The 141294-nt window shown below is 44.5% G+C and overlaps 9 protein-coding genes across 10 annotated transcripts in view; 2 read left to right on the top strand and 7 right to left on the bottom strand.

Moving 5' to 3' along the window:
• degs1 (delta(4)-desaturase, sphingolipid 1) overlaps positions 1-2527 on the bottom strand; it is an 8698-nt gene extending 6171 nt beyond the window's left edge. The window contains exon 1 of the mRNA XM_041050373.1: positions 2277-2527. Coding sequence (XP_040906307.1) covers positions 2277-2358 — 82 coding nt within the window. The 5' untranslated portion in view covers positions 2359-2527. The remainder of the gene's footprint in view (positions 1-2276) is intronic.
• A 4206-nt stretch (positions 2528-6733) lies between these two features.
• Positions 6734-13258, bottom strand: fbxo28 (F-box protein 28). Its single transcript, XM_041050511.1, has 5 exons — positions 13070-13258; positions 11366-11475; positions 10006-10144; positions 9239-9434; positions 6734-9095 (listed from the first exon to the last, which is right to left on the bottom strand). The coding sequence occupies exons 1-5, from the start codon at positions 13256-13258 to the stop codon at positions 8584-8586; spliced, it is 1146 nt and encodes a 381-aa protein (XP_040906445.1). The 3' UTR covers positions 6734-8583.
• Positions 13259-14109: 851 nt separating this feature from the next.
• polr1c (RNA polymerase I and III subunit C) lies at positions 14110-18082 on the bottom strand. The gene is made up of 9 exons (XM_041049902.1): positions 17978-18082; positions 17554-17625; positions 16974-17081; positions 16571-16703; positions 16271-16402; positions 15941-16093; positions 15468-15617; positions 15077-15193; positions 14110-14898 (listed from the first exon to the last, which is right to left on the bottom strand). Exons 1-9 carry the CDS (start codon positions 18047-18049, stop codon positions 14780-14782), a joined length of 1056 nt encoding a protein of 351 aa, XP_040905836.1. The 5' UTR covers positions 18050-18082; the 3' UTR covers positions 14110-14779.
• Positions 18083-30229: 12147 nt separating this feature from the next.
• ndst2a (N-deacetylase/N-sulfotransferase (heparan glucosaminyl) 2a) lies at positions 30230-60719 on the bottom strand. The gene is made up of 15 exons (XM_041049740.1): positions 60589-60719; positions 47031-47088; positions 40403-42066; positions 39394-39481; positions 37783-37937; positions 37280-37465; positions 36185-36313; positions 34911-35093; positions 34689-34785; positions 34473-34596; positions 34142-34316; positions 33868-34038; positions 32762-32871; positions 32524-32626; positions 30230-32178 (listed from the first exon to the last, which is right to left on the bottom strand). Exons 3-15 carry the CDS (start codon positions 41474-41476, stop codon positions 32053-32055), a joined length of 2721 nt encoding a protein of 906 aa, XP_040905674.1. The 5' UTR covers positions 41477-42066; positions 47031-47088; positions 60589-60719; the 3' UTR covers positions 30230-32052.
• Positions 60720-64262: 3543 nt separating this feature from the next.
• On the bottom strand, positions 64263-89674 carry zswim8 (zinc finger, SWIM-type containing 8). 2 transcript variants are annotated; one of them, XM_041049525.1, is made up of 26 exons: positions 87977-89674; positions 80349-80502; positions 78698-78792; positions 78240-78412; positions 77911-78018; positions 77699-77780; positions 77230-77350; positions 76893-77094; positions 76524-76699; positions 75093-76404; positions 74118-74249; positions 73788-73967; positions 72796-72979; positions 72462-72569; positions 71800-71924; positions 71234-71558; positions 70983-71138; positions 70551-70773; positions 70129-70418; positions 69814-70037; positions 69104-69601; positions 68758-68935; positions 68461-68634; positions 68252-68371; positions 67151-67329; positions 64263-66638 (listed from the first exon to the last, which is right to left on the bottom strand). In XM_041049525.1, exons 1-26 carry the CDS (start codon positions 88152-88154, stop codon positions 66435-66437), a joined length of 5901 nt encoding a protein of 1966 aa, XP_040905459.1. In that variant the 5' UTR covers positions 88155-89674; the 3' UTR covers positions 64263-66434. The 2 variants fall into 2 exon arrangements, with proteins under 2 accessions (XP_040905459.1, XP_040905460.1); XM_041049526.1 differs by having other exon boundaries at positions 72462-72560.
• Positions 89675-93455: 3781 nt separating this feature from the next.
• LOC121189548 (poly(A) polymerase type 3-like) lies at positions 93456-97061 on the top strand. Its single transcript, XM_041049772.1, has 12 exons — positions 93456-93586; positions 93930-94100; positions 94356-94422; positions 94542-94623; positions 94759-94868; positions 94956-95009; positions 95114-95225; positions 95376-95465; positions 95593-95731; positions 95950-96022; positions 96148-96268; positions 96376-97061. Exons 1-12 carry the CDS (start codon positions 93579-93581, stop codon positions 96516-96518), a joined length of 1170 nt encoding a protein of 389 aa, XP_040905706.1. The 5' UTR covers positions 93456-93578; the 3' UTR covers positions 96519-97061.
• Positions 97062-99991: 2930 nt separating this feature from the next.
• si:ch211-51a6.2 (neurotrypsin) lies at positions 99992-112485 on the bottom strand. Its single transcript, XM_041050708.1, has 14 exons — positions 112232-112485; positions 110224-110263; positions 107741-107983; positions 107015-107153; positions 106311-106486; positions 105828-105975; positions 105237-105415; positions 104921-105062; positions 104285-104499; positions 103975-104116; positions 103394-103672; positions 103061-103183; positions 102551-102831; positions 99992-102327 (listed from the first exon to the last, which is right to left on the bottom strand). Exons 1-14 carry the CDS (start codon positions 112301-112303, stop codon positions 102008-102010), a joined length of 2499 nt encoding a protein of 832 aa, XP_040906642.1. The 5' UTR covers positions 112304-112485; the 3' UTR covers positions 99992-102007.
• A 2547-nt stretch (positions 112486-115032) lies between these two features.
• Positions 115033-117301, bottom strand: chchd1 (coiled-coil-helix-coiled-coil-helix domain containing 1). The gene is made up of 3 exons (XM_041049113.1): positions 116987-117301; positions 116434-116552; positions 115033-115809 (listed from the first exon to the last, which is right to left on the bottom strand). Exons 1-3 carry the CDS (start codon positions 117123-117125, stop codon positions 115699-115701), a joined length of 369 nt encoding a protein of 122 aa, XP_040905047.1. The 5' UTR covers positions 117126-117301; the 3' UTR covers positions 115033-115698.
• A 12863-nt stretch (positions 117302-130164) lies between these two features.
• On the top strand, positions 130165-140905 carry si:dkey-191g9.5 (rap1 GTPase-GDP dissociation stimulator 1). Its single transcript, XM_041050455.1, has 14 exons — positions 130165-130263; positions 133401-133505; positions 133928-134050; positions 134291-134416; positions 134537-134665; positions 134793-134918; positions 135174-135317; positions 136095-136226; positions 137035-137169; positions 137537-137662; positions 138502-138641; positions 138811-138937; positions 140324-140452; positions 140769-140905. The coding sequence occupies exons 1-14, from the start codon at positions 130251-130253 to the stop codon at positions 140894-140896; spliced, it is 1683 nt and encodes a 560-aa protein (XP_040906389.1). The 5' UTR covers positions 130165-130250; the 3' UTR covers positions 140897-140905.
• The last annotated feature ends 389 nt before the right edge of the window (positions 140906-141294 follow it).

Genomic DNA, 141294 nt, shown 5'->3' with positions numbered 1-141294 from the left:
GGCCCAGGTGGAATCCAGCTACACTTTCGATTATGGTAAATCATGTCAAGCAGTTCAGTGTGTGAACTGTGGCTGGCTGTGCAAACAGCCAGGTGTTGATAAGCCAACTGATGTGTTTAACAAGTGGCTGAACATGGCCACACTGCTGACCTTTACACTGGACTGAAGTTAATCTATCATTGACATGAAGCTGAAGGGGGGCTGACGGGGGGGGGGGGGGGGGGGGGGGGCACAAGGGTCATTTGTCATGATATCATGATCCCCACCAGTCAAAAGGAAACTGCTGAACAACTGCTAGACTGCCCATCACTGATTCCCAGTAGGAACCAGTATCACACAGATGCTCAAAGGGAATGAAACAACCTGAAGCTACTGGGTTATGTATACATCTCATACGCTGCCAGTAAATATCTGTGAAAATAGAGAAGCTTTGTTTTAGCTGCATTCCACACACTGAGTTTATCCAGAAAGCATGTATTCAGTCCACACTGCTCTCACTTAGCTCTGCAAAGTTAACAATGAAAAGGGCCAAATATGAAAGCTGAACAGTGAATATAATATCTGTCCATGACAGAATCCCAAGTCACACAAAGCTTTAGTTGATCAGTCATTTAAAATCCATTTGTTTTCAAAGAGATGCACAGAGAAACAGAGAAGAGCTCCAGGCTACATAAATGTCTTCTACCTAAGTAGGAGGTCCCAGCTCAAAGACAAGTCTCTGCAATACCTACATCCTGTGTCATTCACATGCCCACCCCCCGCCCGCCCTTACAAGGCTGAGCTTCTCCTCAGTGGGAGTGGCCTAAGGCATGTGACTGTGTACAGCTAAGCTCTTTACAAGTAATGATGAGTATTAAGAAATACAGCTTGTGGACTTTCATAAAAAAAGTTGAAGTTAAAGATGAGCAGTGTAGTAACAGGTTCCAAAACACAAGTCTTTAGGATCCTGGTGTCTGTACAGCTCTTCAGACACCATGTCGACTGCCTCTGTGGTAACACATTTACAGCACACTGACTGATCAGCAGGGCAGCAGTAGCCTGAGAGTCTCCTGATGCTGCTGCACGTATTAACATAAATAATTCAACCCATGAATCAGCACCCGATCTCACTCTCAACACAATAGCAGTACTTTGAGTTGACTAATTAACTTAAGTGTCTGTAATGTTAACACTGAAAAGACTTCAGAGACACAAAAGGTGCACATAAAACTCATACATTCTCAGTCATCCAAAACCAAGTCCTGGACCCAGGGGACCCTGAGGCAGACCACCTGGTTTTCATAAGAGGGCACTTTGACACAAAGGAGGCCTTTTGTGTTCCCCTCAATAAAAAGAGCATTGCACATGAGGCTGTCCCTTAAATTCAATGACTCATCTGTTGCAGTCTAGTGGAGATCCCCACAGATAGCAGAGATGCTGGGCTGAACATTAACAAAAAGCAATGTAAAATATAGGGCTGCAACTAAGGATTATTTTCTATATTAATTTATGTGCTGATTAACTGTTATCAAGTCACTTTCTAGATGAATCGATTAATCATTTGGTCTTGTATTTGAATGCTCTCAGGCAGCTGAGTGTAATTTAGAGTAAGCTACACCCAGCCTCTCCACTTTTATCAAAATGTGTTCACAGTATCTAACCGAGCTAAGCCTGCTTGTGTAAATATACATATACAGGAGGAGTTTACATACTGGCATCGCTTTAAAAGGATATATATATTAACTTTATCCTAGTGTGATTATTTAGCCCTGAACACTTCACATGGACTTTTCCAGCTCATGGTATAACTATCAAACACTTGTTTTAGTGTGGGTCCATCTCTGACAGGACGTGAGCCGTTACTGCAACTTTCCAGTGAACGGCTCGGCTGATGTTATGTCATCTCAGGGAGTGGCAGTGAACAGCTAACGTTTTATATCTTATATTAAGCTAACTAGCGGTCACAAACTTGTGCAAATATATGTCTTTTTATTTTTTTTACAACAACCTAGGAGCTGGATGTCATTGGTGAAAAAGGGGGTAAACTAGTGACTAACGTTTAGCCTAACCTCGGCCAGTTAGCTGTGACTTGTGACAAATAACCGGGCGGATATAGAACCGTTAGCTTCGTAACGTTAGCAAACCAGGTAAACTAACTGCCATGGTGGTGGTATATATTCATTACATGTTTAACTAACGTTAATGTCGTCAAAGTAGCCACTCGGATAAGTTAATATCGTTATATCTAGGTTAACTATTGGGTTATCAAAAACTTGCTAACGGAAAAGCTAGCTCACCCAGGATCTCTTTCCTCCTGTCGGCATGCGGCTGGTCCGTGTACACCCATTCGTAGTCCTCGCGGGCAACCCGGTTCCCCATCTTTAGGATTAAGGCTTTTCAACAACTTACGGAAAGAAATAAATATCAAAAAAAGGGTCGTTTTTTTAAACAGCACAGCTTCTCTGTTCTCCCCTCCTCAGTGATCCTCCTCCTCTCCTCTCTCCTCAGACCGGGCCCGCCTGGCTGACCTGCCCGGACATCAGCCAGCTCAGCCCACAGCGCGCAGCTCCTCCCACCAGCAGGCCGAGCTCTGCAGCGCGTTCACTTACAGTTACGCAACAGCGCCTATCTTCACTCGCCTCGTCCTCCTTTTTATTATTTATTGTTGCTCCAGATGTCAGGGCCTTAATACAAAGGAGTAAAAATAGCACAATGTATTACCCCTCCTTTCATCTCGTTGTACATGTAAAAGATGTATAATGACAATAAAAGGCATTCTAAGATGCTGCTTTGTCCACCTATGCCTCCATTAAAAAGCTCCGAAATATACTCTGTAATGTTAGACATACACGTGGCTCTTTAAAGTCCTTTAAACCTACAAATGTCCAAAGACAGCACAGAGGACATGTGCTGTCTCAGAGTCCCCAGTGGTAGCTACAGTCCCTGGGTGTGTACGAATATGCATATATGTAAACCCTAAATTAAGGAATTAAACCAAGGTCCAGTCAGTCTCTAAACATGCATTTTTCCAATGCATTTCAAAATCTACAGGGAGACTAATGTGCAAGTTTGTTCACACACAGAGGCTGTAAGTGTCAGTCATGAGTCCCCTACTGACCAGAGTGAGAGTGATACACAAAGGCCTGAGAATATTCCTCACCAACAACACCAGAGCTGTGTGTTCAACAAAGGAGTTTACTGTCTCTCCAAACAAGGCCCAGAAGGATTTCATTGAGCCTAACTGGCACAACTGGGAGTGTGTAAGCAAAGACGATTACTGTCAGAGGAATTCACTGTTATTCTCCTGTTCCAGAAATTCATCACCTTCACACCTCTCAAAGTGACATCCTGTGGTGTAGAAGGTCCCAGAAGACGGAAGTAGGTGGATTCATTTGTGTTATTTTTAGCACTGTAACAGGAGATTATGATTACTTTTTTACTTTTATGTTCTATAAAGCAAAAAAACCTATTAAAGGTGGAGAGAATGCCACAACATAGTTCACTACCAGCCAGAAAACAGCTCTGAAGCTGTGCATGTGCAACATCCCTGGATTTTATTCCTGATGGGAAAAGACGAATACAAAAGTTTTGGGCACCCCTGGGTGTAAAAACATTAAATGTTGGTGCACTATCACTTTTTATTTCGTCAACTTAAAAAACAGAATAAAAAAAAATGAAACGGTAATTGTGCCGTGCTGAAAAGTTTGGGCAGCCTTCTACTTGTAAAACACCCTGAACTTCATTTACTCTTCAGGCCTTGTTTGACTTGTTACGACTTGTAGGGCAGGTGAAGAACTGTCATGAGGAAATTTCAGAGAAATTCTCTGACTCTTCAAACCATCAGCTCCTCTAAGCAACTGGGTGAGGAAAAAAAAACCCACCTTCGGCAACAGTTAAACACGGGGGTGGGAATATGCTGTTCTTTGGGTGTGTGGGAACAGAATGGCACAGGAAACTACTAAATAACAGCAAATTCAGTCAGTCCTGCAGTCAGTCAGGAAAGTGAAGTAGACCTCAAAATGCACAATAAAGTACTTCAACAAGCACGAACGGAGGCTTTTGGAAACAGCCCCTCACAGTCCCCTGACCTGACCATCACTGAAAATCTGAGGGTAAATCTTGAAGCTGCTCTCTCTCTCTCTCTCTCTCTCTCTCTCCCTCTCTCTCTGTGTGTGTGTGTGGCAACACCTCAGGGTGTTCTTAAATTGTTCTTAAATTAATTGCAAAGATACTTAACATATACAAATCTGCAGATTCCAAAACAGAACTGATGAGTGCAAATCCAAGTAATAGATAAAACAATGGACTAATCTGTGTGAGGATAAATAAGATGGACAGCACACTGAATTGTGTTAAACCAAAGCATAGTGATGGAACATCTATGTGTGCTACTTTAATTTATTCTATTCGTTTCACTTTTTAGGCTCTCACTATTGAGCTTTCATTTAAAAAAAACAGTCTGAAGAATGGGCGGGGCTCTCTTCACTAAACTATTGTGAAAATGTAAACTGTGTGGGCAACAATAAAAGTATTTATAAAAAGTATAAACAACAAGTAAAGATGCGATTCATAAATAATGAACTAAGGGATATTTGGAAATGTTTTATGGCCAAAAAGCAGTGACTCTGAAATGACAAACATTCAGAAGAAATTAATGCAATTTACAGTTTGTGTGAATTTATGTAACTGTCTACCACACACACACACACACACACTCACATCTCTGGCTGGACAACCATTAAATAATGCTGCTGCTGCTGGAGAACAGAAAAACAATGGGAAATTTCCTGTTTTGTTCCAAAGGAAGGTGAGGGAATGAGAAAGTGATGATAACAGACACAAAACATGAAACACTGCCTTTTATCCAACACGGCTCTTCCTGAAACACTAAATGTACGTGATGGAACATTATGCAGTGTGACCTCTCCCTGGACTGCAGTGGACTCAGTGAATGGTTGGGGTGGAAAGGCTGCAACACATCTGAGGATTATGAGGAATAAAATGTGGAAACAGGTACCTCTGGCTTTTCAGCTAGCAATATCATCAGGTCACAATGATGTATAACTTCACCTGTTTTGCATCATATTAGCATTTAGCTCAAAGCGCCGTCAGCCTCACGGAGCTGCTGATGTGGCTTTAGACTGTTAGTCTTGTTTTAATATGCAGCTCCCAGGTCCACCAACTTTACTGAGGTGCAAAGCTAAATCACTGGAGAACCACTGTAAAACTGAAAATGTTAAACACGCATGTGGTCTGACAGGTTGATGAGGAAATGAGCCGATCCAATATAAATGAACCCATGAAGTGACTGAGGATGCAGAAGATTATCTGTAAAAACAGATGTAATGGGTGTAAACACACACACACACACACACAGATATGTGGATAAGTTGAGTTTTAATAGGTTTGATTTGTACATTTGTAACAGTAATGTGTGCAACATAACCGTACAGTTAGCCCCAAGTTGGCCAACTCAAAAGATAGTTTTCTTGGTATACATACATGAAATAATTCACAATCTACACTTTAAAGTACATGAAGATTACAGTACAATTTTCTAAACTGAGACGCAGTCTCAAATTAAGCCACTAGATTACATCTTCTTGTGTGTTTTGCTGCCCAGTGTCGTTATAATACATCCTAGCGTTCACCGAGATGTGAACTGCATTTCCAAGGTTTCTTTCCCAAAAGTTCATGCCATGAGTGGTTGAGGTCACCCAAACAACAGAAAAGCTTCAAACAAAAAAAGAAAACGAGAAGTGCAGCCACAATATGGGCTCACAGCTAAACTAGCCTCACAAGGCAAGAGACAGGTTTGTACAGGAGAGGGGAAGAGTGCCACTGCACATGGGGGAGCTGAGACGATGCCTTTTCTTTTTTTTCTTTTAAAACAACAGCTGGGGAAACTCCTCTTAGCACAGACTCATAAGATTTTCAGCAGTCCTCTACTGTCACTGCAAACCAGCCACAAGCTCTGCTAGTTCCTTTTACACTGATCTCAACAGGCTGATTTTAACCTTCAGGTTCTGTTGGTGTTACAACATAAAAAAAAAAAAAAAAAAAAAAACCCATGTAAATGTTTTCTCACTTGCCTCCGGTGGCATGTATCCATGCATGTGGACTAAATGCTGTTCGCTTTCCTTATACAAGACAAACCAAAACTGTCTGTATGGCACTAGAGAGGCAGCGAGAACATTTGTAATTGGGTGAACGGCCCCTTTAAATATCAGTACATATACAGTACATTTTAAAAATTTAATTAAAAAAAAAATCTGCTTTAACTTAAGGATCATACAAGTGTTTTTCTGCGTTTCCACTGATTTACTACAAATACTGAGATACAGCTGATACAGACCTTTAAAAAAAAAAAGCTAGGAAGTGACTTAGAAGTCATAATTATTTTGTGAAAATGCAAATATAAGTTTAGTGAAAATAAATATAAATCAAGGTTTATGTACTAGTTTTTTTTTTTTTTAAGCTTTCAACATCGGGAGGTCTTCATCAGTTGTCTGTTAACATGGAGGAAAGGGTCAGAAAAATTAACATGGGGTTGAAATTAGTTTGTCAAACTATTTACAATTTGACAAAACATCTTAACTCAAGGTTGACTCACAACCTTCAAACTGCTATTTCCAGTGATGAAGACTGTGGGGTGTGGAGCAAAATTGTAAAACAAGCTAGAAGTGGACCTTGAGCTATAAAATGAAGCATGATTACGTAAATGAATGGTCAGTTTCTCTGGATTTGATCACGCTTCCAGGAACAGCCGCCATGTTTTTTTTGTTTTTTTTTCCCACAGTTTGAGAATCAAGGCGAGTGTGTAGGATGAAACACGTGAAAACACTGGTATGATCCTTAAAGGACACATGCCAAACATTATGTCGTCTCTTTGTCCTCTTCAGCCCAGCACATACAGCGACTTCTCGACTTCCTCTCACACACGGTGGCTCCGTCATCGCTGCCGCATTTCTGAGGATCAGAGGACAATGATATCTGTGGAACTGAAATCTCTTTATAAACAACATCGACCTCCATGTTTAGGCCCTGGAAGGCAAGAGTCAACAGGAGACACCTTGACTAAAGCTCCCTGAACCCTGCCCTTTTCCTTCTTTCAGACCTCCATTCCTTCCTCTTCATGGTGATTCAAGAACTGATCAGACTGAACGGGACAGATCTGAGCAGCAATTTTAGAGCAGAACAACCAAGCTAATGGCAAAAGGCAGAAATTACTGATTACTTTTTTTAGATGGTTTTTATTGCACGTAGCCGAGTTAGGAAGAAGCAAATGTGAATTAAATTCTTTTTTAAATGGATTTAGACTTCCTACCCAGGTGAAATTTAAAGGTAGAAACTGTTTACTGATAACATGCAACTTCAGTTCGCTTTGATTATTTTAACTTGTAATGTAAGGACTGTCATGACTCTGTATTTTTACTGTTAAATCCTTTAAGTTGTGTTAAGTTTCCAAAATAAAATATCTTTGTTGCTTTTATTTCAGAAACATAAGCCGCATTAATCACGGGAACGATTTCTCTTTTGTGACACCGGATTTTTTTTTTTCAAAACCACATGAGCCTCTTAGAAAAGCATCTACATTAAAAAGCTGTACAGTCGCTTTAATGTAACCTTCAATAAACAGCTTCCTTCACTGCGACAGGCCGCCCCGCCCGCCTGCACTCTGATTTAGCTACGGGGGCTAAGAAGCCTCGTAAATCTGGAGACATTCTATATTTTTCTTCTTGCTGACAAATCCCATGTGAGGACCCACACCAACACAGAATGTCTCCTACAGATGATGTGTTGTGTATTTGTATATTAAAGCCTGATAAATGATGCTCCTCTGTGCCATGAAGCTCCATTGTTTTAAAACATCAGTGAGCCACACTGTTGCACTGGGTGACATGTTCCCTCATCACCATGAACACACACACACACACACACAGAGTGTAGTTTATTTTTGCCTCAGCCCCACACACACACACACACTGTCCTGCTGCCCCCAAATACTCATCAGAACACCAAATGTGGACTAATCTGCTGCTGAATGCTGTACACACAGCTGTTTTAGGAAATTACTGAGCAATTCTTTAATTCTTTTTCTTCAGTAGGAACCAATGAGCTTGGAGCTGAGAGCCACAGGCAGGGCAGGGAGGTCAGAGAGTACTGAGAGACACGCTTGTACATTGTTGGTTTGGGTGTTTCCATGGGATTTGCAGAGAATAAGAAAAAATATAGAATAACAAAACACTTTTAACAGTAAGTGACAATCAAATGTTGACCCTGTCAACGTTGTGCGAAGTCCTGATGATGTTCCGGGCTCAGTGTTTCAGCGGTAGGCAGCAGCGAGCCATTTAACGTTGTTGTCAAATCCAAAACACCAAAAAGAAAAAAAAGTTTTTGTATCATGGTGTGTGCGTGTTTTGCGGGGGAGGGGCGAGAACACTGCTAAAGCATAGAGGGATACTCCTGACTCATCGGACAGACAGTACAGGTGATGAGTGTTGGTGGAGAGGGTGGGGTGACGCGGGAAGGTGTGATCAGTCAGACCTCGAAAACCAAAAAAAACAAAAAACAAAACTTGAACTAAACGACACACTGAGTCTCTTATTTCTTGCTGCGCAGCCGTTTGGACTGTCGTGGAAGGTCTGGGCTCTTCCTGGTGCGTTTGAGCGATGACCCTCCCTCGCCCTCTGACTCTATGGGTATAGAGGCTGCAGCCGCGCTGCCGCTTGCCAACACCGTACCAGACGTGCTGGCAACAGTGGAAGACACAGCGGCGGCGCCGGATGTGGAGGGGACAGCTGTGCTGGGCCTGGGTCCTCCCATAGCAGCGGCGCTACTGTCCATCAGTTCGCGGAGCTTGTGCTCCAGCTCCGCAAGGCGGGCGTTCTGCTCACCGATCACCTGGGTCTGTTCCAGCAGCTTCTGCTCCTGGTCCTGCAGCTGCTTCTGCTGCTCCAGCTGCTTGACGCGAATTTCCTGCATCTCCCTCCGCAGTACTGTCATGGACGCCCCGTTCACCTTCACCTGCTGCTGCACCTTAGTCATCTCAGAGCGCGACGGCGTGTTCTTGGCCAGCAGGGACATGGTGGTCAGGGAGGTAGATGGACCAGCCACTGAGGGAACAGGACCAAGAACGTTACCTAACTGTAGTATATTTTTTTTAATTAATGAACTAAACCAATGATAAACGACCCGCCACAGTTTCCCAGAGCCGAAAAGTAACATCGTCAACAACAAGACAAAACATGTCTGTTACCTGGTGCAGAACCAATGAGGCGGCCAGACAGGTCGGCCCCCGGCAGCTTCTTCTTCAGAATGGGGACAATCTTCTCATCAAAGTACTCCATGGCCATGGATGAGATATCCCTCAGCTCCTGCAGAACTTCATGAGCCCTCTGGGGGGCTCGGGTGGAGTTCACATAGCGCAACACACGATAAATCTCATCTATCACCTGATAAAACACAACAGATGTGAATGAAACAAGACTGAAATACTGATGGCTTTTTTTTTTTTTTTTACACCCCTGGTAATCTCAGTCGGCCCTCTGCTGGTCAGGTCTGAGAACTGCAGCCAACAACATTTAAGAAATGCATGAGCAGATGAAAAGTTGGGGTCTCTGAGACTAAGATGCCACATGCTCGTCTGTCTTAGAGTCAATACATGTTGAATTCAAGGTGTGTTAACAAACTAAAACCTCTCTCAACACTATGTTGTGCAGTTCACAGGGAGTTTAAGAGCTTCCCTCATCTCACTGTGGGATCTGTTGGTTAAATACGATTTCCTTCCTCCTAACAGCTCCACACAGACGAGGATGGGGACAGAATTATTACTGTCTTCTGGGCAGGGCCAGAACTTTGGGAAGAATCTGTGATTATAACTAAGACATGACATCGTGGCATAAATTAAAGCTGTGATTAATGTGAGTCTGCCTCTGTACTGAAAAGAAGCTTTTTAATGAGACATTTCCTCTGGTCCTCTCGGCTGTTGCTGCTGTTCTGTGGCCCGCAGTCGGCTGAGCTAACCTTTCCAGGGATGAAGCAGCAGAGGTTGGAGTCGACATATTTCATGAAGGTCATGTTGAGCAGAGAGAGGCGCGTCTCCACGGCAGCCAGGATGTCAGCATGGCGTGCCAGAGAATGGTTTCTCCTCTCGGACTCTCGCCTGGAGACAATTCATGATAAACACATACTGGTGAAGGGAACTTTTGTTTTTTTAATAAAATGATGTAACTGTGCATCATAACATCCCTGATCACTTTAGTTTTGAGAGACTGAATCTTGCTCCCGAGTCCATGTTCTACCAATAAAATGAAGGTTAGGTTTCATTAGTCATTAGGGAATATAATTAAATGCACTGGATAATGATTCAGCATCAGTTCAGTCAGAGTAAAGAGGGTTCCCAAAAGGTTTGATGATCAAAATGTGAGATGAGTTATATGTGTTGTCACCTGACTATAAAGCCGCGTCGGACTATAACTGTGTGCTGAATAACGGTTTGTCAGAACTGAAGTTTTGGCACAATTATAAATCCTAGAATACATTTAAACACAGTCTGGGTTTGATGAGACGAGTTTTAAAAGTGCCTCAGTGCCGTTTCCTGGGGGCTAGTCATTTAGACAGCTGATATTAAAACTCTCATTTCTATATAATTCACTCATGCGGAATTAAAATATTCATGAAGGTTTCTGTAGATCCTCAAATGGAGTTAACTGCTCAAAGCCAGTCCTGCCAGCTGAGTAGAGTCAGAAAACTGAGGTTGGACTGACTGTGTTACAGGCTCAATCAACAGTCAGTCCAGCAAAGAGGCTTCAAGAACCCTTTTTGAGTGCTGAAGCCCTCGTGATGAGCTTGAAGAGACACATTCAAGCTATACAGTCTGTTGAACACATCTGGAATATAAACTAAGCAGCCAGGTGTTCGTGGTTCTTCACTTCTGCTGCAAGAGGATGCAGAGCTCACACCCTTTTACCTGTCTGCGACCCAAAGGAGCCTTTCAGGCTTCAGGTCTGTTGGGCTGTAAGCACTTACAGTCAATGCTCTGAGCTCACAGCAGTGCTGTGGCTGAATACACCCAGTGTAGAGATCACTGAAGAATGGTCATTTTAATAAGGAAACTAATACAATAATGCACATCTCACTTAAATTATCTACATATTAATTTTTAAAAAAATCTTCCACTGACCCCTGCTATACCACCACTGACCACCAGGGGTCCAAACACCAGTAACTGACAAAGTTCAAGACACGTCTGTGCGAAGTCACCACAGCCATGTATGATGTCATTGCAGCCATGTAATTTTACACACCTGTGCCTAGATATCAACAGCAGTTAAGACACTGGGTTTTTTTTTTCCTGCAGAGCGTGTGCTGGTGTGACACTGACCTGGGCAGCTGGGCTTTGACTTGTCTCTGGCACAGACTGTGGTAACGCTCCACCTTCAGGAAGCCCTGATTCAGGACACGCTGGCAGATCATGTCCATGCGCTTACACACCTGGAGCAGACAGAAGAAGGAGAGAAAGAACAGGTAAACAACAGGTACTCTCTGCTGAGTGAGCAAAAAAAAGTGCTGTACTGCAGCCTCCAGCAACAGGGAGCTTCCTGTGGAGCTGCTGGAAATTTCAAGGTCACTTCAGAGGGAAGGTCTTTGCCTATTTAGGGTTCTTGTCCCAGTAGTTTGAACAGAGGACAGTGCCTCTAGTTGCTAGCATCATCAGTTTTTAATAATTAACACCTTGGTCTTTGTGATAACACTTGGAGGATGTTGTTTTAACAAACACGTCCATGGTGTTTTCATATAAAAAAAAACACAGTTAAGTCTATTAATAGCAGCAATTCCCAAAACTTTTCTTCTTGTCAATGCAAAAGTCTCACATGCAAAACCACAGGCTTACCAAGCACAGGCCCAGGGGCCTGAAGAGATAGGAGGGAGGGCCGCTAAGCAAGAGTCTCTATTTTTCTATGGGCATAGATAACTATGGGCATTGCAGTTGCTATGACTATGGTTATAGCTTTGATTAGCAAGGCTGAACTCCTCAGGTGCACTGTCTGTCACATCTGATAGAAGTACAAGCTTCAAATCCTGATGCCATGTCCAGCTTCACAGCACTGTCTTTGCTAATGTTTCTAACAAGCGGAATGAGATGCAAGAGCAGTCAGCCTCTTAAAACAATAGCTAACGTTATAGCCATTCTAACAGCCTTTGTCCACCACAAGCTTGCTGAAGTACACCCATAGCCACAGCCACAGAACGGCTATGGTCACAGCCCTGGGTGCGCCCTCTCACACTGCGCTCAGAGCCGGTGTTTATGGCAACAGTTGAAGCTTAAGAATTTAAATTAACCTGTGATATGCCAGGCAAAGCCATGCAAACTGCTGTGAACAATGTGGAGGAGTGTGCAGGTAGTTAGGAGGGGGCCTGTAACCTCGCACTAGTACCCCTAGTACCAGGGGCCCAACTGCTCTTAATCCACCCATGCAAAACAAGGATTACATGAAAGACACAGACTGAGGCTGAGAAACTAAACTGTAAAACTGAAAAATAAAACACAACTGCTCCAACAAAGTCAGTCCACATGAGCTTTTATGAAGGCTTGTCAAAACGTCCACACTGTGCATGTAGCAGGATGAAGTGAAGGGACGAGGGAGGAGCTGCAGTGAAAAACACAAGCACTGTGCCAACAAAGCAATGAATGATTTCCAGCTAACCACACCAAATTACACATCCCAAAGGGCCAGGCAGAGTCTGCAGTGCAGAGGACTGAAAACACACCCTGAGTCTGATTTCAGACAGCTCGGCTCGTCCTCTCTTCTCTTCCCAGCATGTATGTGGTGCTTGGCGTGTTGGTGCTGTGTCGTGTCTTGATGTCTCTGCTTTGCTAAGCTGTCCTGCTAATTAGATAACAGCACAGCGAGCACCGCGGGGCCGCGGCTGCAATTAGCCCGCCGCACAAACGCGAAACACGGGATGTAAGTTAAACACTGCTCCCACTAAGATTTCACTGTGCTAGAATGCAGGGATAAGCAGTGCATGAGGCTAGCAGTAGCTTTGTTCCCCCCTCTGGCTGGCTTGTTTTTGTTCTCCTTACCGAGCGAAGCAGGCTGATTTCATCGTAAGACAGGAAATTGAGAATAGTCTCAATGGCCACAATGGGAAGTCCTAACAGCGGGTTGTTCTGGTGCGGCTGGTCCGGTGGAGGGGTGGACTGTCTCGGTGACACCGCGTCTGAGTCCAAGGACCCAACACATCCATCAACTCTCTCTACGACAGCCGCCATCTTGCTTTGCTAAGGAGGAGGCGGAAGTGACGTCTAAAAAGGAAACTCGCGTGCCATTTTCCCCCCCGAAGTCGTGTAAAATGTAAAAAAAAAAAAAAAAAAGAAAAGAAAAGAAAAGAAAAGAAAAGAAAAAACATCAGGTAGGACAGCACTGTTCAGAGCTTCACACAGGGAGGAAAGACCAGCTTCTGATGGAGGAAAAATGTGAAAAACAACTAAACATATGGATATATACAGTTTTAAAAAGTTGACGTCATTTATTTAACAATTTTAAGATCCTTTACTGAAGTATTTAAAAATGAAAACTATAATAGGCTCTATAGACTCAGGTCTTTTCCCAGTTTCTCTTTATGAACAGAGCAAATGAACAAAGCCAAAGCCGAGTTCATCCACAGAAACCCGGATGATATTAAAAATCACTGTGAAACATGGGCTGATACCAGAGTGATGCTGAAACAACCTGTGATAGTTTGCTCCTCTTTGCTCCTGTGACACAGTGAATTATCTTAAGGCCAGTTGAGTCACATCGCTGTGATCATGGTAACACTTCCTTAATCCACCTCCTATGAAGGATTTATAGGCTGCAATGAATAAGGATCAGTGATGAATAAATCATTTCTGAATGTAGCTGTCTGGTGGCCAGGTTGTGGAAAAGCATCATTTTTAGTCTTTTAAGCAGTTCATCATGATGATGGACCGTTTGACCTCTGACCTTCAGGAAAGAGCTGCAGGGCACTCAGACCAGAATTCACTTATTAACAACTTAGTGACAGGTACAACTGTGTCAATCTTTATTAACCATTTACTAACATTTATTTGTTTATAACTTTATGGTTTATTATAAACTCACTGACCTGCATCCACCCTCAAAGAAACTACAGAAAACTACACATGATCACACCAGACCTACTAATTCCAATTAACTTCTCACTCATATTTTGTGTCCAGTGGGTGTGGTGGTGGGACTTGGACTCAGAACATCTCAATTGGTTATGATCCATAAAATACTGAGTGGGTCATTTTCCTGCTCTAAAAAAAATTTATGACATGTACATCTCTGGAATATTAGGATAAATGACAGTGATGTATCAGCAGCGCTTTAATGTACGAACATCTGACAGGAAGTTGGCAGCAGACACACTGACAGCCCGAGAGATGAGATCACTCTGATACTGATTCATCAGGTCTATATGAACACATGATACCAAGAAAATATATTCTCTGTATACTGCACTCATCCTGTAATAACATCTGTGCTTTCTATTATGATTGATTATAAATTTTGTTTTATTATATTATGCAAAGACCCATACAGAACACTGTACAGTAAGTCTGGACCTTCAGATATTATTGGTTATGTTTTTATTGAATTCAGCATGTTTACTTAACGAACACTGAGAGTGGTATAAAAACTAGAGACAACAGTATATACATACTTACAAGCAAGTCTACCAACCATGATAACTGAATTCTGAAAATACAGAATTGCTTTTTTAAATTAGCGCACGCACTGTCATCATTTCACTCCATGTCAGGAGAGTTCAGCTCGCTGAGAAACTTCTGACACTTGGCCATGAGGACTTTGATAGCCTCCGTGACCAGGACATCTGGAGGCAGGATGCCAGTCGACTCCACGGAAACTGCGTGAGGAGAAAAAAAAAAAAAGCTCCGTGAGAAGATATGCAGTGTGAAGTTATACACCCTGATTTATGGACATGGGAATGTCTTAAATGTGTGTCCATAATTAATTTCACCATAACAGAGATTTTTAAAAAGGAGTCACATATATACACAGAGTCACTATGCATACAAACGTACAAATGAAATGGTCTCGCACTCTTCCGAGTTTCACCATGTTCTTCAGGTCGTCATGTCGGAGGACTTCCCTGCTGCACGTATCCAGGCGACTGTTGACTACTTTGGCCACCTTTTTCCCTGAGGTGGACAACACAAGGACACAGATGGTCACATTCAATTCATTCACTGCAGACTGACTTAATCCTGTGCCCATTCTCACTTAGGCATGGTAGGACCATATACAACAGGCAGCAGAAATCAACATCATATAAATAATGAAATGGTGAGAATATATCATAACTGGAAGGTTGTCTTGTTTTTTTTCTGCGTCTGCAGGACACTGTCCTTAGGTTGAACCGTTACATCACGCGGTCTACACAGTGTGGGTTCAGTCAGGTTAGTTCTTTCTTACCGTTTACATCTTCCAGTTCAATAACTCCTCGTGAGAAGCAGCGTTTTAAGCGCTCGGCCTTCTCTCCCTCCACCGGCTCCAGGAGGGTGATCTCCGGCAGGAGGCGGTAACTGGCTGTGGCCACTGGAGAGAACTTAGCGTGGTCCTTCCCTGGACACAGAACAGAGCCTCAGTATCAGGCAGCAGAAGAATACTGACGATCAAATATTAGTGTGTCTGGACTGATGACAAAGGCCATGTATGCAAGCTGTGTCAACACGTGCAGCCTGTGGAAGAGAAAGTTTTCCCACTGAGATGAGCTTGATTGACTGTCACAGATATATTTATTAGTTTGTCTCACATACAAATCTCAGGTCAAGAATTTCTGAAACACACATAGTCCAGTACAACACACTTCATACTGATTAAAAATGTTAATAAAATGCTTTTGTTCTGTTCCTTTCTCTTTGATCCAGACACTCTAAAGCCCTCACCAATGCCTTTGACACAGTGCATAATGATGTCCAGCTCCTGTCCTGGTCGTAGCTGAGCTATCAGGATGTCCTCATGTACGGGTCCAATGCCGGAGTCTGCAAACACGTCTGCTTGGTTCCCAATGGGGACCCACTTTATGTCCTTGGAATAAACTGAGACCAGACAGAAAGGGACAGAGGGAGACAAAATAATCTCATTATGTCTGATCTTATCCAGGGATCTTCTTATATCTAATATTACTCATTTGTTTTTCCGCCCTGATCACAGCTGCTGTTTGTACGTCTGTATCTGCGAACAACACGAGCAACACTTGGTTGATTTGAACCTACCCATGTGGTTCAGATACAGCTCTCGTGGGTCAGAGGAGTCTTTGCTGGCTCTGGGGTTCCTGCTGCACTTGATCTTCAGCTGCAGCTGAATCGTGTCTATTTCTGATCCTTCCTCCTCTGTCGCCTCTTCACCTGGAACAAACCAAGTATGACAGGACGTGTTAAACTCTGCTGTTCACTGGTGAGTCCATGATTCTCCAGACACTGCCTGGAGTTCAAATGTGAAAAAGGCCAAAATGCAGCAGAGTAAAATGGTCCACTTTCATTTGTGAGAGTGATGAGTTCACTGTGTTGTTTTACCTGCGTTCCTGTACTCAAACAGTCGGGGGTCAGCTTTGATAGGGACGAGGCCTAATCTGTGGGCCAAGACTTCGTCCTGGACGATGGATGTGTTGTTATAGATAAACACCTTCTCTATAGCCATGGTGGGCACCTACGAGCAAAAACAAAGCTTTCACAGTGACCTTCAAGACTCCTTTCTTTCACAAACCCAGACGCATGAAGTTTCTGTTTCTTCACATCAGGAACCAGCAAAACAAAGCTGGGTAAGGATGAGACACTAATGACACCATGGTGGTCCATGAGGACATTAAGGGACATGTCAGGAGTTGGAGTTTGTGTCCTTTAATATTTGTGCTTTCTCTCCTGTATCTGTGTGTTTGGGGGCCACTGATGACAACACATGGCTGACTGGGAATCTCACCTCTGCCAGTAAGATCCTTCTGAAGGCGTTGGCGATGGCTGCGTCTATGCCCACCATATCAAACTCCATGCTGCTCTCATCCAGGTGCATTACATCAATTCTGAACTTCTGCAAACACACAGGAGACCTTCATTTAACAGAAGTGTTATCATACAGTCAACTCATACATAGATACACATGAACACGTTCTGAAGAATAAATCTTTCTTATTTACAAACACCCTCTGTAACGTATTTGGTCTCAAACCCCAGTTTTCGAGAGTACAGGGTTTGAATGCTGCTGCACGTTCAGAGAGAGGAGCGGGGATTCAGAGGGTGACGAGGGAAGGAAGGGAGACCAGAATCCTCTGAGGTTTGCAAATTAGTCTGTTTGGTCATCCCAAGAAAAGCAAGTCCATCATTTCCAAAGGTGCATGGGAGGCTCTGTCCATAAGCAGCCTGAGACACCGGACACTGACAGATCTAACACACTTCACCCGTCACCAGCCTCCAGTTTCTGGGTTCAATGACAAGATAGATAGATAGAGATACTTTATTAATCCCCGTGGGGAAATTCGTTTGTAGCAGCAGTAACAACTTACCTCTTGAAATTTTTTCATGTCCCAGGTGTCATCATACCCAGGATAGTTTCCAGGGAAATCTGTTGTTTGAACCTAAAAAACAACAAACAAATAAATAAAAATAGTTATAATAACAGAGCGCGGCAGCAAAGATGGATGTTCTTATGCTTACTTTCACTGCTCATGGTATTATTATCATTAAGTATGTTACACCAAGCCTGTATCATAATCACGCTGACACGGTTGTTATCGCCTTGTATTTATACAAAGCCCTGATAGTGCACAGGTGAGCCCAGCTCTCGTCACACGCAGGTAACATTACAGCGAGTTTACGCACGGGCTGATAGGCACGTGCGGTTCAGTCCAGCAGCGAAGAGGAGCCTGAACACCACAACCAGCGGAACGTGTGATAAAAAAAAAACCCTCTGTTAAAGCAGCGACTTACATTCTTCACACCAAATTCCCCAAGTATTACTCGATTCCGAATCTCTTCCACGTTCTTCATGGACGCAGCCATTTTGTCATGTAGTGGTCTTTAGCCCCGCCCACACTTCCGCTGCGCGTCATCCCGCATCACCACTGTGTGTTTACCATGTTATAATTACAGTCATGGGTCATTTTTAATCGTCAGTTGTCAAAGAACTTGAACTGTTGAATCTAATTGGTGCAGTACTGCAGCAATGATTTCATGAATTCAGATCCGTGTGATCCTGAGCCTGACTGCAACCGATCTGTCACCTGTCGACTTGATCGGAGGTGAAATGTGAAATTTGCACTGTTAAGTTGGTGAAACACTCAAAACTTACATTTTAAGAACTGATATACTTTTAATAAAGAATGTGAAAATGGGATATTGCCTTACTTTTTGTATTAGTTCGAGATTAATTAGACTGGGTTGGAAGATCTGAAATCAGCTTGTAGATTGAACATTGCAACGGAGTGAATGAAAACTGAATTTACAAAAGACAAAACAATCTAACTTAATTTGTAAGAAAGTTGGTTAATCAAGCTTCAAAAGCTCAATCTCTGAGCTAACGAGAACGAGACGTCCCTTAACTGTCCAAGAAAAATGTAAATATCTTGAATTCCATGACAAGGAAAATTATATCGGCTGATGAAGATCATGTGACTTAACCGAAAGTTCCAGAACTGCAATTAAATTCACCTTGAGGTGGGATTGTTTTGTGAATAAGTGTTTCCAATTCCAAAGATGAAGATATGTTACTGATATATAGACAAAGCAGAAACAAACAGAGGAACCCATTTATGGATCATTAGCAAATCATTATTATCAGTGTTATTAGCAGTTACAAGTTACTGATTGGGACTTCAGTGTTGGAGAATCTTTGACCTTCACGCTCAGACAAAATCACCACAGAGTTTCTGTAATTTTATTGCTGCCATCACAATTCGGGCACAGTCCTCTCAGATTCGCACAATTAACAAAACAACATTTTAACAACAATTTCAGCTGGCGAACACTCAGTTGACATTCTTCATTACCTCCTGTGTGAAACCTGAAACGTGATCATGTAGGGCTTCTACACAAACTTTACTGATGCAGTTATTTTCAAAACTAGTCATGATGTGTGATAAAAGCAGAATACAGAGAAAACAGAAAAATAAAAGAGAATACAGAGGTTTTTTTTTAAAGCCCTTCTTTCTTAATGCCACCTTGCTGCTTATTTCCACAGACGATCTTCATCCCAGCTGGTGGACACGGATTATGGTTTCTCATGATATAAAATGACAGAACAACTCATTCAGTTATATGACAATATGAGTATTGAGCTTGTATTTCTATAGCGGACATACAGAGAGGAAGCTGATATCCATCTTTTCATTTAACTCCGGGGGAAATGGCAAAAGATTTCCCAAAATGTCATCAGATTTCTCAAAATGTCACAGATCTGTCTGTTTTCAATAGCCTCACACTGAACTAACACAGCAGCAGGGTCGATGAGTCCATACAGTCTCTGTGAATGAGTTTAACAGCACGCCGAGGTGAAACACACTGAGACGAAATGTGACTGATGTGTGTGGGAATGTACTGAAGAAAACAGGATTACATTCAGCGTCCGTTTCATTCAGTGAAAGTTAAATGTTAAATTGCAATATATGTAAAGTATTGAAAAAAAAAAAATTATTGTAAATGACTGATATATACTGTAGCATCGTATACAGTGAACTTTACAGTAACTGAAGATGGGACTTAAAGTCTCAAAAACTGGATTTTCACCCTGTAGCTTGTGTTGACCAGTGTAAACACGAGGCCCCAGACCCTTAATGAACAGTGAGGTTTCATTCTTTATCTCTCCTTCATTCACACATGATGCTAATGGATTCCACAGTGCTTCGCTGTGTGGCCCTGATCAGGGCTTCTATTGATTTCCTGTATGAATCCATCACCTCTACAACCACCTGATGTAAAGATGAGAAGCTAAGCATGAATTAACACCCTTTCAGCTCTTTGGACAATAAATGTGTGACACTAAGCAATGTTTTATGTTTTCAATGGAGCATGCAATAATACTATTATTGGGTGTATTAATACATCACCTCTAGTCTCCACAGAAATAACTTTCACTCGTGTAAATATTATATCCAAGAATAACAACACTAAAAGCCCTTCTAGTGCCCCCTATAGAGGCTGCCGTGTTTTTTTCGACTCCACAATAAATACTAAAGTGTTGGACCGACACTGTGAGAGACCCTGATGTCTCAGAGCCAGAGCCTTTCCACGGGTGTGGATCAGGTTTTTCCTGAGGGTGATGCTAAAGGAAAACTAAAATACAGCAGAGCCAGCAGTGACATACCACTATCAGTTAGCATGCTGAAGCCAGAGCAGCACACCATTAGCCACTTTCCCGCTCTAATGTCACAGCTAATTTCATGGCGAGCTATTTCTGAGCCACAACTGTGAAATTATGTCCTAACAGTGGTATTAGACACAAGGTAAGCAATATCACCAAAATCATTAGGGATCATCCCCTGGGAACCATGAACATCCACAGCAGAGGTCATGATTTTATCATGTTAGTGAAAGAAAAAGGGACATTTCATTATTAACATTAGACTGAGTGAAAAGCAATCTGATACAGTCATTCTGCTAAAAGATCTCTCATGTTGCTTTCAGCTTCTGATTTACATGACAACCAGGGAGACTCAGATCAGCACCCAGCCGCCCTCAGTAAGAAAATATACACAGGTTACATTTAATGCTGACATTCAGACCAGATGAAACCATCCACTGAGACCATTTTCTCTTTTCAAATGACGCCTGCCTGTGACTGAAGAGTGGAAAATACAGATGTACCAATGGCAGGGTAAAATGTCCACCACTGACACTTTTCACTGCTGCTTTCACATATTTCAGGAAAAACTGTCCTGGATTCTGTTGACCCCCAAAAAAAGGCTTCTTTGTTGTTTAGAAGTGGAATATATCTACTCCTACATCTCTACAGAGCGAAGCACAATGAAATATAATTCAACCACCATTTTAACAAGCAAACCAACAATGCTCTCAGTTAACTTTGGCTTTAAAAAGAAATCAGTATTTTGAAAGTGTTTAAAACATCTGGCCTTTCTGATCGATTTCTTTCTGGCATTGCCAATAATCCCCCACAGAACACTACTGTTGCTTATTATGGAGTCTCAAAATATCTCCAAAGATTTAATTACATAAATATGATTATATAAGATTATACAATGAGTGAGTTTAAATATCATTTTTATTGACTCATAAGCAACGAGGAAAGTTGGGAATGCTGCCAGGACAAAGTGGGAACAGATCTGTGGAGATGGTTGCAGGTGAAAAAGAAAAAGAAAAATGCTAGTAAATAAATCAGTCGTCAGTGTGTTTATTTAATCTACTGTAGGCAAAAGAGAGAAAGGTTTATCTTTTAGAAAATCTGAACAATGGACCCCACATGTTATTTATCTCTGTATCATTTATTCATTTCACACAGGTGATCATTAGATTTTCCATCAGACTGAGTTGAACTCACTGAACATCCAACTGTTTAACCACTGTTTTTTTGTTTTTTGTTGTTTTTTAATTGTAGCACAGAAACTATGTGACCAAAGTCATTAAAAAGAAACTTTTAGAAGCATAAACGAACAAAAATTAAAACTAATTACCAACTGCCACAAAGCGGAGTTCAGTCTTTTTCTTGATTTTTTGGCTTGAGCACATTTTAACACAGTAAATAAGTTAACCTGAGGAAATTTACATACAGTTCAAACACCAGCACAGCCCATGCTGTTATAGCATACCCTAAACCTGGTCCTGGAACTTACTTAGGTTTGATAAAAACTGAAAATCAAGAAGACATGGAAGAATGCAGCTCTGGGGTAGATGAAGAAACTTAGCTGCGGTTTGACAGTTATATGTAACCAACACTTGTCATGTGAAGTGTCATCATTTTGCCTCAGCTGTCCACCAGGATCTGCTCATGGTCCATTTATTCTTGTTTCAGTGATTTTCCACATGCTGCAGAGCTGATGTACCTTTGTTTGCATACGACAATATTTGTACTCTCTGTAGCCACAACCATCCAGGCGTTATATGTACAGAAAATTTGGCGAAGAATTATTTTCCAGTGATGTTAGTCTTTCTGTGTATTTGGTAAAAATAGACCGCTGAGGATTGATCATCTATTGATCATTTTCAGTCACAGACAATCACATGTAAGTACCTAAATTCATCCATTGGTCATTCATTAAAACATCTGGTTTTCATAGTGTGAAAACATATGTACAGAATTCATTTATTCTGGAGGCCACAAGGTGGGAAGCTCCCTTCCAAAGGACATGATCTGTCTGTCTCCTCAGGTATATTCATTTGTCAGTCTCTCTTTGTATCATTATCACACCCATTTCCTTTGTCAGTCTGTGTGTATGTGTGTGTTTATGTGTATGTTCAGTTTTTGTTGTGGACTGTATAAGAGAGGTGCTAATTTGTTTTTGAGGCTGTGGACCGGTGTGTGAGGGATCAAGGTTAGGGTTAGCTGAGGAACTGTCAGTGGCTCCCTCTGCCAGGTGCCGTGGGGGGAGAGGAGAAAGAAGGATGGGGGGGGGGGGGGGGGGGGGGGGTGGCAGCCACTGGTCAGGGGTTAGGGTTAAGCTGAGGCAACACTGAATTAACATACTTAAATTCTATTATTCCCCCGCCCCACACAATCACCACAGGCTTTACAAGCACAGTGTTTATTGCAGGACTGTTGCACAGCTGCAGGGATCATACTTCCAGTCCTTGAAATATTGAACCACAGACAACAAATGATGGAAAATAAACCAGCTTTTAGTTTATCATTTGTTTCCTTTTCAGCAGTGTTTCTTTTGATTTTGGAGTATATAATAATAAGATAAATCTTTAATTATAAGACATCATTTCATGTGAAGCGTTTCCACTGATGCAGGCCGTTCTTGTGTGTACGCAGGTTGTTCTATCTTCCATAGACCTTCTGAGCAGATGGGTGATATTTGAGGCTATGAGTAGCCACACTGGCTACTAAACACAGTGTTCAGGTACTGTCCTGTCCATGAGTCAGCTGAGTAAGTCAGTCGACGGCTGTGGTGGTGTGAGTGCAGCAGGTTCGGATGGAGCCCATCATTCTGCTCCTCTTCCTCTGACAGCTGGTGCTCCCGCTCTGACGGGAGGTGTTGGTGTTCTGGCGTGACAGCTTGGCCGCACGGCTTGCTGTCTCCTTGATCTGCAGCTCCAGGTGTCTCTGGATGGCCAGACCTAGCTCCTCAGGGTCCACAGAAGCCCCATATACCTCCCATGTCATCCCTTCTGCATCCCACTTCACCTCCTTCACGGGGGATTTGGGAGCTCCACCCGGTTTCTTGCCTCCATCACTATCAGTGTTCGTCTGGCTGCAGGAGGTCTCACTTCTGCTCTCCTCTGTCAGACAGATCTGGGGGAACACATGAGGAGTGACAGTCTGTCCTGTCTGCACCCCCACGTCCCTCAGCTCTCTGTGGGCTGTCATAGTCCCAATGTCCCGGGTCACGGTTCTGACATGGCCAATGGGACTGCCGCAGCACTCCTCTCCACTGAAGTGTTTTTGGGACTGTGGCCCGGCGCCAGGAGGCAGCGAGCTGATCCACGAGCAGTTGAGGCTGCAGCACCGCAGCAGATGCTTGGCATCCAGGCCCGTTTCGCTGACGGAGGAGATGAGGCGAGGCAGGGAGAGGTGGTTCGCTGCTGAAGGAGGCGCCATCGCACGCTGCATGTCGCAGCTCGGCTCTGCGGCTGCCAGGCGTGGCAGCAGCTGGGGGTGGGCTGGGATGGGCTGGGGGTGGCAGTAGGCAGCAAATGTGTCTTCAAAACTGGCGTGATGGACGTACGAGTCATAACAGAGTGTCTTGTCACATTTGGGGAGAAGATGACCCTTTTCTTCCATGCCCTCCACCTTGATTGCTGCCTTCGGGGACGAGATGCAGACACACCTGCTCGGAGGCTGCTGTGCTCCACCCTCTCCGCTGCTGGCCCCTCGGCAAATAGTGGTGACAATGTTGCACTGTTGCAGCTGCATGGGTTGCTTGCAGGCTAACATGCAGTGACTCTCAGCCTCTTGGATGCTCTTATCGCCCCCATGGTAAGCAAGTCCACAAGTCTCGCTGTCTGGAGCCCGGGGGGCCACTTCTTGTTTAACCAGAGGTGAAGTGTCTAAGTGGCTCCTGTGGACGGGCGGAGCAGCTGGGTTTATACTCTGTAGTGTCCTGCCAGCCTGAGGGACGTCATTGGTTGCGTGCACGACTATCTCGGGCTGATGTGAGGGTACATTCATCTCAGTCAGACTATGGGGGTGGCTTGAAACCCTGGGGGGCACACAGTGTTTGGATGGACTTTGTTCCTGATCACCAGGCTCTCCTCTAACCTTCGGACCGCTGCAGTTAGTTTCTCTGGTAGGAGGAGTTGCCTTCTTTGGCTCCTCCTGGCAGGTGTACCCTGCTGTTCCAGCCAGTCCGGAGGGTTTTATGGCCTGTGTGGAGCTTGTGGAGGTGTGTAAGAGGGACTGACCGGAGAGGGTTGGTTCCAGGGAAACTGTTCCCCCCTGCTGGTACAGCTCCGACACAGGACGCCCGGCCTCTGCCATGGAAGACCTTTGAGAAGAGATAAAACAGTGTGTGGAAGTTTCACACTTGATCAGATCAGGCACAGCACACACACACACACACACAGCAGTGAAAATTCAATGTACAGGCAATTTTGAATGGCAGCTAAACTACAGTTAGGCTAACACTAATCCTTACTTGGCAGCCCATCCACAGTTACCTGTCTTAGCATCAAACATGATTCATATACGTCATCATTTGCAGCCCACTTCTCTATTAACTCTGCTCCTGTAGTACATGGCTGGATAAACCTGATGGGGTGGCCCCAGGGTTAAAAATGAGTGACTGGGCCCCATTCTTCATCTTCCCTCTGCTGGAATATTACACAGGCCCAGGTTTGCTGTGTGGTAGTTTGATTAAACATGAATTAATTCTGTGTCTGATAACGATGTCTGATGATGTCCCATGTAAGCAAAGTGAAAAGTTGTGGTACTTCAGCGTCACAGTGCATCACTGCTGCACAAACACCGGCTGAAGTTACTCTGTAAATCATGCAATCAAACACAAATCTGTGTGAAGACGCCTGCCATCTGCTGGTGAGAGCAGATACTGAATTTATACTAATTTAATGATGGAAACCAAAAATATCAAAAACCTGCCCGGTAACAGCAAATGTCAAGTCCAAGGTCCACTCTGTGCTCTGTGGATCAGGTGTTCATGCCGGAACAGCAACAGCTTGCCTTCTTCCTGTTAAGTTGAACTGCAGTGTGTGTGTGTGTGTGCAGCGCATACAAGACTGAACTCACGATTGTGAGCTCTGAAATTATTTAAGCTGACTTGATTTAAAGTAACAAACTGATCCAACAACACTCAGTTAATGAGAAAAGATGAATTTATTGGAAATTAGGAGTGAAGCCAGGAACAGAACTGAGAAACTGGGCTTTCATGCCAAAATCTGTTTTATCTTAACAAGCAAAACCACTGTGAGGGAGCACGATTTGCTCCAATAGCTTATATGATGTTGTGTTTTCATGCTGAGCACGGCCAAACCAATGCTGCCTTCTCCAAACGACATTAATGTCTCTGCAGCTTTCAGTTCATCTGTCAGGCAAAATTTAGCATGGCGCCAAAAATACATAAACCTGAGACAAAACGCACAGGTGGTTCGACAAGTGACTCGATCAGAGGCACATAGCAGCACAGACAGGAGCTCTAAGGCTACATGGAAGGAATTCACATGTAAATTCATGATTTTATATTGATGAAAAAAAAAAAACCCAAACAGATTAAACTCAAACATCGCCATTATAAGTTTCAGTCGCATTTAATGGACTGGTTCTTAACAGTTCTTTGGAAAATATTCTATGTCAATCTTGACGTGGTTAGCCTAGCTTAGCATAAAGACTGGAAACAAAGGGAAACAGCTACCCTGGCTCTGTCCAAAGTCCACAAACACACCTATCAACACCTCTAAAGCTCCCTGATGAACATGTTGTATTTGATTTGATCTAATTAGTGAATTAACAGAAACATAAAAAAATAAAAAATAAATAAAGATAGTTTATGGCTTTAGGGGGAGTCACCCGCTGACACAGCAGTTTATCTGCCCAGCACGTCTGTGCAGCGTCACCAGCTGTAGTGCAGGTAGCCAGACACAGCGCCTGTCCACTGCTGTGCAACAAGAAATAATTCAGTCACAGTTCCTCCCAGAAAAACCTAAAATGTAACTTCTATGTTTCTATGTTTGTACAGATTAAACAAACGAGACATAAGGTGTTAAATGAGTGAACTTTAGAGGTGATGTCTGGTGTATTTCTGCTAACCGTTTCCCCCCACTTCCAGTCTTTATGCTAAGCTAGGCTAACCACGCCCTGACTCCTGCTCTGAGGTATTGTTCTTCTCACCTCACTCTCAGAAAGAAAGTTTCAGATGCTAGCTTCATTAAACTCTAAAAAAAAAATGCTGTGCAAATTTGAAACCCAAATTTTGATTTAACAGTTATCCTGGCACACACATAACAGGTGTGGGAAATTTTTAGGTTCTGACTCATTCAGTGAAGCGACGCTCGGTGTCTCTTGGTGCTAAAATTACCCCTGGAGGTGGGCTGAACCCTTCTGAACCAGAACCCAAGACTTGTACATCACACCCTTCTGCACACCGTTCGCCCAGTGGGATTCACACCCATGTACACAAAACAGACACATACATGGTGGGTTTCCACAAACATATGCAATAAGAACTGCACACACACACACACAAGATCAGTGTATTCTTCAGCGGAGAAGAGGATTTCAACAATTTCATCCTCCAGCTTACCTTTCACAGTGATCTACTTGCCGCTGAGGCTCTTTCCTCTCCCCGTCGGATGAGTCGGGTGATGGGTGCAGCTCCTTAGAAAGCCTTCATCATCCTCCTCCTCCTCACATCCACAGGTGACCTCTCCCTCCCTCTCTATCTTTAACTCCACGCCATTCAGCGAGCTGCCTCTTTGCTCTCCCCCGCAGCCTCCTCTTCCTCGTCTCCCTCCTTTGTCACAGCAGCCCCCCCCGGCTGCTCACAAGATGGAGGAGACCTTGAGATAATCCTCTCCCTACATCTGATTACAAATGTGAGGATGCAATCTTCAAATCCCCGTTCTGTAACGGAGAGCGGAGCTGGGTTAGTGGTTGGCTTATCCAGCTGTAGTGGGAGAGACGGATGGAGGGGGAGGGGGGAATGATAATGAGAGGAGATAGTCAGGCAGTCCGCGTCACTGTGCCTCCACCTGGGAAGAGGGGAGCGGGGCTGATGTATGAATGAATGTGTGCACCAGAGAGAAAGTAAAGAAAACACCCCCCCTTCATTTCTCTCTCTTTCTTTGGCTCCATTCTTCTTCTTCTTCTTTTCAATCTTCTCTCACATACACACTCACTTCCACTCTGACCTCAGTCACTGCTTTAGTTTCACACTCTCTGCCGTTCTCTCTGCTCAACCTCCCACCAACACCAACCCACTCTCCATCACTATCACTGTTGCTATGGAAACTGCAATACTCAGTGGGGCCTGTGTGTGTGTGTGTGTGTGTGTGTTTTTTCAGGCAGCAATGAGATAACAGACAGCCAAAACAAATCAGCCAGGAACTGTTCATGTTCTGTGGTTGAATCAGCCACAGCCAATTTCACACAGCAGCTCGTTGGCTTTTCATCTCCCTAATATATATATATATATATATGTGTGTGTGTGTGTGTGTGAGAAATATATGGAGGACACAAACGAGCATGACGATGACATGTTAACAGATGGCTGGCACCAGCACGGCCCCTGTGGAGGGTGAAGACACAGAATTTAAAAAAAAAAAAAAAGTTTTTAAGTATTTTCCCAGTATAACAGAAATACAGAAAGTAGAGTCTGTCCCTGATGAACCCTGCTTCATTACAGCCTCCATGTTAGACAACAGAACTGAGGGGTCATTTGACACCAGGTGGGAGATGAATGAGGAGAGATTTGTTTGGGTTTCCTCTCAGTGGAGGATGTGTTGTCAGGGTTACAGACGGAGCCGATAATGGCAGCACGACTCACATCATCTGTCAAACTCGTTATATTAATTATCCTAACTGACTGCAGGGACTCGTGGCTTGATGAAATCCACCTGGCTCCAGGGTGAATTATTGACTAAACAGGTTTAAAAAAAACATAAAGCAGAAATCCTGGTTTAAAAAAAAAAAATCTGATTTTAAAATGACCACTGAGTGCCACGGTTTCGGTCATATTCAGGATGTGATCCTCGGTGGTGACAAGGAGGAAACGTGGACAGAACCAGACTGGGACAGAGCCACAAGATAAAATCCAAGAGGAGACACCCACGTGACTCGCCTTGTTTTTAGAGCCTCTCGACCACCACACACCCACACCGCCTGCCCCTCATGTTCAGAAGCTTCAGCATATACATGTTCAGCTCTGTGGCTCTGGATTCTGCTGGACTTCTTTTACTGTGAAACACCACAGTGTTTTGAAAGCATGTAACCATCAAACCTCAGTTTCAACATCTGGATTTCTTTTGTTTTGTTTTTTTGACTATTTAATGAAAATCAATAAAACCCAAGGATGACTATGTTTTTGTTTTGTACAGTAAACCTCTCTCTTCCCAGCTACTGCTGAATACGTCACACTAATCTGTAACAGCAGCCTCTGCTAACACAGAGCTGTAAGTCAGGAGCTGGATCAGCGGCCCCTGTAGGTAGGATTTGCTTGTACTGACAAATATTCTGCACATTTATTACAAATAAAAACACAGCTGGTCACAAAGCTTCATCCTCTGAGGAGCAGGAATATGCTCAGTAAACTTCACACCAATCTTTGAATCATGTTAGGAGACATAGTGTGCAGGATCAACACTGTGGCCTGTGGATGGATGTCTTGTAGGGTGCATAAACCTGTATACAGCTCTGCTCTGGAGGTTTGATGTATTCCAGTGGTGCCAGCTGTTTGCAGAAGAAGCAGTGGAGTCTAGCCTGAAAATGAAAAAGTCTGATTATGAGGTTGCTTGGAATCTTATTCAGATGAAAATCTACAGACTGGAACACCAACAGCATTCAGCATTTTGAATCTTCAGCTCGTCTCTCAGAGCCATGCTGTGCATTAACACTGAGCTGCCTGCAGACCTTCATCTCTCAGAGCTGGTTCTATGTGCGACTGCATTAGAACATTAGGAGAACCAGGAGCTTTCTAGCCCCAGTTGGTGTTAAGGTGAATAACTGGAAGAAACCAAACGAGTGATAACGGTGAGAGCGTGGACACGGCAGGACGAGCGGTGCGAAGCATGGTTCCATCGTATTATAACAGCAGTTGTCCCTGGTTTTTCTGACTCTACCCACTGACTTCATCTATCTCTGTCTATCATCATGACTTTGTGGACTTTACGATGCAGATTAACACTAATGTTGAAAAACCACTGTTCAATTATCTCTGAAAGGTTATTCGTGACCCCGGTGACCCCAGTGGAGATTAGGGTTGTGTAGTGCTGCAAGTATATGAGTGTGTTTGTGCAGGGATATAAAGAATTCATCTTATTGTCTGTGTGAGTGTGTGTTGGAATGGGGGAGTGTGTGGGGGGGGGGGTGACAGCTGCGTACAGATTAAGGCCAAGATTTTCTTGGAGCATCTCCGTGTGTGAGTTTCTGTACGATGTTACTTGCTTGCTCTTCATGAGTGTTCCAAGTATTAAAGCATTTTTCTGGGTGTTTGCAGTGTGTGTGTGTGTGTCTGTGTGTGTGTGTAGTTGTGTAGAGGACTGTTAATCCTTAAATTACTTCTTGGATGATGTCTCAGTCTCCACGGTGCCGTGTGAGTCACTGAGCAGTTCTCCAGGCTCTGCACCAACCAGCCAGTCCACAGTATGACCGTCATCCTGCTCCCCGTTTGATGGCCAGGACCTCGTGGCACGGACCCACACTGCACACTGACCACCAGGGGGAGCTGTTCAGCTGTTCTCAGACCAGTTTCACACATGCAAACACCTGTTAGGAAGGAAAGTGACAGCAGAAGTATCAAACCTGTAGATGAACACATGATGGACGAGCCTCACAACTGATGACTTCTCCTTTCTAGTTTGACATACGTGATGTGAGTTTCCAAACAGAGGCAGCACACGTCATTTCCAACCTCTCTATGTGTTTATTAGAGATGATACAGTGTTGGCCTTTTTGACATTTATACAAAACAAACAGAAAACAACAAGACAGCAGCTTCTGATTCGTCTCCACTCTGCTCTGATGTCTGTCCTCTTGTCCCGTGACGTTTGTGGGGTCACCGTCCTCGGATGGAGACAAAGCGCGCGTGTGTGTGTCGGGGGTGGTGTGTGTTTAGCATTCGGTTTTGGTTTTTCCAAACACGTGATGGATTTTTTTTCTAACTTTTTTTTTTTTTTTTTTTTACCCAGGGTGCATCTCTTACTGACCGTGATGCTTATCCCCCTCCCACAGTCAAACAGGACCCACGCTGCAGCTCTGGTCCAGGGCTGTGTCTCAGAGCACATCACTGTCCCAGAGGGTTAACTTGCCCCTAAATGACCATGACCAGGTCAGTGAAGTGGTCTTGGTGAGTCCTGTGTCCAGCTCTATGATTTGTCAGGTCTGATGAAAACCCTCACCATGTCACCATGATGTTAACTCAGTCATGTGAACAGAAAGCCTGAGCTACAAACTGGACACGAGAAGTGTGAGATCTACAAGGTAGGAAGGGTCTAATGACAAGATGCAGCCCAGTTGCATTGTGGGCAATGTAGGAGTCTGGTTTTTTGGAGCTCGACCCAAACTTGGGACTAACTTGGCCTTTGCTACGTCCATTGACTATTTCTTTAACGATCTGTCTCTTGAATACCCCTTTAGGATAACCCCTGGTCTCTGGAGACAAATTTAATGTGTCAATCTGCAGTGGAACATTTCCATTTAATAATAATGATCCTCATCATTAAAAACACAAAAAAACAAAAAACAAAAAAAGTGATGTAGGTTAAAAGACCAGAGTGTGAGTGTCTCAAATCAGAGCTGGAGAACAGAGGGGAGACCTCAGCTTCCCTGACAGGATGTGAGCGTGGACACAGCCTGGACCAAACCTGGGCCTCAAGTCACGGAACAAAATCTAAACATGATATTTACATTGACCTGTCATCGAACATGAACTAAACCCATTTTAAAATGTCTGTTCCCACAGTCCACAGACTGGAAACCTGTGAGTGAGGGTTCAAAGGGAATGCAGCACCCTGACTGCTGCCCCCACCTGCAGGTAGATGTGTGTGTGTAACAGAGAACTGGACCAGGATTTGGACTGTCTGCCTGTACTTTCTGTCCCCGCCCCCCCAAAAATAAAAGACCTAACATATACAATTGCTTTTGAAAATGGACTGCTTTACAATCATTCTTGTGGAGAGATGAGACGTGTGAGTGGTGTGTGTGTTGGTGCATGTTAGTCCTGTGTCCAGCCATACACTCCACATCTCATCCAGTGAAGGTTCTCTCCTCACATTAAGGCGGTCTGATCCGTTCTTTAAGACCTCAGACCTGCTGGTCACCCGGCCCTCTGGATCCACAGCAAACTGATGTGTGCAGTGTCGGCCCCCCCTTCTCGTCTCGCGCACACCAACCTGAGGCCGACGGCTGCCCGGTGCTCGTAGGGGGGTGGGGGGGGGGTTGGCAACAAATCAGAAGCTAGAGGGGAGAGTCCACAGGAATCTTTCTCCAACGAGGGGCCCCCCAACGCTCTCAGAAAGATCTCATGCTGTCTGTTTTGTTTTGGGGTTTTTTTGCCAATGGAACACGAGCACCGGTAACATCAGCTTTAACCTCGTTAGCTCTTTTTAGTGTGTCCTGCTGCTGATTCCAGATTAGGTAGTCCAGTCTAATCCAGAGCCAAGTGTTGGCTCATCTACAGACTCCAGTCCCCCCCCGGCCTCTCGGTGGTGCGTCCTGTCTGCGTCCCTCAGCTCCAGCTGGTGCTCTGGAGTTCTTGGCGGAGCCAGGACGGCAGCGGTTGGCCCAAGCGATTCAGCAGACGCAGCAGCTCCATGTTGTGCTCGCGGTAGTGCTCGGTCAGAAAGGCACGCGTCTGTGTGCCCACGCACGCACACACACACGCACACGCACAGACACACACCAGGACAGGTCAGAGATCAGAAAAATAACCTGACACATTATACAGATGCTGAAGGTGAAGAGTTTCTTAGGTTTTCTGTTGATAAAACCAGCCTCTCCTCTGTTTACTCTGCAGCTGCCGAGCTTCTAAAGGATAACACTGATTAAACAGACTGTTACACAACAAGAGGACACTGTGAGTATGATGTTGGTATTACTGATAGAACTGATGGTCACAGCTACAACTAGTAAGTCTGAGTAAAGCAGAATGATCCTTTTAAAGAGCTGCCAGTGACGACAGTGCGAGGTGTACACGTACCTCGGGACTCATCTCTGGGTACTTCCTGCCTTTACTCTTCCCCAGACATTTGGCTCGGCCTCCTTCCACCCGCTGGCACCAGAAACCTTTGCTGTCGTCATACCTGCAGACACATCGACACTGCTGGGTTACTCTCTCAGTTAAGCTTTGTTTTTCTTTGCGTTCAGAAGAAAAGTTGAACTGTTCCCTTAACAGTGAACTGTGTGTGTGTGTGTGTGAGAGAGAGAGTGTTACAAACATTAGAGCCTGGGTGTAGTTGAAGATGGGAGTGACACCGAGGAATCTCTGGATCCCCTCCATCACCAGCGCTGGGTTGGACCGCAGCAGGGCGCCGTCCACAATGTGCAACTGAAACACACACACACACACACACACACACACACACACACACACACACACACACACACACACACACACACAAATACACACACAGAAAAGAAGTCATTGCATCATGTGGACCCTGTGACTCAGCTGATGCTCATCATGCAGGTTCCTGACACGATGCTCAATGACAGACACTCGTCTGACGCATTAGCAAACATTAGCTGAGAGCACATCCGTCCATTTCATTTATGCTTAACTGGCACAGGATGTGTTGCTTACTGAGCTGGATGGTATCTATGGCAACAAAACCCATGTGGTTCCTCAGAAAAGCATCTTCATATTCTGTCCATACAATGTTTAATCTGGAGTATTACATCTATAAGTCCTGTGCTCCGTGTTACGCATGACATAACCAGGGATGCTGCTCTTCGCTGAGCTAAGCTTCACGTTCCAGCTCTTTAAAGATGTTTCCAGAGCCACGATCAATAAACTCTCTGTGTTCACACATGTAAACATTAGAGACTGACTTCCTGTGAGCTGATATTAGAGAACTTGTTGTAAGCTTGGAGCTTGGACAAACCTCAGAAGCTGCTGCTGCTGGTTTATGTTTTATGTTGTGCTTGTGGAGTACTCTGTAACTTTACTAACAGATTGCTTGTGCCAGTACAGCTATTGACAAATTAACTACTGAAACAGCCTCTTCACCCGCCTAAAAGAAAAATCTATGAATCAGCTCCAAACTGTTCAGAACTCCAGACTTTTAACTAAGATCTAAGAGGAGTGATCACATCACGCCTGCTGCTGCCTCTTTCCTCTGGCTGCCAGTTTATTTTAGAATTGATTTTTTTTTAGATCTTTACTATTGACTTTTAAAGCTCTTCATGGCCTTGCTCCTTGTTACGTGTCTCCCCTCTTAGTTGCATGTGAATCAGTTTCGTGGCATGAGGTCTTCGCTCTGTCACTAGAGGTGACAGAGGGCGTTTGCAGTCAGAGCCCTGAAGCTGTGCAATGATCAGTTACCTGGCTGGGCTGGTAGTATTGCAGCCAGCGCTCCAGGTGAGCAGCATAGGCCCCAGGATTAAGGCAGCGTCTCTGAAGGGCCAGCAGGTCCTTGGGGGATGAGGGGCCTGCTGTCACCACTAAATGGAAAGTGTTGTTGAGGGCCGCGGGGTCCTGGTGGGCCCTCTGGTGCTGTGGTCGTTGACACAAACAATCACAATCAGGTTTAACAGTGAAGAGGGTTTTGACTGCCGCAGGTTTTTTGCCAGCAGAGTGGCGAATGTTGGTTTCTCACCTGGTACCAGGAGTAGGCCCTGTCAGACGGGTTGATGAGCACTGCCAGGATCTTGGCTCTAGGTAGCAGGGCGGCAGCTCTCTTAGGAGCCACCTCTGTGTCAAAGTAGTTGGCACTTTTTTCAAACATGAAATCTGTGCTGACATTAGAAGGGAATGGGAAGAAGTCCATGTACCTGAGAACACAAAGAGAACAGGTGACTTTGGGCCCTTTAAATGTACATACTGTCGTACATCATCAACCCCACTTTAACCCCTGCAGGGACCACTTCAGCAGAACTGAATTGTGGGCTCTCTATCTGTGTACAGAATGTGGTGGTCCAGTCCTTTACCAGTCTATCCCGTTGTCATAGTTCGCTCCGCTGAAGAACTGGATCTCTTCGAAGGTGGTGGGGCTCGGGAAGGAACTGGTGATCGCCGGGTGGAGGCTCAGGAATGAATGAAGCGCTGTAGTGCCTGTGAGTAAAGACAGGACATTTATCATACCGAAGAGAGACATAGGCAAACTAAAGGTAAAGATGAAAATGGAGGCAGAGAGAGCGCGATACCTGTTTTCTGGGGTCCGATGACGAGGAACCTGGGGAGTCGGTCACAGGTCTTTTCTTTAGACCAGATATCTTTGTGTCTCTTGTCATGACAGGGATTCTGAAAAACAATAATCCAGTCAAATAAGAAAATGTCCAATTCTAAACACAGTTTCTTCCTTTCCTGCAAACACAGTTCAAATGAATCTCAAACTAAGTGTTCAAAAACAAAACTGTTGTACCAACCTGCCACAGAGGGTCTCTCTCCTCAGGGAAGATCTGGAAGTATTTTTCAGCGAGCTGGACGGGGGGCAGTGTCTGCAGCCTGAGGTTAGTCCAACACTGGACAAACTTCACCAGAGACTCAAAGGTGTACAGACCCAGCCGGTCGTTGCCGTAATTAGACAGGTGGGTCATGAAGATGCTGATCTGGATTGAGAGGGAACAAGTTAAGATGAAAAACTTACTGGAAGTGTTGTTCTGCAGCTAAACCCTGCAACTGATCTGCTACATGATCACCAGTGTCTAAATAAATGGCTAAAGTAGAGATGTTTTAATTATAGAGAACACAGAGACATGAGTGATGGTTTCTGCAATGGGTCTGAGCAGCTGTCATGATAGAACAGGGCATGAGTGCAAGGGCGAGAAGACATATGACGGTGTCTCTCTAGCAGGGGCACGGTCATTTAAAGAGACGAGTGCAGTGGGCTGCATGTTTCAGGTGTTACGGTTCAGTAGCCGACGGCCTGGTCAAAGAAACCGTCTGGGGGTCTGGAGGCGTGTGCTCGTCTGCTCGCCGTGCTGCCATCTGGCAGTTTGTGTGCTGGGTGGCTGCGGTCCTTGGAGATCTTAGGTGCCTTACCAAGGCAACGCAGATGGCGAACGTCCCATATGGCAGGGGAGTGGACTACCAGTGATGACCTCTGCTGTCTTCAGGACTCTTTGGAGAGCCCTGGGGTCCCAAACTGTGATGCAACCTGTCCAGATACTCTCCGCGGTGCATCTGTAAAAGGTTTGCGAGGACGAGTCCATTTCAAACCTCCTCATCCTCCAGGAGAGACGCTGGTGTACTGCTCTAACTGCAGTGTAAGGGTTCAGAGGTTTCACACTGTTTCAGCTTCAGCATCACTGATGTGAACGGGGGGGGGGTGTCCTGCTCCTGTAGTCCACAATCACGTCCTCTGTTTTGCTGACGTTCTGTCACCATGTAACCAGCAGCAGCTGGACGAAAGGGGAAGCTGCTTGACAGGTCAAAGGTTATTTCAAAGTGACGAGCCGATGTCCAGCAGCGTTCGTGCTGGATGAGCAGTGTGTGATTTACAAAATGAGAACGAGGACAAAACAAATAACTCTGCAGAACTGACATGGTGCTCTCATCATGAAGCCATGTCGGGACACACACTGATGACCACATAGAGTGTGTTATAAACCAGCTATTCCAGTAAAAAAAAACAAAACAAACCAGTTCAATAAAAGAGCCTACAGGTTCAGCGTGTATACATGGGGTTTGGTTTCCTTACAGGGTTGAGGAGGACAGTGAGGAAGAGCTCCCCTCCTCTGATGCTCTTGTCCAGCTCCTTGGAGCCTCCTGGGTATTCATTATAGAAGATTGTATGGGTGAACAAACCACAGGTCTGCCTGGGCAGCACCTGAAACACACAAGCAGATCATCGGTTTTCCCGTGTGTATCTGTGGAACAGGATCCTAACTGTGGCTGCCTGTTTTTAAATCATTACTGGTACAGCTGCATAAAGGCTGACACACTTTCAATCATTTGTTTGCCCCGTGCATTGCTCTAAAAGCAGTGCATTAAAAGACTCACAGCATTCTAAATAAATAAACAGGAACCAGTATTTTTAAGATGTGACGTGTCAATATGCATCTGGGAGCAAAGCACAAGGGCTAAAAAAAAAAAAAAGGGGGTTTATTTGCAGGTATTTCCATCATGAAGAGCTGCTGTTGGTTATAAAGTAGATTTGAACTGCAAGATTTGTTTGAAATCCTATCAGAACAGATTCACGCTGAAACTCCTCTAACTCAAAATGCTATAAGTAAAATTACACAATATGATTGGAGCTTGACCTTTAGTTTGTATGGAGAGGAAATCACTTCTCCAGACAAAGTCTAATCGGCTCCTACCTACAACCTGTTCCACTGCTGCCCTGTAGGAGGTGCTGCAGGTCTTTGTCCAACGAGACAATTGCTTCAAGCAGTTTTTTCAATGTATTATTTCTGCATAAAGAGGGACTCTACCTCCTCACTGCAGAATATACGGATCCCCAGAGATCCACCGTGCTCCTCTGTCTAAGCACTATGAATTTTTATTTATTATGTGAACTGTGATACCAATGTCTATGAGACATTCTGCTGACTACTGCGAACTGAACCTTAAAATGAAAGGTTTCCATAAAGTTGTTTAAAAAAAAAAAACAACTTCCTGAGACTTTGAGTGAAGTTAGGTTTCCTTGCAGCTGTGCAGAGCTGCTGGGTGTCACTGTCACTTCCACGTCGACTGTCGTTCTTGACGGCAACGTGAGTCAGTGTGGAGGAAGGTTTACCCGTGGGAACATCAGTGCAAGGCACGTATTTGATCGAAGGGACTGCAAGGGACTGACCTGGATGCCATTGTGGATGAAACCACGGCGGTATCGAGCTGGCCTCAGATGGGGGTATTCCTCCGTGCTGGTCACCTTGATGCCCCACACAGACTTCCAGGCCTCGTAGAGCTGGCTGTGAACTGGGTAAACGCCGGAGTGGTGTGGAGCGACAGCATAGCCCATATCTGTTGGGATACCATGCTCCTGCAGAGAGAGAGAGAGAGAGAGAGAGAGAGAGAGGGAGGGAGGGAGGGAGGTGTGGAGTGAGGACAGGATGCAGGCAAGTGAGGAGGCAGAAGGTAAAAAGAAAGTTGTCTATACTAATGTCTAAAACACAAGACAGCTCATGAATCCATAGTCCTTACAACAGGCCGCATGCCTTTGACTATTTCTGTAGCCACACAGTCACAAATCCTCTTGCTACAAAATCCTTTAGTTGATCATGTAGCCAGCAAAACTACATTCTCCTTCCTCCGTCCTTCACGCGGTGACTGCGCCTGCAGTGTATTAGCGCTGCTAACCTGAGCGAAGATCTTGTTGAGCCTCATCTGCTCCGCCAAGACGCTGACGTTGTGAAAGAGGTGAGGCTGCATGTGGCTCCACATGTGAGGAAACCACCAGAAGTCCATCCTGTGCTGCAGCAGCATGTCGTCTCCCTGGTCCTCCTCGTCAGTACCTGAAAAAACACACACACACACACACACACACACACACACACACACACTTTAAACCAAATTACTGTGGCTTGATCCACATTAAATGCTGTTTCTATGTCAGTCTGCTTCTGCTCTCAGTTACACACTCACTCTGGCATTATGTTATCGATTCCAACCAGCTCCACACAGAGAGAGAGAGTGAGATTTTTAATGAGTGAATGAAATGGCGCTCCTGTGTACTTAGTACTGGCAGATATCCCGAGCTGAAGTATCTGAATCAATATTGGTAACAATTGAACCATTATCCTGATCTGTTATTGGTATTCACTACAGGTAAAACTGTTTTTTTTAATAGTTTTATTAAAGCAATCTTTAATTGACTACGTAAATATGAGGTAGTGCTGGGACCTTTAAACATTGAATGAAGCCTTTACCCATTTTTAACTTGTCTTTTTACTGAAAATGATTACATTGCTTTGTGACAGTAATTTTGATTTTTATTATTTTTCTGTTTAATATTATTATGTTTATAAAATTTTGGTGGAAAACAAAATTGGAACCTATCACAAGAAACATGCTGGGACTGAAGGTGAGAGGAGTACACCTGTGATTAAGAGGTTGATTAATGTGAGGAAAGGGAAAAAGAAGAGTGCTTGCCCCTCCCTAACTACCACTGAGGTGCCCTTGAGCAAAGCTTTTACTCCCCCCCCCCCCCCCCCCAACTCCGCAGGTGTGTGAAAGTGTAGATCTGTGCATGAACAGGGCCTCCCAGACAACACCAATCAACTCTCAAAACACACTGTGCTGTGATTGGTTCCTGTCAGGCCTGGCACATCTCCAATGAGTCTGTTCTCCTAAAGTTTCTGAGCGAGCCTCAGACCTCAAACCAATCACAGGAGGTCAAAGTCCGGGGCGGGAGCTTACAGTCTGTCAATCAATACGTCAATGTGCTTCTGGTCTACTTTTCCTCTCACACTGAGGCTTCAAGCTAGTACTGCTGGAAGTAGCTGCTGGAAGATGTCTCTATGGCTGACTCACAAGCTAGTAAGATCCCGACTGCCCCCCCACCCCACCCTCCCCTCCTGCCTTTGGAGGACATACCTAGCAAGTAAATTTCCAGAAGCATTTTGGTCTGACTGCACCACTAGCTGAGACACTGCACACACTACAGGGATGTAGGTGAAGGGCTGAGTGGAGGATAACAGAGCAGGAAGAGGGAGGAGAGGGAGCAGTGGAGTAGTTTGCTTTAAATTCTCATGATAGCGCCGGCTTGATTTCCAGAACCGGCATATAAATTAACTACAGCAATGAAAAAAAAAATCAATTCTTACAGCGACAAAGGCTTTTGAGTTAAAGGTGAAGGTACCGATGATCATTCCTGACGAGTGCTGCATTGTTGAAACTTTCCTCTTTACACACACACAAAGGCAAAGCTCCACAGCTGTATAATAAGAGGATGCTTCAGATGTTTCATACCTGTGTGATAAAACTTTCCAGAAAATCCCAAGTTGAAGGTGAAGTTAGGGACCAGCGCTCTCAGTTTGTTCTGGGTGTTGAGTAGAGCCTGTAAAAGGAGGAAAAATACACACACTAAGTTCACACTAAATGACAACATCAAGTTTTTACTCATAGTTATTCAATAAAAAACTTAAACAGTCCTGTTTTTTTTTTATACTCATATCCTTATTCTGATTTGTGTAACCTGCAACCCACTGTACAGCTCCGTTCTTTGCTCAGGAAGGAGAGGGGTGAAGAGGTGAAGGGTGTTCGGAATAAACTTTACAAAAGAGACCACATAAAACCAAGCCATACGGAGGCTAAACAGTTCTTAAAGCCAGCATCTAATAAACATAAACTCTACCTCCTTCATAATCAGCGGCTCAGTGGCAGAACTCTGCATCACTAAATGAATGCAGCCATTCTCCTGATTAGCCTGGCCATATCCAGCTGCTGTTTGAGACTGGTTACGCTCATTTTTCTCTGCCCAGTGTTGGGGTGGGTGTCATACCTCATGCGGTGACAATTTGTCAGATCTTTCCTAAGTGCGGCAATTAACGATATAAAAGAGCACGAGAGTGCCATTAATATACGTCTCCTTAGTGCTAATGCTAGCTTTTTACCTGTACAGACAGCTGACGCAAACTTAATTCAATATTCTCACAATTTATCAGATGAATCATTCATTTCCACCCCAACCTCTTTAAATATATATTCACATAGCGGGTTTACACAATTAAAACCTGCATACACACAACTCTGATAACCTTTTCCAACTCCCGTGGGCTTTTTCCTTTTTTTTTTTTTTTTGTAAACATGTTTTTCTAACTGCAGGGGCCTGTAGGTTTCAGTTCATTTCAGCTATCAAAATCCCTTTTACAGCTTCTTCTCTGAAAACACCTGCTGTAGTCAAAAACAACACTAAGACGCCACACAGAGAGTGAACCAGAACCGTGGTGTGCACAGAATGACACTATAGCTCACCCACCTCCACGTCTGACACCTTCATACGGGTTCCTTCCTTGCCGACAAATATATCATCCACATCCACCAGGATGTGGCGGTCCAAGGACAAGCAGAGCCTCTTCCCCGTCAGGTAGGCGATGGCATCTACAAACACCAGCTTGTGAAGCCAATAGTTGAGATTGTTCCCAAAGAGAACTCTTTGAATGCCATCATGGAGCCCCAAGTCCTGGACCACCGTCGCATGGAGGGCCCGCAGGGGGCTGGGTCCAAAGTGTGCCAGCGCCTCAGAGGACTTGGTGCTGGCCAGAAGCACTGGTTCGTAAGTAGAGTGGTTGGACTGGAAAATGGTCCAGTCATCCCCTGGTAAAGAGCCCTGCTCCACCTGGTTGGGCTTGGTGATGTAGAGTAGAGGAGCACTGGGATTGATGCGGTAGTCCCTGAGTCCCAGGTGAGAGTGTAGAAAGAGGGGGAACCCTTTGAGCTGCGCGCTGAGGAGAGAGTTTTCATTAGCTTTGAAGAAGCCAATGACACCTACTCCATACTCAGCACAGTACTTGTCCAGCAAGTCACGGTTCCACGCATCCAGATTGACATATTTCAACACATTTTCATAGATAATGAGCGTGTAGCGTCCACGGTTACGCTCTGTCAGCGTGGGCATGTCACCTTTACCAGGAGCAATCTCTGTCCGGTAGTGGAAACGGCTAGACTCCAAAATGGCTACAATCTCCTGGCCCAGCTGGGAGTAGATGCTCTCTACAAACACCAGAACTACAGGCTCTGTCCTGGAATTGTCCACCGCCTTCACCTGTCGTAGTCGGCCCTGACGCGGGGGGAGGAAAAGCGGCGCCCTCTGGACACCTGGCCCTCCTCCAGCGGCCCCAGTACTGGCTCCTGGTGACATCCCTCCTCCTCCACCACAGTCACTGAAGGGTAAAGGAGGGGCCTCCTTGATTTTGGGGCTGTTGGAGACATAGTACGCTAGGAAGGCCATGGACAGCAAGCAGAAGATGATCAGTGCCAGGATGAGGCGGTGAAGCTCCAGCTGGCGGACTCCTCGCATTAGCTTCCACACACCCAAACCTGCACCTACCATGGTGTTGGAGGGGAGCGGCAGGACTGGGCAGCGAGCAGCAGCGGTGAACAGGCAAAGAGAGCAGAGAGGTGGAGCAGGGGTGAGAGGAGGGGGGAGTGGAGAAGGAAGATCGAGCAGTAGATACTGGCACTAAGCTGTGCTGAGGAATAGCCATTTACACTAGGTCACCATGGCCAGCATCATCCATTACCTGCTCTACTCGTCTGGCTCTGCTGCACAAAAAAAACCCACTCAGAGGACTGAGTGGAAGGAGGGAGGACAGATGGATGGAATGTAAAACTCAGGTAGATTCAAAAGGGACAAATTGAGCCTGGTGGAGTAAAAGCTATCACCCAAACAGGTGACCTCTGTCTGAGGACCAGCTGGGTCCAGAATATCTGGTCCAAAGTTCAGCCTCAGCTGTTTGCTGCTTGGTCTGTCCTCTCTTTCAAGCAGCTGCGCAGGTGTCTCTACATGTGGATGTGTCCTTCTGCCGAGTAGCTTGTAGCTCGGGTCGTCTCTCAGCAGCGGGAGTGTCTGTGCCGGTGGTCTGTGCTTTGGGGCCGAACCCCCTCGGGCCACCTAGCCTGGACATCCCCAAAAAAAGACACCTAGAAGAAGAGGGGAGAGAGGGTAGGTGAAGGGGATGAGGAAGGACAAGAGGAAAAAAAGTAAGTTTTCAATCAGGAATCATTTCATGTTCTCATTTATAGTTAAGAGTTATCTTTGGATGAAAAAGTCCCAGTCATTTCTACACAGATAATGAGCATATAAAGTACAGTGTGTCCACATCTAAACATGTTAGATTAAACACATAAAATATCTAACGGAAACACAACAACAGGACAATGCCTCCACACAAAGAATGTGCTCTAACACACACAGAAGCCTGAAATCAATCCGAGGTCTCAGGAACGATCTGCTAATGAATGTACCCATTTACTGCACATAATTCAAAAGAACATTATTAAATCATCAAAGATTCACACAAACACAGCTGCCTTCATGATGACCCTGAGGACATACCGAGCCTCAGAGTGTGTGTCTGTGTGTGTGTGTGGTCCTTCAGCCACCACTGTTATTCTGGTGCGAACGAGAGAGAAAGAATTTGCGTTGCTTTGTGTGGGAATAGTAACCATGTGCGTGGGCGTGTGCACATGCATGTCACCTCGATTCTTTTGGCTCTCTGTGCTAATTAAAGGAGCTCCCGGCAGCATTTGGAAGCGGAGTACTATGAGGCGTAACACACACACACACACACAGACACAGACACACAGACACACACAGAGCAGACAAAACCACGGTCAGCAGAAGGCCCATGCAGTGAATCAGCTACTGTTTGGGCCTCAATTAAAGTTTTGTGGTGGTCCCAGAGCTCAGTGTGTGTGTGTGTGTGTGTGTGTGTGTGTGAGTGTGTGAACAGACTCTGGATTGTGTTGGCAAAAGACTGAGGTGATGGGTACAACTTTGAGAATGGACACACACACAGGATAACAAACCATTTAAACCATCTGAGACACAGTTTGTCATCTCTGTAAAACACTTAATTGTTAGAGACAAGGTTGCTGATGTTAGTGGTCTCAACAAAGAAAAGTGATATGCTCATAAACTTGAAAATAAACTTAAACATGCTTGGGATGGGAGGTCCCTTCACTCATTGTTATTTTTGGTAATGCGGGGACACATGAATGAAGTAACGCTATGAGGAGCTATGTTGTTAAACAGAAACCTGGAAGACATGCTGTTTGAGCATCTTTGAATTGAACAAAAGGGGACGTTTTTAAAACCGGGGCTGGGTTCAGATGATCTGCAAGTGAACTGTTATAGGAAAAGAAATGAAACCAACTCTTCAGCTGTTTCAGTGGCCATAAGTAGCTGCCAAGTTTATTATCTCCCATAACAGCACAGTGTCGGATGGAAAGATTAACATGATTGTTTTTGAATTCTTCTGGCCACAGTTCAACTGGAGGAAAAGTCACAGGGCCACCTTCACCCTCAGACATGTTAGCAAAAGTTTGCTTGCAGTTAATCTGACAATTCATTCAGTAAACGCCTCCTAAACAAAAATAAATCAACAACATATTATAACAATATGTATTTATGTTTTTCCGTCTGTTCAGCCTGGCTGACTGATCGGTCTGGCCGTAGTTAGTAGGGACACCCTGACAGGTCAAGGACAAACTATTGTAATGGATGAATTCAGTGAATGAACTGGTGTGTGACAGCGCTGGAGGATGAATGGAGTCAGGGGTGTGTAGTGTGTGTGTGTGTGTGTGTGTGTGTATATGCAACTTGCCAGCACTTGGATCTTCGCATTGTGACCGTGCTCATGTGTTTGAGCTGGCGTACACACTTTGTTCCACACAAGCACACAGCTCTGACTTTACACCCTCACATGAATACTCTAAAGCTGCAGGGCGTACTGCATACATGCTGTCTCCAGGATTTTACCTCCCATACTTAATGAAGCAGAAAATAACATTTATTCTACAGTGATGACAACGAGAGTCTCACAAGCTGAACCTGAGAACAGGAGAGGAGGAGTTCATGCTGGTTTCTTCTGCCTGATGCTTAAGCTCCACCTGCCCTGGTTAAATACAAAGCTGAGGATGTGAGCAACACAGCAAACCCAGCGGACAGTTGCACTGCTATCACCGAGCTCCATCAATGATTCATAAACAAGGCTATACTAACGCACAGGTTCCCTTATGTATTGTACGTTACTGCCACTCTTGCTTGTTACCTCAGTACACACACACACACACACATACGGGACACAGCTATCATGCTCGGTTCACCTTGTGTTTACTGAGTCGTTTCGGGACAGTTTTTATTTTTTAGGGGAAAAAAAGAAAATCTGTCTGAAACGATGGGAAACTATGAAATAAAAATAAAGAGGCAAAGTGCACTGGACACACAAGTAAACCGTGTGAAATTTAGCTTAAAGTCGCGACAGTCTACAGCCTCAAAATGATCACACAGTGGAATCAACACATCTAACATTCCCACAAAAAAATGGAGCATTCACTTAGGTAGCAATTACTGCAGAGCTGTAACAATAGACTGGGTCTTATTGTTATGCCCAGCCTCTGTGTGGAAGATGATTCTCTGTCGCGTAGCATCTCAACTCAACCGAGGGTACCAAGTAGTAAATTTTCATACACACAGCCACTCCCTGTCTGAGGCCTACGAGCGCTGCATAATGAAACGCCAGGCATAGACAGACTGATGGGTTGAAGGTGAGGTGGAAGGGGGGGGCGGTGGATGATAAATGTAGTGTGGGAGGCTGGGGGGGGGGGGGCCGTGGTCATGATGAGCATCTGCTGTTGAATGGAACGCTGAGTAGAGATGAACACTTCCTCTGAGATCTACAAAGAACAGCAGCAACAGCACAACCAGCACTATGGAGGACATGAACATCCACACAGGTGTATGGAGACCGAGTCATTAGCTGTAGTACCAAGTTCATAATGTGGTGTTGAGCAAAAAGCTGTCAGATCCTGCAGGGGGGTGGGGGGGGGGGGCATCAAGGGGTTCAAGAGGTGATCGTGGTAATCTGCCCATCAGGTTTGGATATTTCACAGTCACGCTGATTAGATGTTCTGTAGCAGGTCAGCTTCACCTCTGCCTGTGGTCAAAGTTTCATCATAGCTTAGGAGGACACACACACATACACACACACACACACACACACACACACACACACACACACACACACACACACACACACACACACACACACACACACACACACACACACACACACACACACACATGCAGCTCACACCACAGGACAAGTAACTCCTTTACTGGATTTGTGTTTGTGGACGCAGTGTTCATGTGGGAAGGCTGGTACCTACCTACGTAGGTGTAAGATCCAAAAGAGAGTGTGACACTTGTAATTAATAGTGAAGTGGGTAAGGGGTAAATCACACATGCACCCCTAACAGGATTAAAATGACTCAACAGCACATACAATGTTAAAAAAATACAAGTAGAGAAATAAATCTCTCGAATACACAATGGAATTCATTCAGCGGTCAGGTGAAGAGTTTCAAGGTCTTACAGATAAAGCATCTATAAGGACGACTGCAGCACAGGGGTACCTAACTGTTTACAGGTTTCAATGGAAGGAGCACACCGCTCAGGCTCAAGTACGAGGTTGTACAATAAGTGAATCATCCCTACGTGCTTTTTTTAAAATGTTCAGAGGAGGAGAAACTCGATTAAAGTAACCTTTAACTTACTTTTCATTCAAAGGTTATTCTAAAAGAAGCCAATCACTGTCAGGTCTGTTTAAAAGTGGGTTTGTTAAAGGGTTACGATTAAATGGCATCTGATCATAATCTCACACCTATTACCTACTAATGGAGCATGGTCACCAAGGATAGAGAGGTAAAATGTTGTTTGCCAGGTTTACGTGAGCTGTGAGCATGAAGTTTATTTAAAGCCTTGTGTTATTTCACTGTCAGTTCTCTGTATGACTCCTCAGGGATCTGCAGGCCTGAGTGTGACAGTGAGTTTAAAAAGATAAAATTAGCAAACTCAACAAACAAGCTTCACAACTATAGTTGGTAGCTCACATACAAATCATAAACTAGTAAATCCTCACGTTAATTATTAAGTTTCACTCTGCACTCACATGACACACTGGAAAACATACATGGTCTAAACATTTATGCTCATTAAGTGGTGCGGTCTCACCTGGACCAGGGGGCAGCAGGAGATCTGCATTACCTCAGCACAGCTAAAAGAATCTATCTTAATTAATCAATGATTTAATGCACCACCCGGCAAATATGCTCAGCGACCCAAATCAAACACACCCATCATGCTATGTGACAGGTGCACGCTAGGTCTGGCTACATGCTCGCGGTGGATCGTCCAGCAGAACCTCCGCCTTCAGGGAGACGTGCACCACTTTCTATGGCTGTGCTTTTTGTGTGGCTTTGCGACGCTTTCTTCTGTTAAAAGCGGCGGGTTATTTCATTTATAAAACCTCATACTGCTTGTTGCACCCGCCACAGTGTCCACAGCTTTATTTTCTTATGTCAGACATACTTGTTTAATTGTCTGAGTGTAGCCACAACATGACAGACCTGCTAAGGAGTCTGTTGACTGATTGACTGTGGTCTCTGCTACAGAAAAAGAGGAAAATATAAAATACCTTCCAGATGCAGTTGTCTGAAACAATCAGCGTATACCATCAGGTGACAGTCTGCTTTCTGCAGCTGTGTGATTCCTTCACTACACAGGAAACCTGGTTTCTCTGATCAGAGTAGTGGATCAGAAACCTCGTTTCTCCTGCTGGATTTGCTTGCGTGGCTGGTAATGTGCTGAATGTGAAGGCCTGAAGCATTTTTGGGGGGGGGGGGGGACTAAAATAGTGTTGGTGAGCATTATGTTGACAGCTAATATTTTGTTCACACCACTAAAATATTAGGTGACTAAAATATTTAACACCATCCAACTTAGAATTCAACTCCTCTGCCATGTTGCGGTTAGTAGTAAACATTTCAGACGACTGAGACGCTTCAGTGATGTCTAAAGTCAAAGGAAAAGTGAGCTGACTCACTTGGACTGGCTTTCCCTGCACTGTCACGGGACCTTCAGCTCCACATAGCTGGAAACATCTGAAACGAAGAGGAGGAGACACAGATCAGTCAGAGTGAGAGGCTATAAAACACAGAGGAAGCAGCAGGAGACAACTGTTTTCAGAGTGAAATATTGTCTGTAATAAAAGCAGAGTGATGATAGTTTCACAAACAATGCCAGAAATAGTATTTATCAATTAATTTCATTCAAAGAACAGTTTTATTATACAAACATTAGCAGTGAGAGTGCGGCTCAGACCTTCTTTGAGGTTAAAGCCTCCACATCACCGCTGCCTTACACAGTGATTACTGTCTGTCCAAGCCGTTTACATTCATCCATTTTATTATCTGAATCATCTGAATACCACAACATGTTAAACCACTGGAGAGACTGTGCATGTCAGCTGTGATGGTCTGTGCTAAAGACAGGAAAAATGAGTCAGCGAGAGGCTGTTTGTGGCTTTACACCTTCATTTAAGTTAACGTTTCAAGTACACGCCAAGGATTTTAACTGAAATGAACGTGGGCTACATTTGTCAGAACAGTAACTGTCAAGACTGAAACTTCCAACCAGGTTAAGTGACACAGTGCTGTTCTGCCGGGTGCTTAATGTAACAACGATAGATGCCGCTCTTTCTCGTGCCGACAACTGAACCAGGACGATGCTTCGCCTTGTTTCCACCTGTCTGGATAATCACATCTAATCCAGCGCCTTCATTTGCACCTCATATTAACAAGCACCCTGATGCTCTCAATGCTGCCTCTCCACATTCAGAGTAGTTATGTGAGCTGGTGGAGCAAACATACGGCCCGTTGTAGATGGAGGGAAGCCATGGCATGGACGGGCATGATTCATTTTTAAACTCATTACTTATAGCTGTTACCAGGCATCTCATTCTAGCAGGAAGAAACTTAAGATGACTTTTCAGTTTTCTTAAGGTCATACTCACCATATGGACAGCGTTTCACGCCTGGCTGAGATCATAACACGAGCCAGACCATCTGCACATATGCTCTGGACTGTCCCGTCGCATTCTGATTGCAGTGCACGCCGTGTGCGTTTACACCTGCATTCGCATGTGTTTTTCTTTATCCACACTGGGTATCCAGACACAAGCTGCATGTTAATGCCAAGCTCTGCACACCCGTGTTACCCCTGCACAGGTGCTTTCACTTATTGTGCCTGATTAGACCTTTTTTTTCTCCAGCTCGTGTGGTTGTTTGCAGATGGTGCTCGACTGACATTTCCCCTCACACTCCTAGCTTTGTTGCACCTGTTAAGGTGGGGCCGCTTACACCTTTAGCTTTCGTACTGACAAACGTCGTCTGATGAGCTCACCCCATTTCCAGCATAGCTCCGTCCAACTAGCTAGGTTATTTTAATTGGATTGAAGAATGACTTGCTGCATCAAGTAAGAAGGAAAATCCAGTGTTTTACAGACTGGGTACAGCGTCTACATTAGCTCTGAGCCCAGGCCAGCTGCTTCCTCTTCTGCCCCTTCTATCAAAGCTAACAGCTTTTCTTTCCTTCACTGTTACTTAGATTTGGCATCACAGTCTTTGTTGTTCACCTAAGTTCTCTCCATTGTGTTATTTTATCTGTTTTAAGTTTGTAAGTCTAGATCATTATGTTGTTTTCCCAAGACTGGTGATGTTCTGTACTTCTGTTACTGTCAACAAATGAAAACACCGAAATCAACAGTTCTCTACTCCACCTCCCTAACACGATGCTCAAACAGGGGGAAGTAGTGCATTTGTTGGGGATTATTTCCAGCGGCGGATTAATCCACATTTGGTGTTCTAATGAGTATTTGGGGCAACAGGGCAGTTTGTGTGGGATTGAGTCAAAATAAAGTACAGAGTGTATGTTCATGATAATAAAGGGACACGTCACTCACTCACTTTTTAATAATGAGGCATGATATTGGCTGCTAAGTAAGAAAATTAAATTAGTTATTGTTGCGATAATGGAATTTCAGCTGATTATTACGTACGAAAATGTGGCCTCAGAGCGGGGACGCCTCATTTTAACCTCTGTGTCCGTCTCTCTGCTCCCTGTCAGTGTCTGGTTAAATGAGGGCAGGGATGAGCTCCCCATGCGCTCTCTCTCTCTCTCACACACACACACACACATACATACACACCCACGCACACATATAAAAAAGACCCACTGACAAACCCAAACTATAGGTCCTCTGAGCCTTCCCAGAATTCTGTGCTGCATTTAAATCAGATTCTATTGAAATCTGAGGAAACAGACAATTTCTGCAAGGCCAAAATAAATGACTAGGCCAAGCTGTTTGTTTTCTGGGGGCATTTTCTCTGTACTGGGAAAACAAAGAACTGTAAGAATCATAAGAATATTTTTATTTTATGTTTTATTTTGTGCTTGTGCTGTTATGGTGTGTTTTGTGTGCGTTTTAAGAATCACTGTATCTGATACTAAAGCTTAATGACAAGGAAGTTTGGGGCTGTTTGTTTGATTGACAGGTGTCTTGGCCAATTATTGGTCAGTTGTGGTGGCCGGACATCTGTGTCTTATTCCTTACTCCAACCTGAAAATGGGACTATCCAGTAGCTTAAATGTTTAGCAGTGTGTCTTCAAATTACAACAGTCTTGGGGCCCAGTCCTGGTCTGTGCAGGACTATGACGTCATCTTTATGTTTGTGCAGATTTCCTCTCTACCGTTGTTTCTTTCTTGCTTTCTCCTGGAGATGATGAAGAGGCTGAGGAGCAGCGGAGCACCTCCTCCAGCCTGAGGAGATGTGCAACAGCCCCATTAATTGTTAGGCAGCCCGAGTGCTTTAAAGTACGGGGTCCTTTCATTACTGCAGCCTGATGTGGTGTTTCCACCTGTAATTTTGTGAATTTTTACCCAATTGTCCTTCTAAATCCCATTTCAGCCCAAAGACACAGAAGGAACTCTGCCTTACATTTAGATTTCTTTACTGTCCGGGTATGATGGCTGTGAGATGGGGATGTCAGCTACACTTCCTTTTGTAGATCTTTCCTGGCCACAACCTGAAACACTAGGTTGTTCACATTTTCACAAGTTCACCACAAAGACTAGTGCAGAAATGTGCATGTGCATACTTGTACTTGTGTGAACTGTTGGTGAGGAAACAAAAATAAATTGTAGGGTCACAAATCGCACAGCCGGTCGGTCAGTGCAACACAACAGCCCCGCCATAAATCCTCACTTCACGGGGATTATAATGTTCAGTCTTCATTGAATCTGTTTAAGAGGATGTTCATTTAATAGTCTTTTTGGATGCTGTCACTTGTGGAGCTGCTGCACTGTACTGGGTCACACTGAGAGGTGTTCGTAGTACTCTGTCAATCTTAATTTATATTAACGTGATGGACGAAACCTTAGCCCTAACCCATCAGACCCTAACGACTCACATGACGGCTCGGTGGGTCAACGACTCACGCGTGACCTCAAGGTTAAAGACATGGGAGTCCCCCATGGGTCTCACCCAAAAGACACCTTTTGAGTGAGAGGTGAAACTTCCTGAAGAACCACGAGGGAATCCAGCTGCCTTCATATAACACCATGACCTCACTCCATTAATGGGGAGAGGAGGGAGAGAAGCATGGGCTGAAGGAGATTGAGGAAGGGTAAAGGGTTAATTGAAGGAGGGTAGAGGGAAGGAAACGGTGAGGGAGACGAGGAGGAAAGAGGAAGTGGGGGAGAGGTGAAGAGGGGAGGAGCTACTGTTGTCCAGACTGAAACAACCATCAGCCTCTTTTATCTTACTGCTGCTGCCACATTTGTTTTTCCTGTTTTCTACTTCATCTTCTTCTTCACAGTTTTGGTTTATGAAATTAACATTACGCCACTGCTCTAAAACAATGCCCTGTGAGTAATGTTCCATCACGGCTGGGTTTTCTTTATCAATGACCAGTCAATGATTCAGGGAACTGTCCACGTTTCCTCACGGTTTGAACCCGTCCAGTTTGTCTCCATTTCATTATCTGCTATTAAGACAGCAAAACAGATAAAGGGGAAGCATATGTCCCTGTGATTTTATAGTTGTGTCGCTGCCATTGCTTAATATAACAGCTGTGAGTTAACATAGCCGTGAATTGCTTCCAGCTCACTTCATGTTGATGCACCTGCACAAACAGTTTAGCCAAAGCTACGTTCACGGTGCATCTCTTCACCAGTGGCAGGAATCCCCTCGTTGCTTCTGGGTACCAGCTGAAGCAGTGTAGGTAGACTGGAGTCTCCTCAGTAAACTTCAGAAGTGAAGTGAGTTTTAGATCATCTAACAGACTCTGAAACCCCCAATCCAATCATTTTGGTAACTTCCTGTCCGCATACACACTACGTTGTTTGAAGCACAGTGATGCTGAAAATAAAGCTGATCAAAACCCAGTCTTGTTTTTACTGAGCTCTGTGTTTTATTTCCACCTCATCCTCCTCGCGCTGCAGTGCTGCTCTGCTTTACCACAGACCGGCTCAGCAACGCAAGAGTTTAGCTCTTTGTGCAGGTGAAAATCAGAACGTGTGAATGAGATAAAAAGATTTGGTCACATTAGTTATCAACCCTGCTCTGACACCTGAGTTGGCAAAATACACAAATGCTCAAAACTCAGACTGTAATAGATCAGCTATTACTTTTCTCTTATTCATAAACATAAAATTTTCATTCGTATCATATTAATAATTTAAGCTTTGAGGTTTTGAATCTTGACCTTCAGCGTCTGGATCAAGTAGCTTCAGATGCACATTCATCGACGTTTCACTAAGTATCAGTTCTGACCCGGTATCAGCAGATACTCAATATTAAAGGACTCAGACTGGGATCAGGGCCCAGGAAAAAAGTTTGATCAGGACATCGTATAGACTGCTGTTGACGCCAATCGTCTTTAGCTTTTCTGTCCTTGCATCGCTGCTATGCCTAGCAGTCCCCTCTGAGTCTTTGGCGCTCTGTGGCGTCGTGTGAAAACATGACGTCAGTGCATCCCCTCTGTCCCCTTCGCTCTCTTCACTTTGACGTCTCAGTTGGAGCACAGAGAATCTCTCCTGCAGTTCAAGCTCAGCCCTGCAGGGAAACACATCGCCTCAGCAGCTCCCCTCCAGCTCAGCACTGATTAACACTCATCTACACACTGCACGCTGTTCGTTAGCAAACCACTTCACTTCACCCTCTGTGACAGTGACAGCCACATGGTGCTTATAATAACTATGTGCTCCTCGGTCTTACTTTGAGGGACTGTCTACCAGCAGGGAAAAGAGGGACGGCTTCACCCTGACAAGTCCCATATTTGTGGGAAAGGTTCGTCCACCAAGCACAACCCAGTGATTTGGCTTAAGTAGACGCACGCCCACACAAGTACACATCAACTACTCTTCTAAACACCATTATCTGTCAGTTTACACAGACGGGCCAGTGAGAGGACATGTCATCTGTATCTGCCAGAAATGTCCAGCGGTCTGCTTTATGTTTCTAGACATGTCCCGAGCCTAATCTACAGATCAGTATCAGGGCTGAGGCGTATCTTAATGTTTCAGTATCGGGATAAAAATAAACCCAGTCAAGTGTCAGTCCTCTCTTTACCTCAGTCTGCTCGTGTCTGAAATGAGAATTTTTTTTTGTCATCACTGAAATCACTGCACACAGCAGATGTGTGCCAAGAAACAGTCACAGCCAGTAACTCTATCCACACCTCAACCAAAAAAAAATCACAAAACAGTTCGTCAGTATTTGTCATGTCTTCACAAGGCAGAAAGAGCTGGTGTTGTTCTGCAGTGCTGGGAGGAAGACGAGGCACCACGCAAACACACTCCACCGTCGCACACACACACTGTGGGGGTATGCTTTGCGGCCGTGCTATGATTTATTTACACACGGGTAGGCAGCCAAACAACAATCTGTTAAACACTGTGCTATATTAGAAATGTACTATTTATGCCTCCTCTGCATTTTACACGCTGTTCTGTTGTTAGTACAAAGTCTGCAGAGTGCAGCGTTTGTGTTTGAAGTTAACAAAGACTGAGAAACTGATCGCTGCATCCTTCACTGCTACTTTCTCTCTGCTTCCAGAGCTCCAGCTGCTTCTAGCTAAAAACGCAGTGTGACATTATGAAATATTCTAGTATCAAATGGAGCTGAGCTAGGCACACCGAGTATGATTATTATTATTATTATTATTATGCCAAACTTATCTGCTTATGAATTTATCTAGATCATTACAGGAAAAGAAAATTATCACAGCATTAAAAAAAAATGCTTAAAAGGTGTTGCTGTGCAGTGTGTGGTCAAAGTGAGAGGGATGGTTATGTTGATGCCTTTGGCATCAAACCTAATACACTCAGTGTCCACTTTATTAGATTCATCTACATAAACCAATAAAATGCAGCCTAATAAACCAGCCCTGCAGTAAACCCTTCCTACATGCAGGCTGTACTGCTCAGTTTGTGTTGTTGAAATACTGATGGTCACTGTGGAGGCTGCAGTTTGTGGTGCTGTTTATACTGAGAGACTGCTATGAATGAGGTGGACATAAAAATAAGTCTCATCATCAATTAGTCAAATGGCAGAAAACGTATTATTAGTTTAAACACTAAATGTTTGGCTTAGATAAGATCCCAGATTAATACACTGATTAGCAGTGGATATTAAAAGCACAGGTCACATTATCAATAAGATCGGACAGAACACAGGCCGACTGCTGCCTTAGCATGTCTCAGAGTAGCATGTTCACCCATATGGGTCACAATGGGGTAAAAATGAACCCATCTCTTCCACTACCTCCCTGCTGGAAAAAAAAAATACAACATCAAGCTGGGGTTGCATGTTCTGCTAGTAGATCAGCACAGTATTATACCTCCCAGGTTCTTGCTCACAATACCTAAATGCTACTAATGAGGTTATTGTGACACGCTGACATGAACTTCCTTCCTGTGTGAGCACAGATAGTGACTGTAGTTGGACTGTACCACAGTCAGACCATCAATTTTTTTTGTAAAGTAATTAATTCAATTACTATGACAGAGTTTAAGATTTAACCCATGTTCACCAACAGTTAGACAATATTTAAAATCCTTTGGTTTTACAAAGGATCTTTCTAAGCAGAATCATTATGTATAAGATCATAATAAAGCGTTATTTAATAGATTAATCAGTAATTAAAATGCTGGAAACCTATGCCAAATAAAAAATAAAATTACAACCACAACAAATGAGTGGAAATTGCCTATCTAGGTATATCCTGCTGCCTGAGCAGCTGAAACTTTGGGTACCTGCTCAAATTCCTGAAATCCTCTGTAAATTCAGAGAACAAAACAGAGACCGAGGTCACTGCTGAAGATAATCACTTCATTATTTTCAAGTGAAAACACAATTTAAGCTCCAAATATACCCTATACTTTAACCTTGCAAACCCGAGAACTGGCTCGATGAAGTAAAAAAAAAAAAAAACATTCCTCCAAACATTAAAAAAAAAGCATCTTTATGAAGTGAGGCATTAAATTGTAACACGTTCCCAAAGCCAGTCCCTGTGAGCCCGAGGGAACACAGAACAATCACACAGGCGGGGGGCAGAGGGTGCATGAGCGAGGCTGAGCGAAGCTTCCTGCACAAAGTATTCATTACAGCCTTACCTGCCCTGTCTGAACATGCTCTAACACACCTTCCTGGTTCACTCTCTAGGTACACGCTTACCACAGAAACCCCCAATAATGCCCTGAAACCACTGTTTCTGTAGACACACACACACACACACACACACACACCGCCTGCATGTTACCGCACAGTGTTCAGACAGACTGAGCTCATTTTGTAACACGGTTACCTTTGAAATATTTGTGATGTAGAACCAGGGTCAGTAACCTGCTGGTTACTGGTTCTAACACAGATACACCTAAAAATAATAACAGTGACTGGACTATACCAACACAGAAACCTGCATTCTGACTGACTGAAAGGTGTGTGCATTGTTTCAGATGAGCCCAGCGTTCTGACGTGGCTCCCTGATGAGTGTTTTAAATGAATACTCATGGCTGCAAAGCTACTGATGTCAGACGGTCATGGGCCATGATTTCTCTCACATGTGAGTAGAAAGGTGGTGTTTAGAATGTATTTTATCATTTCTAAAGACTGATAAAGATACCACCAACAGAGAAACACTGCAAATCTCTGAAAGAAATCCACGCTGGCATGTATAAAACCACCAGGAGTAAAACTATGAGGTCAAACTGAGAGCTTTAGAGCCACGGTAAACCACTTAAAGTCTCGATCAGATGGCTGCGTGTGTCATACAGAAGTGTGTTGGAAATGTATGAAGACAGACTCGCTGAGAACACTATCAGGAACACCACACTATTACTGGCTGGTTCCTCCCTTTGCTCACAGCCTCAGCCCTTTGTGGCACTGATTTCTCTGGTTCCAAAAGATGTTGGAAACCTTCCTTTGAGGTTCTGCTCCATGTTGATAGGGAGCAGAATCTACCACATCGTGTTCTACTGGATTCGGGGCTGGAGACTGTGGAGGCCTCTGAACTCAGTGTCATATTCATGAAACCAGTTGGAGACGACTTTAGCTTTGTGACATGGAGCATTATCCTGCTGGAAGTAGCCATTAGAAGATGGTGAACTGTGGCCATGAAGGGATGAACATGGTCAGCAACAATACTCAGACACACTGTGACATTCAGACTCCTCTGGCTCCTGCACGATCTCAGAGCCTTGTAATGTTTCCTCACAGAAGTTCAGGCTGGTGACTTTAAATGTACACTTATTTCTGCCATTTTGAACTTTGACCTGTGATGTAACAGGTAAAATGAAGTAGAAAGTTTGTTTGCTGTTCTCGGCCAGTCATTCAGAAGCCTGTAGCTCTGTTTGCTAACGCTGATCACAGCGTTTTTCACTCTGTCTGTCCACCAACATGTGGAATAAAGTTCATGAAGGAGAACTACGCTCTCTATCTACATAGCTGCACTGTGGAAGCAGTGGGTGGCAGATTGGCCTACCATCTGCAGCCTCAGCAGAAATCCACATTCATCTGTCCAGGTTTCCAGTCTTCATCTGTCCAGTTTTGGTGAGCCTGTGTCCACTGCAGCCTCGGGTCTCTGTTTGTGGCTGACAGGACAGGAACCTGACGTGGTCCATCCTCCTCAAGGTTGGATGAGTTGTTCATCCAGAGATGCATAAATCTCAGCCCGCCTGGCACCAACCATCATGCCATGGTCACAAAGATGTCTGATGTGAACATTAACTGATGCTCCTGGCCTGTGTCTGCAGGATTCCATACACTGCATCACTGCCACATGATTGGCTGATTGGATAACTGCATGAATAAACAGGTACACAGGTGTTCCTTAAAAATCGCTCAGTGAGTGTGTAAGCTATCATGACATTGGAGTGAGTCTTCTGTATACCACTGCTTATTTGTGAATAGAGTCAACAGAGCAGTTTGACTGTGCTTCACAAACACACAAAAATGTCAACAAATGATCTTCTTCTACTTCTTCAGTTGTTCTTTGCTCCAGGGGACACAGTCTATCACATTCAGACCATGTCCACACTAGTGAGGATTCATTTAAAACCACATCTCTGTCTCTCAGATCCGCTCACTGTTTCACTTCAGCCACTGAGGTGACACAGGTGTTATCACTGACACAAGTTTCTATTTATGTTCTCAGACGACTGTAACGTACTGAGAAAAGTTGGGCACACAAAGAACAAAATGACTTCCCTGTACTATATACCACAACAAACTTCAGTCTCCAAAATCGCAAGACCTGACTAAACACCTGGTCTCCACAAAAACTGGACATTGTAAGCTTTATAAAGGTGCATTCATAATATCAGGCCTGTTGTATTTGGTTACACGGTATTTGCCAGGTGCTCATGTTTGCTTGTGTCCATGTGTGCCCTGCTCCTGTTGCACTTTGATTCCAACTGAAGAGCGAGTGTGTTGTAGACACAGCAAATACGCAGAGACACACAGCAAATATACAGCAGATAGCAACCTGTGACACAAAGGGCTTTGTGTTTTGTGGTAGTGCAAAGACGTACGCCAGCAGCTCAACAACATGTTGCTGTTTTCCTGGTGTTCAAATGTGCTTTGTCTGTAACTTGGATGCAGTGTGAGAAATACTAGTTATTTCAGTGCAGTTTAAAAATAAAAAATAAAAAAATCAGATACCACTTGAAAGACAACAGGAACAGGAACTGCTGAAAGGCAGTATAAGATATCAGGACTGCCAATCAATACAAAAATCTATAGCTTTTGAGGAACGACGGCAGAAGGTGCTCAGCTAACTGACAAACACGCTGCATTTACTCTGACTACTTCACAATAAATAAGTAAACTTGTGTTTTGACTGTCAGATCCTTTTAATGTGAAGCTGCTGCAGTAAGAAACGTTCAGTTTGCATTAGCAGTAATTTAATACAGCACTTTTTTTCCCCAGGAATGTCGCCTCAGACATCCAGTTCATGACACTGCACTTATCTAAATATGGCAGTTCTTTCCATCAGTGGGCCATATGCCCAGTCACCATTGTGTTACCTCATTCAGCAATAGATAGTGACTTACCAGACATTTATTTAAATGAAAATCTTCAAGATTGCCACTTTAAAATCCATAACATTTAACAGTGTAACCAGAGGAATCAGGCGGCTCCATTTACCACAGGGCAGGGTTTTAACAGCCTCGCCCTCATTCACAAACACTATCTCCCTGTGAACCCCTGGGCCTTCCTCGTAATTATAAAGTGTTATCTCAGACATCAGTAATATGCTCTCAGGACAGAAGTGGGCCGGGGCCTACAGCTAAGCACTAATTGGGTCTCCACTCAAGAACAGAAATGAACAAGGCAGTCGTCAGAGAGGGGAATGTCACAAAGGGGAAATCAGCTTTTTATAGCCACCTCATTGTGGATGTGCCACTTCAGAGCCTCACTCATCATTTGAATTCTACCACAAAACCGATCATTAGAATGAAAAAAAAAAAAAAAAGGGTGGTTCATAATTTATTACTCAAAAACAGTTTGTCTGCTTTCTCACTAACTGGAGAGGGTGGTGATGACCTACATGAGAGTTTGTTGTTATGTTATGTTAGTTGGGCCTAATGATCCAGGACAAGGTTTCCTAAACATGGACTCACAGGCCTCCTCTCTTGATGGCTGAGTCTTCCTGCAACAGCGCAGGCTGATTTAAATGTGTTTGTTTTTCCCTGCTGGTGGGAGGGCTCTGCGCACGGCGATGTTGTCCGTCTGTGCGATGACAGGAGCCGACAGACTTTGGTCAAGGGCGAGATATCTCAACAGCTACTGGCGACACGGTCACAAAATTTAGTACAAGAGTCATGAGTGGTAGATGATTCCTGATGATTTTGAGCCTGGTTAACTTCTGTCCATTGAACTCAGAGTTTTTGTTGTTCTTTAAAACTAGGCTCACTCAAAGATGCAGGTTTACAGAGTGAGGCCCTCAATTCTGTAACGCAAACTGATGCATTGAGACCAAAAACACACACGAACAGCTGATTTGGTGTGTGCACGTTTAAGGTACCAGTGAAAAAACAAAATTTGATCTGGAAGCTCAGTCTGAATAACAGATCACAGGTCGGACACCAAAACACTGCACAGTGGGTTATATTACACTGCAACGAAACTCAATCGTCTGTCTTGATTATTGGCAAGTAAACTGTATTATGCTGTCTATCAGGACCGCCACCTGACCATGCGACTGAGGGACTGGATATAACAAGAGGTCATGAGACACTGCTTTACAGCAACATTCAGAGGCTTTTGGTGCACACTGACGCTTGCTATGTCCGAGAGTCAAAGTGTGATCCAGGGAAACAAATGCAGTGAGTGGAAACAGAATAGGCAGACTGTACGCTGCTCCCCTGCTGTATTGGTTTTATTCCCTTTCGTGCAGGAGATGTGCACATGACAGGAACTACTGAATGAGTATTCAGCCCACAATGAACCCATTCATCACTCTGCTCGAAATCAGAAAGGTTGATTTCTGCTAGTCACTGTCAGTCTGCTGTGTTGTTCCATTCAATTATATCACATCATAAACAAATAATGTTAAGTTTCACTTCTTTCTTTCAGTCCATGCATGCACTCGCACTCACGTGCACACACACGTATGCATGCTCTCTCTCTCTCTCTCTCTCTCTCTCTTCCTGTTTTTTTGTTTCTCTCTATCTCTCTCTCTTTCTTTCTCTCTGGCCAGTTAACAACTTCAAGTTTCAGTGTCAGCAAATGAAGTTTCCATCCCTCACTGAGACACTGGCTCACCAAGGTTGGACAGTGTCTGACCCAAATTCAACTCTGGCTTCAAAGCAGGGCTGGCTTATAAAGACAAACCATAAGTGTTCAGCTTAGTTTGGACTGCAGCATGAACACAATCCTTCCTGGAGCTTGTTTAGGGAGGATAAGAAACAGCAATATGCAGAGATTTCCATGTTACCATGACTAATCCCAAACTCAAGCCAAGATCATTGGAATACAGGGAAAGAAATGAACAAAATGATCAGTCAAACAGAGGGATACTTGGTCAAAGGTTACGTGAGCATAACAAAGAATTTGGTCAAACACACAGTGTCTGAATTCTGTCCCCACTCATCATTAGTCAGTAACACAACTATAACTTCACTCATGCATCAAACACCATCTGTTCTGGAGGTGGAGAATGATCCAGATAGCACTTATACCAGGCTCCATTCAACAAATCACTTTTCAGTTATTTCACTGTAATTCAGTGTAATCCTCACACACCACATCACTGACTGACTTCGTTCAGTGCCTGGTTTCTTCACTAAACAACACTGCGGAGTTGTAAAACAAAAAAAAGTCAGACAATAGAGATTGTTTTTTAGCTCCAGCAGTCAGAGCCTCAAGCGAAGGCTTGGAAGACGCTTTGTGTTTTGGATCAGCAGTGTAACTGTTTGAAGCCGGGACTGCAGCGAGCAGCCAGCGGCCACAGCATCCAGCGCGCAGCCCGGCCGGCTGCTTACCGACACAGCCCCCAGTCTGAGTAACGCAGTGTATCAAAACACTGCCTCAGATTTACCACTCCACTGGTGAATACAAGCGGTTGCACAAATTAAACACACTCATCATACCAAGGTGCCATTACACGAAGAAAAAAGAAGAAGAAGAAGAAGGCCTGAACGGCAGCATAAAAGAAACTGGGGAAACTTTATGTCTATAGCCAGCAGCCCGCCGTGGGCTGCAGCTAACATGCTAAGCTAGCTGTGAAGCAACAGTCTCACCAGACTGTCGATAATGTTAGCATAGCTAAAGCCAGCTTTCAGGGGCTCAGGGTGGTGGTCTAACCTGTACCTGTACCTGGGAACAGACCCGCGACCTCAGTCTTCTCTTTTCCGCGTTCTGTTACCCCCGCGGTGCTTGCAAATCCGTACCATGATCCCCAGTACAGACGCCAGTCCCCTAACCACTGAGAGAGCGCTACAGCTAGCTGCTGGGGGCTACCACAGATACTCTGAGGAGCAGCTTTAGCTCTGAGACGGTGTCACGACATGTGGGCTCTGTCGGTGATTTCAGACTCACCGGTGCTGGTTCTCAGTGGGCAGCGGTCCGAGCAGAGGAAGGGAGCACAACAAGTCTCAAACGTATGGAGTTAAAAGTCAACTTCAGCGCGTCGCTGCTCACTCCGCCATCTTGGTTCTGCTGGAGCCCTGGACTCAACCAAGTCTGGCATACCGGGGGGGAGAGGGGGGTTTAAAACGTAACCCCCAACATGATGTGTCTAAAGTTTGTTTTCACAGACTAAAGTCCAAAGGAGGACAGAGCATTGTCTGCTACTCGGAACAGAGTAAAGAGTGAAACTGTGTCAGTGGTAATGTTGCTCTTATTACTGACGAATCACCCCTGAACCCACAGTTACCGCAATGGTGTGTGTGTGTGTCTCAGCTACACGTTTATAACAGAAAGACTGGGTTACAACCTGAGTGAATAATCTTTACTCGGGTTCCACTTGATAGATTTGTCTGAACTTTCAACCAAATCTCATTGTCTTCATCAGCAAATCAAACTCAGGCTCAGGTGTCATCACATGACCTAAGTATTAAAATGCTGGTCACATGGTAACAGGCGGTTGTGTGTGTGGATGAAGATGGTAACCTCAGACTCGGTTCAGACCTGGTCTCTGGACCCTCTGTTGACCTTTGACCTCTTCTCTGAGGATTGGTCATTTTTTCCCTCCCAACAAATCTATCGAATGCATGTTCCACATCAGTCCAACATTCTTTTGCGTAAAGACATTCATAAAACAAATGCAGCCTTGTGTCTGTGCCAATATTACAAACTCCACGGAATTCACACACCTCGTATATTTTCTGAATGGGTTTGTTGTTCCTCTCTAAATTTGTAGGTAACAAAATATCATACATCAGATGCTTTGCTGCCTTGAATCAGTCTTAAAAACCTGATGTTACTAAATCATATATCGAGCTCTATGTAAAAACACGAGGTATGTAAGCATTTTGTTTACCAGCTGATACCAAGAAAATATGATTCATTCTTAAACTTTATATTTTTATTCTTCCATACTTTTATATTCTATCTTTTCTTTGTATTCTATGCGTTGGTGTTGACAGGTTTGTGTTAGGTGCTGACTCCTTGTGACTTGAGGTTTCTGGGCAGTCCAGCCGGGTCAGAGAGTTCCGGTATGATGCTTCTGGTGGTCCCTGTTGATATCATTATCCTTCCTGCTTCCTTCATCCATTATTTGTACCTGAGTGCCCCCCTGGATCTGCAGCAACCCACAGTTCAAATCAAGACATCTGCCTGTGTGGGGAGGTGAAAGACATGGGTGTTTAACGGGAAGGGAGGGGACAACAAAACATGAGGGATGCATTCTCATATCAAGGACTAAAAAGTCAGAATATTTAATGATTTTTTGGGGGCTGGGAGCCAACAGGTCAGTGATCAGCAGGTCACAGTCGCAGCTTTGATACTCTGATTTATTCTGGGTTTAATCACCCGGCATCCATGAGCTGACGCAGAAGGACATCTGATGATGGAGAGGCTTTTAAATTAAAACGTAATGAATAAACTTTATGTCACGTACAGTTTACAATCCATACAATTTCTAGTTTAACAGGGTTACGTTATTCTAAACTGATGTTTTGAGCCAAGACCGCTGAGTCTCTCCACTTTCTCTGTGCTTAATGCACACACACCTTAGCCTCCTGATTCCACTCAGGTAGTTCAGGTAGTCCATCTAGTTAATAGTGTGTGTAGAGGCAAATATGCTGAGGCAGCACAGTGTCTGCACAGTCCTCAGTGAAGTCTTGGATCTTCCTGCAGCAGCTGTCTGAGGTGAATAGCCCTCAAATCACGTCCTCTGATGTGATTTGACTTCCCCCTCGTTCTCACTGGTCCCCGGTGAGTGGAACAGAATCGAACCGCTCAGAGAAACCTGACAGATTCTCACAGCCTGGATTCAAGAAGTAATGTCAGCATCCATCAGCTCCTGTGCAGGCACAGACAGAAACCCCACCCCATATATATATATATATATATATATATATATATATATATATATATATATATATACACAGTATATATAAATTGATATATATCCACAAATGTCCAGGAACTGTCCTGTGGGCCCAGAGGATGATGGGAGGTGACATGTTCTGTGGTTGTTGACGTGACCACAGGATTCGTGCAGGTGTGGTGTTAAACGCGACACCTGCCTGTCTGAATCATTTGTGTACACACGGACAGCTGAGGCACCGGGCTGCGTGGCCAGCCATTTACTGATAAGCTACAGAACATTCATTGGTCCCCATCCACACGCACTTCGCTCGTGGAGAACGTGGAACACACTATGCACCGAAAGGTTTGAACTTGGATAATCTGTACTGTGAGTATAATATTTAATTAAAGCAGACACTAATGATTACGTTTGCATTATTAATAACCACTTTCAGCAGTTTTCTCAGTGCATCCACTTCACCAGCAGCAAAGAATGCGAACACGATCTGTGCTGAGGATGTGGGCTGGCAAACGGAAAATGTGTCCAGCTCACAGGCTCCAATTAGACAGCTGTTTTCTGACTCCTGTCCCAGCTGTAACTGCCTGTGTCTCACACCAGCCCAGACGTGGCTCAAAATCATTAAACATTAACAACTAAACACAACATGCTGTTTTTTTTTTTTAGGTGTCACAGTTTGTTATATAATGTCCTGTCAATACCACTGAAACATGATCAAACAGGAGACTGTGAGGAGGGAAAAGATCTGGCTTTCCTACACCTGTATCTGTCTCATATCTTAGAAATAAGCTATAGAAGCACATGTAAATATCATTTACATTTTCATTTCACTTGCCTTATTTACTGTATATTGATAAATAAACACATTTTATTTCTGAGCATATGTGCATCTGAAGTTTGTGCACATTTTTCATGTCTGTTGACTTTTGCCACGTTAGTGTTCCTGTACACTTTTAGAACCCAGACTGATTTGAAATAGAAGCTTCAATGCTTTGCCACAGAGCTCTTAAATCAAAGTGCACTTACTAACTGTTCTGGGAGAATAAAACCACATCTAATGGTCTTCATCAGCACATGGACATACTTAAGCTGTCATCACGTTTAAGTCTTTGATTAAAGGGCGAGTTTTAGTTTTAATGTCACTGCTGTACAGGATTTTGGTTCACAGGACTTTATGTTATGTATCCACAACTGATTGCAATGCAGGATCCTTTCCATTCAAAATCTGTATTTATACATTATTTTTCTTTTTCTTCATTTAAATCTAACAGTCATTCACCTTTGGTATTTTACACATTTGACTTGTAAAGTATTAGTCCCCAGTTTACAGCTACAGATGAAACAATGTGGAGTACAGCTGCCATGAATACCGTGGTCTATGAAAGCAACACACTGGGGACATAAACTACGCAGGGACATGCAAACTCCACCACGTCCTCCATCTCTGGCGGACTGTTTCAGCTCGATGTAGCTGTTGATGATGGTGATGAAAACAAAAAACACACAACACACAGGAAGAACACAGGCTGGTCCTGACTGATTGATGATCTGATTATTAATCCTGCTGCTCCCTCTTGTGGCCACTGCTGAGTCTGCAGGCAGCCTCAGGAACCCAGTGTGGTTTGACCTCTTGACCTGTGTGGAGAACATAAACAGACCTCCCCGTGAACCCCACACACCAGTCACAGCAGAGGTAGTGTTTTCAATTCTCTTTATTAAGTAAACTCTACACTTTTAGTATTGCTTTTTTATCTTTTTTTTTTTTTTTTAATTCTTTTCACTCTAAATTAGAACCTTTTGCAATCAGCACATATAGAACTTTTCAATCAAGCTACACTTTTTTTTTTTTTTTTTTTTTTTTGAGGAATACAAAAATATCACAGTACATTTTCTACTAAGTCACCTTCACCTGTGAGGTCCAGAGCCATTCAAGAGAGGCAGGTTCAGAACCACAGCAGCTGCCTGGACAGAGATGGAACGTCAACATGTCTTAAAGTAACAGCACCATGGTCTATGAGCTAACCACACTGAAGAAAAGGGGGGCCACTCGAGAAACACTCGCGTGTCACAAAGCTCAGCGAAACCCAGGGCTTTCCAGAGCCAAACCACAGCGTCTCGTTCCAATACATGAACACGTGTTCAGTTCTGAAGTGTGAACTCTGACGAACACGGGCTGAAAAATGAAACACAGCCACCGTCTCATCCACGGTGAGTGTGTGTGTGTGTGTGTGTGTGTGACAGCCCCCACACGCCTCCCACTGAAAAGCCAAACACCAAACCAAACATTTAGACCCCAACCATCTTTTCTCCCTCATAAAACCAAACCAGACTCATTAACCATGGGGGGGGGGCGGCTGGTTTTACTTGGAGAGACAAGGATGAGAACTAACTGATTAGTTTGGCAAATGTAAGGTCTGGTTAACTTCACCACATCCAAGGAGGAGCAGCACAAAGCTGCTTCCCTCCTCGTCCACAGGGAAGCGTCTGGGGCTGTCTTCTGAAAAGAAGGGCTTAGGAATGGAATCTCAGTACTTCAGGAGTATTACCGATAATCAAAACTCGACTGGTGGCACACCAACTCATTCTTTTGATCGCTCGATGTCAATCCTATTCGAGTTAGTTGTTTTCTTTTAGCAGAGATTTCACACGGTTATGTTAAGACAGAGCTACACGGTGAATTTGACACATCTGTCGTTTTGTTAAATGTCGACAAATCTTTTGTAGAAAAACAGGAAAAAATGTTTTGAGACTGATGATGGAAATGTACGGAGCCCCCCCCCCCCCTGAAGGCAACATGATCAAAGAACTTTCTTCCACAATGACCACAAAAAAAAACAAGAAAGGTTTTTAGTCATGTTGCCTTAAGGAGCTCCAAAAAAATAAGATATCATCCAAAAAAATGTATAATGATACTCAGCCCTACTGACGAGACATAACAAACGCCTGATCCAGATGTTCTAACACTGGAAAAGCCCTTAGTGGCCCTGCTTGGCCCAGCAGCGGTTAGGTCGCCTCTGGTTTTGGTCTGGAGCTGTGTTCATGTCACTCCTGAGGCTGGCCAAAATGTACATATGGATCCCACACAACAAAACAGCACCTTTAACATCCTCTCATCCTCTTCCCGTTCCTCTCTGCATACATGTCATATTCTATACAAAGTATCAAAAAAGATTAAACAAAATACTGAAAAATCCTCACCCGTACTGACAATATAATTTCTCATATTAAACCTTTTTTTTTTTTTTTCTTCCTTGCAAACCTTCCCTCTCTCCCACACTGCAAAGATTCAGATCCATAGTGACAAGCTTTTGGTGAACGAGGCCTCACAGCACCGACCACTCTGGACAGGAATGTTGCAGCATGAAAACAACTCACGCTCAGTGGTTTCATTCAAAACAAAGCTAAACAAAACTACAAAACACTGGAAATGACATGAGGGTGGAGGATGGTGAGAGATCCCCGTCAGTGTCTTCAGTTTGGGGGGGGGGGTGGAAGAGACGAGTTAGATGCAGAAAGGAAGGAGTACACTTTAATTCCACAGTTACACAAACATGAACCATGATAAAACAAGAGGGAGGAGTCAGTCAGGGACAGAGGAGAGCAGGGGAGGTGACCTGGCTTCTCCTCTGAGCTCTGGGTGGACAAAAGAAACCAAAGAAGTCTCTGTGGGTTGGGGGTATGGGAGCTGATTGTACTGCCTGTGTGCTGTGTTTGCTGAGTCCACATCGCAGGGGGCGGGCTCCCCGACAGAACCAGACAGCATGAATGTGGCCGGCTCAGTGCAGTGGCAGTAGCAATGCTGGAGTACTGAGTGGGCGCTGGATGGGACTCCTCAAGCTCAGCCCGGGCCCAGGCCCAGCCTCAGGCCCAGGCTCAGGCCTAAGCGTGCTGCTCAGGGGGAGAAGGTTGCCATCTCCAGAGAAATGCGCTGCCACAGCTCCTTGGTCTGCTTGCCTCGCTTCAGGTTCTGCAGCACGTCGTTAAACTGCATCATACCCACGGGCGTCAGGCAGAAAGCACCTCGGGCGCTGCGGATGATGTTGACAAAGTCATCGTAGTCAGCGGGCGTCAGGTGGATGAGCCGGTGGTGGATGTACTGCAGAGACAGAGAGAGAGGGGGGGGGGGTTTGAATCTACATGGACAATACAGTGATCAAAGAGCACTGAGACAGAGCAGCATGAGTCAAAGAGAGAGGAGTTAGAAAAAAAAAACAAAGATGGCAGCAGATTGATTCTAATAAGAGAAGTTCACTCAGCCTGAAACGGTCGATGTAACAACTCCACAGTCTTAAAGTTTTTGCTCCTGGTACTTTCAACCACAGCCTGTGTGTCCACTGAATATCAGTTGTGTGGACCATACACATTAAAATGGCTGACAGGAAGACGACGTCAGGGGGAATGAATAAGTGAAATGAGGTGGAGGTGATCCTGACTGCTCCCAGCAGCTCTGTGTTACCTTCACTGTCTGATGCTTTCTATCTGATTAAAGGACATTTCTGCTTTACTGACAGATCAAACTGAACTGGAGTCTGTGCATCTACTCCACTCTCTCTCTCTGAGCTCTGAGTGCAGGTACGGCTGCAGTGTGGGGCGGAGATAGTGCGGCACCTGCAGGTAGGCCTGTTGGCAGCGCTGCACGAGCTGGTGGAAAGCAGGCGTTCGGAGGTGGGCGTGGATGTGGGCGGGGTTCAGCCTCTGCAGAGCCTCCATGATGATCTCCTGCAGGACGAACGGACTGAGGACACCTTTTGCTGCTCCGACACAGAACTGGTACACATAGTTGACTCCTGACAGAGAGAGGACAGAGAGAGGATTGGATATATAGACAAGGAAAAGAGGAAGTGATGGTTAAGGTCAGGGTTCTGTTACTACGAATAACCGGGTTAGATCACCATGGTAACCCATGCCGCAGGGCTAACCTGCTTTGGAGCAGTACTACTGACCAATCAGATCACTGGGAAAACTAAGTCATCATCATTCCTACAGGATCCTGACAGGGACAAAAGAGTTTACAATAAAGTGATAAACAGTAAAGGTTTGATTACTCTGGTTTGAAAACAGAGTGGTGATCTGCACTGTTAAATTTCATTTTCAGCTGCTGCTGGTTGATAACCAGCCTTGTGCCACAGGTTATCCAGGACGGCTGATGTAGGCTCAGTGAAGCCAGATTATCCCAGGAGAGGCACAGTAACTGGAATATGCTCCATGGCTCAAGGCCCCTAGGGTGCCTGGTCTCTATGTTCACCCAGTATGGACGTGAAAACCCCATCAAACATCAGTCTAAATGTTATCTTACAGCCATTGTTTCATTTCTTATCCGACGTGTGTGCGTGCAGAGACAACACAAACCAGACAATGAAACACTAGCTCTGCTGCGTGGTCATTAATTCAGCAGAGGGAGCTGCCTCTGGAATAAACAGCTGTAAAGACGCCTGCGGTCTCCGTTTTTGTCTCTGCCATCAAAAGGTTTCTTTCTGCACCTCCTGCCGTGATAAATGGCTGTGTTCAGTCCACAGTGTGTGGTGTACAAGGGCCTCTGCCTGTAGTTCATGGTTCCTCTGTTGTTTATTGTTACTGTAGTTTGTCTTCTGCGAGCTCCAGCCGCCATAATCAGGTACGTACGTTACCCGTTAACCTAACAATTAACTCCAGCGTCAGCCACTAAATTATCGCCCCCGTTATTGTCCATTCTTTCATGAGCGGGCTCACCTAGCCTCGCAGCCAGTCCCAGCAGCCATTTGACGTCCTCAGTGTAAGGTGGGCTCCTGGAGAAGTTGTTGGGGTGGTCGTTGTGAGCCCTCCTGCCCAGCATCTCTAACGCCAGCATGCCTTCACACAAAGGAACAGCAGAGATCGCATTGGTTCTACACGCACACTGGTTAGAGGAAAAACATCACTGCAAGTCACTAACTCCTCACCAACTCTGTAGGCAGAATGCAGGTAGTGCAGGCCCTGCTGACTGATTGGCTGGCTGTGCTGCTCGTCCTCTGCTGGGAAAGGAGTGCTGACCAATGAGCCTGGCTGGGAGGAGAGGGAGGGCAAAGACGCTCCCTGGATGGCCTGGATGGTGGGGCCCGCGTGAACGCTGCCTACTGTACAACACGACAAGCACATCGCACTGTTTAACACTGACCGACAAACTCGTATAACAGTAAGCTGGATTTAAACACAGGCCAAACACACACACACACACAAAGACTGTGTCGAGTCCTGACCTGCTACAGTGGTGCTGAGGGGCAGGCCGGTCTCAGTGTGGTAGGGATGGACGGCGATCTGAGTCATGGACGGTACAGGGACACCGGGGAAGGTCACAGCCGTGGCTGCCATAGGCGGCTGGGGGCCAGCAGCCACTGAGAACGGGTACTGGGCCCCGATGAAGGCTGGGTGCATTCCCTGAGGAGGCAATAAGACACACACACAATTTAAATACTGGCTGCGTGTGACAGGTCACGTACACTAACTGTCTGCTGCCACTCATGTAGTTTTTAGTCTTTGAAAGATGTGAAGACAAATTCAAAACTGTCCTTATCAGCTGTGGACGCCATCTTAAGTATTTCTTACCTGTGGATATGCAGCCCCAGACACAGGGAAGACGGTGGGTCGGGGGACATGCTGCAGCGGGTGTCCCAGGTACTGGGGGGTGCAGACGGTGGGGAGATGGGCCTGGATGGTGGTGTAGGGGTGGAGGCCCTGGCTGTGGGGGTGAGCCATGGCCTGGCCGGGTATGGCGTGGGACTGGTAGATGGTGGAGCCCACGGAGATGACGGGGACGACGGCCGCTGCAGTGACTGAGGCTGTGACTGTTGCCACCCCGGGGGACTCCATGTTGGCCCCGCTGTCGAGGACGCCGCAGGTGGATTCGGGGGGCCTCCTGCCCGAACCCCCGTTTGCCCCGCAGCGCCCAGAGGTTTCCCGCTGCTGACCTGAGCCCCCGCCTACTGACTGCTCATACAGCCAGTACCACTGGTGAGCCACCTCAAACAGGACCTCAGGGTACACACCTCCACCCTTGGCTGCTTCCTCTACTGCCATGCAGGCCTTCTCCAGCATCACATTGTCCTGGAAGGAGACAGGGACAGGAAGGAAGAGGAATAAATCCTGTATTGTCTTCATTGGTTTCTTTACCAGCAGGAAAATGACTCGCTTTGGTAAATTCAGGTTCATTTTGTGGAGCCTATTTAAAAAAAAGTAATTATCTTGTCATGTTAGAACCAAAACAAACACATAAAACAGGATCGGACATGCTCAGAAACAGGCCACTCCCACACTACCTGCTCTTTGCACTGCACCAGGGCTCTCTGGATTTCATTTGGATTGAGGGCATGAGCATGAGGCAAGCAGCTCAGGGCCAGCTCCGCCGCCGCCCGAACCATGTTGGGGTCCCTGGCTCGCGACGCTCGGTCCGCTAGGGATGCCACCTCCGGAGGGGTGAGGTGACCGTCCCAACACTCCACCAAAATGTTGAGGGCAGCGCTGCCGATCTCCATGGCCTGGCCTGAGAGATGAAAAGACACTGGATTAGAAAATCTGGATCTTTGTGTTTCTGTCTCTCTCTCTCTCTCTCTCACACACACACACACACTCACCAGTGATCCAGGACACATGGGAGGAGTAGGTCCTGGACAGCCAGTTGGGTGAGACAAAGTTGTGGAGGCCAAGAGCATACAGGCCAATCTCAAAGGCACACAGGTGCAGGTTTCTGTGGGGCCCCTGGTGGCCCCCGCTGGCTGAGGGCTGGGTGAAGATGGAGGTGGAGGAGTTTCCTCCAGCTTTGATCAGCACCGTCTTGGCCAGCTCAAAGTAAAAATGGGCCGCTGCCTCTGATGGCTGGTTGGGCACGTGCGGGGCGTGGCACTCCGGGCGTCGGCCTTTGTACCTGAACACACGGAAAACGGTGTGAGGTGTGAATGCACCCAAGATGCACTGAGGACACATTTGAGATCCAATAACTGAGACCACATCCTTTTAGGAGTGTGAACCCAGATCCTCGGCCAGGCTGAAGGTTTACCTGCTGGTGTCAGTGCTCTTGGCTCTGGCCCCGCCACCTGCCCTGCGAGAGCCGCTGGAGGAAGAGGAGCCCAGCGAATCAGACGACGAGCTGCTGATGCTATCGCTGTCCTGGCCCCGCCCCCAAGATGTCGCTGCCCAGCCTCCCCTCAGCGGCCGGCGGCTGAGAGTGGGGGAACTGTCAGAGGTCGTCTCCGGAGCACTGCTGTCGATACTCGCCATGCCTGTCCAAACACCGTGCATATCATCATCATCATCATCATCATGTTCTGTATCACTGTTATGTGTGTGTGGATGAGGAGATGTTTCAGTGTGTGGGACATTTTTTGGGTACAGAAATACCCATGACCCAGGTTAAAACTCAGCACTTCCTGTTTGATGCTGTGGACTGACGTTCAGTATAGACATAGGCATTACTGCCTAAAGTATGTACCAGTGTGTTTCTTCTTCTGCCGGACAGGTGAGCCCCAGCAGCGCTGGCTGTATCCACAGCGCGCCCCCAGCGCCAGTCGACTGGGCACTGTGGCCTCCAGCTTAAAAGGAGCTGTTTCATTCTGCGGGTCAGCTGATGAAGGAGGCCCATCTGATACTGCAGGGACAGAAAACAGTGGTGATTGTAGATGCACAACAGTGACATAAGACATGGCACCTAAAGAGGGGGTGGGTGGGGGTGGGGGTTCTCACCGTGCTCCCTGGTCTCAGCAGTACTCTCCCCTGCTGTACTGTTCTGCACCGGGTTTAGTTCGGCCTGATGAGCCACCTCTTCTCCAGCCAGTGTCACGCCAGAGGAAGAGCTGGAGGAAGAGGGCGCCACGGTGGTGGTTGCAGAGGAAGACGAGGGGGCGTGTTTGGAGACGCCCCCGCTGGCCCCGCTCACCCCGCTGTGGCCAGCGGCAGTGTGCTTGGACGGGCTGCGCTGGCTGCCTGCCGCTGGTTTGCTGGAGTAGAAGGAGCTCAAAGTCTGAGGCTTGTGGGTCTGACTCTCCCTGTCCAACAACTTATCCAATATCTGAGAATGACAGGACGGATACAGGAAACAGAAAAGACGGGGAGAGAGAGAGAGAGGGGGAGAGGGAGACAGAAAGAAACTTTCATTAAAGAAACAGAGGAAGAGAAACTCCCATAGCTGCCTTTAATTCGTGGTAATCTGTTGAAAGTTTCACTTTGTGTTGAGAGCATTTGAATTTATTGTCCGATGGTGGACGGCTGGTCTGTAACTCTGTTTTATTATAGATAGTAGTGATGGCTACCTTCTTCAGTTTGCTCTGGTCATCCTTATAGGTGATCATGAGAGCCAGAGCCAGGTCACCCTTCACCCGCCTGGTTCCTTCACACAGCAGAGGATGCTCCGCCTCACTGACTGTGGTCTTCATACCTGCAGATACAGAGAGGGTGGAGACAAGAAGAGGGGGTTACAGCAGGAAGTGTTGGGGGAAGACAGGATGAGGTAAAGTGGACAGTGCCAGACAAAGATTGGGGACGTGATGAGAGAAGTGGGGAGCAGAGAAAAAGAGATACTGAGAAACTGAAAAAGCAAGAGAATCTAATCCAGACAGTACAGAGGGCCCCCTCGGGTCAGATGAGGAAAAAAAAAAAAAGAGCCATGTATAAATCTCTACTCTCGGTCTACAAATCCATGTGCACTGTTTATAATCCGTGCTCTCAGATTTGTAATCTGAGTACATGGATTTGCAATGCCCAATGCAAAGACAGTATAACATTAAACCTACCTTTAAATCTAGATAAATTGGATTTACTTGCTCTCTGAAGAGAGAAGTCGACTTGTAATCCGTGCACATGGATAACAAATCCGAGAGCATGGTTTACAAATCCATTATAAAACGTGATCACGGATTTGTAAAGAGTACAGATTTACACATGGCTTGGTTTGAAGTAACAGGTATCTTTTTACCAAGTGCAGCAACTGCAGCCTCGAAGCCCAGCTCCTCATCACCGGGCATCTCGTTGTTACGGTTGCGGCTCGGTGGACGGGAACCCGTTGGGGACACAACTGCACAAACAATATGGTGAAAAGAGAAAGGGATGTTAATTCTTGAAGTTCAAGTTTAAAATCCCCTACAAATAATTTCTTCATACACATGAGGTTTTATTGTGCAAATAAGAAAATGAGCTAATTTATAATAAGTTTTATTTAGATCTGAATTTAGGTTCCGTTGACATCTTTCAATCTACAATGCTGAACTCCAATCAATCAATCAATCAATCAATCAATCATTGGTGCTTACCTGGGGTACACAGTACATCGAAGATGAAGCTGGCCAACATGAGAGGCAGCACGGGCCTGTAGTCACAAAAGTTCCCGTCTCTGAGCTGCTCGGCTCTCTCTCTGATGGTCGACATCTCCACCAGGCCCAGAGGAATCTTCTTCAAAAGAGCCACCACCTCTGACTCCTGATAGGCCAGCTTCACCTGTTCAGCACACACACACACACACACACACACATGTTACACATACTGTATGTGGAGTTTCCACAGGAATAAAGAAGTCCATTCCAAACTGACCAGTCCATTTAACTATATTTCCAGTATTTTACAGATACTCCTCATCTATCTTTTGTGGGTAACCAGCAACAGCTGCTTATAATAATTAAAAAATATTGAGCTCTTGATTTGTAGGTAGGGAAGAATAAATTTGATGTGAGTGGCCCACAGGTGAAATGCTGGGGCAGCTTATTGGCCTAGAGACTAAGGACTGGGAACTGGCTGAGAACCTTTGTCGTGCGTCACTCTCCATCTCTTTCTCTCCCTCACTTCCTGTCATCTCTCCACTGCTTTCCACTATGAAAACACCGAGGAACAGCTCAACCATGTGTAGAAAGGTCAAGAAGAGATGTATGATGCTGTGTTCTGGTGTTTGAAGGACACATTTATCTAAGCAAGCTGGACGTATCACTGGATGTTTCTTTTTTTCTTTACCTTTTTTTAATCATTCATTTCTATGCCTGTTGTGCTCTCACTCTTTTCTCTGCCTATGCCAGCAGCTAACACTGAGCCTTTTAATTACAGATGTGGGTTCGATTGTGGGTCTTATATTAATGGGTCTGGTACAGATTCATCAGTCCACAACAACAACAATAAAGGCCTGGAATTATTTGTTTTGGGTTTAAAAATGGAATAAAATTAGCTAATTAATATTTTTAATAACTGATAAATCGTGGCATGGTTGTGCAGTGTGTGTGTGTGTGTGTGTGTGTGTGTGTGTGTGTGTTTGAAAGACCTCCAGAGCTTTGGTAGATGCCGGTGGCCTCTGGAGTTCCAGGGAGAACATGCCGGTGCTGAAGGCCAGGTTGTGGAGCTCCAGGCGTTCGCTGAGGACAGTCAGGAGGAAGGCAGCTTTTGACAGCGTGTTGGTGGCTACCTGCGTCTGACGGCTGGTGGACACCTTGCTCTTCTTACCCTAAATTCAACAACAACAACAATGATGTCGGAACAGGAAACCAAACATTACTTCTGATAAGCACATTCACAAATTCTTTCCTTTTTTATAGTTAATACTTGCTGTTCAGTTAGAAAACGGCACAGTGCTGGGGCTGGTGACTGTACCTACCTTAGTCTGCGGCTGCTCCACTTTCAGGTCCGGAGGGTTGGCTAACAGGTCTCTGGCCAGCTCCACAGCCAGCCGGCACGCCTCGTTACTGTAGCCGTGAGCATAGAGGGCCTCGGCGCACGCAAACAGCACCTGCACACGTACGCCGACAGTGTTTCAGGTAAGTGAGACGAGCAGTGGGGTTTCGTTTCTGTGCTGCTGTGTCTGGGACTATTTTCGTCCAGTGGCATTAAAGCCAGTCAGGTGTAAACACAAGAGGAAACAGATCTACAGTGAGCGAGGCAGTCCGTTCTCTAGATCTAGTTTCCAGTAAATGTCCCCATTACTTTGACCTGGATCATTTTGTAGTTCTGTCAGTCCTTCCGCTTAAAATAGTATTTTATGCACGCGCTCTGCTGCAAAGACAGATGAACACTAACATTTGTAAAGATCCTATTGGGAATTTCATCCTATTTTTAAATTGCTGTAAGTCCCAATATATCCATCCTACTTAGAGAAGACTTGTGTAACTAACTGAACACGAGAGGCTGGCTGTTTTGGCTATGACCTTCTCCACCAGAGGCTTAGCTTACCATGTATAGGGTCTGTATCAGAATCTTGGTTGCTATGGGAAACTGCCAATATGGAGTGGGCAGCTGTATTTTCACATCTATGCTAAAGATAAATAATTCACCATTACCTTGAGGGCCTACTTCTAAGTGACTTAATGCCACTTAAAGGTTTAATCCTTTATAATAAAAAGGAAAAATCCCTACTACTTCCTTCACAGTAAGATGTGGTGGCCTGTAATCTGCTACCCTTCATGGATCCAGATGTGATGGTGGCAAGTGACCAGACTCTGGCTGCATGAGCTAACGTTGGCCTATTTTTAGTGCCTGCCCACACAGATATTGCACCAATCAAATCACAGTACCGACACTGTCTGTCTCTCTGTCTGAAGCTCTAAAGCCCTGACTGTGAACGATGCAACCTTACCTCCATGCGTCCCTCCTGATCCAGTGGTTTGATCCCGGCGAAGATGTCTGGCTCTTCCTCCTGGTGGCTGTCATTCAGCTGTCTGTCTGCCCCCTCCTCTGAGGCGGCGCTCAGGTAGTATGCCTGGTAGTCGTCCTCGCCCACAGCTTCTCCCCCTGCAGATCCACCTGTGGCCTCTGCTCCTTGGTTAGCTGGGCCACCTGCAGCTGCTGCCCCAGCCGCTCCAGCGGACGCCGCCTCTCGGCGGCCGCGCTGTGCCTTGGCAGATGTTTGAGCGGTGCCTGATCTCGCTGTAGTGGCAGAGGTGGAGGGCTGGTTACTGCCAGCTGAGTCTACATCTTCATCTCTGCTCTGGACAGGCTCCACCTCCAGCTCTGCTTCCTTTTCTGCAGCGCTGGGCATGTCCATGACAACCACCACCGTCTCTTTGGAAGGGAAGCAGGGAGGAGCGGGCTCTGCGGCAGGAAGTGCGGCAGACGTATGACCGACACGCTTCGCTTCAAACATCTTGCTCCCCCCGCTGCTGCTGCTGTACTTACGTGAGTCTCGGAGCAGTGGGCTTGGGGAGGGAAGCATCTCTGGTGGCGGGGGGAGAAACTCGAAAGTGTTGCTGGCCTCAGCCCCCAGAGCCAGACTGCAGCCATCATCCAGGCTGAGCTCAGCCAGGTCCGGCTCCAGGGAGCTGTCCTCACTGCTGGTTCTCCGCTTAGCACTGGCATGCTTACCACCTCCTAACCCCCCGCTCCCCCCAGGACCTCCCACAGATGCCCCCTTTCCACTTCCCTGCGTCAGTTTCAGTTTCCCTCCAGAGGAGGAGCCTGGCCCTTTGTACATGCACTTCCCTCCTCCATCTTCCAGGGAAAGAGAGACGCTCCCCCCGAGACGGACCAGCATCCCTCCCCCTCCGCTCACTGACAGACCCTTCCTCTTGGTCAGAATGGTCTCCTTGGGTCGCACGGCCAACTCCTGTTGAGACAAGTGACCACTTCCTCTTCCTTTATAATCTCCAACGGCTCCACCCTCAGCTCTTCCCCCTGGCTCAGTAGGTTCTCCACCCGCTCCCGCAGCAGCTTTGGCTCCTCTCTGGTGCTGCACTGCCCTGGACCAGCAAAATGTGGCGCTCTTCTTGTCAGCGCTGCAGTAGGTGATGCCGTCCAGTGGGTAAGCCACCTCCCAGTTGAAATAGCAGGACTCCACAGCAGGTTTGAAGCCCTGGAACAGTTTATCCAGGGACTTGCGATGTTGCCCCCGCTTCACTATCTCGATCACCTTTAGATGCCACTGCTTCAGTTGGCCTGCCAGTTCCAGACGCCTGGAAGAGAGTGCACACACAGACTTTACATCTCCCCCCTGGGATTTCTCATATTTCATGACCAAATTCTGTGACAGTTTGTCTATGAGCAGCGTGTATGCTGGTGTCACCGGTCTAACCTGCAAGGGCTCATCGTGGGGTCGAGCACTGCCAGCCTCCAGAGCACCACCATCTCATCACACATGCTGGCACAGGCGTGGGCCGCCACCTCCGACTGGCCGTTGCTGCGGCCGGTGTGGCCGCTGGCGCTGCTGTGGGACGCTGACGTCCGAACGCTGTACCACCAGCTGATGATCTGAGCACACACAGAGAGACAACTCAGCGATGAGTGTGTATGTGTGTGTGTGTGGCAAAGAATGTATAGTATACAGTATAGTGCGTATTCAAACTTTTTTTTTTTACTACTCTCCGCTTTGCCTGTGTTGCATTTGCAGCATGCAAGTGGTTTACTCCGAGTGGCTAGAGCTCGTGTCACGTTGAGGGTGTACCTGTTCGTAGGTGAGGCACTGCTCGGTGAGGATCTCGAGCAGCGGGGCTGCGTTGCTGTCTCGTCTCTTGAACATCTCCCTGACGATGGACAGGAGGTTCCAGATGCCTTCGGGCTCTCGGCCCCTCAGAGGTCGCAGCAGACACGCCCACTCGGCGGCGGCTGGCGGCTCCGTGGACGACAGGTACATGGAGTTCACGTCGCTGTGAACAAAATGTACACAAAGCGCTGGTTTTTAGTCATGTAGCACTGAGATAAATTCATCAGGTAGGAAGAAGAAGTTTAGAAGGCTAAAGCTTTCTGAGTTCATGTATTCAGTAGTAGCATGTAGCATGTACCTGAAGACAACAGGTGAAGGCCCACAGAACTTGTGCAGAGTCTTTTTGATGTTGTCGCTGAGGGTCGACTCATCCAAATACCAGGTGCTCTGGTCAGAGGCTGAAGGGCCTGCTGTCGGGTCTGTACACAAACACATCATATTTATATATATTTACATTTTTTTTTTTTCTCAGCAAAGCATTCTGGGGAAAATCTGCCCTGCAGGATAAAGTCTTTCTATTTTTATGTAAGGACTTTCCCATGTCTGTTCGTGCAACAATAACACTCCTCTCTCCATGGACACCATACACAACACTGTAGTGTAAACACACACTCTTTAACAGGAAACATCACTGCCATCTAGCTGCAGAAATATGTAATAATGTAGGCTGAAACTGGTGGTAATGTCAGTGTATCTCAGTGCAGCTGGAGGTTGCTCTCTCAGCGTATGCTCTGAACCACCTGTGTTGTTCACTGCTGATACTGTACCTGGAGCTCCACACACGGTGTTGATGGCAGTAGACTGAGACGAGAGCAGCTCATCCAGCAGACGCTGAGCCGTGGGTAAGATCTGGAGACACAAAGCTGAATGAATACCAAACTTGCTTTGTCGGATATATGACATGTAAATCACAGAAATACATACTTGGCCAGTAGTTTGGTTTCTAAAGAGAACGAGTGGTTCAGGGCGTGGACGTTACCTGCTGAGGCAGCTCACTGATGAGGTACTGGGCGAACTTTTGGAGCTGGTCCCTCTGCAGCCTGGACAACGACTCAGAGACCGGAGCCCTCAGACACACTGCTGACGCCTGCACACACACAAGTTGAAAACACAACTTGATATAAGTGAAACCTACAGCAGACTCACCAGTGCGGAGAACACACTTCTGATGATGGTGATGATGCCTGATGCATCATGTGGTCTATCATTACTTTAGTTTGGTTTTCTGCTGATAAATTGAGAACATCTGATTGGATGAAAAACGTGATACAGCTTTGATAGAATTCCTTTGTGTAGGCACAAACGCACATTGTGGATCCTGAAGAGGCAGAGCGCCACCACATGAGCACACCATTTGGCCCCAGCGCCGCACGTGCAGCTACAGGAAGTGATGCGGCAGCGATCAAACATGACCGCCACGTTGTAGGCCGTTTTAGACTGACCGGTCTGACTGGACACCACTGTAGCACTGAGATGGAAGCCTGGGGAAAGAGAGACAGACACAGAGAGATGGATAAACACTGAATTAGAGAACAGGGACAAGCTGGACAAAAAACAAAACAAAAACACTTTCTTAGATCTGTACTGCATTTTATTTAGCTCACTCAATTTCATAAGTATTTTCTTACTGAAAGGAGTTTGTTATCTACTAATGGCTGATTCATCTATACAGCGGAAGTGCAAGTTTTAGAATCATACATTTACCCAAACTGAGGCCTACTGTTACCGTTTCTATGAGCCTATGTATGGTAAGAGCGACCACCCACCGATCTGCAGGGGGTCTTTGACAGCTCGGATCCTGTAGAGCTGCTCTCCACGTTGGAATTCATCTGGGCTCCCATTAGCCAGGCATGAATATAACCTGGAGGCAGGAGGAGGAGGAGGAGGACAGAGGGACCACAGACAACCAAAAGGACAAGGCGAGAGGGACGAGAAGAGAACAGAAGAAAGACGTGAAGGTCAGGTACACCCAGGACAGACTGACTCAGTTATGTGCGTGTGTGTGTGTGTGTGGTTCCCTAAACCAACCTTTGTATTTTGGTTGTGCCTAAATTATTTTTAAGCAGAAAAGAGCAATATAACACAACACACACCGAACAAGAACTTCCACCTAATGGTAAAACAAAATAGGTAAATACATGAAAGATAGATAGATATACACCTGAGAAAGAAAGCCCATGCTAACAGCTGACTGGGTACATGACCAGATATCCAGACAGAACAGTGCTTCAATATTATGCCACTTGATTAAAACTCCAGTATGGGCCTCTCTAGGAATGTCTGGGCAGATAAGTCCACAGAGGCCTCTCTGCAGAGCTTGTGCTCTCTCTGTTCCAAAGTAATTTAAGACGGGGTCCCAAATTTTATAGAACATTGAGGGTTTGTCCTTAAGCCAGTAGGTCATGGCCTCCAGAGGGATGAGCTCTATTATAACTTGCAACCACTGTGAGGGCCTGGGAGGTTTGTCAGAGATCCACTGAAGTAAAATGCACCTTCTGACAAACAAAACAATTTTAGTTTTCAGTTCTTGTAGTTCAAATGAAAAAAATCAAGCTGATCGCATCATTGATCTGAACTCTGGTCTGAATTTATCCGGTAAACTTTCTTTCATTTGTAGCCTCCGGTACTTTGGAGCAAGCAGCTCCAAATACAGTATTAAATGCGATGGAGCATGAAAAATTATTTTTTAAGTCAGCTGCTACTAAATACAGGCATTTATATACATTCATCAGTGCATTTCATGCTTGAGAAACTCAGAGACAGACCGGCCAAGAAAGACCCAGAGCCGAAAACCGAAAGTTCAGCAGAGAGGGGGAAAAGAGTTGGGTGCGAGACCGGTGGCTCACTCACACAGTGGACACACACTTTCCAGACACACACAGGACTGGTTAGCCGTAGCTGGTTAGAAACACCATTGTCATAATGTTTCAGTATAATGTGCTAGTAGCATCATCACCAGATTAACTTGTGTCAGAGCTGAGCAGTGGCAGCTGGCATTTGAGGAAGTTGACTGGCAAAATAAAAACACAGAGCTTATGTACCTTTACTTTAAAAGTATTTAAATATGCCAGGGGAAGTTTTCTGTGAATAACCACAGGCTGAAATACAATAATAAACACATAACGTGTAGGTGCAAGGCTACTGGAAAAACTGCATTGTTGCAACACCTGCACACTGCAACCAAACTTTGTGGTTTACAGTCAGGTATAGTCAGGTGACAAAGAACATTTAAACAACATGCATTAAAAACATTTTAAGCTCTCTTTTGTTAGTAAATGGAAAAAACACAGCTAGAGGTGTACCAGCAAATTGTACTTGTCTCTTCAGCTGTGAGTAGTTTACAGGACTGCGATCAACATATCCTTAACCAGAGGGGAAGATAAAAAAAAAAAAAATCCGGGTTATCAGTGATCTCACCTGATGTCTTCCTCATTTTCGGGGAAGCTCCAGTAGGCGATGCGAAGCTGGAGCTGTTCTGGGACAGGAGGGTAGACCTTCTCCACCACCTCGAACGGGATGTGGAACGCTACCTGCTTTGCGGACAACTCCACCAGCGGTATCACCTGACCATCTGAGGAAGACCACGGAAGAGAGGAAGATCAGCTCAGCCAGCCCGATGTGTACAGTGATGTCACCGTGTACTGGAGGAAATGCTAATTTTTCAAATTTAAAGGTTTTTCGTTGGCATGAGAGTTTCAAAAATCAATGCTGCAAAAGTATCACAGTAACACCGTTTAGCCAAGTACACCATAAAGAACAATACATACTGGCATGTTGGGCAGAAAGATATGCCCTGTCTCTTTAAATAATGATGGGATATTTGAAGTGCACTTCCACATCACCACCTGTGCATAGACAGCTTGCCAAGAAGAACTGGAGCTGTTCAGGGATCCAACCAGCGACCTGAGTCAGGTTCTTATTATATTTAGACTAACTGGGTTTTGAGTGGATCTATGTGGACGCTATCAGCTCTGATCATGGGGTGCATCATCACCACCACCATCGTCATCGTCACCACCACCACAGGAGAGGCAGAGAGTGAACTGTGCTTCAAAATGTTCTGCTGCTCTGTTCCACAGCTGACTGTTAATTGGTTGGACATCATGCTGCTCACAGTGTAGCTTCTCTCTCTCTCTCTCTTTCTCTCTCTCTCTCTCTCTCTGTTGGGTCTGTTCACTTCCACCACATTTAGATGAGGTCTGGTTATTCTCTGGCCTGTTTGGATTGGGTCTGACTGTCCTTGCATCCCTTCTGAATCTAGTATCTGTTTTTTTTTTAATAAATACATTTATGCATATGCACATTAAGTAGAGCTCAATCCTACAGACTTATGGTCTGATTCAGTTTGGTTCCAAAGATTACAATGACCCTCATAATCTTTCCTGTTGCACCAGAGTGTAATGAACCTAGCAGCCTCTGGGGGCAACAAGCTCAGCTACAGACTTTTTTTAAAAATGTGTAAAATACTGATGATACAAAAACTGTGACCAATGAAGAAATCAAATCAAATAGAGTGTGTGTGTGTGTGTGTGTGTGTGTGTGTCTCTACTACAAAAAAAAGGGCAGCATAAGCACAATGACAGGAGTATTATTGAGAGCACAGTGGTCTGCCAGAGGGAAGAAAAAGTGATGGGTCTCAGATTACAGACCTCATTTCCAAGCCACTACTTGTGCTGTTGTTTACCATATATGGAGTAAAGCACTCCGTTCATATAATGCCATCATTGGGGTAAAGGCTCAGGGGCTGATGGTTACAGGCCATGGGAAACCCATCAAGGCAAGCAGACTAGCATCACTCATATGTTATGTGTGTGTAATAAGTCAGCTAAGCTATCGTGTGACAAAAAAAAAGTTTAAAACCAGGTGCTTGCTTCATTTTGTCAGTTACCTAATGGTGGAAATGGTGAACTTAAACAATCCCCTATATGTTGCACACGTGGAAAATGAATTTTCTACAGAATGCAAGAGCAGCTCATATTGTAGCACAGCAAAATACTCAAAGATCATAACGCTGACGCGAGTGTATCCGAGCAAATCTTGTCCTTCCTTCCTTTTACCACAGCACTGAGACTGCTCTCATTAAAGTTCAGAATGCCTCAAGAAACTGATTCAGGTATCATCACAGTCCTAATCCTACTCAGTTTGAGCACTGACTCTGACTTAGCTGACTCTACATAACTACTATACAGAGTGGAAAGCAGGGTTGGACACTTGGACACAGTCCTACAGTGGATCAACTCCTGGGAGAGGAGCTATTATGTCTCATTTGGCAGCTATGCAGCAGAGCTTGACGGACATGACGTGTGGAGTTTCCCAAGGCCTAATTCTTGGGCCTGGGGAAACTTAACGTTCAACAGTCAACAGATTAGTAAAAACGTTTTTCAAAACAGCACTTTCCATAATTCACCGCGGTAAAATGAAGTGATAAAAGTAATGAAATTGTATTTTTTTTTTCCAGTGAGTGTGGCAGCACAACGCCGAGTGAATAAACAACCATGGAACAAAGTGAAGTGTGAGCGTGGTCTTGAAGGAGGAGGCTCCTGTGAGCAGTGACGGACAGTCCTGAGTGGCAGAAGGATTTTCCTGCAGCTACAGCTGCCCTCGGCTGATGTGCTCCTCCAAGAGCTTCAGGAGGATAAACTTTATCGAGTTGTAAGCAAAACTAATCGCCTACATTTATCACTGCACACTATTAAACAATATTTAATTATTTAATATATTTTGGACTCAGGAAAAGGCTGAAAAAGTGCACATAATGCAATGATTTCCTTTTGTGAAACGGCTCAAGAATGAAAAGTAAACTACTAAATCTTTAGGACTGTATTTAAGTCACTAGCTGCGGTCTTTTGAAATGGATGACAGTGTTGTAAAACTTCAAACTGCAGAGGAGCGTGCTAACAACATTAGTATGTTGTGTATATAACAGTATCAGTGTATAGCATGAAACTGGGGCAGTCTGACTCTCTGACAGTAAAGAGCTAAAACCTGAAGAGAGAGAGAGGGAGAGAGAGAGAGGTGGCTGGGTAGTAACAGAGTTCATGTGGCCAGCCTTGTGATTGGCTGCTAGAGGTGAATGACAGCCAGCCGCCCACCAATCGGCTCCCAGCACAGAGGGACGCCACTACAACAGCTGTTCCTTTGTAGCTGGCCCTGCCAAGGGCTGAGGACTCATTCACTCTTTTCACTGGATCACTAGCTCTCTCACTGCCTTCCTCATTTCCTCCCCCGCTGTCCACTTCTCTCCACAGGGTGCACTCCATTAGTGCGCTGACGTACACCTGTGGTGCGCTGGAGGGGACATGCTGCTCACTATTTAAAAGCTGCCTCTGCTGTTATACACACTCGGGGCCCTCTGCTCTGTTTAAGTGACATGTGGGTTTACTTTGACCACTCAGCTGATACAAAGAACTGGGACAGATTTACAAAACCACCCTCAGCTGATGAACTGCCGGTTGATCTGTCTATATTTTAGCCAGTAAGTGATGTAAATGAATGAATAAAGCAGGGATATCTGCTCCTGTTATGAAGCCACCGCTAACAGTTACTGCCACAAGTAGATCATTGGACTGGTGTAGCAGTTATGCTGGCTGCGCCATGCTGTCTTTGTTTCCCTCCTCTCACCGGTAAAGGTTTCCCCCCCCCTCCTTTTCAAACACACACACACTGCTCTGAATAGCCTCTGTCCTGGTGGGAGGAAATGGAGTTAACCCACTCTTTTCAAGGGAAGAGTCTGATTACAAAATATGCCTCTATGACAAATATCTCGGATATTTTTTAAGCCTTTGGTATCTTGGGTTTGTACAGTTTGATAATAATATTGTGACGTATTCTATTTAAAAGTTTTATTTTATTTGAATCTTTCTAATGTGTGACAGATGACTTCTTGGTTCTTGGGCAGAGCAGCACGTTAGCGCAGTGGTTGAATCTATCACCTCACAGCAAAAGCAGGTCTGGGTTTAAACCTGTTGCCGTATGGAGTTTGCACTTTCTCCCTGTGCCTGCATGGGTCATGGGTTTTCTCTGGGTGCTCGGGTTTCTACACCCGCAGTTGGAAGACAAGCAGGGTCATACGGGTTAGGTTAACTGATGACTGTAAACTGTGTGTAGGTGTAAATGTGAGCATGAATGTTTATCTCCCTCTCTCTCTCTCTCTGTGTCAACCCTGTGACTGACTGGTGCCCCGACATGGGTGTACCACGCCTCTCGCTCAATGCCAGCTAGGATCAGCTCCAGCTGGAACATGTATGTTGGCTGATACAGAGATGCCAGCAGAGAAAATGTCAAAGATGTGTCTGGAGACACTGTTTCAAACAGTACCTGATACATCGTACTCAAAAATTCTGTATTGGGCTCTAATTCCTATATAATGTATAGGAATAATAATATATTCCTATACGTCCTTTATATATAAATAAATATAAATAATATAGAAAGGACTACACTAATTGCCCACTGAAAACACCCATTTGATTTCAGTGAGCTACTTCCAGGTCCATCTTTGTCCCTCCACACTTTAAGTTCTCCATGTGTACAGGCTTTAGCCTCAGCTGTGTTTGAGAAGTTAAGCTTCGTGCCAGTGAACCATTCACTGTGACCTTTCCTTCAACATACCGTCCATTTCACCTGATGAAAACCGGCTGCATTCGTATACCTGCCCATACCATACTCCGTTACCGTTCCCCTCCCCCAAGTGTTTCTGCAGCTGCTCGGCAGATGGTCAGCTGGCTCTGCACACACCTGTCCCTGAACATGTGGATACGCTCCTTTTCTTCTATGAGAATTAAAACCATTACACGTGGCAGAGCTATTCTCTCCTCCTAATCCTTTTTCTTCACTGCTGTTGAGAAGGTGACACTTCAGCTCTATTTGGTATATAAGACTGGTCAGCTGGCCTTTACCAACTAACTGCAGCCAAAAACCTTAAATGCCCATCATGATCTACGGTATGAGCCTCTCCACAGTAACAAAAGTACCAAAAACAATTCACGTTATCTCTGTGGAAACTATTACAGCAATCACAGTTTGTATAAACGAGTGTTCTGACTGCTGGAACTCGATGAGAGGAAACAGAGTCTTTTATATTTACACCTGCTGTTCATATGTCCTCCCATTGTCTTCATTCTGCCCACATTGTGAACCAATCTCAGTATGCAACTTATTTAGGTGGAGCTGGCAGATTGGTCAATAAACAGCGGTGGTTTAGCAGGTCAAGGGAAGTGACCCAGGATAGTCCTGAGGGATTGATATGACTGGAAAGCAGTGGCCAAAGGCGTCCTAGGGCTAATAATTAGTAGCAAACTAGGCTAATGACAACATCCAGATGTGGTCTGGCCAGTCACATTCTGTTTGCAAAACCTTCTGTGTGCATTTATCAGATATTCTGATACAGATCTGTTAATATCTTACAGAAATATGGTCAATAAGGTGATAATTGCACCTTATTGACAGGCCATTAAAAATTTATCCAGCCTAACTCAGCACAGGCTGAGTTGGGCTGCATTACAGTTCAATTCTCAGGTAAATCTTTGTTAAAGTAGGAGATCTGTGATGCCTCAGAACAGTCATATCCGCATTTATTACTCGCAGCCTGTGTAGGATAAAGACTCACTAAGGAAGCACTTGTTGGGGTCCGTTTTGAATATTACAGGGTAGACGGCTGAACTAGAAGCAGCCACACAGAGCTGTTAGATGAAAAGCTGCCGGCAACGGTCGCTTAATGCAGTCTGGGTAAACCTCAGACCTTTACCATGTCAACATAGACTCCTTTCACACATGAGACATACATATGACATGGGGTTCACTTCATGTGTGTTGGACCCAGGGATTAAAGTGGGCCAGAACAATCTGGAAAGGTTACACACCACCCTGTCAGTCTGAGCGGGACAACAGAAACCCCTTTAAAAGCACATGTTTGGTGACAGTAGGCAGCCTGATCACAGCTGGTTAAGCCAGACATGTAGCAGGTCTTACTCGTCCAGTAAGACTCCTGGGGGTAGACTGTGTGTTTATTTATATTACCAAAGAAAGGTGCATGGAAGCTGTGGCTGTGTCCAAAAACTGTTCTCCGCTGCTGGAGTTTATGATGACAAAGTGCCCGCCATAGTATCCGCCAAGGGAATTCACCACTTGTTGTTATTGTAGCAGTCTACCTGCCCCCGAGCGCTAACACAATGAAAACACTGCGAGCTCAAACAGGGCAGCCCAAACGGATTTTCCATTATGACTGGTAACTTCAATCCGCTAAAGATTATTTTCATTATCAATTAATCTGCCAACTATTTTCTTGATTAATCAATTTGTTGCTCAGTTAATGAACTGATTTCAGCTTCCCTGAGCCCAGGGTGATGTCTTCACATGTTGTCTTTGTCTGACAAACTGTCCAAAACCCAAAAGTGCTCAATTTACAAAGGGAACAAAAAAAAATCAACACTGAAAAACAGCAAACAAGCAAATATTTTTGCATTTTTGATTGAAAGATTACAAGAAAATGACTAATTAATTTAAAAAAAAGATTAGCCAATTGATTTTTCTACTTTTCTACTTTTCAACTAATCAATTAATCGACTAATTTTTGCAACTCTAGTCCCATATTCACAGCCAGAGACACACATTGGTTATAGCCACACAAGAAGGAAGCAAGACAATTTTTTCAGTGAATATGCAGCTTTGTCTGGAGTGAACAGGCTTCCACCATTTAACCCTTTGTGACATGTCACGTCACATGATGCCTCATCGACACCATTTCAGGCATATTTCTCCACAATTCAACCAGACAGTTTAGCACCTTTGGAAACTTTGGGATCTTTGGTCCGGTTTGTAACGATTGGCTTGTATAATAAGAAAATCATTTAAAGTGTAATGTTTTTATCCTCCACAGTTAGGCAGGCAGAAGACCTCTGTTCTACCTAAAACTATTCACAGCTCTCAACCAAGAGCAAAGCTTCAAGGCAAAGATGGAGCTGCTGCTCTGAGTACTTCATACTATTGTTGTTAGAATACTGTTTTATCTTCAACTAAAGAAACTCTCTTTTTACTCTTTGTTATGAAATGAATCCTGATTTGGAATCTCCTGAGCTGAACATCACACGGTCGAGCACAGACACAGAGTGTAACTAAGAGAATTAACAAGAACAAATTTTCATCTTTGGGGGGGAAAAAAAGTGAAGACTTTAAACCAACTTTTCAAATAGAATTAAATGATTTTCAGAGTAAATCAGCTTATTCTGACTGAGCTCTTATATGCTATCTGATAGATAGCAGAGTAAAAAGCTGCATGTAAAAGCTGCTGGTGTCATTTACTAGCACTGGTTGCAGCACAGGGATCTCTGCTTGTTGATGGGTTTAGTAAACAAGAACATGGAGGAGTCTCTGGAGAATAACCCCAGAGAAGAGCATAAGGTTTCTGTGAGACATCAACACACACACACACACACACACACAAGGCTGTATGTGGATTTTGACTGGTCAGGAAACACATCCACCTGTAGCCAGTGGGTTCTACTTTCCTAGCAAAGTTCTTTAACTTTGAAAGCCATAATGATTAAAATACACAGAGCAAGTGATCTTCCAGAAGGCTCTGAGATTGTGACTGGAGAAGTAGTTTGGTGACTAACTTGTAACACACACACACACAGACACAATCATGAAAAGAATCTACTACCATATTTTTCTTAAGTCTGAAATAGTTCATTAACTAATATGTCAGTCCTGCTGTGAAATACATGTACAGTGATAAACAGTGGAGCAGATTGAATGCTGGACTTTAACTGAGCTTCAATAACATCAGCTACAGCCACAGTTAAATTTACAAACACATACCATTCTCTAATGTATCCGCTCCACCTCCAACATAATAGTATATTTTATAATCAGATATTATTACGTAATAAGGTTCTCAGCAACAGGTATTACTGCTAATGTCTTTTAACTCTGCTATAGTAAACTTCAGTCGAGCCTTTCACACTCATTCCGGAAAATCACGGAAACCATCAAAGTATTCAGAATGAATGGATTTGTATGTGTGAATACAAGTGTCCTTCTCCAACCTTTAATCTTGACCGTAGGGGAGTTGGGTCCAGCAGACTGTTTCCTCCATCCCCTCCAGTTCTGACAGAGGCTCTCGGCCTCTGAGATGAAGGAGCACAGCGAGTCTTCCTCAAACCGGTCCGAGTCTTCGAAGGAGAACCTCTCCCCGTCCTCCCACTCGGCGAACATCAGTTCCATTACATCCACTTTTTAACCGCTCCGGAGTCCAGAGGACTGCGAACGGAGGCCACGGCCTTTCTTCGGTCTAAAAATCAAGTGGAAACCCGGCGAACAGTGTCCAACACTCGGGGAGAATCAAGAGTCTCAAGACTGGGGGGAGGGGAGGCCACTAGCAACCAAAACACAGCTGAGAGGCTTACCGCTGGGCCCTCAAACACAGCTCCATAATACAAACTCTGACAAGGCGGTGGTCTCCTTTAAACAGTCTGTAGGAAGATATTCACAACAAAGCTACAGTTACCAAGTGTCTCTGCGCAACTTCTCCCGTGTTTTGGATGGAGTTGTTATATATTCAAACCAAACCACTCGCTTTTTTAGATCGATTTAACAGCCCACTTCATGCTGCCGGGCTGAGTTGAGGCTCCCCTTTCAGAACATAAGGTCCTCTCCTCAGTTTGACTGTACTACTGCCGCTGAGAGGACAAACGAGCCACACTCACTAAACAGCTAAGGACCTTTACTGTCAAACACACCGAGAGTGCAGCATGTAAAACCGAAGGGGGAAAAAAAATGTTCCTCTCACGGTGCAGCTACGAACATAACAAGCACACCGCCTCGCAACGACGCTGGCTCGGAGGGGGGGTAGCGATTAAATCTTTACGAAGTCATGAAGTTGTTTTCCTCCATCCCGACGTCCTACTCTTTTCAGCCAATCAGCTGGACTACACTGGATATTAAGATTATCTATTGTAGGATTACATCGGTGCTGGAAGTGTTTAATCTGTCACACAGCGAAATATTCTCGTCGAGGTCAGAAACTCACGTCGCGTCCCTACTGCCAAATGTCGTCTTTGTTCTTACATTTACTGTGCTAGTTGTAATACTGTTATGCTGGGCTGCTAAAGCAAATAACATGTAGCCGACGTTAGCAGAGAGGCTAATTGTGCTAACAACTGCATACTTACTTACGAGTTAATACAATGAGCTGTCATCCGCTGAAGACTACTGTAATGAGGTTAAATGTGGTTTTCGACCCGAAGCCAGACGTGTTCGGCTCGGTTTACCTTCGGTCTGCTTCGGTTCTACTACCTGATGTTAGCTATATGTACTAGCAGTGGAATGCTAACCCCCCCGATCGGCTAACTTCAGCTAGCTTGGATAGCTGTTTGTTTACATTTACTGGTGATGGCAACAGCTTTCGGACTATAAGGACTACACGCTTATTTATATCGCCTATCTTCTGGACTTTTGCATTTTTCTAGGTTGCATACGGTTTATATTTCGATATTAATCCCCGCTCCTAGCTCAATGTTTTTCGTTCTTTGTATTGGAGTCTTGTGTCAGACGTTAAAAGCTGGTGTATTCCTCTGTCGGGTCTGGTGCAGAAACTCCGATCAGTCCCTCAGATATCTTCCGTTCCGACTGACACCGGTTGTCCTGGCGTCTTACGCTCGTCTCTGCCTCCAAAATGACACCGGGATCCCCAGTTGATATCCCGTATCCCTCTCGCCCTAGCTCTATCGGACTGTATCAGTCTGCCGGGGGAAGATGGCTCACCTCTCTTGCGGCTCCTCCTCCATCAGCTGATCACAGCTTCCGGCTGCCAGCTCTGCACAGGCAGCAGTTCAGATGCTCTCTGGGCTGAGCTGGACAAAGAGTACGGAGAGGAGAGGTGTGAACAAACCGAAAACACCTGAGCGTACTGTCATGAAATTTGATGTTGCTAGTTGAGGTGAAGCTAATAGTAAATATTACTAGCTACACATTTGTAGTAACAAACTGTTGAGTATTTGAAAGATACTCATGGTCCACATAACACATTTATTTAGCCTGTTTAGGCCCTTTTTTCATAACCCCGTGGATCCACAGACTGGACTTGAGAGACATTTCTTTCACTACTGTTTCTGATCTTTACAAGTATATGGGCACTGGTGACACATAAACAAGCCTCATCAACCACAACCACTGAAAACACCTGTGTGGGTGTACAGTGTATAAGTAACTACTAACTAAAGCTGTAGGAATAAGTTTAGCACTATATTTACCATAGAAATGAAAGGGGAGTTGAAGTATAAAGTAGCATTAAATAGAAACACTCCGTGCAGAAATTTCCCTTTTCTGTTTCCATATTGCTATTCTCAAAATCTGGGAAGCAGCAAACAAAAGACTGTGGTCAAACATTGGGAACTGGAGACAACAAGACTCTGGAGAAAGAACACTCATCAGAATCTCAGTAATGATCTATTGCACGACTCTATTCTGGCTGACATTAGAGATGAGATTACTGTTCTACATCAGGAGCTGAGACAAGAGACTGAAGCTGTCCACTAAGGGACATCTTCAAATCTGCAAGCCTTGCACCACGATGTGAAAGAAGAATTTACCAACATTAGTCAGGGCCAGGCATCAGGCTGAAGCGTCACACTCTCTCAGCAATGCCCTGGAGTGAATCCAGCAGGAAAATGTGCCTATCTCAGGAGCAGGATTCAGAATCATCAGTAACCCGATGACAGAACTTATTCCTGAGATTTTCTGTACTGAAAACTTCCCTTCTTCAAATGTTATTGACCAGCCTCCTCATTGACTGGCTCCTAAATTTGAGATTATGAGAGAATAATTTAGGGAAATAAAACCAAATAAATGAAAAAAACAAAAACAAATATGCTGTAAATAATAATAATAAAAAAAAGAAATCAAAACAAAAAAGCAAGTTTAGGAACATGTTCACAACTTAAAAAGAATGTAGCTTTTTTTTTTTATAAGTTATGAGTACTTGAGTGTATATATGTGTGTACTGAGTAAGCAGCAAGACAGTGTATCAGGGCAACACAATACAGTGTGTTCAGCAAAGGTTTTGATATGCTTGGAGCTGGATCCAGCAGTGCAGTCATGGGTCAGCAGGGTGAACAGCAGGAGGCTCAGGATGCAGTCCTGAGGTGGTGCCTGGCGTGTACCTGCCAACCTGACTGTCTGCTGCCTTTCTGTCAGGAAGTCCAGAACCATTTGTTATGGTCTGATGGGGCTGAATGCAGAGCTGAAGCTGATGAAGATAAAGGCCATACAATATGTTGCAACACAATATGTTGCAATGTAAAACTATGCTAACATTGCTTTGTGTTATATACATTAAATGCATGAGTGTGATCATATGTCATCCGTTACACTGTGAAATGTCAGCAGTGTGAGGGCTGGTCTGAAATGTCACAGCAGAAAAAAAAAGTCCCTGTACCGGAAATCTAAAACCAGAGAGTGAGAGGAAGATGATTAAAGGGGTTTTGTGGCCAGTTGAGGTGTTTTCTACAACCAGACTTCTGCTCGTTAGCTTTATAAAAACATTCTCATTGAGACTTTTTTATTATTATTCACTTCCCTTTCATGTAGATGCACATATGCATGATAAGGGAAAGGACACTTTATTTATGTAATCTTACTATTTTCATGATGTACTATATAGTCAGACTGCAGCCTGTGAGCCTGTTGTTCCATCCCTACGGTTCATTTCTACACTGGTATCAATCAACAGCAACAAGATAGATGGATGCAATGGCTGGTGTAACTAATGCTCGGTGCTCCTCTCCTCCAGGTGGAGGCGGTGTAGGACCAACAAACAGCGCTGCTTTCTGAAGGGTTTCCATGGAAATAAAGAAGGGGAGGAAACACTGGTGGAGCTGTTGTATCATATAAAATATGATGTTATTGTTCCAGGTGTTTGTTGATCAGTATAAAGAGACTGGGTCCCGCTGTGTTACTCAGGCTGCACCACAGCGTCTATTCACAGGTGCGATCCCACTACTGAGCGGCACGAGGGCTTTGACCTGCTCCGTTTCCGACCTGGGCCGGTGCACCCCTCCTTAGGCGACCTGGTGGTCCCGGGCTCCCCCGGGAACACCATATCGATACCGAACTTAGCGCGGACACCCGATCGACACAGTCCGCTGCAGCTCAGAGCTCCTGAGCTCAAACAGTCCTCCAGCCTCAGCCTCCCGGGAACTTGGATTACAGGCGCGCGCCACCGCACCCGGCGACAACCAGCCCTCCTTATGGGACTTTTAGCTTTTTTAAGAGTCTCAATCAGAGATGATGGCGACACCTGGTGGCGAAGGCTGTGTTTCAGTTTAACTGTTGTCATTCACTGACAAGACACTAAGGCTTGATGATGTGAATGTGAGGGTGCTGATGGTTTTATCTGAAGCACATGTAGGACTTCCCCCTGCACTGCTGTACTGTACTGTACTGTATGTGGGTATGTTGTTGCTGCTGCTGCTGCTCGCTTCATTCCCTCAGGTCACCAGTATACAAACCTTCCTACCACACAGCGGAAACTGCAAGTGAAACTGTGTAAGTGAAACTCCATTACAAACATCTGACAACTCTGTTGACTGGTTTCTGTGTAAATGAAAGACTCTGCATTTAACCAAACTCATGGACTAAGATTGATGGGGTGTAAGTTGCTCCACCCCTGAAGATGCACCAGAATCCAAAGAAGGGTGAGAGAGGTGTCAGTCAAGTACAGTTTGTAGAGGGGACTATGTTTGTGTGTAGATGCTCTAAGATTTGACTACTTTTACTGAGGAAAAGCATCTGAATATTTCTTCCAACACTGCTGCAGATGCACATGTAACATTTTCCCTCTGAGCAGATCGCTCACAGATGCGTGCAGGTGCACGAGACAGAGAACTAAAAATATAAAGTCAGATCTGCAAAGCATTCCTGGAAGGAAAGAGTGAGAGTGAACCAAAGCAGTGAAGATGCACTGTCAAAGCAAAATAATGAACTGGAAGATGCTAAAACTCTTTGAAGAGCTGAGGGGAACTACAGAGAGAGATGATCATTTTCTATAGGTTCATCACAAGCCATGCCTTTCACATTACACACAGTCGTCTGATCAGTTGTTCATATCCAAATATTGATCAAAGCAGATGTTTAAAATCCCAAATGAGGTATCTGACTATCTGATATCTACTATTTGATAATGGCTGAATTACTAAAAGAGTGTGTGCAGAAAGTTTAGCTTAAACTTTAAAACATCTGGCAGGTCATTTCTACAGCAACTGAGTTTAGACTAAACCACAGGTATAAACGTGCGTGTGTATTTATGTTTATTCATATATTTTACAAATACAGAACATTAATAATCATAATAACTAATATTCAGATAAAAACATTTGACTGCGTAACATCTTTGAATTTTATTCCAATAATCTGAGGCTGTATCATTTGAACGCAGTTTGGGCTCACGTGTTCTTTTTCTCTGTCACGAGTCGTTGCCTTTGATTGGGATTCGAGAGCTGACGTCACAGTGACGACGTTCGCCCTGAAGTTCAGTGAGCATCTCTGCAACCAGAGTACGCGCGCGCTGTATCGATTTGGCTTCGTTTTACAAAGTGTAAACAGAAGATTTGAGAGTCGACACGAGCAAAGAAAGACTTCATTGTTACAACAATGTCTGGGTGAGCACTGCTGGCTGGTTTTTTCTTGTTTATTTAAAGACTGAGGAAGGTAAACAGGTAAATGAGCAGCGCAGCGCATCTGCTGTTCACACTTGTTAGTGATTTTGCAGCAGCTTAACTTGTGATGTTGGAAATGTTTTGGGTTGCTGTTGAGAGCTGCCTTATGATGGGAGTAATATACGTAGTTGACACAGATTTCTCTGAGATTTCTCAGCACAATAGGAGGCTCCAGTCTCCTTCTATTTAACACAACACACCTTTTCCTTCCTACTAAGGTTTGTGTGCATTTTGTTTCACTACTGTTTGATGAAGAGTGCACCAACGTGTAAATATCCCTTTTCAGACCAAGGAATATCCAAGACCCATTATTCCCTGAGATACGCAAGACCTATGGTATCACCGGTCCCATCAGCGAGGATCTGCCGGAAGAGGGGGACTTGATCCAGAGCAGAAAACTGAGTGAAAGTCTCAGAGCATATGATATATTTGAGGACGACTTGCAGCTGCGACACAGGTATGACACATCTTTTTCTATGTCATTACTCTCACTTTGTTTAATTAACAGCGTTGCTTTTGTTGTGACTCAGCATCTTGGATGTGATGCTGCTATTGAGACCTCTGGGTTGGTTTTTACTGTGAAAAGAATAATGAGTTAAACAACAAGCTCCTCGGTGACTGAAGTTAATGCCATTGGTAGAGCACAAGTGAAAGAGGACCATAAGATGCTTTAGCTCAATATTTGAAAATGCTTTTTCGGTTTTATTTGCAGAGAGAACGTTGTCAAGCGGCTGGAGTCAGTCTACAAAGACTGGCTTAAAGAAATGTGTAAAGAAATGGTAAGAAATTGTTGGTGAAATCTTCTGTGCTGTTATTTGAAAAGTATCTTGGAATGTGATACTGAAAACATTTGATTGCACAGACGAGACAGTTTGATTGTTTTGCTTTTTGATTTTAGAACTTACCTGAGGTTGTTACTGACAATGTTGGAGGTAAGATCTCTCCATTTGGCTCCTTTCACCTGGGATCTCACACCAAAGGTAATTAAGAGATTCACACACATGCAGCACAGGTTCTTTGAGTGGTGGGCTACTGCCTCTGAGAGTATATGCTGAAGATAATGGTCTATTTAAATACAGACTTTCCTCTCATATGGACGTGTATTTCTTTGACAGGTGCTGATATTGATGCCCTTTGTGTCGGACCTGGATTTCTGGAGAGAAAAGACTTCTTCACTTCCTTCTACGAGAAGCTGAAAGCCCAGAAGGAGGTCACAGACATACAGGTTTGACGTACAAGTGATTTATTGTTTGCACATCAAAGGATATTTCTCACTCTGGTACCAGTGACTGACAGTTTCTTTTGTCCTCAGGCCGTCGAAGAGGCGTTTGTCCCTGTCATCAAGCTGTGCTATGACGGGACTGAGGTAATTTGTGCATAGAAATAACTAAAAACTCTTCTGTCTGCTGTGTCCTCATTTTTGTTTGCATGTGCCTCAATCATTGTTTTTGTGTTTTCATCATTTTCTAGGTGGACTTAGTCTTTGCCCGGCTGCTGCAGAGGTCCATTCCAGAAGATCTCAAGCTCTGCAACGACGAGCTCTTGAAGAACCTGGATAAACTCTGCGTCAGGAGTCTCAGTGGTACGCATCAGATTAAAGTGCAGTATTACCTGACAGCTGTAGTCATTTTCCTTTTCTTTATGACTGTGGACCAATTTGTTCATTTGTGATTTGCCCATTTTCACTGCATCTGTTTCTGTCTGAATCTTTGTTTTCATTCTGTTTTTATAGGATACAGAGTGACAGAGGAGATCCTCAGCCTTGTGCCTAATGTTTATAACTTCAGGCTGGCTTTGAGAACCATCAAGCTGTGGGCCAAACGTGAGCTGAACTACACAGGACTAGTTCATGTTGTTAGTCACTTAGGAGACTGTCAATAGGTGGACATGTCCCCTTACATGATACTTAGATGTTTCCTTCATTTTCTCCTCCTCTCATCTCCCTTCAGGTCGTAACATTTACTCCAACAAGCTGGGCTTCCTGGGCGGTGTATCGTGGGCCATACTGGTCGCCAGGGTTTGTCAGCTATTTCCAAATGCCACAGCTTCCACCCTGGTGACCAAGTTTTTCAAGATCTACTCAATGTGGTGAGTTGTCCCAGCATTTCTGGTGGTGTCCTTGTTAAATGTAAAAATGTCAATCTTAGTTTTACTGAAAGTCACTTGGCACCGATTTTAGAAAATATTGGGTGATTTTTCAATTATGACTTCATTGTCTCACTGTGAAAGTGTAGCTGCATGTTAATGCTTTGTAAAAAGTTGTAGACGAGGAAGAGTGGATTTGAAAATCTTGTGTTTTGTGTCAGGGTGTGGTCCGTCCCAGTTTGCCTGAGGGAGGTGAAAGACTGCCGCTACAACCTTCCTTTCTGGGACCCCAGGGTAAGGCCTCAGCTAAAGCATTTTTACTGAGAGTTCAGGCTACAATCATAGAATCACGTCAGCTGCTGAATTATCACATTTTAAACTCAGGGAAGCTGAAAATCTGTGTCCTTCTACATTTCCAGGTGAATCCAAGTGACCGCTGCCACATCATGCCCATCATTACCCCGGCATACCCACAGCAGAACACGTCCTACAACGTGTCTCCCTCCACCTTCACAATCATAACGGAGGAGATCAAACGGGGTATGTAGTCACTTAGCTGACAACAGCCAATTGCTCACTGCACTGTGGGCCAATTAACCCTTAACTGTGACAAAGCTGATTTTGTTTTTACTCTTCCGTATTCACAGGCCACGCCATCGCTCAGGAGATCCAGCAGGGAAAAGCCACCTGGTCCAAGCTCTTTGAGACTCCAGAGTTTTTTGAGAAATACCAGTATGTACTGAGCTGCCTAAGGATCAAAATAAGGACTCACATGCTCGCTGCTTTCTAAAATATGTTCTTATGAACAGTTCTTCCAACATTGTTTCTCATTGTTTATCATTTAGATATTTTTAATATATACCTTCTATACTTCTTTCTGATAAACCTGGAAGACCCATGTAGCTGTGCCTTCAGAGGAGCCAGAGCTTTATAGTTGATGGTTCTTCTTATTTTTTTAATGAAGATATTTCTGTACATAGTGAAAAAAGAAAATGTCTGTACTCTGGTTTGTTTCAAATGATTTTGTGTTGTGTTCTGTATCATATGTTTTATTCTGAACTGTGTCGACTTAAATGAACGTGTGTTTGCACATTGTGCTTTTTAGGGTGTGACATTGTATTGAAGTTTATTTTGTGATTTGTTTCCTCACAGTAAGCTGCTCAGGGCAGGTTCACTGAGTGTTACACAATGAAACTGATATGTTGTTGTTGTTGTTTTGAATGAATGTGCTGACAGGTTTTTGCTGTTTGCTGTTATTCATTCAAAGTGTTGACTGAGCTCTGTTCAAGTCATTTTAGAGGAGGTGGATCATCTGTTTCCCTGTGGATTTATGTTAAATGGCGTCTCTAAGCTCTTAATATGCTGCTGCAGACTTAAATGTGCACTTGGTCTTGAAGCTTGAATGCTGATTGTTCTGATTTCTTTGCAAACCAGGTGTTATTGTTCTCTTTTCTGTTGCAGTTAATATAATGTCTCTGTCTGAATAAATCTGCCGTGTGTTCTGATCTCACTTTTTTACTTTGAGGAAGTTTGACTGAAACTCTTCATGATCTCTTACAATCATTTGGTGACAGAAAGATCAGAACAGGCAGAAAATCCTTGATATGGCTTGTGATTATATTAGTTATTAGCAGTTGTGTTCAGCTTTTGATGTGAAGTTTTAAAAGTTGCATTGTTGAGTTTTGGCGTTAAATACACAAGCACAGATCACTCATGTTTTAAAACAATCCGATTTGTGGATAATGGATCCAGTGAAGACTGGGATTCATCTTATAAATAGAAATGATTATTCCTGTAGTGAGATCCCAGCCTGTGTACAAAGGCTCAGTGCTGTGACATGTACTGCCATCGTTCTGTCTCTTATGTTTAAAGGCATTACGTTCTGCTTCAAGTGACGTCCACCACAGACAAGCAGCATATTGGATGGTGAGTACAGAGAACAAAGAAAGTGAGAAGCCATGTTTGAGTAAAAGCTTTTTTCGACAGTCTCACATCTTTGGGTGAAACGGCTTCTTAGTTTTCATATTTTCTGTCCAGATACTTGGGTGCTTTGCTCTTTGTGAACATTATGCTTTGTTCCCTCTGTCAGGACGAGCCTGGTGGAGTCTAAAATCAGACTCCTGGTGGGAATTCTGGAGAGGAATGTGAACATTTCATTGGCTCACATTAATCTACAGATGTTCCCTGGACCCAGGAAGAACAACAAGTAAGGATGTGATTTTATGGTTCTATTTCAACTAATTGCAGCAGAGAGAAAGCGTTAAAGCTTCTTCTTTTGGTATGTAGGTGTTGTACTGTCAGCTCACTGACCTGTGTTTCTGTGTGTTTCAGAGAGGGAGGGAGCACAGTTTGGCTTATTGGACTCATCCTAAATACAGACGGGTCCAAAAACCAGAAGATAGACCTGACCTCTGACCTCCTCTCTTTCACTGATGCCAGTATGGTTTTTTTTCATTCTTTTCAGGTTTAGTTGAAATGGAGCAATGTTGTGAAAAATGATAAAGTGTATTTTTATTTTGTGCTGTTGCAGTCTACACCCAGGTAAGGACCAGTGAAGTATATGAAGAGGGAATGACTGTATCAGCCAAATACATGCAGAGGGAGAACCTTTGCTGGAAGATGCCTGATGGTTCACGGAAAAAGGTTTTCAGCCCGAAACCACAGCCTGCAGTGAGCCACCAGATCTCTGCACCAGCAAACCTCACAGCACCTGACGACGCATGTCACCCAGGCACAAAGAGAAAAGGCTGGCCTCAGTCTGAGATGCCAGCTAAGAAGATGAGGACTGACAAGGTTTGTACAACCAAGACTTGTGTTAAGATGCAGTAACTGAGCTTTTTCTGAGAATGTTACCATAAAAAACACATTTTCCTTGTTCTCTACAGGAATCGGTGTCTGTGTCCACAGCCACTCCCTCCTCCATGACTCCACAGGCCACAAAAAGACCTCGTTCTCCGAGTTCAGAAGAGTCAACATCCAAGAGGATCAAACTTGACACTGAACCACACGAGGAGACAAAACAAACCTGCCATGACGAGTCAGGCGTCTCGCTCAGTAAGAGTCCGTCTCCAAGCAAAAAGAGACCTGGCACTCCTGAGCTTGAGACGCCGACAAAGAAACCCAGATATGACCTGGTATGTTGTGGGAGGTGTCCTGTTAACATATATTATTAAACTTCTCAGCTTGCAGTTAGATGAACAAAGTCTTGCTAAGAGACTTAGTACTAGTAAAGATACTCACATGTTGTGACTTATCTCTCTGTCTGTTCCCTCCCTCTCAGAATCAGCCCACTGTTGAGCTGAGTGAGCAGCTTCCCGGCCCCGCCAAACCTGTCAGTGTGAAGAAAGGCTCCATCAAACTACACCTCGTCAGGTACAGCACAGGATCATGAAGAGAAACCTGTCCTTGTTTATGCTCACTGTGCTTTTAGATCTACGACTGTGTTGCAGCTGGTCCCTTTCTCTCTGTGTTAATGAAGGAGGTGGTGTTAGATGCTGTTCCATGAACTTATTGGTCTCACAGTCCTGTTCCTCACTGTTTCTCTTACAGCAGGCAAAACTGATTGAGCTCCACTGACTCACTGAAGGGCCTGAGGAAAAACACCAGATCTTACTTTTTTCTTTTTTTTCCCCTTTTTTCTGTATCTTTTATTTCTTAATGTGTGTTTGATCATTAAATCGTGTAATCAACCAACATGGATCGTCTGCTGTGGTTTTTAATGAGTCTCAAAACCGTGCACATAAAAACCAGGTGCATGCACGTGATAAGAATTCACAGAACAGTATCTGCGAGCAGACAACCGTCCTCACTTGGAGCATTTCTGCTCCACCTGCACAAACGTGGTCTAAAGTCTACCCAGTGTTAGTGTGGTGATAAAGAGCTCTGTGAGTGAGTCATTCTGGTAAAGTTAAATAAAGAAATTAGCAACATTTCCAGACTAATGCACAGATGTGAAGGCAACATTGTTATACTGTACGTGCCAATGCAGAAAACTAAAGATCTCCTAAAAGGTTACTTACTTATTTATTAAAAGGAAAACAGGAAATGTTTGAAAAGGTTTAGGGATCATGTTCTGCTTTTATGAAGAGTTTGGATTTGATAGATGGTGAAGAAGAGGAATAAATTCTCCTTGGTGTGTCCAACAAGTATGTAAGATGAATTAATTAAATATTATTTGATGTTATTTGTTATCATTTATTTTCCATATAGATAGATTATATAAGGTATTACCAACATACAAAAAGCTTGTTTTGTGCCTGAGTACCAAATGCTTTTGCAAACTTAATATTCCCTCAATCAGCCTCAGATTAAAAGCCTTCCAGTAATTCAGGCAGAAATCACTTCTTATCAGGCTTCTTATAAATCTTCAGGAAGTGATGAGTGTCATTAAGAACAACTTAACACTGAGAGAGAACAAAATACAGTTATCAGAATGAAGAATAAATTAACCAGTGAGAGAGTAAAAGCAGCAGAGAGATTAGGGCAGTGAAAATATGCATTATACTGAAATTATACTGTAGGATGGATATTTTTCTCAACTGTTTGTGTTACAGATTTCACAGAGCATGGATTCTCCAGTATAAGGACATTTGTGAGGGATTGTGGAGCAGTGAATATATGTTTTTGAGACATTTATTGAATGGTTTCTGCAAAAAGAACAGAAGGCTTCAAGTTCAAACAGAGACTCTCCAGTTGGTCTCAGTTCTGAGTCCTTGTTGAATATTTGTGTCCAGTGGGTGACAAACATACTACATACTAGATGTCCCTGCAGCATGGTTACTTACAGCTGTGATTTCATTTCTCTAGTCTCAGAGTGGAATGTGACCATGTTATAATACAACTTAAATAAATACAACTTAACAAAGTCAACAATTTTTGTCCCCCAAATAAATTACAGAACACAACAGAACTAAAGTATACCTTGTTGCAGACACTAGAGTTGGACACACACAGTGTGGCATCACATAATAGTCATAATACTGATGAAAAACTAGTGTGACAAGCTCTGAGTGGAGGCATACAGCCTGTGATAACAAACCATTTTCAGCTTCAAGTTTACTGAATCCTGTTCATAACCGAAGATGGAGGAACCTGCTGGTGGGTCACTGGACAAAGATTTGCAGAACTGAATTCAAATCAAATCAAATCAAATCTAACTTGCTGTTTCTTCACCATTTCTGTGAACTGTGGACAAATTCATTTTAGATTATCCACCAGCACAACATCAGCTGAAACGATGTAGGTTTTACACCAGGCCGCTCTCCTCTCTACAACAGGGCCTCAAGATCAGGTGATAGATCATGACCCACCTTAAGACCTTTACCACTATTAGTTGATAATACACATGTTCCCACATCCCTAAACACATAAACAGTTTTAAAAAATTACCGCAAATATGATAACAGTAAAAAATGAGTATGAATGGTTTGACCCGTGGTGCAGGTTCACAGATACACACTTGGAATGTTAATGAACCAAAGAAAATGTCTGTATGTACAAACTGGGTACTGTACTATTCTAGACACATCATTCTTCAAAGGTATCTGTATTTCCCTGTTACTGTCACTCTTTCATTGGCTCTGCCCTGCATGAACAGCTCATTCACAGGTGACCCGATGTGATTGTAAATCATGCGCTATAGTGCAATGTCATTCAGCTTTTTACATGAGTGGCTTAGTGTAACACCATACTGTGCTTATATACCCACCAGAGGTCTTCATGAGTTCACTTGGCTCCTAGTCTTTCAAGTCTGTATGTCAGTATGTCTTTCTCTATTCCAAGTCTGCTGGGTGGCTACAACTCTAAATAGAGAACAGTGCATAAATAAATTCCTATCCCACCACTTCGGATCAGGTCCAAAATATGGGACCCATCAACCTCTACTGCCCTGCCATGAACATATGCACTTCTACGTGGCCTCACAGTATGGACTGCCGCTTAAGATCATGGCTAAACCATATAACATGCTCCACACTTCAAGCTGCTGCTCCTTCACATTAACAGCTTGCCGTAGGTAAACCAGTGGAAGGCTTGTATTGTAAAGCAGCACAGGTGTAATCTACTGTGTGGTAATTCAGCATTGATTCTTACTGTGAGAGGACTATACAATGTATGGTACATGCTTTTTGATGTGATGTGGGAAAGAAGCTAATGATCTTGAGAGAGCTTGTTGTAAAACTCCAGGAGGCACAACACAGAGGTGCAGGCTTCATTCTTACCAACACACACCTCCTGCTACAACACTGGATAACTAATGTTGTTTTGTGTTACTCTCCATCATCAGTTCTTGTAGGGTTTGTTGATGACTTTATCGATCCAGCGCAGGAACCTGCTAACGCGAGTGTACACCCCAGGGAAGGAGGGATTGCCGCAGCCGTGACCCCACGAGATGACTCCCGTCAGCACCCAACGGCCCCCCTCCCCTTGGCAAACCAGCGGACCCCCGCTGTCACCCTGGCAACTGTCCACACGGTGGCGCTCCGACAGGCTCCCGGCACACAGCATACGGCTGGTGAAGCGTTCACCGTATCGCTTCTTACACTTCCAGGCTGGAAGCAGGGGGACCCAGGCCTGGAGCAGAGTCCTGGAGTACTCTGAGTCTGACAGGAGGAAGCAGACAGAAGAAAGACAAGACCTGTTTACTGTCAAGGCTGTTATTTACACGTTACATCTCGTCTATTCAATATGTAGACGTTCAAATAAGTAGTAATAAGAAATTGCTTGTTAGCGCAGTGACCACGTGCAACATCTCAAAAGTCCTGTCCTGACTCTGACAGATGGAAAGTCATTTTATCGCTGCAGTGGTCTGAGCAGTGACGTTACCTGTGATTCCCCAGCCAGTGATCACACAGGCGGCAGGCCTCTTCTCCCACTTGTTACCTGGCTCTGGCAAACAAACTGCACCAGTGTGAGGATTGAATGCCACACAGTTGCCCTCTGTGCCTTTTAGCCTCAGCAGGGCGATGTCATACTCCCATCCCTGACTCTGATACTTCCTGTGGATGACAATGCGCTCGGGGGACAAGGTGCGTTCAAAGTCATCCTGCTCCTCAGTGTGGTAATCACCCAGGCGCAACACGTAGCGGGTCGGGTCTCTACCAAATCTGGAGGAGGAAAGAACAACTGGAAATGATGGTCTAAATAAATACTCATCATTTAATGTGCAGTCCACAGTGTTACTACAGCTGGGGAGGGTAGATAGCATCAGACCTGTGTGTATGAAATTTAGCAGGAAAATCATCAGTTCCGTAAACAATTTTACAAAAATGTTGAATTTGAATTTTTGCAGACTTCAATATTATTGGAGGACCATTAGAGGGAGCTGTCTCCTACCTCTTGAAGCAGTGGGCAGCCGTCACAACCCAGCAGGGGCTGATGAGTGATGCTCCACACAGAGGATGATTGCCTTTAGACTGAGACCTGAGCCACAGAGACACCTGCCAGGGCCACTGGCCCCTGAAACCACATACACACACAAACCAGAGTCAGGCTTTTAGGGGGCTGCTGCTGGCTTAAACAGCTGCACACTCTGGACAGCTGTGCTCACACACACCTTTGTACTTATATCTTTGTGAGGACACTTCTTCGCATAATTCAGACCCACAATTCAAACTCACATGTCCTTCACATTTGACTGGAGCCAGAGTGTTGTATGTGCATGCTAACCTCAGTGACTTATCTCCTCCTATGATCCTGCGTCGACGGCGCTGATTGTTGAGTCTCAGGCCACAGGTCTGCATTGCCGTGGCACCGTCTCCCACAGGATCCAGGGTGTAATCACAGATGACGCCCGCGTCCTCGCTGTGGCGACAGTCATGGCCATCTTGACCCACGGCCGCGCACTGGCCTAAGGATGTCTCGGAGCCTGAGCATCGCACGTTGTCCAGATGGATGGGACCTTGACCCTCACCAAAGTACGCCATGGATCGAGCTTTAGCCGTTCCCCTGAAAGGACAGCACACAGAGACACAGATTTATCCCAAGGTGGATCATATTATAATGTGTATGGAGATGCACTAAGCGGCTGCCTGGTTGGCCCAGGCCTGAAGCTGGCCCTGCACCGAGGCCAATGAGAGAATGCACACAACTCCAGTCTTAGCATCCCTACACTGCTTACTTGTGAGTTTTAGAATAGATTTGACCCATTTCCTAGTTTATATTCCGTATTTTAGTGCATGTTTTCATTTAAGCTCTTGTCTGTCTTTTGTCTTAGGCAAATGTATCAGAGAGGGTGTAATGATACTAACGTGAATCCCAGCTGTTTGCAAACCACAGCTGCACTGACATCATTCCAGCCATCATCACACACGCTTCCCCACTGGCCGTTAACGAAGACCTCCACTCTGCCCTCCTTCCTGCTCTCTCCAGCAACCAAACGCAGCAGAGGGCCTGCGAACAAACATCCCAGAAGAAAACCGTGCCATTATTGTGTTAATGGCAGTTAATCACGCCATGAGGTTTTTAGATGCTAGCAAGTTGTGACACATCCTAACGTGTCTTCACAAGGGGAATACATATAAATCTCATATGCGTGGGAAAAGTAAGGTGTGTACTCACCACCCGGAGGCAACAGGCCTGGTATCTCATTGGTATCACCTTCCCTCTCACAGCGGACACCTACATCCTCACTGTGGGAGCAGTCGTGTTGGCCCCACTCGGTGTGGGCGCAGGCCAGTAAACTGGCCTCTGATCCCTGACACTGCACCTCGTCCAGCAGGATCAGCCCGCGACCTTCTTCGTACACCCCGTCAGGAGCCACTTCCGCTCGGCCCCTGCAGACACCACCACAGAACAGAACACCTCTGTGTGGACAGTTTTCAAGGTGAAAAGTCTGCAGACTGATCTGCACCAACAGAAATGGTATAATTTACTAAACATCGCAGATGCAGTTTGATTCCACTGATCTTCTACAGAATCTGATGCAAATTAGGTTTTCATGAGCTTAAAGCCTCATGCATGCTGGTGGTTGGTGAGAAGGGCATCTGGACTACCCTGCTGTCACCACAACCAGGACCAGGATACTACACAGAAACATGGATGGATGGATAATCATAAACCCCCTTCTAAGAGCTGCAAAGCCAGGTCTCATTCACAGTGAGCAGCAGCTGTTACTGTCCCAGCGTTTTGAATCCTATATGTGAGCGGCTTGTGAGGCACAAAGGTGTGGTGACTCAGATGTATTGATGCACTGACCTGAAGCCCAGCTGTCTACACACTACCTGGGCGTTGAGCTCAGTCCAATTATCGTCACACACAGTGCCCCATTGTCCCTGGTGGTAAATCTCCACACGACCCTCCCAGTGATTGTCTGCTCCCACCAGTCGGACCGCACCGTCTGCAACCACACAGGAGAGCATACAGCTCTCATTGTATTGTATCACATGCTCAGGCAGTGCATGACAAATCTGTCTGGGTGATGGTGTTAGCGGTTTCTTTTAACTCAGTTACGATCACAGTGACATGTCTGGGAGAAGTTTCAGTCATGTGTTTTCTCTTTGCTGGCTCTGACCTGTGTATGGGTTGCAGGACACCCCTGCGTCCTCCATGTGGTCACAGTTGTGTTGCTCCCAGTTGTTATGAGGACACTCCTCTAGAGACAGTTCATTACCTGTGCACTGGACCCCATCCAGCAGGATGGGACCAACACCCTGGCCAAAATGGGCCCATGTCCATGCTTTGGCCACACCCCTGTTGGTCAGAACATACAAACACCACCTTTAATGTGTAACGCATAAGGTGTTATATTTTTATTAATAATTATAATAAAGACAGAGAATATGACCAAGACATTTACATTGTGGTAATTCAAATTTTTACTTAAGTAAAGGAACTAAATTCAAAAGTTTTAAAAGTGGATCAATCCCACTGTAACTCACCATTATCAGTGCTGCTGATGAAATATTCATTTACACTGCTCTCAGAGTAGTTTTGTCACAATATACTGATACATTAAGTTATTAATTGCCAGTTGTGCCTGTTTATATGCCCTCTGTTCATTTAACATTTAGAGGGATTTAGATTAGAAGCAGCTGAGGTGTCACAGCTAAGAGTCTGACCTGACATTTTTTTGTGCAGCAGCGGCACGGTAGTTATTTCTTACCCCAGGCCCAACTGTCGGCACACCACCTCGGCATCAGTGTCATCCCACTGGTCATCGCAAATGGTTCCCCACCTGCCATCATGGTACACCTCGACGCGGCCCTCAAAGTCCTCCTGGCCTCCCACCAGCCTCAAAGGGATGCCAGTGCCTGAGAGAGAGAGATAATCATTATTAAATAAAAACTGGTTTTAATTGAAAGACTCACTGGGAACAAACAACTGTAAATAAAATAAAAGCCAATAAAAACCCAGTCAGTTCTGCTCTGTGATTGGTCGGTTACTAAGTGCTGAAGGAATACTGATGTGTGTGGGAGCTGGGGTCTTGAAAGTATTGTCAAAAAACCACTCATGCCAACAAGACAAGATCCTAGTCCTATGTTTTTATATGGCCAACAAAGCAACTGTGTGGTATGTGACATGTATCCATCATTATCTGTTAGCGATATGTATGTTTATAAAATCTGAAGCGACACCGTGGTCTCACCTTCAGGTTCAGCACAAACCACCCCTGCTTCGTTGCCATGGTTGCAGTCGCCGGTGACGAACTTCCGGCTCCGACACTCCAGTAGGGAATTCTCGTTACCACGGCAACCCAGACGCTCGTAGTGGAAGACGGATCCCGGACCGAAGTAGGAATGCTGCAGTGCTGTACCAATCTCACTGCACGGACAGCAAACACACAGAGAAACTCTCCTTTCTATCCTCAAAGCAAACATCATCAAGGCCGATGACAAAAGCGACAGCAAATCAGACAGGTAAAATACAAAAAGCAGTGGTAGCTCACTGGCAAGAATAGCTGGTGACTATCCAAAGTCTGTAAGATACAACCTCTATGGTGTAATCACCTTCGGTTTATTTAGTTTTAAGCCTGGGGTGGGATAAGTCAAGGAGCCTTGGATGGAGGGCCTGCTGTGAGCGCCCTCAGTGACCTACTGTGACTGAAGCCAACTTTATAGTTGATGCAAGGGATTAGCTGGCGTCCTGTGGTTTTGAGTTATAGTTCAGCATCAGATTTTATCTGTTGATAGCACTGTAAACACAACACTAGAGGGATGTACTGCAAAGTAAATCGATTCATGAGCTGTCTAACGATGGCTGTCACATGAATGTAGAAGAGTAAAATGTGTAACATTTCCCTGAAACGTAGCAAAGCAAGAGACTGAAGTACTGAAGCTGTGTTGCCCTCACCCCAGCCTGAGCTGCCTGCATATGACACTGGCATCTCGGTCGGTCCAGTGTGTGTCACACACTGCCCCCCACTGGCCATTCAGGTAGACCTCCAGACGCCCGCTGTTGCCCGATGACCCCCCCACCAATCTGGCATCACCTGCAGATGACAAAGCAAGAATCTCCATAAGTAAACCTGATCATTAACATGGAAAAAAACTGTATCTGGCAGCTCTGATGGAGCTAGAACACAAGGTAGCCATGAGCCAAGAGAAAACCGGCTATAGCTCTAAAATCCTAAACTGTAAGTTGAAACAGAAGTGGGTGTCAGCAAAGGTATGTTGAATAAATACATAGTGAAAGAAACAGTCAGTCATAAAGGGAAAGAGTAGAAAGATTCAGTCTTCTGTTTGAATACATTCTTCAGATGTTGAGGTGACAAATGCAGGAGGTGAAGGGTAGAGGAAGGTTCTGTCTGATCCTCTCTCAGCCAAATGCAGCAATCTTTGGCAATGCAGCTGTGGCCGCAGCAGGTTTCTGCCTCCTCTCCAATTACCTGTCAGCAACCACAGACCTGCTAACTCCTGTGACAGGCCTCTGGCCCCTCTTTGACCCTGACCGTAAGTCACAAACCAAAGTAGTGGATTATAAAGCCACACTTCCACACACAAGCCTCATCTCCCCATCAGAGACAACAGGCTCTGGACTTGTGATAGGGATTCATCCATCCATCCATCCTCAGCTCACCCTGATGGCAGTCGCAGTAGGCCCAGCTGATGGCACCAGAGCTCTGCCTGAAGAAACACCAGGGGATAACCTCTTGGTCTGGGTTCCGGCATAAGTTGTGGTCTCCCAGGCCTCGGCCCGGGTACTGCCGCATGTAGTCCGGGAAGTCCGTCCATTTCAGGCAGGGGGAGCCTGAGTCAGTGCGGGAAGCTGAGCCGTTATAGTATCCCAGTTCTTTAAAGCCTTCTGAACAGGACTGCGGAGCTGTAGACACAGACCATCAGTCAGTCAGTCACACAGCTTCTATTTACTGAATCACATTACAAGAACAAAGCAACGAGCTTCAAGTTAGAAGAAAAACTCATTAAAAACACAAACAAGACAAAACTAATCAAATGCACAACTTTATTTCTTTGTTATTCATTTGGTCAAATAAGTAACAAACCAATAACATCTCATTGAAGAGCTGCACAACAATGGGGCCCAACATGATTGTCTGATCTGTCCAAGACCAGGGGACCAAGGGTCAGAGCAGGTTAGATTTTGATATGTAATGCACATTATAGTCTCTAGGGCCCACTGATGAAGCTTTATACTATTAGGATCAAGTATGCCAGTGAAGAACTGGTCTGATCCCATTGGCAACTTACTGTGTGTTTAGTGCTATGTATTTGATTTAGAGATAATGAATCATGGGGTGTGTCTGTTCTGCTGGACAAATACCAGAATGCACAACAACACCAAGATAAAGGGATCCAGTGTGTGTATTCGTCTGTGTGTGTTGGTCTGTGTGGGCTGCTTTGCTGAATCATGCAGTCTGTTTTCTATGTAGATTTCAAATACTTTGCATATGTGTGACTGTGTGTGTGTGTGTGTGTGTGTATTCAAGTCAAGATGTCACTTCAAGATCTGGAAACGTATCTGTTTATTTTTAAAAATTCTTCCTCAGGTTATGAGATGCTGGAGTGATTGGTAAAAACATGTCCTATGAAACTGGAGTTCAGGTCCAACGTGACGCGTTCATCTGGTGGACAGATGGTGGTTTAACAAGACAATGATGTGGCTAAAATGCAGGGAAGACGCTTAATAGCAACCAGAAGCACTGGCAGCTGTAAACCCGATCTTTAAAACTACTTCCCGGGGAGACTCTGTGTGACGGCTTCACACAACAACAACAACAACGCTGATTCTCCCATAATCCTACAGTCAATTCCTCAACACTGGCGCATGTAGCTTCTTGCCAATGCAGACGCCGAGCATAAAACGCTCAACAGTCAGCTCATCCATTCTCCAGTGCGAGTATCTGATGGCTATAAAGTCAGTGGAGCTTTTCCCATTAGTGGCGAAGCCTCATTGCCATCAGACACGGAGCAAGAAAATGAGGTGATCTACAGCTACCGCTTTGACTGTGACTGAGCTGCACGCACATATGGACTCACAGGCTGCTGGTGGTGGTGGTGGTGGTGGGGGTAGTACATCAACCATGCTGGTTTACTGTATAAAGACATGCTGTGACTGGAGGGGAGAAGACAGGAAGCTGCAAAGAACAACGGACAGAAGGAGCATTAAGGCTGTCTGGTTGGGGTAAAGCATTTTGGTCAGGCCAATCAAGTTCTTCCACACCAAAGTGGGAAAATTATGCCTTCAAGGACCAAGGATATTGCATACACAAGTCCTGACACAAAGTCTGGATTGAACTGAGGTCTGGACTAATTAATCCTGCTGTTTTAAAGCCATCATTCCTGTACAGCCATGGCTTTGTGCTTGGGATCATCCTCTTCATGCTGGGGATGGGATGGGGAAGTCTCTCTCTCTGTTGTTGTGTTTGGTGGAGTGTGATGGTAAATCTGACAAACACTACCCCAGGAATCATGGGAGTTTTGTCATTATAACAGTTGGACTATTGATGTAAAGAAGAATAGTTTCAGTCCGATCACTGAACAGAACAGAATCATCCTTCCCTCTAATACCACTCTTCATACTGGGAATACAGAAAAACTGAAATGAAAGCCACTTGTCATAAAGAATGGGCTGCACGAGGGACACGACCGCTCATTAAAGACGGTGTCAGTGACCAAAGTGGGTCGACCAAAACCACTAATGATGCCTGAGCAAACAAAGATGTAAACCAAACCTTTTTACAAAGGTCCTGCCTGTAAAACAGCACAATGTCGGAAACAACCAAAAAACAGTTATGTTCAAATCCAACTGACGTTCAGGTTTTAATATCAGCGCCTCACACAATGTAAACCAGGACATAAACTGTTTAACAGCAACGCAGTTCTGATCTGAAAGCGCCTGATCATACTGGCTTGGAGTATTGAGCAGTGGCTGCTTACACAACTGATCTTTATTATATGCAAAGATTTCAACTACAGCCACTGCTCAGAAATCAACAAAAGAATCAGACACCACACATTCCAGTGAAGTTCATGCAGCTGTTCACAGTCCCCTCCCAAAAGCAGTCACACACACGTCTGTTAAGATTTTGAGACGATGCTTACCTGCACTCTGCACAACATTCAGGTGTCCACCTTCAGAGACCTGTGGATCAAAGACAGAGTCTGAGGTCAGGCTTCATGAGCAGAATGCAGAAGAGTCATCAGGCAACAAACACATGGTCCTGATTACACTGCAGAGCTTTTACACTGTTTTCATGCCATAAACGCGGCTTTCATCTAATGCTCTGAAGACCTCAGAGCCCTCAGCCGAGCCCGGGTTTGGTTAGTGCTGTGTTAGAAGTTTGAATGACTCTGAATGATGGTTTCATTCTCAAAGCTGAGTCTCCTGTCCTCTGTCTGGACATGAGATGCAGAAGAAACACACATAGAGCTGTCCCCCCCCCCCACTGGCTTTCTTGTGGAGCACTCTGCCTTTCATTCGTAGATAGAGGAATACTTGGGCCATCTATGGCATAAGCTGCTTGGGGCCGGAGGGCCACCAGAGGGCCCCCAACCTAGAAAATTGAAGTCTTGTGTTCACCTCTTGCAGTAAATATTTAACACTTCCAGTGAATCATTTTATTTGGATTTGAAAGACGTGGCCCAGCCTCACCTGAAAGAGCTGTTAAACTGGGCTGTTTCACGTTGACACTTATCTCCAGTGATACGCTGATATGAATAAAAATAAGTGCAGACTTTGACCTGCCGATAATACGAAGCAAACAGAACAATGAGAGAAATAATAAATAAATATACCGACTGTTGTATTTGGCCAATGAATGGAACAATGACTCTGAGCTTGAAGTGCTGCCTCTCAGCTTGAATGTGCTGAATTTAAGCCTGTTTGAATTCATGCTGGGTGGAGAGAGTCTTCCAACACTGTGGGACTGTGTGTGATAAGAAGAGGGACATGTCCTATGTGAACCTTAACGCTGAGGAGACCCATCCCTTTAAAATCCTTACAGGCTGCACTGTACACGCATGGACCTGCAGTTTTTTTGTTGTTTTTTTTTGGAAAACATGCCCGTCATTTATATATCAATAGTGTCTTAACACACACAGGATTTAACATACACATGTCATTTTTCTCAGTGTGTTCATTTACATTTACATTCATTTTCTTCCCTTTCTTCTATTGTCTACTGCTCTTCAGAGGAGAGACAGTCTGAGTGGAACACACACACACACTAGCGCTGCTGTTTGATTAGTGTTAATGTTTGAATCAGCGTGTTTATGTGCTCAGGACAGATTGTTTGGCTGCAACATCTGTCTCCGGGTAGAATAATCAACAGATTCAGGAGAAAATCCTACATCACCAGTTCATGTTTGATCTGTGTTTGTGGTCGATGCTCCTCGTTGTGTTGTTATCGGAGTATGGCATAAGACTAAAGAAATCATTTTAACTGAGGAAGGAGATGGGTTGTTTTAGCACCAGCTAAAACATTCATGTCAGACTTTAACAGCATTGTGATATTCATCTGTCTATTTAAAAAAAAAAAAAAAAAAAAGCAGCCTACTGTGTGACTGTAAGGATCTGGTGTGGATCTATGTGTTTGTTTACTTGTTTAAAGTTGGGGAAGCAGCAGTGCGTGCATGTATGTATGGGAAAATGGAGACAGTGACACTGATGAAGTATTAGCAGAGCTGCAGTAAAGGACCTGATAGAGTATAAAGCAGGTCAGCTGAACGTGTAAAGCTGTGAAATGAGTCTGCATGCACAGGCTTGTGTCTGGTATCTGTATCTGTGTGCATCTTTTTTCTAATGTTCAGTAACTGTGATGAAGTCAGATAAATAGATAGATATCACCAATGCTTTAAATATACACACTGTTTCCCTCTGTTTTTCATCTGAAGGCTGCCAAAGTTATTTCCAGGAAACTTCTTAGAAAATGTCTGAGGAACCACAGAGGCATGGAATTATATTCTCCAGGTCACCACAGCCATATGGAGCTAAATCAGATGGGTGCACTGTATCCTCCGTGACAAAGCCCGGTCCAGGCTAAATGACAGATCGTAAACATCAGCTTTATATATAGGCTGAGGGTGTTTGGCAGTGAGCCCGCTTGCTTACCTCTGCAGGGACAGACAGGACCAGGAGCAGACAGCAGGAGACGAACCCGGGCGCGACTTTCCTCCGGTCCATCCTGCAGAAGGAACCATCTCCTCTGCACCTTCCACACTCACACACACTCACACACACACATACACACACCTTCACCACCTCTCCCCCGTCCTCTGATCAGCTTCTTTTTTTTTTTTTTTTTATTGCGAGAAACACACTCCACACACACCGGCTGTGGTGCGCTCTGAGTCCAACTCCAGACATCCAACCCGCTCCGCAGCTAAAAATGACGCGCTGTTGTCGAGGGAAGGACACACCGACAACTCTCTCTCTCTCTTTCCCTCTCTCTCTCTCTCACACACACTCTCTCTCCCACACACACACACACTCAGGCGTCGCACCGACATTTCAAAGCTGCTCCCTTTTCAAATCAAAGGCGTGAAGCCCTCATATTTAGCCCCTGTGAACAGGTCTAATTCACCCTGACACTATATAACAGTCTGTCCGAAGGTGTCCGATTAATGACAGAGTTAAAGAGACTCAGACGCGCCGTGCGCCGCAGTACAGAGAAACCCTGAGGTCCTTGAAGACCGCACGAAGATCATCGGCAGAGCAGAGGGGAAGGAGTTCAAGATATGACTGAGAAAACCAGTGTTGAAAAACGCTGCATGGATCCTCCTGGAGATCCCAAGTGAATCTGATGAATTCAGACTGGATAAGATCAAATACCCAACTCTGACTCTAACTACTAACACGACTCAAGTCCAAAATTTCAAACAGATGTAAAATAAAAAGAGTGCAGCCATGCAGCTCCTCAATTATCTGGATACACAGTCCAGTTTATTAGAAACTAAGACCAGTGCAGACCTGCATTAAATCCTCCTTCGTGAAGGTCAAGATGTTTTAGAGAGATGTTGATTCAACTGGAGGATCGTTTTGGAGGATTCAGTTTGAGGCGCTGTTAATAATAATAATCCTAAACCAACATCCTGGTACTGTTACAGTGACCAGTCAGAAGATCAGACAGAGGTAAACAGTGCGAGGGCATGAAAGGGTTTTAATGTGTGGCTTTTCAGACGCTGATTGTTTTCCCTCCTAACCTTTCACAAACACAGACGATTAGGGAGCTCGATCTCGATGGTATCATCAGAAACGCTTTCAGAGGGCCTCTCGGGGACGCAGCCCCTCAGATCCCTGCTCGGCTCAGGAGATGGATATCAAAAGTAGCCACATTTTCACAGATCCCGCTGAAACTTTAGCTGAGAATTTTTTCGGAGACTAAACCCCAACAAAGCATCAACAAGGCGTCCAACGAAAACAGACAATACCTCCAGGCTCTGAGACGGTTTTCAAAGGAAGTCGCCGAGTAGCTTTTTGTCTTGTTTACTGCTCAGTTTGGAGGATCCCTATCAACCAAATCAAATAAACTTCTACTGAACAACAAGAGTCAGAGAATGTATCTTGGTGCACTGAGCTGTGGGTGACAGATACAGATGTAGATTTGGGTGTAGCATTATTAGGTATTAGCTGCAGTAAATGTCTACAGCCCTGCCATATTCACAACATGCTACAGTATGAAAGTGTTGGACAGAAGAGACATCAGACAAATGTCTGATGTCTCTTCTTTTGTATCTGGATTTGTCCTCAGCAGTATAATGTGGTAACACCTCCTGTGTGCAGTTGTCCAGCTGAGGCCTGCATCCCCTCTTATATAAGGACGGAGATAAGAGAGTAATGTGCTGATTTGTTGTTGTTCTTAGCTAAAGTTGTTGGACTACTGACAGAAAAAAAATGGTCCAAATCAAAGCAACCAGAGGTAAAGATGTACTGACTTTAAGTCCCTGTGAGTCAAGCTGCACAACACTACACTCCCCATAATGCAACTCAGTACCCACCTGTGGTGAGTCAACTTTAGTGCATCCTGTCACAGATCTGTGATCAGCCTCTAATGTTTAATGTCTAATGCTGCCAAACTCTTACAATAGTTTTTTGGATGTAAACGACACAAAGACATAAACCTGTCAGAGGAAACTGTGTGTTCATGTCAGAGCCCATCACGGTCAGAGCAGAACAGGTTTTTTAATCAGGTCATTTGTGTTTGAAACTACTGAGTAGTAGATGGCAGCTTCATGTCACTGACATTGGAATTTAAGTGGATTTTCTGTGTATGTTGTTCTCACGTAGCTGAGTGGAGGGACAGCAGTAGCTGATGAGACATTTAGCACAGGGCTACATAGGCGAGGTTTATGGCTGTGAGTCATATCTGGTTAAACAGAGAAGTAGAAGGTTTAATATCTGGATAAAACACTGGGATATATACAACAGCACGGTTTTTCTTATTCAGTTTGGTGTGAAGTGGAGTGAATAAGCAGGCTGAAGACATGTGCATGTCAGGGTAAGTGAGTGACCGCTGTGGGCTGTGGAGGAGTTTCCTCTGTGGAGCGAGACATTTGGGAGGAAGTGATAAGCAGGGCGGGGAAATGATTCTTTATAATGACGGGCAGATAAAACGGGCGCGCAGTGAAAACACCGCATTCTGACAATGGTGAGTGCAAACACAGCACAAAATCCTTCCTGTGCCTCAGACAAAACACGAAGCCCCATCCACACTTACAACATCATTAACAAACTGTCCAGACACTGCACGGAAACTGAGGGCGAGACTGGGAAACATGGGAAGGAATTTAAAATGCGGATCTGGAAGCTTCTTTTCAGATTCTGTCAGGTCCTGTCAGTAAAATAATTTCATGTTAGTCAAACAAATAACAAGCAAGTATTTGTCCATCAAAAAGACAACTAACGAGCTTTAGTAGAAACTGTTTGACAGGAAGGTTTAATGTAGTTTAAGTTGAAGCAGTGACATGAAAAACCAAGGAACATCTGATGAATGATTTGATGACATAAAACCGTTTAAATCCATTCAGGAAGTTTCCTATCAATCACACAGAGCTCTGCTTACTGATAATCTATGTAACCCTGTCCGTCTCACGGGCTGATTTTATTCCAGCGTCTGTTAACCGCCTGTCTCTGCCCCCACAGGAATGATGAGGCATTTAAGCGTTTGGAGGGAGGGTGGGGGGTTAAAGCGGAGCTCCCCGGACAGGAGCCATGAAACCCAAGAAGAATAATTCCATCACATCCACTAATAACATCTCTGCTCTGAATGAGACCACTCTGCTAAATTGGGTTGAGTCAAGATGGCATCATTTACATCGGAGCCAAATCAGGACACGGGGAGGAAGTCGCCGTACGGTTTCCAAACCATAAAACACAGCGTGCTGTGAATACAAAGGCTGGAATCTGAAAGTTGGTCAACAAATAAATGAATATGTATATGGTACCCCGTCGTTCAAGCAAACAGCAAATAACACCTTCACGTGATGAAACCCAGATCCCAGACTCAGTCCAGAGGCCTGTTTCTAACCTGCACATAACGTCCATATAACACAGGCCTTAAAAAAAACAAAGCCTTCTTCTTAGATCTCAGTGCGCAGGTTGGGGTATCTCTTCAGCAGGGTTGTGGCCTGTTTTGGGTGCAGACGTCCTCCCTGGCTGCTGGTCTGCTCAGATTTATTCTTCATAGCAGCCTGTGAAAGAGGAAGATGATTTGTTGCCTGTGATTATCAAAGCACAACGAGGGAGCCTCGGCGCTGCGCTTCACACCGCTGACCTGAGATCAGCTCAGCAAACACAAATAACGAGTATTTTGTGTTTTGCGAGCTGTTCATCAGAGACGCCTCTAAAAATAAATGTGCATTTCCTTTCTTTAACATCGGAATCTGAAAGCAGAGTGCGGCACGCAGCATCGTATATTTGTGGGTGAGAGAGGAAGAGGAGATTATGTTGTGCCTCCTCCCAGGAAACAGCTGGAATGTGTTGTATGTTAGCTGGCTAATGACCCTCTATACAGCCTGCTGCACAGTCAGCTCAATGTAAACACACACAGAGACGGATGTGTCGCATATTTATCTTCATCCATCATTTCTATCAGGAATATAAAAACCACTGTACTCTCAAAGTTAAAGGCTCAGATCTCAGTTTGCATGCATTTGTCATATACTGTGTGCAGATGTAAGAAAATATCCAAGTTAATATTTTGATCCTTCTTCCCCCACCATCACGAAGTCTCATCCACTTCCTGTGAACGTGTTATTTCCCAGTGTGGAAGAAAAAAAAAAAGTGCACGTCAGCTCATCTGAACGTGAACGTACCCGAGCCGCCTCAACGCAGGTGTAGAAGGAGTTAATCTCACTGGAGCACAGACCGTCCACAAAGTTGTTCTGCTTCCAACAGGCCATCAGGATGGACATCTCTGTGATACAGGTGGCCTCTGTGGAGAGGGAGCTTCATGTTCAGCCTCCATTATTAACAATGTCTTAACAAGATGTAAAGAACAGTCAGATGTAAGCAGATATGTGAGCTAACTGGTCATTTTCTTCAAAAGAGAACTGACCAAGGATACTTATTATGTCTGAGAAATCCTGAGAGGACTTAACAACAGAGCAGAGCACCCTAATGAAGTCAGCAACAACTTGACTTCATCAGGGTGTAACTGGGAGCATTTCACCTACAAACTCCCCCTCAGCGGGATAGTTTAACAAAGACTAACATTCAGGCCCACAGCTGACAGCACACAGTGGGTTTCAGCTGTTCTGCAGCCCCTCATGGCCTACTGTAATCAGCTTAGCAACCTTTACTTCCTCTGTCCACACCTGAAGGAAAACACCTGTCTTACACTGGTATCGACATGTATCGCATCCCTACCTCCTTTTTTCAGCTTGCGGTTGGCTACAGTGTCTTTCAGAGCCAGAGGCTTGTTGGGTTTCAGCACCGGTTTCCCCTCCCGTCTGCTGAGCAGCCTGCTGACCTTCTCCTGGAACAGGATGCCTCCCTGCGCCGCCATGACGCCTCCTAAAACCCTCAGCCCCGCTCCCTCTCTGCCTGTGACTGAGAGCCGACGACGGAGGGAAAGAGCTGTGTCTGTGTCTGTGAACGAAGGGGACAAGGACAAACCAGCAGTCTTCACTTCGACGTCTCAATCCTTCACCGTGTTCCAGTGCGAAGCGCCATGTTTCACCGTAAACCGGGACGCACTGTCGTAAAACAAACGTGTAAACGTCTGTCAGCCACTGGCGCATTCAGGCGCTGTCGTAATTCTCAGGACTTGTTAAGCGAGGATAATATGAAATACTGGAACATGCCGTACTACTGCTACTTTATTAATAATAATAACAATAACAATTAGAAGAAGACATACAATTATTATTATTATTATTATTATTATTATTATTATTATTATTATTATTATTATTATTATTATTATTATTAGACAGTAGTGCAGTCCACCATGTTACTGTGAGATTAATGAGCAGCTCATCCAGCTGATCAGCTATCACACCTGCAATCCATCTATTCATCAGCCCAGCAGTGTATATCTACCACTCACCCATTCTTCATCCATGTGTTTGTGTTAAAAAAAACCCAAAAACACACAGTATAGCATGAGATCTTTTGTTGAAAGCATTATCAACCTCAAAATTTCAATTTTATCCTAATTAAATATTTACCGGTGCACAGCTGTTCTCTGGAAAACCAGCAACGTGAAGACAAAAATATATTTCATCTTTGTCTTGGCAAATCTTATTTTACACTGCACTCATCAGTCTGACATCAATCTGAAACTACTGTTGCTGCTGCTAAACATACATGAAAACAACTGCAAGGCCTCCAAATCAAAAAAGAAAAGAAAATATTAGAAACATCAGCCCTGCAGGGGGGCAATGGAAAACAGTGCATCGGAGTTTACCAAATGACATGAAGGAAACTTAATGGTCTTAATAACTGATGGTAAACACGGACTAATGAATTTATTAAAAACCAAATGGTGCCATATAAACTGTGCTCATATGTTTCAGGTCACTGTTGTTATACGGTGTTAGTGTGTGCTCCCAGGGTCAGTGATAGAGAAAGGCTGAGTGGAGTTTTCCGTGGAAAAAGTCCTCTGCTCTGTGCTCTGCTGGCACTTGGCCCGTGGCTACATGACATTCAAGGAGAATTCAGGGCAAGTCCTAACATCAGCCTGTGAGTGTGAGGGTATGCTCGGTGTGGATGCAGCGTCAGCATGTATTAGGTTTGGTACCATGTCAAATGAGATCAGGTTGAGCTTCATAACATCAGCCTTCAAAGGAAAAAAAAAAACACACACACACACCTACACACTGACACCGTGGCGCTCACCTTTCAGACGTTTCCAGTTCAGACAGATATGTAAAGCAACAAAACCTGCTCACCTCACCCAAGGAGAAAAAAAAAAAACACACCTGGACTGTTTAAATGTAAAGGTCACAGTCAGATTAGCTTCACTCAGTCAGGATACAGAGACTTCTCTATTACACTATGTACTGTAGATCAGTGGTTTCTAACACTTTACAGATGAGTTGTAAATGAACGATGTACAGACTAACAATTAAATATATCAATAATACTTACTGTACCTCTTTAAGAAACGAATATGAGTCCCTGTTTAACTAGGGGAAAGAAAAAGGGAGGCAGCTCTCTCATGCAGGGTTCAGTGGTCAGTACACTTCATTAGACGTGCCTGTTAGATAGTTGAACAGCTTCTGAAACCTTCTAGGGCTTATTGATCTGGAGTTGGGATTTGCTGACTTGTTAAGAATTTGACAAGAAAAGTTAAGTACTTGCTTTTTTCCATATCCAGCATAACATGATGATCCAGTATTCTCTTTCTTTTAGCTCTGTTTTTGGTCTCCACCAGTTCTTGAGGGAAATCTCTGGCTCTTTAGCTGCTAAATGCTCCACTATGTTCACCAGCTGGACTCTGTGCGCAGGTAGTGGCTTTTTTTTAACAGTTTTTTCTCTGAACAGCTGCTGCAGGTGAAAACGATGCGATGAGAGCGGTGAGACTGAACCAGAACAGTAAAGTTGTCCAGACAAATAAACAATGAGCTGAAATTCACTCTAAAGCTCCTTAAACCTGAGGGGAGCTGACAGTTCTCTGTACGTTCATCACTACCAGAGACTCCCTTCACATTTCTATTGATCATAGCTGCTTTAATCTAAATAAATAAGATTTATTTGCTGTAGATGTGCTCTGATTTCTTTTTTCATACAAAGTCCGGTTTAATTTCTTACATGGAAAGAGTTTGTGTTCACCTTCTGTCCTCATGATTCATGAACACACTGGCACATTCCTTCCACTGTCTCTCTGTGTGGTGTTCTCTGTGTCTCTGCATGTTCTTCACCTGGAGGAACTGTGCTGTACACAGCTGTCTCTGTCTCCGTCTCTGTCTCTGCACTGGGAGAAATATGGTCTTGAGTCTGTGCCAGGATCAGTTTATCTTCAGTGATTTGACACTTCTGTCTCAGGTCCTCACACCCAGGGACCAGTACAGCACATGGCATAAAAATCAAGCTCAGTTCCTTTTCTTACCATATTTTTTTTTTATATGTATAATTAATAATAATAACAACTTTATTGTACAGAACTTGTCAAGAAGAAGTCACAAAGATTTGCAGATAATATTAAACAGCAGTAGAAATAATACAGAAAGAACAAGTCAGGTTAAAACATAACTGCACTAAAACACAGAGAAAACAGAAAACAAATTATAAATGTTCAAGAGAATCCAGATCATTCCAGAGTCGAGGAGCCCTGACTCCAGAGGTTCAGTCTCTCCTGGGTTTTAGCCTCGACATAGGAGTTACTAACAGACCTCTGAGCTTGTAGTGGGAACTACCACAGTTTTAAATACTTTGGCAGGTGCTTATGTGTCAGTCTGTCTGTGGATAGATGTTGTCACGGTGACAGCTGCACAACCGTACGGAAGTGAGAGGAAAAAAAATTCTAGTGATCCATTTTCTAAGTCTGGAGTATTTTCTCTCCTGTGTTTGTGAGTCAAGAACAGGTGAAATTCTGGTCCTGGTGAAGTTTGGATAAGTTGTGTAACATTTGCCATCATATTGTTTGCATAGTTCATGTAATTGGATTACTTTTTCTGAAACCTTTTCCATGTTTGAGAATTTATTTCAGCTGCCTCAGTTAGTAAAATGAACAGTTCTGTAATTTTTTAAAGCTCAGCTCAAAGTTTCATGCAAACCCTGATGGGCTGCTCTCACATATTTTCAGGCAACTCCAGAAACTAGGCAGCAAACACCAACATCGTATATGTGTCAGTGAAATGTTTATGCTGGTGACAATGGACGGTTACAAGGAAGACTGTTTTATGTCAAGCTAAAGTGGTCTCTATATTTTCTTGTCAATAGCCAATCAGCCAATCAGACTTTGTTTATTTGCGTTTTTCATCCAAACACAAATCCTGGCCCCCATCATTTCGAGGGGAGCTAGAACCAGAAAAGTCAGAGTGTTCCCCCAGACTTTCATGTCATTTATGGAAGTGACTCAATGACTTGATGGTCTGAGCCGAGTGGGAGACACTGAAGTGAATGTGCACCTGACAGCAAAGCTTCAGTGTGTCCCAAAGCTTTTATTCTGATATGTTCTACAACACTGAGGAACAGGGACAAGAGAAGCGTGAGTTAAACTTTAAACCTCCAAGACCTCTGACACACACACACACACACACACACACACAGAAACACAATAGAAGTATTCTTAATCTTTTGTGAGGATTTGAGTGGACTGATAAATCACGCTGACAGTGTTTGTGCATTCTTTCAGACGTGCTGACGAAGTGGTTGGTTCTGTCCTGTCAGCCTCCAGCACACAAACACACACAGTGCTCGAAAAATGCTCTCAAAACAATGTATTGCTGCAAACTGAAACACACACTAAAAAACCAATGGAGATTCAATACAGGGGTCACCCCATGAGCTCTGACTTTGGTTAACACAGGAGAAAAAATATATATAGTATATATAATATGTTTTTATTTGAAATTGTAGTTTTAACACAAAATAAAAAGTCAATTTTAATCACAGCGTCTTCTCAAATAAATATTTCCAAAAATCTAACTTCAGCCGCGATGACACGAGAGGACACATCACGCGACATCTGTCTTTTTCCGAAAACATTAGCTAGACGTTCATCATTCTGCAGCTAGGAACCAATCCATGAAAGTAATTGCAGATGAGTCTGGTTCCAACACGTTCAAGATGTGTCTGTGTAATTATGACATAGTTTTGATGATCCTCGTGTAAACATGGAAAACGATTGTGCCTGCCAATGTGTCTGCCACTCACCGCAGAACTATGTCTGTGCTCTCACTGCACAGCATGAAATACAAGCAGATAGACAGCTCAGATCGTGTTGTGGGTCATCAGCGGTGATGAGGGGAGGAGAGGGGGGAGTGGTAAATCATCTCTGTCATTTCTGCGGGCTGGCTGCAGTCTAGGAACCAAAACCGAACACAGATAACGATTAGTACATCATCAGGATTAAGCTCAGGCTCTATGAACTTCCAAAGGTGGTGAACTGATCGGCTTTCAGAGGGCTCAGCGTAGAGCTGAGTACACAGCAAAAAAACACAGCACAGTATTCAGATACTGTGCTTTACACATGCAGAAATCTGCACCGCAAACTAAGGAAGTGGAGAGCAGTGAATATGCCAAGGAGATGGAGGCCCAGGATTTGTGATGAGGCATTTTACATCTGCTGTGTCGATCATGTTGAGTGTGTCAGCGGACTGAGGACAGACCAGATGTTGAGATAATTCTATTTGACAGATACATATCAGACAGACGGCTGGTCCAGTTTTTAGTCAGTTCACTAAGTAACTGCTCGCCTACAAGCTTTGTGTGTTCAAGTGCAGCACCTGTGCACCTGAGATGATGTAAGTTTGACTGCTGACTGTGTCTGAAGTGCTGATACCTGAGAGCAGTGTTTATGGAAAGAGCATCTACTGCTGTGAGACGTACACAGGAAGGTGATCCACCATTGTTCGGGCTTTTCCATGTTGCCACATGTGCCACCGCTTGTTGTGACTGGTTGAACCTGATGAAAACAGGAGAAAATCAAATAAGTGGGTAAACTTATTTGATTTTCTCCTGACATGTGACATGTCAGGAGAGAGGATGTATCGTTTCATCCAGTGATGTGGTTTTTGTTGTTTTTTTTTTTTTAAACGTATAATTGCTAACTCCTATTTCTCCACGCTGAGTTCTGTGTAAGACATGTACCAGGTGAGACTAAATCCACAACAGTTTGTAACTGTATGTGCTGTTCACTGTTCCCTACCAGTCACAGACTGGTTTACAGCTCATCCCAGTATGGAGTCCATTTTCCTTCTGCCTCACTCTCCATCCCTCAGCCCCCCCACAGAGAAACCCGTCTCCTCATGGAGGTGGACAGAGTCTGACAGTTTAATCTGTCTATAGACAACAACAGTAACACACAGTGTAATGCTGCACTGTTAGTGGTTTTTACTAACACACTTCATGGTGGGTTTTATCAGCCATCTGTATGTATGGCATCTAACTGACGTATATACTGATACATCTGTGATAAGCTCAAACTGAATAATAACATCATGTCCTGCACTGTATCAGTGATCCTCTATCACCGTTTGTGGAGAAGGGCTCCTCAGAGAGTGTTAAATTATTGATGCATTCAAATGTGAGCAGTAATTTCATGTAGAAGCTGATCCAGGTGGTCCAACTGGTCTGACTCACAGATTTGCTTTCAGACACTCACGAGCTTACGTCACCAAAAGTTTCCCCCGCCCCTGGATCAGGACCTGTGTGGTACTAAAGAGAACAGACTGAGCTGGGAGACTGAGAAATGCCTTTCAGCATCTCAGCTTTGCCTTGTTTGTGTGTCTCCAGCTGTAACGTGACCTTTGACCCCTCCCGTCTTGTTTGCCTTCAGTTTGAGAGTCGGACTCAGCTCTCTGAAAGCCCCTCTGCAGATCTGCATATTTACCAGTGCAGTCAGTGGGAGGCCAGGCTGGGTCAGCGATGCTTTGTCAGCTCTGACTTCTCCTATAGAGACCAGACAGGTCAGAGCTACTGCAGACAAAGACCTCAGAGAACGTCCCCGACTTCACATACAGAAAAATACACACTCTACACACCATATATTTATATGTACCGTGTTTATACATTTTTATAGTGTCTCAGCTAACACATGAGGGCACTATGAGTTAACATGCAGGTTCATGGATGATAAGTGGAGCTGAGTGTATTTAGTTATTGACTTAATCGCATGAATCTCTCATGAAAGGCCCATGTGGGCTGTATGAGTCAACTACGCTGCATGAGGAGAGAGTTCCCTGCTGTGTGTGTGTGTGTGTGTGTGTGTGTGTGTGTGTGTGTGTGTGTGTGTGTGTGTGTGTGTGTGTGTGTGTGTGTGTGTGTGTGTGTGAGCATATATGGTTGCCTGACTGACTTTTAGAACTGAATAATTAATGGGGGCACAGGGTCTGGGGAAAGCAACAGCTGGTATAGTGCAGAAAGGAAAAGGAGTGTGTGTGTGTGTGTGTGTGTGTGTTGGGGGTTAGAGGGTATTCCCCTCACCCTGCCCCCTTTGCTGGGTGCTGGTCCACAACTGCAGCTGTTAGTAACAGAGAGAATGAATGGAGCAGTGTGTAAAGTGTGCGTTAAGGCGACAACACACGATGAGCTGTGATGAGCAGCCTGAGCTGTGTGACAGGTCGGTGCTGAGAGCTCAGTCCAACACACAGACCACGCTAAGCTCTGAGAAATCTCACTGTACTGAAATCAGCGAAAACAATTCAAATTGTAAATGCAAAGCTAATGTTATAAAAAAAGACAATGCTAAAAATAATGGTTATAAGTTATTAAAAAGAAATTAGACCCAAACTGTAATAAACCAGAATGATCCTTTAACAATTCGAGCCCTAAAGCAGTGATACAGTGTTTAATGAGCAGGTCACACAGCGGACAGCTCCTGGTCCTGAAATCAGGTCCGATACATTTTAAAGGGAACATCCAGAGTCTGATAAATGTCCTCAGGTGATGTCACCTGAGTCAGCATTGGGTCTGAAGTCTCCAGGTGTGAAAGTTAAAAAAAAAAAAATCTGAGGGTGTGGAGTTAGAAAGAAGTGAAGATTTCCAGACTTCTGCAGGAGTGACTCTAAGAATCATTGATCCTCTGAGGAGATATTTCGACTCATTCTTCATTTACAAGCATCTCAGGCTCAGTCATGGCAAAACATTTCAGTGATACCTCACATTATACTTTATATTATACACACATTATATTCTGGCCCACACACAATAAGGTGCATTAAGCTGTAATATAATGTGTGGCTGTTTTTCCCCTTCTTTGATTACACAGAGTTTTTTTTTTCCAAACTCCCAGTATCTCCAAAAATACTTTCATTAAATATTTCATTTCAACACATGCAGCTCACTGGATTAGCTGTTGCAGCTAATTGCATAGGAATCTGCTTCCAAGGCATCTTGCTGGCTAATCAAACTATCTGCCAGGGATATAGTAATTAGCTCCACCTGCTGATGAAGATAATTCAATGTGGTTGAAAGCTCCAGAAAAAGCTTTTAATGGGTCTTGAGAAGGATTTTTTTTTTTCAGTGAACAGAATTAAATGGATCTCAGTAAAATTTGGGATGAGAGCAAGAACAAATGAACTGATGGAAAGAAAGAAAGAAAGAAAGAAAGAAAGAAAGAAAGAAAGAAAGGCACAGAGGGGAAGGAAATAGTGGCCAGCACTTTTGGGAAAGTGAGTTGGAGCCAAATGGAGGTGAAGGGCAGCGTGGTGGGAAAGCATCAGGCTGTCTGTGGCTGTCTGACAGACTGAATTGATTATCCCGACAAGACCATTAGCTAATGAAGCACGCGTCTGTCTGGAGAGAACCAGTGTTTTCCTCTGAGAAATCGCCATCCTCCCTCCTCGCACACCAACACACTGCTGCATCGCTGCTGCTTTATACCGGAGCAACAACGTCGTTAACCCTCCACATTCGTGTGCAGATGTGTGCAGCCGTGAGGTCACATGTTCCCCTCTAACACCTGATTAAAGTCCAGTTCATGAATGACAAAGCTGTTGTAATAATCCAGTGCATTAGTATGAATTAGTATGAATCATGCTCCTGTATGACAAAGAGGAGCTGTCTGAATAATAATGACTTGTCTGTTTAGAAGAGTCCTTGCGCTCACAGCAGAAGATGATGTGTTCAGTGATGTTGTTTCATTGGCACGGAGGGAAAACACTTTGGCACTTAATATTTGGGCAGATGTTCTGTCTTTAAAGAAACACTCTTATTTGTTTTCTTTCCAAGAGTTAGATGTCATAGTCAGGAAATAATGTCTTGTTTGTTTTGTCCTGTGTTCATGTTGTCTCGTGGGTTTTGCTTTTATTTTGAAATGTGTTCTCCTTTTGTTTCAGGTGGCTTACCCTTCCTCTTGTTTCCCGCCTGTGTGATTGTTTTCCCCGCCCTAATTGTTTCCACCTGTTTCCCCTTACCTGGTGTCTATATATAGTCTGTGTCTCCCCTTGTCTTGTGCCAGTTCATCTTGTCTTTATGTCAGCGAACCAGCGTTTTTGCCCATGCTACCGTCCCCTTGTCAAGCCAGGTTTTGTATTTTGTTGTTACTTTTCCTTGTTAGAGCTACTGTTTTCATTGCCGGATTTTCCTTTGTTACTTTGTTTAGTCATTGTGCCTTTTGTCCTCGTATGAGTGATTTTTTTGTTCTCACATTATCTCGTTGCCTCTTGGAGTGATTTTCAGTTGTACTTTGTAATAAATTTTTGTTTATTTTGTACTTTGTCTTCGAGTCGTGCATTTGGGTTCAGGTCCAAGTACAGCCTTAACATTAGATGAGCAGACCAATATTAGTCTTGTGTCTGCAAGCTGAGCACAGAGCTGGAGTCTTATCTTTTATCTTTTACTCAGTCCAACTGGCTACACAGGCCACATGACAGCTCATGTTATAAGTGTGTTAACACGACCCACAGCATAGTTTTACACTTCAAGTCTATTTTCCTCTCTGTGTTACATGTGTGAACACAGTGAAATGTGCATTGGCCTCTGAACACTTCCAACATGTGGGTGATGAACAACTCAGTGCTCGGCCTGAACGCCCACTTTGTGACACCCACATGGAGCCCCGGAGCTGCTGCTAACGTGCTGCTCGCACTACACCTCAGGCCTGGCTCTCACCTGATTGGCTAATGCCAAGTGTCAGCGTCATGTCAAATTTCAGCCCCAGCTAACACTGACTCCGGTGACATTGCTTGTGGACATTTATCAGACTTCACACAGCTGCCTCTGGAGACACTGAAGGCTTTAGACAGCTGTTTCCATGTATGCAGTAGTACCCCCCAACATCTGGAAAAACACACTGAGGTGTGAAATCAGTGTATTTCTCCTTTAAGACATGTCCTATCACACTCAAACTGAATCCTCTGTACCTTCAGTTACTCAGCCCAGAAATGGAAAGTGTGTGTACAAATGTGTCAAAGGAGCTCTTCAGCCCAAGGAGGACACAGAGAACCTGAGCCTGATTAGATTGTCTGCAGTAATAATTTGGTTAGCTGGAGGGGAGCACACTCCCTTCAGGACAGACAAATGTCTCAGCTGTGCATTAGATTATCAGACTTGAGTAAATGTTCTTCATCACTTTCCTTACTTTAAATTTAAAGCACAGGTCACTTAAATATGCCTTAAAGTTTCTTATTTAACATGGAAATGTGATGAAGTGTGAGGAGCAGAAGCAACATTTGGAGCTGGCTTTGGTTTCCAAAAGACTGAACTCAGTTTCTTTGCTGCTTTGATCTACTCACTCCCATCACATGATCCACCCTGGTCACATTTTGCCCAAAGCAGGACATCTCAGCTGTCAGACAAAATTCAGTTTAGTGCTGAGTCCTTTGTTCCTGTTGTTTCAGCTCACAATGATACAGATCAGTGCAGGAGTTCTAGTAAATACTGGGCACCTACAGCACTGGGTACCTACAGCACTGGGTACCTACAGCACTGGGTACCTACAGCACTGGGTGCTAAGTACTGTGAATAGGTTTTCATGGCTAGACAGCATCTTCAGCCTGATCATGTCAATAAGACCTGTAAATGACCTTTTGAACTGTTGTCAGGGTCCACTAAAACTTCTAACTGATGCCCTAATTTCATTTCCTCACATTCTCAGTGCTGACAGTCACACGACCGTCATGCTCTAACATTTAAAGCCAAAACACAACCAGCAAAGCTTATTTAGGAACATTGTGAAAGGTCTTGATCAGCTTTTTACACCTTTATATACACCTCACTGTTCTAACAGCTTACTGTGTATAAGAACTGTGTATGTATAAATCAGTGGATCAGATGGGGACATTATAAACCTGTTAACACAACCACGAATTTTTACACTTCAAGTCTATTTTCCTTCACAGATGATTTCACCTGCTAACCTGATGATGCATTACCTCACCTGAGGTTTTCCCAGGCTATTTGGAAGGAGCTGCAGGATTACATCATGCCTTAGTGTCACACTGATCTCCAGATGATGAAAGTGGATGTAAGCCCAAGGCTCGGGTGGGGTGGGGGTTTTGTGGTGGTGATCGCCACATGTAGGATCAGACCTGTTTACTGTCCTCGATGAACAGATAAAGGTACAAGCACGCCCTCTGCTGTACAGAGGGTAGAAAGAGGCTTTTGGGGCCTTTTAGCTCATTTGCTTAGTTTTGACCCCTGCGACATATAATACAAAGGTCACATGACCAATGAGGGTTGCTATCATGGTGCCAAGAAGCTTCTCCACTGACTGGGATCACCTTGTTACAGTCTAAGTAACATTAGCCAACTAAGAGAGTCTGCTATAAGGAGCTTTCAGCTGAGTCCGTCCGTCACCTGACCCTCACCTCAGTGGTCCCTCAAGAGCATCCCACATTGTTCGCAGAGTCCGCCATCCCCGCCCACCCAATGTGAACACTGAGATCACAATCAAAGAGTTGACAGCAGCGCCACAGATTCAAGATAAGATGTGAGTGTCCGGATGACTTACCCAGATACACACTGTGTGTTAATACCAGATGGAGACGGAGTCAGTACGTCTGAGTTCCTCTGTCCCGCAAGGAACCAGAAACAAAGCAAAACTAAAATCAAAAATCTGTTCAAGTATTAATGTTGTGAAACATTTAATGAACATGAAAAATGCTGACCATCTACAAGCAGTGATATATTCTGAAGCTGCACAGTGGCCACTAGTGGTAAAGACATTTTACTGAGGCATCAGCTCTCACTCATAGTGGTGGTGCTTTGTTTCAAATGGAAATCTGTATTGTGCTCTGTGTTATATACAGTACATTTCCACATAAGAACAGCTGACTGCAAAGAGTTGGTCCTCACAAGGACAGCTACTACTCCAGCTGTCCTCCACCCACACCTATACATCATATTGTTCTCCAGCTCAGCAATTCATTTACTGGCCTTTGTTCTTGACAGGTTGTGACATTTTCCAGTCACAACCTCCAGCCGGGAGGAGTGTGTGTCTGTGTCACGACTCCCCGCTTTGCATCTCAGCTTCAGCGTCTCTTTGTGCAGCTGATAATCAACTGATGAGCTTTGAACAGATTTAGAGTGCATTAGAGAGAAGGGAGAGAAGACAGCCTGCAACCTGAGGGAGACACAGAGAGACAGTGAGAGACACAAAGAGAGACAGACGTGAAGGGAGGAGGATGGAGAATTTCAATTGGAAGGAGATGAGAGATAACCAGATTCAGAGGCAGGAGGAGAAACTGCTGCTGATGGAAGCACAGATGCAAATAAATAACTCCTGTGCAGCCATTTAAACTGGGATTCTTTTTCCTCTAATGTAGGAAAAACAGCTCCATAGGTCGTGTGTACAAGCAGCTTATTACAACCCACAGTTATGTTATTGTTAAGAAGGATACGTAGAGGTAATGTGAGACAGCATCGGTTTTACAGCCTTTTATGTTAAGCTTTTTATGTTCCAGTAACAGCACCTTCTAGTGGCCATGCTGATTGTGACGGGAGCAACAGAGGAAGTCCGGGTGATGTTGTCGTGAAGTGTCAAAGTCAGTATAGGGAGGAGGAGGAGGTCAGAGTGGGTCCATGAAACATTGGACTTTCTCTTAACAGCATGACTTGTCTCTAACCCTCACAAAATAATTCTTCTAACTCAAACCATGATCTTTCCTTAAACCTAACCAAACCTTTACTGTAGCAGCATCACATCATAAAATTTTTATTCTTCAACATCAGGAAGCTGCTCTGCACTGACTGATGCCAGCTGGAAGTGGATCAGATCACATCTCCCGACCTGAAGATTGTAGGCTCAAAACCTGTTTGGTCAAGTCTCTATACAGGTATTTCCTATATATGAGTGTAATCTTACTTGAAGTGATTTAATCTTAGTTAAACTCCTCTGCTAGCTGGTCATTCTGAGAAGTCACTTCCTGCTCTGGCAGCCAGATTTGCTTGTTTCAAATTACTGATGAAACATGGTGTCCGTGGTGGAGGTGGAAATAACCAATCTCTGTGTTGATTCTTTCAGTTCAGTTCGGTGACTGTGTGGTCCGTGAACTGTTGCTGGTTCGAGCTGTTTCACTCAGTTCAGAGTACATATTGGTTTATTTTTCTTTAATTACTGTTTTTCATGTCCTTATGTGCAGTAGATGCTCGGACACACACTCTAGTCGGAACAGTGAAGCATCATGAAAAGAGAGAGAGGGAGGGAAAGAGCAAGGGAACAGAGAGCAAATGAGCAGAGAGAGAGAACGCAAGCGCAGTGGGGGCAGGGAGAGGGGCGAGAGATAGAGAGAGAGAGAGAGAGGGCGGGATAATGGGATAGAGGGAGCGAGAGTGAGGAGGAGAGAGAAACAGACAGAGTGAGAGACAGAGTTGGGGTACACCTGACCTTAAGAAGGGAGGGGAGCTCCTCTGCTAGCCACGCACCCAAACACACACACACACACACACACACACACACACACACACACACACACACACACACACACACACACACACACATACACACCTACACACACACACAGGCAGTGCAAGCAGGCAGAGGCAGTGAGCCAGCCAACAGAGAGCCTGCCGATCAGCAGCCATGACAGACACCGGTGAGTAGCTTCATATCTAACATCCCCTTGTGTGTGTGTGTGTGTGTGTGTGTTTTCATTTGAGTGATGACGTACAATACCAGCTGTGGTTATGTGATTTTAGGCATCACACAGCAGGGAGTGTGAACGTGCTTTTTCAATGTTTGAATGAGAGCATTAGATAGATAGATAGATGGATAGATGGATGGATAGATGTCAGTCTTTAACACACTATGCCTGTAAAATCATTGTCTCTAAATAGCAAAGCATGGGCTCCTCTCTCTTTTTCTTTGGCATGGTATAAAATTTTAAATCTTTTCAGCCTTTTTGGTGCAAGGCGTGGAGTTGCACCACTCCCCACTGTCACAGTCAGTCCCAGACAATCCCAGCTACACCAAGCTGTTTGTCTCACTGGCCATTAAGAGCACACTGTTCCAGCTCCAGAGCGGGAGGGGACAGAAACTATTCAGCAGCCAGCGGCAGTCATGCATTACAAGCCAGAAGGCGCAACACTAACAACCCAGCCTCATCAGAAGTCACTGGCTCTGAAGCGTTCACACTGAAAACATCGTTAAATATATTTAAAAACGATCAGAGAGGTGAATCAACAGCTCTCTGACAGTCTGAGCACCACTGAACATAAGGAGCTTCACGGTGATGGGATTTATTGCCTGACTGTTGTGTAGGATTAGATTGTGCACTTGTTCCTGACATTGTGTCTGCCCCCTGCATGTATGCATGTTAATGTAAGTACAATGTGCGTGTCTGTTTGTATATGTGGAAACATGCAGAGTAGTTGACGCAGCTGTAATAAGCACCCTGGGGACTCCCTTGCAGCACTCTGTGGGACTGATTAGTAAATTACTCGCCTGCTCTCCTGTCAAACACACAAGGAAACACACATGGACATGGTCTCTCTCTCTCTCTCTCTGTCTCTGTCACAAATGCATACAAACACATACACACACACAAACACACAAGGACATGAGAGTTAGATCCAACCTCGCAGGCAGTGTATTAGCCTGATAGCCTCCTCCACTCAGGCTATTTTCATTCGACTTACAAGGGATTAGCTGAGGCGATTACCATCTGCAGGTCTCTCCTCACTGTGTGTGTGTTTGTGTATGTGTAATGCATTGTATTGTACGTGTATTTGTTTAAGTGGTTCCCAAAGCTTGTGCCTGAGTTTTATTCCATGTCAGCAGTGGAAGAAATAGTGGAGATATCTTGGGTTAAAATGGTCCTAATCAGGCTCCAGCAGCACAAGAACATCAGCACTGGACAGTTCTACAAAAGCCCAGATTACATTCACCTGCAACATTAGTGGTTACTGCTTACTTCTTAATGAAAAGGCTAATAGGTATGGAAAAGGTTCCTCCTCTGAGGGAAATGAATGCAGGGATGTGTTTCATTCTAATCTGTTCTTAAGATTTTGATATCTCTTGTCGTGATATGACTTGATGGTGGAAAGGTCAAGGGGTCACAATAAAAATGATGCTTCATCCACTGGGGCTCATGAATATCCACGATGAATTTTATGGAAATCAAACCTTTCATTTCAAGATACTTTGTGGTGTTTCATACTGTGTTTCTCAGGAGGAAACTTTGAATGGATTAGGGCTCTAGGAGAATGGTTGGGATCAGCACGGTTATTCAGGATCATCGTCTGGGGACCATGAATATCCATACCATATTTTACAGTATCCCAGCTAGTAGCTGCTGAGACCTTTTTTTGCTGGGCCCACCATGAGGTGCTGGACCAACAGGGCTATTTCAGAACTCTGTGTATTCAGGGGGAAGCTTTCTTGCATTGATTGGCTGTGCAAGAAAGCTTCACTTTATAGGTGCACTCATACTGTTGTCAGCTATTAAGCAATCAAGCAGACCTGTTACTATGCAAGCTTTTGGATGCATATTACACATAGGGATTTGGTGTCCCCTGTGTGTGTGTTACTGACTTTAAAGTACTTGTGGATCTTCGGTATTTTTATGTTTGCCTACCTAATATAGTTCTATGACAAGCCTACATTAAAATAGTAAAGTCAATCTGGTTTTTGTGCACCTGGATCACAGTTTTCCTCACATATATTTTTTTTTTGTTAATGTCCTTTAGTGTCATATATAGCATCCTTGCAGGTATTGGAGAGGTGTGGATGCATGTAGAAGAATAGTTTGGACAGGATTTAGGCAGCTCTTCATCATCTCTAGTATTTTGATGAAGCTCAGTATGGTGTTGTTGACAGATGGCACTCCCAGGGCTCGCTATTTTATAAAAAAGCAGAGGACTGGAAATGGATCAGACTTTATAAATACCTCGATTGGCTCTGATACAGATCCTATGTGTTGGTGTAGACTTGTACTTTAGGACACAAAACAAAAAACATCACAGTTGTGTGTTTCAGTTCAGCACACTGTGACTGATTATTGCTTCAAGACCAGCAGCTGGTGTTACATAGTCTGACCAAACTGAAATGACAGTGAGACAATTACTGGGTCTGGGTTTAGACCGAAAATAGAAATGTTTTTCTTCAACTCTGTGGTTTCAACATACACAGATGTTTAAGAAATAATTTAAAATACAGCATTTATCACTTAAGAAGTTTTTGTGAAGACACAGCCACTGAAACTGGTGATGGTCAGAAGAGTCCACGGTAGAGAAAGTCTAGCCATAGACTTATGTCACAGAGAGTCTGTGTGTGACAATGAAGAGACTGAAGCTTTTTTTTTTAAAGCGAAAGATGAACAGACATAAGTAGAAAAAGATTCACTGTGACACTGTGTGCGGCTCCAGAGGTGTGATATTTATTAACACCTAATCTGACTTTTCAGGCTGCAGCTTGTCTGATGTACTTGTACGAACTATGACACTTATTTTAAAGGAAATGTGAGCCGTAGTGAGGTAAAGGACAAAAGTTGCACCTGCAGTTGCTGATTACCATCAGCTGTTTGATTCGTGCTTCACAGTCACTGCCAATCAGAACCTGTCGCTTCTAGATATTACTCTGCTGATACACTCATGCTAATGCCATCTACTGTAACCCGTGTGTCTCTGTCTAATGAGATTTTCTTTGGCAAATCTTTTGTTGTTGGCAAGCTGTTAACCTTTATTGTTGTTGTTGTTGTTGTTTGGTGGTGGTGGATGTGTGTGTGTGTTGCAGATTCTCTGAGCGAGGCACTGAAGGCGATCAGTGTGAGCACAGAGCTGATCGAGGAGGAGCTCAAGCCTCATTTGGACACAGTGCTGGCTTCTCTGCTGGAAAAGAGTAAGTCATGTCACACACACACACACACACACACACACATCCCAGATCTGGTCATCAAACAGCTCATCTCTAATAAGTGAGTCGGATAAAATGGTTGGTGTGGTTTTTCATCACTGGGTTTTCATTGTGTTTTGCCAAATGTCACCTGTAGCTCAGCCTGTTCACCGTGCAAGTAGTTCATATATATTACTAGAAAACAAAAATTGATGTACTTGGACAGGCAGCACAGCTCACAGAGCAGCTAAATTCAAAAGAGTCTTCTGGGGAACATGAATGTGCTCAGTAAATGTCACAGCAATCTGCTTCTCGGTCAGACCTTTCCAGATAAGGAATGTGTAACATCACTGGCTCCATCTCTCCGATAAAATGCCAGCTTTCAGCTCTTCTTATCAAATGGTTTTTGTGGCTTTGTGTGTCCACAGAGAAAGATGCTGCTGTTGAGATCGCCAAAAGTGGGATTCTACCCACACTGGCTCAGGCCTTACAGAGTAAAAGCAGCCTGAACCGCCAGGTGGCTCTGGTGGTGGCAGAGATGGCCCGGGAAGGTACAGTAGGATACTGCAACACTTGTTGTTGTTGTTCAGTGGTTATGTTCTATAACAGAAAACAAGATAAAATTTGGGATGTTGCAGCTGCAAATTTTAATAAAATATAGCAGACAACTGGAAGTTGCTGGACCGACCTTTTCAGACCATAAGACGATGTTGTCGTCAAGGGGAGTTGAGGGGGTATTTAAGGGAAATGCCAGAGTTCAAGAGGTAAAATCTTATCCTTTTGTGTTGCAGCTGCAGTCAGGGAGCCGTGCATCGAGGCGGGCCTGGTGAAGGTGCTGGTTCCCCATCTGAACAGCAATGACCAAGAGATGCTGCTGAACACTGGCAGGGCCATTGGGCGCATCTGCTTTGACAACTGTGAGTTGTTGTGACAGTGCTGGCTCAGTCAGAGGGGTTTACTGATGATGAACAATGTGCCAACGAGGCAGACGTTCTGTTCTGTTGAAGGTAACTGTCCCTCTCTGACCTCCCACCCAGCGTACCAACAGGACCAGTTAGTCCAGAGTGGTGTAATCCCCAGACTGGTGTCCATAATGAGGGAGTATCCAGAGAACGACCCACTGGTTAACGTCTGCCTGCTGGCCCTCTGTAACCTGGCTGACATGGGTGATTATTTAATCATTGTACTTAAAAAGCTGCTGTGTTAAACTAGAAGTAAATGAATGGTCACAGGTAGTCAGGATAATTAGTTACTTGCAACATTGTCTATAGTTATAGACCCCTGTGTTTGCAGACTCGGCGAGGGAAGCCCTGGCAGAGCTGGACGTGGCTGACGTACTGACGTTTCAGCTGAAACGGGCGCCTGATGCCGAACGCCGACATGTCATCCTGGAGATACTGGGTGCACTGGGCGAGAGTGGTAAGACCTGCAGTGTGTTTCAGGAAGGACTCACTGATGAAACTCTGTTTTCATCAAGCATGAGTTTATATTTCAGCTGAGAGCCGTTTGGAAACCTCTCAAGTCGGAATTAATGAAGTCACGCCTTAACATGAGCCATCTGAGATTTTCACTGGTGTTTATTTCTGAAATGTTCTCTATCGTAAGCTGATATTACAATATAAATTTACACATTTTGTCTGTAATAAAGCTCACCTGGCTGTGCTGTTCCACCAGACACACTGAAGCTGCAGTTTGCAGAGTCAGGAGTACCAGAGGCTCTATCAGAGATGATTCGGAACCTGCAGGGAGGTTCTGACCCCCACGACCTCTGCAGCATCAAGATTGCCTCCAACCTTATAGTGTCCCTGCTTTTAGGAGGTGAGTGATTCAGGTCATTGTCTCTGTGGGACATCTCTGAATGTGTTTGTCTCAGTGAAGGTATTCATTTCCTTTTTTTTTTTTTGTTTCATGTCTATCTGTCCTCATTCACCTGCTCAGACTTTCCTTTAAGTCAAAGAAAGTGCTTCACACTGAATGTTCATAATGTGATGTGACAGGTCTGATGTAGGTAATCAGAAAATTCTGTGCATGTCCTTAACTCTGCATATTCAACTCTCCAGTTCTAATAACCCTTATTGTCCTGTCTTGTCCTCCATCACTGTATCCACACAGTGTGTCTGAATGCACCATAAATGTAGTGTGGACTAAATGTCATCAGCTGTCCTCTAAAGAAAGAGACAGAATGGGAGATAGAAATCAAAAAGTACGCAGGGTGGGGACTGAATGACAAAACAAACAAGCCAAACAGGTTGTTTACACTGTTATGATTTCTTTCTGCCTCATTTATTTTGATAGCGTGACCTTTTTGTGTGGTACAGTGTCACAAGCAGAGGACAGACCGTTATGTCTCTGTGCATCTGAAAGCAGAAATCTCTCACATTAGTGCACCAGTGTTGTTTTATTCCTGATTTGTTTGCCCAGTTGATATGCAGCAAATCATCCTTACATCACCCATCATGCATTATTATAGAGGGATGGTAATGTCAGTGCTGCTTGTTAGAGGAAATGAAGCGTTGTTTGTGAGTGCTACAACAATCTTCTTCAAAAGAATAATGTGTGTGTGCGTGCGTGCGTGCGTGTGTGTGTGTTTGTCAGACGAGTCTATGCAGAAGTGTTTCGGAGAGGGATCAGGTCTGGTGTATCAGGATGTTCTGTCCTGGCTCCAGAGCTCCAACACCCAGCTGCAGCTGTCTGGAGCCTTGGCCATTGCCAACTTTGCCAGGAATGGTGAGATATTTGTCAGAAAAAAAAACACAAACCCGCCTCAAAATATACAGTACTTCTCTTTAAAGTAGGTACAACCCATACCTATGGTGTAACAATGGGTAATATGACCATGTGTAAAGTGGAAGGTGTCATTCGTGGAGATGAACACCACAGAGAATTATCACCAACTCTGAGGCTCCTCTTAGCAGAACTTTTTAGCTTCTTTCAGCTCATTGTTTTGCTTCTTTCCAGACCACAGCTTTACTGTTCAGCTGTTTTCAGTGAAAAAGCTGTTAAAATCCACTGTCCACTACCTGCTCGGCAGCAAACAGCCACAGTTACAGACCAGCTGATGAACATAGTGGAGCATTTAGCAGCTAAAGAGCCAGATGTTTCCCTCAGGTGTTGGTTGAGACCAAATACAGAGCTAAAAGAGAGAGGATACTGGACTAAGATTCATCAGGAGGACACTAACACTGAATGACTGCTAATGTTGTAGGATTAGAGCCGAGGCTGGATTACTAACTAGACAATGTGTGTAGCTCTGTCTAGCCAAATGTGAAACCAGCCTCTTGTGGCCATTAGAGGAACTACTGCTTTAGAACATTCAACATCAATCATGTTACCTTAGACACCAACAAATTCTTTAAAATACAGTTCAATAAATTACATGTTGGCTAATTATTAAAGTAAAACAGCTTTAATTGATTTGGATAACTGAGTTTGTGTGTGTTGGATTTACATGTCTACACCCTGAAGTGGTTCCTTTTATTGTAAAACCGTGATGAGGTTTGAAAGTGTCTTTGTTGGCCTGTTGTGTCTCTGTCAGACAGTAACTGTGTGAAGATGCTGGACCTCGGGGTGGTTCCTCACATCCTGACCTTGTTGGAGCAACATGTCGATGAAGGAGATGTGTCTGTCCAACATGCTGGACTGAGCGCGCTCAGAAACCTGGCCATTCCCGGTACTGATTTAAGTAAAACTGTAGAGATGTGGTTCCACTGACCGAATATCAAAGTAATTACTTTTTAAGTTTAACTTATCTACTGAGTCGCACATGTTCACACCAAGAAGCACACAGCACACACTGAGTCGTCTTCAAAAACCTACTGAAACAACATAGATGAGCAAAAATTAGATTACATGCTACTTGTTAAGACTTAAAATAACATTGTTCAAATAATTTCTTTAACTGAAACTATATCTGAAATGGATGCTAAAACAGTCCTGAGTGTGTTTTGTCCTTACAAACCATCCAAAACAACACAAGCAGACACACACACCCCTTACACTGAGACACTGAGCGCCAGTGTGTCATCTGTGTCTTCCAGCCACCAACAAAGTGCGGATGCTGGAGGACGGTGTGACTGAGAGGATAAAGACCCTGCTGCGCTCTGACATGCCTCCAGTTCAGTTCAAACTGCTGGGCACACTACGTATGATGGTGGATGGACAAGGTGAGCTGAACTGTAAGACAGTCCATGACTCTACTCGCTGTAGCACCACTAACAACATCAAACTGTAGGTCTTTTGTGTAAGTTCAGAAGATCCAGATGAGCATGTATCTATGTGGTGTCAGTTTTAATGGGAGCAGTGGGTGACCTCTGTAAATGACAGAAAGAAATAGAGATGAAGATAAAAGAAAGGAAGACAGAGATAGAGAGGAGAAAGAAGAGGAAATGGATTTGGGTTCCATCCCACCACATAGCATCGGAGGGCTGTGCATAAAGGTGGATCCAAAGGGGAGGAGAAGAAATCAGGAAAGTCTGGTTATTATTAAAATTGTTACCATAATTTTTCCTTTGTTCCCCCCAACATTTCTTTCCCGTTGTTTATCTCATCTTTTAATTATTTATTATTCCTTCCTTTGCATAAGAGGACTTGAACGTGGCCACGCTCAGACCCTCCAGAGAGGGCTGTCCGGTTGGGACACCATGTGTCTCACTTTGAACAGTCCCCTGGTGCCTGAACACCTCCATTTGCAGTGTAACCTTCACCTTTTTAATTCAGTTATACACTCCCCTGGTTTCATTTACAGTCTGCCTTGTCCTCAGGAACACCAAGCCTGTTATTTTCTCGATTAATGGATCAATTAATCGAATCAGTTGGTCACTTTCACATTCAGTGCTTAGTCTACACAGAGACACTGAAACCTACAGTGAGTTCTTGATGTCTTCAAATGTCCTGTTTTGTTCCAGTCTAATCAGGTCGTTGACATTCACGTTCCCAGGAGGATAAATCCATTTGATTATCGAGTGGTATGTTTTCCCCGTCTCTGTTGTGCTGTGTGTGTCAGAGGAGGCAGCCTTGGTGCTGGGCAGAGATGCTGTGCTGCTGGCTCGGATCATGGAGTGGTGTGAAGCCAAAGACCATGCAGGAGTCCGAGGAGAAGCCAGCCGCCTGTTGGCCGCCCTCATCAGACACAGCCGCAGCCCCGTGAGTCCTTTTATTTTGATGTGAAAATCAGCACGTTTGAACTAAAGCTCACGCGATCACACCCAGTTTGTTTAACAGGAGTTTAACATGATGACAGTTTATGTATATGCACACGCGCATTCACTGGCTTTCTGTAATGGGCCGATCTCCTGTTGAATTTCTCTGACAGGAAGTTGTCCGTGCTGTAGCCAAAGCCGATGGGGTTCGGCACCTTATCTCCATGGCAACAAGTGAGCACGTCATCATGCAGAACGAGGCCCTGGTTGCCCTGGCAATAGCGTCTGCCATTGACCTCGGTAAAGAAATTTTAGATACTGTGAAAAGAGTCAAAAATTCTGGGCCCAAATTTATCAGGCGAGAAAGACAGGAGACAAATGAAAGGAAAAACCAAAAGCTAACACGTGCCACTAAAACAGCTTTAATGCTCATTGGCATTGATTCTACAAGTCTTTGGACCCTACTGGAGGGATGAACACCATTCTTCCAATGGATATAGTCCCTCATCGGGTGTTTTGATGATGGTGGTGGAGAGAACTGATACTGATATGGTTAGGACAGCTCCAAATCCCAAACCAGGAGGCTGTTGTCACTTCAAATAAAATAGGACCACAAATCATCACTCTGTGACTTGCTGGTCAGTCAGGACTAATCGTACCCCTCTGGGATGCTTGATAAATATGGGCCCTGATGTCATCAACGCCATACTGAATTTGTAATGACATTGTCATGGTGGTCTTGCTATCGGCTCCTTGAAATGTCACACACACACACACACACACACACACACACACACAGTGGAAAGGTGTAGCCTGCTGACACACCATCAGTGTCTTTCCACTTGGTTGCTTGTTGTGTTGAACGTGGTGAAGCTGCTCTGTGGTGTTTTCAGCTCTGGTCATTAATGGCTCATCTAAAGTCTTTGACTGAGGGATTTTACTGTTACCTTCACAGTGTGGACTGTTTATGTATTATTACACACATGGCTGGATTGTTCCTGAACTCCCATACTAGTTTTGGCAGTTATTTTAGATTTCGTGCAGCTTTGTATGCTTTGCACAGTACATGACATATACACTCAGTTGGCAGTTTATTAGAAACACAGAGCTAAAGCTAATGCAGTCTAACAGGACAGTCCTGTAATAAATCCTGTGTGTAGTTTGAACTGTTGAACATTATAACCTTCATGACGGAGGATTTACTGCAGGACTGTTGGATTAGACTGTATTAGTTTTAGCCTGATGTTCCTACTAAACTGCCAACTGAGTGTATACCTAACACGTGTTACCTAATACATTTTATCCAGAAAAAAAAAAAAAAAAAAGTCAGGGCACGTTTGTAAGTGGTTTGAGACATGCAGGGAACCAGCACCATATTCATCAGATAGCGCTGCCTCAGGCTAACCAGGGTTTATTACAAGCCCAAGACTTAAAATAGACAGTGAAACATGTCAGTATGTTCCACTTTTGTAATGTATGAAGCAGAAGCAAAGAATCACCCTGCACAAAAAAAAAGAAAGCAAAGTATTTGCTTGTACGAAATCAAACAAACACAAAAGCATTGCAAGGGTAAGCAAACGCTAATTAAAACATTCCTTGGGGCCACTCTATGAAATTGTGTGCATTTAGAAATGCATTTGCATGTGTGTTTACCTGTGTGTGTCTGTGTGTGTGTGATTACTGCAGAGTCTATGAAGGATCCCTTTGGGGAGGCGGAGTTGTTGGCCATGCTAAAGAAGATGTTGGAGGATCCTGTAGGGGCGGTGGAAGTCAAGTTCAGCGCTTTAGGTCTCATCTGCAGCCTGGCTAACTCCAGTATGTGTTTGATTTTACAACACACATTCACAGAAACTGTGTAGCTCTGCACATTTCAAGATGTTTTAGAGTGTGAGAAAAAACTGTAATAGAAAGGCCACTGGAATAAGATTCAAGCCAAAAGCATCAGGATCATGTGTTCAACAAGAAAAGAACTTCACCGAGCCAGTGTCACTTTCTTCAAACTTTAACAATCTGCACATGTTCTCAAGACTCACACACACACACACACACACACATCCTAACCTCTGCTGCTGGTTGCATCTGATCTCGCTCCTCTTCTTCTTCTTCTTCTCTCCATCCTTCTCTGCTCCAGGTGAGATGAAGGAGGAGTTGAACTCTGTGAATATGAAGGAAAGCCTCAGTAAGCTGACAGATCATAGCAGCAGTAAACTTTCCTCACAGGCGAGCTCCATACTGGCCATTCTCAGTGACACCAGCTAAAGCAGCACACTGCAGCAACAGAGGATCTCATCTGCTGTATGGATTTATCCAGCTTATTCAGTGACATACTTTAATTCAGATGATCTTACTGCACAGACTTTGCTAAATATTGAATTGGCTTCTAAATTGTTTTTTGTTTTTTTGTTTTTTTTTGTGTGATTATAATTGCTAATTAAATACATGCATGACTAAGACTCTATGCCCCTGGTAGCATCCCCCAGAGGCTGCAATGTTCACAGGAGGAATAAACAACATAGAGGCAGATTTCCAGTTCTTAAACCCTAAACAGGTTATTAAAGCCAAAGTGGTTCATTCAGTCAGGAGCATGAATGTACTCAGCAAATTTCATAGTAACCTATCCATCAGATTTAGACATTTCTTGTATACAAATGTCCAAT

Source organism: Toxotes jaculatrix, chromosome 11, assembly GCF_017976425.1.
Source record: "Toxotes jaculatrix isolate fToxJac2 chromosome 11, fToxJac2.pri, whole genome shotgun sequence".
NCBI lineage: Eukaryota > Metazoa > Chordata > Actinopteri > Toxotidae > Toxotes > Toxotes jaculatrix.
This window is presented reverse-complemented; position numbering and strand designations above follow the sequence as displayed.

What these genes read in the sequence shown, in the direction of transcription:
- ndst2a (XM_041049740.1), bottom strand. Translation starts at nt 41,476, where the DNA reads ATGGTAGGTGCAGGTTTGGGTGTGTGGAAGCTAATGCGAGGAGTCCGC. An exon ending in TGGAAAGTTTTATCACACAG is followed by an intron (nt 37,938 to 39,393) that starts GTATGAAACATC and finishes GTGTTTTTTCAG; the next exon opens with GTACTGACGAGGAGGACCAG. An exon ending in AATACTACCAGCCCAGCCAG is followed by an intron (nt 32,872 to 33,867) that starts GTAACTGATCAT and finishes TGTGTGTTTCAG; the next exon opens with TTGCACATTGTGGACGGCGC.
- si:dkey-191g9.5 (XM_041050455.1), top strand. An exon ending in AGTGTCCCTGCTTTTAGGAG is followed by an intron (nt 135,318 to 136,094) that starts GTGAGTGATTCA and finishes TGTGTTTGTCAG; the next exon opens with ACGAGTCTATGCAGAAGTGT. An exon ending in CTGCAGCCTGGCTAACTCCA is followed by an intron (nt 140,453 to 140,768) that starts GTATGTGTTTGA and finishes TCTCTGCTCCAG; the next exon opens with GTGAGATGAAGGAGGAGTTG.
- chchd1 (XM_041049113.1), bottom strand. Translation starts at nt 117,125, where the DNA reads ATGGCGGCGCAGGGAGGCATCCTGTTCCAGGAGAAGGTCAGCAGGCTG. An exon ending in CCGCAAGCTGAAAAAAGGAG is followed by an intron (nt 116,553 to 116,986) that starts GTAGGGATGCGA and finishes CCCTCTCCACAG; the next exon opens with AGGCCACCTGTATCACAGAG. An exon ending in CCTGCGTTGAGGCGGCTCGG is followed by an intron (nt 115,810 to 116,433) that starts GTACGTTCACGT and finishes CCTCTTTCACAG; the next exon opens with GCTGCTATGAAGAATAAATC.
- si:ch211-51a6.2 (XM_041050708.1), bottom strand. Translation starts at nt 112,303, where the DNA reads ATGGACCGGAGGAAAGTCGCGCCCGGGTTCGTCTCCTGCTGTCTGCTC. An exon ending in GAATGTTGTGCAGAGTGCAG is followed by an intron (nt 107,984 to 110,223) that starts GTAAGCATCGTC and finishes CTGTGTCTACAG; the next exon opens with CTCCGCAGTCCTGTTCAGAA. An exon ending in TGCAAACAGCTGGGATTCAC is followed by an intron (nt 103,673 to 103,974) that starts GTTAGTATCATT and finishes CTGTCCTTTCAG; the next exon opens with GGGAACGGCTAAAGCTCGAT.
- LOC121189548 (XM_041049772.1), top strand. An exon ending in GACTTGCAGCTGCGACACAG is followed by an intron (nt 94,101 to 94,355) that starts GTATGACACATC and finishes TTTTATTTGCAG; the next exon opens with AGAGAACGTTGTCAAGCGGC. An exon ending in TGTGCTATGACGGGACTGAG is followed by an intron (nt 95,010 to 95,113) that starts GTAATTTGTGCA and finishes ATCATTTTCTAG; the next exon opens with GTGGACTTAGTCTTTGCCCG.
- polr1c (XM_041049902.1), bottom strand. Translation starts at nt 18,049, where the DNA reads ATGGCTGCGTCCATGAAGAACGTGGAAGAGATTCGGAATCGAGTAATA. An exon ending in ACATGAAAAAATTTCAAGAG is followed by an intron (nt 17,082 to 17,553) that starts GTAAGTTGTTAC and finishes GTGTGTTTGCAG; the next exon opens with AAGTTCAGAATTGATGTAAT. An exon ending in GCACTGTGTCAAAGGCATTG is followed by an intron (nt 15,618 to 15,940) that starts GTGAGGGCTTTA and finishes TTCTGTGTCCAG; the next exon opens with GGAAGGACCACGCTAAGTTC.
- fbxo28 (XM_041050511.1), bottom strand. Translation starts at nt 13,258, where the DNA reads ATGGCGGCTGTCGTAGAGAGAGTTGATGGATGTGTTGGGTCCTTGGAC. An exon ending in AAATCAGCCTGCTTCGCTCG is followed by an intron (nt 11,476 to 13,069) that starts GTAAGGAGAACA and finishes TGTCTGCTCCAG; the next exon opens with GTGTGTAAGCGCATGGACAT. An exon ending in CCTCATTGGTTCTGCACCAG is followed by an intron (nt 9,096 to 9,238) that starts GTAACAGACATG and finishes CTGTTCCCTCAG; the next exon opens with TGGCTGGTCCATCTACCTCC.
- zswim8 (XM_041049525.1), bottom strand. Translation starts at nt 88,154, where the DNA reads ATGGAACTGATGTTCGCCGAGTGGGAGGACGGGGAGAGGTTCTCCTTC. An exon ending in CATCTACCAAAGCTCTGGAG is followed by an intron (nt 72,980 to 73,787) that starts GTCTTTCAAACA and finishes TGTGCTGAACAG; the next exon opens with GTGAAGCTGGCCTATCAGGA. An exon ending in GCCAACAGGCCTACCTGCAG is followed by an intron (nt 66,639 to 67,150) that starts GTGCCGCACTAT and finishes CTGTCTCTGCAG; the next exon opens with TACATCCACCACCGGCTCAT.